Source organism: Daucus carota, chromosome 3 (genome assembly GCF_001625215.2).
Source record: "Daucus carota subsp. sativus chromosome 3, DH1 v3.0, whole genome shotgun sequence".
NCBI lineage: Eukaryota > Viridiplantae > Streptophyta > Magnoliopsida > Apiales > Apiaceae > Daucus > Daucus carota.
Genome location: NC_030383.2, coordinates 5,748,737 through 5,853,034, shown reverse-complemented (window position 1 = coordinate 5,853,034; position 104,298 = coordinate 5,748,737). Strand labels below are relative to the sequence as shown.

General features: G+C 35.6%; 14 protein-coding genes across 19 annotated transcripts in view; 7 read left to right on the top strand and 7 right to left on the bottom strand.

Moving 5' to 3' along the window:
• Window positions 1-6,143: 6,143 nt before the first annotated feature.
• LOC108210830 (sec-independent protein translocase protein TATA, chloroplastic) lies at window positions 6,144-8,728 on the bottom strand. Its single transcript, XM_017382250.2, has 2 exons — window positions 8,368-8,728; window positions 6,144-6,413 (listed from the first exon to the last, which is right to left on the bottom strand). The coding sequence occupies exons 1-2, from the start codon at window positions 8,680-8,682 to the stop codon at window positions 6,282-6,284; spliced, it is 447 nt and encodes a 148-aa protein (XP_017237739.1). The 5' UTR covers window positions 8,683-8,728; the 3' UTR covers window positions 6,144-6,281.
• Window positions 8,729-9,743: 1,015 nt separating this feature from the next.
• Window positions 9,744-13,558, top strand: LOC108211590 (uncharacterized). Its single transcript, XM_017383227.2, has 4 exons — window positions 9,744-9,998; window positions 10,193-10,368; window positions 11,118-11,316; window positions 13,204-13,558. The coding sequence occupies exons 1-4, from the start codon at window positions 9,926-9,928 to the stop codon at window positions 13,455-13,457; spliced, it is 702 nt and encodes a 233-aa protein (XP_017238716.2). The 5' UTR covers window positions 9,744-9,925; the 3' UTR covers window positions 13,458-13,558.
• Window positions 13,559-15,187: 1,629 nt separating this feature from the next.
• Window positions 15,188-19,636, bottom strand: LOC108215245 (serine/arginine-rich splicing factor RS2Z33). 2 transcript variants are annotated; one of them, XM_017387655.2, is made up of 7 exons: window positions 19,516-19,636; window positions 18,639-18,752; window positions 17,617-17,656; window positions 17,364-17,459; window positions 17,054-17,250; window positions 16,756-16,854; window positions 15,188-15,742 (listed from the first exon to the last, which is right to left on the bottom strand). In XM_017387655.2, the coding sequence occupies exons 2-7, from the start codon at window positions 18,743-18,745 to the stop codon at window positions 15,328-15,330; spliced, it is 954 nt and encodes a 317-aa protein (XP_017243144.1). In that variant the 5' UTR covers window positions 18,746-18,752; window positions 19,516-19,636; the 3' UTR covers window positions 15,188-15,327. The 2 variants fall into 2 exon arrangements, with proteins under 2 accessions (XP_017243144.1, XP_017243145.1); XM_017387656.2 differs by having other exon boundaries at window positions 17,617-17,895; window positions 19,516-19,575.
• Window positions 19,637-24,698: 5,062 nt separating this feature from the next.
• Window positions 24,699-31,100, top strand: LOC108210876 (nuclear pore complex protein NUP98B). 4 transcript variants are annotated; one of them, XM_064090715.1, is made up of 10 exons: window positions 24,699-24,776; window positions 25,231-25,362; window positions 25,682-26,485; window positions 27,161-27,322; window positions 27,469-27,681; window positions 27,772-28,703; window positions 29,175-29,294; window positions 29,407-29,584; window positions 29,734-29,796; window positions 30,346-31,100. In XM_064090715.1, exons 1-10 carry the CDS (start codon window positions 24,761-24,763, stop codon window positions 30,894-30,896), a joined length of 3,171 nt encoding a protein of 1,056 aa, XP_063946785.1. In that variant the 5' UTR covers window positions 24,699-24,760; the 3' UTR covers window positions 30,897-31,100. The 4 variants fall into 4 exon arrangements, with proteins under 4 accessions (XP_063946785.1, XP_017237817.1, XP_017237818.1 ...); XM_017382328.2 differs by having other exon boundaries at window positions 27,161-27,352; XM_017382329.2 differs by having other exon boundaries at window positions 24,730-24,776; window positions 25,228-25,362.
• A 3,434-nt stretch (window positions 31,101-34,534) lies between these two features.
• LOC108212125 (probable membrane-associated kinase regulator 3) lies at window positions 34,535-35,410 on the top strand. Its single transcript, XM_017383857.1, has one exon. The coding sequence runs from the start codon at window positions 34,535-34,537 to the stop codon at window positions 35,408-35,410; it is 876 nt and encodes a 291-aa protein (XP_017239346.1).
• A 10,125-nt stretch (window positions 35,411-45,535) lies between these two features.
• On the top strand, window positions 45,536-51,755 carry LOC108214791 (UDP-glucuronic acid decarboxylase 1). Its single transcript, XM_064090411.1, has 7 exons — window positions 45,536-46,433; window positions 46,720-46,866; window positions 46,953-47,032; window positions 48,542-48,625; window positions 48,716-48,790; window positions 51,028-51,120; window positions 51,257-51,755. Exons 1-7 carry the CDS (start codon window positions 45,782-45,784, stop codon window positions 51,464-51,466), a joined length of 1,341 nt encoding a protein of 446 aa, XP_063946481.1. The 5' UTR covers window positions 45,536-45,781; the 3' UTR covers window positions 51,467-51,755.
• A 2,888-nt stretch (window positions 51,756-54,643) lies between these two features.
• On the top strand, window positions 54,644-59,903 carry LOC108214998 (G-type lectin S-receptor-like serine/threonine-protein kinase At4g27290). 2 transcript variants are annotated; one of them, XM_017387292.2, is made up of 9 exons: window positions 54,644-55,401; window positions 55,692-55,767; window positions 55,849-57,927; window positions 58,094-58,228; window positions 58,304-58,455; window positions 58,552-58,762; window positions 58,843-59,080; window positions 59,158-59,308; window positions 59,528-59,903. In XM_017387292.2, the coding sequence occupies exons 3-9, from the start codon at window positions 56,679-56,681 to the stop codon at window positions 59,831-59,833; spliced, it is 2,442 nt and encodes an 813-aa protein (XP_017242781.1). In that variant the 5' UTR covers window positions 54,644-55,401; window positions 55,692-55,767; window positions 55,849-56,678; the 3' UTR covers window positions 59,834-59,903. The 2 variants fall into 2 exon arrangements, with proteins under 2 accessions (XP_017242781.1, XP_017242782.1); XM_017387293.2 differs by lacking the exons at window positions 54,644-55,401; window positions 55,692-55,767 and having other exon boundaries at window positions 57,801-57,927; window positions 58,055-58,228.
• Window positions 54,823-56,057, top strand: LOC108212124 (protein SODIUM POTASSIUM ROOT DEFECTIVE 1). Its single transcript, XM_017383855.1, has 3 exons — window positions 54,823-55,401; window positions 55,692-55,767; window positions 55,849-56,057. The coding sequence occupies exons 1-3, from the start codon at window positions 54,823-54,825 to the stop codon at window positions 56,055-56,057; spliced, it is 864 nt and encodes a 287-aa protein (XP_017239344.1).
• A 429-nt stretch (window positions 59,904-60,332) lies between the features above and the next one.
• Window positions 60,333-68,493, bottom strand: LOC108211895 (uncharacterized). The gene is made up of 3 exons (XM_017383608.2): window positions 68,384-68,493; window positions 68,130-68,228; window positions 60,333-61,554 (listed from the first exon to the last, which is right to left on the bottom strand). Exons 2-3 carry the CDS (start codon window positions 68,182-68,184, stop codon window positions 60,854-60,856), a joined length of 756 nt encoding a protein of 251 aa, XP_017239097.1. The 5' UTR covers window positions 68,185-68,228; window positions 68,384-68,493; the 3' UTR covers window positions 60,333-60,853.
• Window positions 68,494-71,600: 3,107 nt separating this feature from the next.
• Window positions 71,601-77,184, bottom strand: LOC108213139 (uncharacterized). Its single transcript, XM_017384879.2, has 5 exons — window positions 77,061-77,184; window positions 76,664-76,757; window positions 74,196-75,904; window positions 73,151-73,289; window positions 71,601-72,361 (listed from the first exon to the last, which is right to left on the bottom strand). Exons 2-5 carry the CDS (start codon window positions 76,716-76,718, stop codon window positions 71,757-71,759), a joined length of 2,508 nt encoding a protein of 835 aa, XP_017240368.1. The 5' UTR covers window positions 76,719-76,757; window positions 77,061-77,184; the 3' UTR covers window positions 71,601-71,756.
• A 9,253-nt stretch (window positions 77,185-86,437) lies between these two features.
• Window positions 86,438-87,970, bottom strand: LOC108210866 (protein SLOW GREEN 1, chloroplastic). The gene has a single exon (XM_017382312.2). The coding sequence runs from the start codon at window positions 87,868-87,870 to the stop codon at window positions 86,806-86,808; it is 1,065 nt and encodes a 354-aa protein (XP_017237801.1). The 5' UTR covers window positions 87,871-87,970; the 3' UTR covers window positions 86,438-86,805.
• A 2,870-nt stretch (window positions 87,971-90,840) lies between these two features.
• On the bottom strand, window positions 90,841-91,812 carry LOC108213728 (uncharacterized). Its single transcript, XM_017385519.2, has 3 exons — window positions 91,607-91,812; window positions 91,421-91,526; window positions 90,841-91,289 (listed from the first exon to the last, which is right to left on the bottom strand). The coding sequence occupies exons 1-3, from the start codon at window positions 91,643-91,645 to the stop codon at window positions 91,141-91,143; spliced, it is 294 nt and encodes a 97-aa protein (XP_017241008.1). The 5' UTR covers window positions 91,646-91,812; the 3' UTR covers window positions 90,841-91,140.
• A 4,676-nt stretch (window positions 91,813-96,488) lies between these two features.
• Window positions 96,489-98,812, bottom strand: LOC108211577 (pentatricopeptide repeat-containing protein At5g42450, mitochondrial). The gene is made up of 2 exons (XM_017383215.2): window positions 96,736-98,812; window positions 96,489-96,649 (listed from the first exon to the last, which is right to left on the bottom strand). Exon 1 carries the CDS (start codon window positions 98,732-98,734, stop codon window positions 97,154-97,156), a length of 1,581 nt encoding a protein of 526 aa, XP_017238704.1. The 5' UTR covers window positions 98,735-98,812; the 3' UTR covers window positions 96,489-96,649; window positions 96,736-97,153.
• A 406-nt stretch (window positions 98,813-99,218) lies between these two features.
• LOC108210796 (diaminopimelate epimerase, chloroplastic) overlaps window positions 99,219-104,298 on the top strand; it is a 5,261-nt gene continuing 181 nt past the window's right edge. Inside the window, exons 1-9 of the mRNA XM_017382209.2 lie at window positions 99,219-99,614; window positions 99,690-99,857; window positions 100,360-100,430; window positions 101,136-101,193; window positions 101,575-101,754; window positions 102,252-102,336; window positions 102,519-102,578; window positions 103,448-103,521; window positions 104,207-104,298. The exon at window positions 104,207-104,298 is cut by the window's right edge and continues 181 nt beyond it. Coding sequence (XP_017237698.1) covers window positions 99,327-99,614; window positions 99,690-99,857; window positions 100,360-100,430; window positions 101,136-101,193; window positions 101,575-101,754; window positions 102,252-102,336; window positions 102,519-102,578; window positions 103,448-103,521; window positions 104,207-104,298 — 1,076 coding nt within the window. The 5' untranslated portion in view covers window positions 99,219-99,326. The remainder of the gene's footprint in view (window positions 99,615-99,689; window positions 99,858-100,359; window positions 100,431-101,135; window positions 101,194-101,574; window positions 101,755-102,251; window positions 102,337-102,518; window positions 102,579-103,447; window positions 103,522-104,206) is intronic.

Below are 104,298 nucleotides of genomic sequence, written 5' to 3'. Positions count from 1 at the left end.
ATGCTCCCACTAGTTGCTTCTCAGTGGCAAATTGTTGGACTAAACTACTCTTCATTGTCATAAAGCCTATTCTTTGGTGCAAATATCATCACAAGATATAATTATTAGGCCACTTTCATTTATAATAATGTGTCTTCAAGTTAACTGATCACCGGCCTGTCTTCATTTCGAAAATGACCTCTCCAGCCCTCTTATTTCCTTGCCACTCAAAGTTGGTACCAACAGTACACACACGCATTTACCAGAGTTTATCCTGTTTAGCGAATCAAGAGGATAAAGTTAGGCAACGGTCTCGAGTCTGAGTCTTGGCAATGTGGCTGCAGTGCAGCACTGTTATAAAAAGTTGATCTCTTCTGTAAATTTTGGGATGATGTGAATATTGTTAACTGATCAGTTCTCCTTAAACCTCGAGGTGTTGGGAGTAGGGCTTACCAAGATCACATTATATCCCAACATTCCCTCTCACTCGAAAGCCCAGCTCGAATACCATATTAAATGACCAATACTCCTAAAACCTCGAGGTGTTGGGGGGAAGGTATCATATAATCTCATTTGGAAAATTCTGGACAGTCATTATTCAAGGCCAATTAGTCGATTACCAGAGTGAACAAGACCGATTCTGGAAGGAGAGGCTATTGTTTCCCCACATCACAGGAAATAATGCAATAATATCTTGTATTTCTTTTTTGCTGAATTACATCCTGCATTGTTTAATCCATGACAAGAGCAATCTGTTGTGATGTTTGTATACATAAAGAACACATTATGGGCAGGATGCTCGAATGTAGTCCAGAGACAGACGGACAGACCACCCGGCATGTACTTATGTAGGCTCAGCCAATCTGTCTAGAGGATAGATTCATTCGTGTTCGTGGCACATCTTTTAGAATAATCTAGCAAGAATTCACCACAGATGGAACAAGACACTAGACAGAGTTAGATTTGGTCCATGCTTCCCCCGCGACATTACTGAAATGACTAAACGACTATGTATGCGACAAAGCAAACAAGGTCACAGTTGAAATTAGCACCGGATCCATCCTACAATTTTACCATATTTTCTGCAATTTTTTTTAGAAAATTAAGTTCCTGCCAGTGGATTAACCTCCAGGCTGTTTATAAGGCGGATATTGATGATGTTGGCATCTCGAAAACATCAACGGTGGTATTTAGTTTGCAGTGAACAATGAACCAAGACATCAGACATGCCTGTTGGCTGATTATGCATTGGTTTTTGATATGATGAAATGCATGCATTTGTTATAGTTTTGTAGTATGCAGTAGAGATCTGTTTCAGTTTCAGTACATGTCAGCTAACATGGATGTAATGCGGCTTATCCGCTTACCCCATCTGCTGCCGCACATCCACCCCTGTGATTACCAAATAAAAACCAAATTATGCATCCGAGAGTAGGGGCAGATCTAGGAAGAGGCACGAGGAATACGTGTCCCCTTTTTTTTTTACATTTTTTCATCATTCTAAATTTTACAAAATTATAAAAGCACCCCAAAAAATTTAGAAATATATAGATGTTTTCTAAAAATTTGCTTCCCCCGACATTTGTGGGGATCCTAGGGATGATCATTCGGTCGGTTCGGTCCAAAACCGGACCGAACCGAATAGACCGAGAACCCAAGTTTGAATTTTTTCCGGACCGAACCGGACCGAAGTTTTATAATGGACCAAACCGGACCGAACCGTAATAATTCGGTTCGGTCCGGTCCGGACCAAAAGAATCGAAATTATTTTAAAAATATTTTTTTATCATAAATAAAACTAAAATACATGATTTATTTTAAAATTTTCATATTAATTAATCACCCTCAATTCATTAAAAATAGATATAATTAAATTTACAAATTAGATATTATAATTATAACATATAAGATATATCTAATATAGATTAAAATTAAAATTATATATATTTTGGACTATTCGGTCTATTCGGTCCGGACCAAAATATTTTTTTACGGATCGGACTGGACCGAATTTTATTTCGGTCTATTCGGTCCGGACCGAATGGACCAAATTTTCAGAAAATTAAGACCGAACCGAACCGAATTTAATTCGGTCCGATTTTTCGGTTCCGGTTCGGTTTTGTTCACCCCCCGATCCGCCCCTATCCAACAGGGAACATGTACCGAGCATCTTCGTCTAGGTAAAACAGGGTGAAAATGAAAACAGGGTGAAAATGAGTTTGATATATTCAAATTTTATCCCAAATTTTGATCACTAAAATCTCATTCACTAATCTCATTTTTACATCATTTAAAGATCTATTACATGTATATTTTAAAAGAATATTTCAATATAAAATATGTTTTATAGCTTATATTTCATTTTACTTAATTTGACTTTGTATAACGATTATATACGTATAAAATATTAAATATGAAGGATTACCAGGTCTAGAAGCAAAATATGTGATATTATTGAGAAAAAACAACTATAAACCTCAAAAAAACTAATATTCACAAATCTTATAAAAAAATTTCGGAAAAATATGTAAAGACTCAAGATAGGTAGACCACTTCACTTCCTGCCCCTGATCTTCACAGATCTTATAAAAAAATTGCTGTACTTCACCGTTTATGATCCCACTTTTTCATCTTCATTTTCATTTTATGCTTGGCTTTGTTCGTGCGAATTTTCCTGATATTTGTAATTTTGTTAATATAAAAGTTATTAGTTTAATATTATAATAATAAAATATTATAAATTATGTTTTAAAGTAATCTTATATATTTATATTAAGTCAAATTTTGAAAAAAAAATCAAATAAATCACTCAGCTAAGATTTTCACAATTCGAAAATTGACACATAACTTGAGAAATCGGGGAGGAAGAGCTCACCCAAACATGCATTTATACTACAAATACTTTCAAAATTCTGCTACAAAAGATTTCCATCCCTTGTCACTTTCTTACACCTCTGCAAGACTGCAACTATAAAAGCTACAAAACCAAAGCATATTCTCTATATTTATGCTCTGCACGGTCTACCGTAAGCTGTTACGAAATTTTGGAGCTACAAGAAAAATTTCCACTTGTGGATAATGCTTTTAATCAGGCTATACAATGTGCGAAAGCATATTCAAACTTTCCACAGTAGTTTTTTAAGAAAAAGAATAAAGAAACAGAGGCCTTCGATGACCTCATCTCAAAATCATCGAGAGCCGGATCTCAAAGCAAAGAAAACCGTGAATATAGAAAGTAGAATTCAGAAAGGATACTGAACGAACAATTAAGAAGTAAACTCTACTCTACTAAGATCTTGAAAGCGTAGAAATCTTGGACATGTTCCATTCATACAACCGAGAGGCTCCCCAGAACTTCACTTCATTGTCTCCCAGATCATACCAATATAATCAACAGAACTCAGAACATCATCAAAATTTCCATACAAGTTACGAAGAGGCTACGTGGTATTTCACTTCAGTTTCTCCCAGAAAATTATTAAATCAGCTCAGAACATAATCAAAAGCTCTATACACGCAAGACACTAGTAGGAACTTCACTTTCTCCTAGACAATAATCAACTGAGCTCTGAACGTCATCAAAAACTGTTGTGTTCCTCTTTATGCACAAGTATATTTGTCATGTACCCTATACTACTGTGTGAAAAGACAACAGTAGGGAGTATGTGTTTATTAAGAGTGTCAAACAATTGCAAATGTAACAAATTTTGATTCATGTACATGAATATTTAAGAACATGATATATTTGTAAAATATGGAAAAATGCAAGATAAAATTATAGAAAAAGTTGATTGTAAGTTAGTGACCAGAAAAGGTGACAGATTATTTAGCAAAAGAAACGAGAGGTGACAGATTATGGGTAGTAGTATGCAAGTCTAAGGCTTAACCACATCAGGGCAAATACAAACTAAGACAAACACTTTTAACAGAAGAGATCAACTACTATATAATTAAATGTCAAAGGATAGCAGTAGGAGACAGCTCACACCCGGAATTGTTATCAGATGCCATTTATTCCTCCTCTTCCACGGAGTTCCACCTCATCTAGTCATTACAAAGGGGTTCCACCGCCTTCACAAAGCTTTGCTTGTGTGCCAATTATAAAAAATAAATATATAGGAAGTATGATGCTTATAAGAAATACCGTGAACTATTGTAGGTTGAAGAGATGTCTGAGAACATGAAGGGTTTTCTAAGATAGTGTTGCAAGTTTAAGTTTTGCGCTAATTGATTTCCAGTACTTGGCTCAAGTCAAAAGTAAATTACACAACAGTTGAAGCAGTTTATGCTTCTTATTTGTGCCTTCTGCTAAATGAAGCAACCTATACTTTTAAGAGAAGTTAAGAAGCAACTACAGATATTTGCTTATTTCAGCTTTGTCTTCAAAGTTAAAATTGTAACCACGTGGACACCTTTGTTTCTTGGTAACAAAAGGTCGAGGGTTCAAACCTCAGTGGAGGCATCTGTTCTATGATCAAAAAGTAATGTCAAGGCCCACCTCGGGCCAATGAACTCACCTTTGTAAAAACTGGAAACTTCATATTCATAATGTGAATCTCAAGAATCAGATCCAATATTGAAAACAATAGTCTATAAGGAAAAACACCTGGGATGATGTACTCTTATTATATTAGCCTCTACTGTGGAATGCTAATAGCCAATAGGTTAAACTATATACACATTGGCTTCAATTTATTGCTAGCAATACATTAGAGATTAAAGAAATAACATCCCCCTTGAAGCTACATTATCGTGATCTGTTACTCCTGACCTTTGATATATTTTCAGTTGTTTATTTTATTAATTATGTGTATGGTTGTACCATTCTTAGCTTACGAGTTGCAGCAAAGGCTCTCCATTGCAATGTGAAGCATGCAATGTAAGACACCCTGTTAAGTGTCAAGTGTGTCCTATCTTTTGCCATAAAAGCAATTATCAATTATTCATTAAAATGGTTTTATTTTCTAAATTAATCACCTTTCCAGAACATGCACATTAGTGTAATCTTCTACCAATCCCGTAACAAAGTTATATTGCAAGAAGATTACACATACATGATACAACTGCAACAGTAAAATGAGCATGCAGGATAGTTAATACAATCCGTCAGTATATTAGAAGCAAAACTTTATGACCGGAAAAGTATAGTTGTAAGATTACCTGCCCTTAAGGTCTGATCCGTCACGAAACCAGTAAAGAATTGTACTTTCTACAGGAGCGTACATACCTGATACCTGACAAAATTTGGAGATAACTTCATCAGCTTTGTGCTCTCATATCTGATATCACTGACCAGGACTTCATACAGGACTTCCAATTTAAGCCTGCCATGGTGCAGATGGTATTCAACTAATCTTCCCCATGTTTTCACCTTCTTATCATATTTCAAGTTAGTTCACCATAATGTAATCAGTATTTCTTGTTCCCAGATGCATGTCGATGGACGGATGGAGGTCCCGCATGCTAGTTGACTAGTCGTAGACTCTAAGACAAAATAATAATACAAATTTATATACACAAGATTACAAAAATATATTACATGATTCAAGTTTCTAACACATAGCACATTGTTTGTAACATTTTGTTTTAGTAATAAAAACCTACTGCAAATAATAGATCTGCTTTACAGTTACATCTATGTCCACAATATTATAACTATCTGCCTCAGTGCAGAAGATAAGTAAAAACGTGACAAAGCAGATTTTAAGAAAACAGAATGGAAATTGCAAAATAGATTCTGCAGATTTTATGAAAAGAAGAATGCATTCTTCAGATTCATAACATGCACAATGCTGACGGCAGAATATCACAAGATATACTAATGCGGAATAACATAATGTAAATGAAAAATGCAAAAACTAAATTCAAATTCAACAGAACATGTTCACTCAACTGGCCTACAAGCCGGCAGACTTTTCATCATATAGCAAGTCGACCAAACCAGTCGACTCGGTATAAAACAACTGATCTGCTAGTCAAACATCGTGACAACTATGATATCAAGCCTCCAAATGTCACAATAATAGTAATTACGTTTAAAATATGTAAGAAGCTCATAGCTAGACTTCACAATCTCAGACTAAAAATTTAATAAGCGTAACTGGTCATTTTTTAAAAGATTAATATAATATAAACAACAAGTACCATGGACAATGGATCCGATGTCAATCATAGCAAACAGCTGAACTAAATGGATTCACTTCAACTCTGTGACAATACCTCATACAGCTGACCAACACTAAAAACGAGTGAAATATTCTTAAAATTCTATGAAATGAATTCAAAAATGCATTGGAAGTTCACTATCCCTCCTTTGTGCTTGAAACTTCCGCATCTTTCTTCTCTTCTTCACTAACTTCTGTAACTTTCCCCTCTGGTATTTCTGCACCAGCCTCCGGCTCTTTTTTTAACTCAGACTCAAACTCTTTTGCAGCCTGCACAAGATAATACACGTATTGTTCATTTTACAATGTTTTCCACAAGCACAGAGGTGTACATATTTCACAAACCACAGGTAAAAAAAACAAGGCAAAAGAATACCACACAATGTCTGAACCTATATTAATCATAGAACAGGTTTTAATATTTTTATAGTAACTAGTCAATATAATTCGTATCATACTCAAATTAAATTTAATACAAGCCCCTTTGCTTCGCAAAAGGTAGTCTCAATATAACTATTATTTGCCCCATGAACAGTGGTAATATGTAGTACAAAAATACCCTTTACTCAAGTTCGGAATTATCCATCTATTAGTATCACATCTAGCTTTACACTAATAAATTCTTGTCTTTGAAAGCATAATATATATATATTTTTAACTATTACATACATAACCAAAGAAAATACCTTTCTGCAGAAACATATCAGTGACAGTGAAGAACACTGTTCCAACATGAATCTCTAGAAACAAGGTCTTGAGAGATTTTCTTCTAGTAAACCAAGGATTATTTTACTTTGAATACAACCTATCCTATACAAATGCTGTGACTTATCGAGATGCCTTGGCTTAAACATAAAAAGCATTGGCATGGCAAAAACTTACGAAAAGTTATGGTACTCTAACTCGGTGACAAAGTGTCGGACACGACAAATGTCCGAGTGTCGGACTCAAAAAATCTGAAAATTGGTCAATGTGTCCACATTTCAGTCAAAAAGTCCACATTTCATTCAAAGGATCCAACACAAATAAGTGCCATGTCTGGGTGTCCAAGTGTTGTAGACTGGTATGGCGACCAAAACAGAAGAGTCAAAGTAACATAGATTAAAAGGACTGGAGAACCAAGAAGCCAGAATGACAAAAAAGAAGAGAATAAATGACAAATCTGGTAAAGGTGAACCAAAAGGCCTATCACTCTCTTTTGTGTTCAGAAAATAAACAGTTACGAATATGGTTGTCATCCAAAATGGCTAATAGATGATAGAAGTGTCGGATACCTGTATGTACTATGTATAAATATTAATAAACTAATCTGAAAGATTATGCAGGTTGGCATCCCATCTCCCAAACGAACTTTATCGAAACTCATGCAGCAGAGTACAAGCTTACTATACGCTCCTGGCAGGCCTTCTTATCTTAGAACTAGCTTTCAGAATTCAGATCAAACTATATGTATTGGAAGCATAAGTAGACTCTAATCACATTCTTGTCGTATTTCTAAAGCATTATTTCCATTTTTGTTGTTAGATAAATTTGGAGCACTAAGAAAGAAGGAAAGACAAGATTAAAAGGGCTACCCCATAAAAACCAGTTACTCGACGGGCCCAGACTAGGCAACCTAAGACATCGTACACTTACAACAAACATGTCCTAGAAATTTCAACATGACTAGAAAGCCAAAGTCGGGTCCTTTCCATTATCACCATTTTCAAATTACAGAATCATCTAAAAGATCCATCTTGTCAATTCACACTTATCGAGCTTAACAAAAAAGAGACCCTATTAATTCACATCAAACTTTAAGTACTTCAACACTTGTATTCTTGTAACACCCCAGTCCCACATCGAGGAGTGTGTGGACTTTAGTTCAGTTTATAAGCATAAGTACTACTACCAATTGCACCAACAAATCATGATCTTTTGGGGGCCTGTGGTGGGCTTGTGGATTACCCAAGTTGTTGCAGTTGGGCCAGTATATTTGGGCTTATTTTCGGATTCGGAGGTCGGGACTTGACCCGATTTTCGAAAAAGACTCGGGATTTGACCCGGGTTGTTTCAATTCTACAGTATGTATACATCAAACCCCATAAATCCATGAACAAGAACACAACTTTATAATTTCCTCCTATAACACAAAATTTCATACAGAAAGTTCAATACATAACTAGTTAATTACACAAAAACATCATACATAAAGCAAAGAAACAAGAAGATAGAATAGAAGCACCTGTTGGAAGCTCTTAACAGTCTTGCCAATGCTTTTACCAACCTCAGGCAACTTCTTGGGCCCAAACACAAGTGCTGCTACACCTGCTATGACCACCAGCTCTGGCACACCAAGTCCAAACAAACATGTGCAAGAAAGGCCCGGGTTGGTCCTGGGTCGGGTCTTGGGTCGACCCAGAGCAAGATTCTTGGCTTGTCGGGTCAAGAGTGAGGTGGGTCTGAAAAAAGATGAGCTTGTGGAAGAAATTAAGAGAGATTGTGAAGTGGGTGGTCTCAAATTTGGTGATATTGCAGAAGAAGAGAGTGCCATTTCCATTACTTTTGTTGCTAGATAAAAAGATAAATTCGTGTCAGCGTTTATATACAGAGATATGGATGAGATTGACTATCTTTTAATCTCTTTTCCCACTATATTTCTTTGATATATTTTCTATTATTCCATCATTATTTACATTATTTTATAATTATATTAACATATAAAATCTATTTTATTACTTATTTGTAAAATGCAATAATATTCATTTAAGAATTATGATAAAATATATGGGTTAATTATCAAGTTGGTCATTGAAGTGGGCTTAATGTATCAATTTGGTCACTGAACTCAAAACGGTATCAAAATGGTCACTGAAGTGGCCATAAATATCAAACAAGTATCTTGAAATATGAGTTCAAGCACTAAAAAAATTATTTATAAAGTTTTACACATTATTTTTAAATGTTACCACAACCAACTAAAAAGTTATGACTTCTAGTATTTAAAATAATATATTTATATTTTATCAAGTTTATTTATTATTTATATTTTATTATATAGTTACTTCTTTGTTTTAATAAAAAATAAATAATAAATAAACTTGATAAAATCTAAATTTTTTGCCATAAATATTAGAAATCATAACCTTTTACTTGGTTTTGTTACCATTCAAAAATAATGTGTAAAACTTTATAATTAATATTTTTACTGCTTCAACTCATATTTTAAGGTACTTGTTTGATATTTATGACCACTTCAATGACCATCTTGATACCATTTTGAGTTCAGTGACCAACTTGATACATTAAGTCCATTTGAGTGACCAGCTTGATAATTAACCCTAAAATATATTATCATTTTGTATGATTTATACAAAATTAACTATACGTTATAACACTGAATGTTTCATTAATATCAAAATATATCTCAAAAGTGATAATATTAAAATTAGTTGACAATTAACAAAATGAATAAACTTGAATGACTAATGTACTTTTATTAATATTAATATTTAATAAATTAGCTGCACAAAAATGTACTCATATATGAAAAATAAAATTTGATATAAGTCAACACTCAACATCGGTCAAATACTTCTGGAACGACCTTACAGGTGACCTGGCATTCCGGCAAAAGCCCAGCCATCTCGATTCTTAACATCGAACACGGCAACACAAAAAAACATAAACACAACACTTCTCCGGCAAACAAACAATAATCACTCATAATATCATCCTTAATCGCTCCTTAATCCCCATACGAAACAACCTCCATCATTTGCATATATAAATAAATTCCTTCGATGCGGCGTCGTTTCTCTTCTAGGGCTTCACTTTTGTTGTTCCTCTCTTACATATTCCTCAGCTGCTTCCCAGGTACCAATCTCTTTTGTGGCATAATCACTTTTGTTATTTCTATGATCAAACATTTAAACTGCTTTTCGACAATTGCTGTAAGGTGATCCATGTGTTCTATCAAGATTATTGTTTTGTAGATATTATTATGTTGTTGCTACTGTTTCATGTTTCAAATTAGTTGATTATATCTATTTTTATAATCTGTTTGGCAGAATATATAGAAACAGCAACAGTAACGCTTGAATCCATCGAAATTCTTAGAACTCATGAATGGCTACCCGTTGAACCACAAGTTTACTTCAGCTGTAAAGGGGAGAACAAGACATTTTTGCCCGATGTCAAGAAAAAGAATGTCGTGTACGCTTTCAGGGGTCAAGAATCTTGGCAGGTTTGTTGTTAGTTCGTCACTTAGCTCGGTCCTGTTTTTTGCTTTTGTATAAGTAGTAGGTTAATTATTGTAAATATTTGGATTTTGGTGTATTGCCCTGCTCTAGCTTTTGAAATTGGATTAGCATTCTTTGTCCATTGTATGTGATGTCGAATTTAGATCAAACGAGTGTGAAAGGAAGTATGATAATGTATCCTAGGATTATTATGGAAATTTAATAAATTTTCTTTTGCATTGATTACCTTCCCCGCAAATTCCAACACACAGGCATAACTTTTGCTTGAGCGTATGATTTATTTAGTGTAGATGTCTTTCTCTTTCAAATGATTCCTTCTTCTTATTCAGATATTAATGCCTAAGTTACCAAGGTAGGTAAAATTTTCGAAAGCATGACAAGGGTGTTGCTGTTAACTTAAGAGTTAAGAGAACATGTTAACTTTTTTTCTTTTCCCGGTTGTAGATTCATAATATTGAATTTGCCACAGTATACAGGTCTGGTAATAACAGTGTACTAGATTTCCATTATTATCCAAAATCTAGTCCTTTTAGGATTTTGTTATGGTATTTGCTATTGTGTCTGGATCCTGGCTCCATGTCATCTCTTTCAACTGCATCAAAGTCTTTTATTTTTATCGCACATGGCTAAACTGAAAATATGACTTGCTTTGATGCTTGAGCATTTAATTTTTTTGATGTGGGAAAACTAATTGCAAGTCAAATTTCATATTTAAATCTTTGATTTTTTACAGCCCCTGACAGAGTTTTCAAATAATAAATGCAAGCGATGTGGATTATATGAAAAAGACAGCTTGAAATCTGATGATGTGTTTGGCGAGTGGGAATTTTGCCCAGATGATTTTACGGTCCCTAATGGCCAGTATGGCTACTCTGTAGAAAAGGAATTTAATGCTACATTTTTTTGTCCGGACTGTGTTGCCATGAAAGCAGGTGAGGGTTTTATACCTTGCAATTCTTAATTTACTTCGGACATGTCTTGCATTGACTTAGACTAGTTGATCAGTGGCATCATTTCTAAATTTAAAATTCAAAGTGCAGACCACTAGAAAAATGACTTCTTATGGTGATGCTTGATGTTTTTGATGAAAGCATTTGTAGATAGTTTCATTTATTAGTAATATCATGGTAAACTCGTTATAGCACCGCGTGTGTTGCAATTTAGTTGAGGAATACACATTAAAACATTTTAGGGAAAATAGATTTTTTTGTCACCGAACTTATTATATTTTTAGAAACTTGCCACTCAACTAATTTTTTTTTCCTTTTAGTCACTGATGTTAGGTTCGGAATTTTTTTTGCCACTAAAGTTAGGTTCGGATTTGATTATTACCATTATATTAATTTTTTGTAGTATTATTAAAATATAGTGATAACCTGTAATATTTTGATAATTTGATATATGCCTATCTTTATATATAGTACTTTTATGTACCCAGGATCGTTTATCTTCGGTAATAAGAGTTAAACACACATTTTACGGTTTCAAAAAGTGTACTCTCATAAATTATTTTAGTTTTTCTTCCAAATAAAAATTTAGTGTCTGAATTTTTATACGCAAAAAGAAAATCTCATAAATCATCGAAGAATAAGTTTTCCTCTCTATTTATATATCTTTATTTTGAAAATTATAATAAAATAAAGTTATTAAAAATTATGAGAATAAATTTAAGAGAGATCTTAGGCTGAACTAGGTGATTGAAACTTTAATAGTGAAAGATGATGCATCGTATCACTCAATTAGACTTTATTTTATCATGGAGAGCATAAATTATTTGAAGTCATTGATTCCATAATGATGATTTAATGAATTTCTAGAATTCCAATTACGATTTTTCCTGATTTTAATATTATATCACCTCATTTTATGTTATTATTGCTATATACAAAGATATAAACATACATCATATTATCAAAAAATTATTTACTATCGCTATGTGTTAATGATGCTACAAAAAATTATCACAATGCTAATAATCATATCCGAACCTAAGTTAGTGACTAAAAACAAATCCAAACCTAACATCAGTGACTAAAAGGAAAAAAAATTTAGTTGAGTGGCAAGTTTCTAAAAACATAATAAGTTCGGTGACAAAAAAATCTATTTTCCCAACATTTTACTATATTGAATTGCTTGCCAGACTCCTATATTCTGTGGGAAAAGGCTAGAAAAGGGAGGAAAAGGCAAAAAAAAAAAATGGGACCGATGGTTTATATTCTCCAGGTTTTCAGCCCAATAATGAATTAGATATCTAGTGTAAGAATGATCATCTATTTAGTCTCCTACTGTCAAGTCCGATAATTGTGAACATTTAGAGTACAATGTATATATCTCAAGTAGTTCTGTTACATCCTCTGGAGCATCTGTGATCACTTTTTATTCTGGTTTAAGCCTGTCAAAAAACCCATAGGTCTGCGTTATATAAATTTTGGATGTTCTTATAAGGTCAAGCAGCCAAATAAGATTATCTGCGAGGTAACAGCCCCTGTTAGTCAGTATGTTTAGGTTAATCAAGTTTTTATCTGCAGTGTCTATTTTAGCTTCTAATGAGGGTCTCATTAAAAGTAATGCCTTCTAGCATATGATAGTACGATGCATATGTGTTATTCCATTTAACGGCACATCTAATAGCACTCACCTACATGTGGTTTCATTGTCATAATTCGACACTGAAATGATATTAATAGGACAATTTCTGGACTTGCAGATATGTGCATACTGACCATAAGTTATTATAATAATATATAAGTTATTAACTTATTATTATAGCTATACTTGCTTTATCGAGCACAGTACATAAATCTCTATTTTTATGACAGATATAGAGAACTCCTCGGGCTCTGTGGAGAAAAATGACAAGCATCATGACGGAGGTAGAAGAATGCATTGGACTGTGGTGGTATTCACAAGTGCTTTAGCTTCAAGTGTTATCATTGTTGGAATGGTTGCCGCATATAAGTTTTGGCAGAAAAAGAGGAGAGAGCATGAGCAGGCTCGTTTTCTTAGACTTTTTGAAGAGGATGATGATATTGAAGATGAGTTAGGAATCGGCCCCTTTGGTGGCTCTGTGTAATTGTTCTGTTCTTTTATATGATTACATGCCTAACCACAGATACGCTATATGTGCAGTTATATTTTTCACTTATATGGAAGATGTAGATATAAGATTATATACCCTGATTACTCCTGATACTTGCAAGATTAAGGAAGTCGTTAAAAGTACTTTGATTCATAAAACTAATCAACTCAAACCAAAATTTGCAAGAATTGATCAATATCTTGTTGATGTATTTGTAGATATTTCTACTTTGCCCATAAAGAAAAATGGACACAGGCTCTCGGTCGTTGAAGTTCAAGTAAGTTCAGTTTCTACCCTGCTTCAGTGTCTGATCTTAACATATTATGCCAGTCGCCAAAGATTTGCTCATATAGTCCCATCTCATCCCATGATTCCCAACTCTGGCTATATTTTGACTTGAGTTCAGCAGCACCGCAGTCTTCGTCCACCCTATCTTGAAATCCATAATCCCGATCAAACCAAGGGATATGTTCAGCCCTGAATTGTGTTTCTCTTTCTGTACCGGAACTTCCATAACTATCATACAGTTCTTTGTCTCCGTACAAATCTTTTACCATATCCAAACCATCGGAGCCTTCACAATACTTATATTCGTCCCAACCAACAAAATCAGACAAATCTTTTACCATTTTCAAATCATCATATCTGTCATTGAAAGCATCAGAGCCCTCGGAAATCTTGAATCCATCCCAAACAAAACGGGAGAAGTAATCCCCTAATAAATTAGCAGCACCAGAAGCATATACATCATCCTCTCCTTCCCAGTTCTTGCAGAAACCAGACCTGTAAAAGAAATCTTCTTGACAATATGGAAATGGCTCAACATAGAAGCCCATGTCCTCACTATCGTCGCTATTCCAGGCGAGATAAGAAGATTTATAGCTTGTTATGCCGGACTCCGAACTGGAGTAAGGATACATCCCAGTTCCAACTTGTTTGTTTTCCTTTTGCCACCCAAGGTTCAAAGTTTTACCTATAAATACTCTTTTGCAGAGCAAAGCATTTTCTAGAAAAGCAGCTTATGCTTATTCGAAATTTGGCTCATCATTTCTCTATATTAAGCAAAATATTATACTCCCACTAACCTAGACCTTGTTTTCTGAAGGTATGATATACACTGTACACACATCCATTGAAACCAAAGATCCTTCTGGAATATCATCTATTCAAGGTGGAGTTAAAAGTTGAGGGGATCAAATAAAAGCAAAGAATAAAGTGGAATAGAAATCCTGGTATGAGAAAACTGCCAAAGGTCTGCCAGCATTAGATACTACTTAAAGGGCATCTCTCACAGCATTCTGGTAAGGGCATCTCTTGCAGCAACTTGTTCCACTTGCAAGGTTACTGCTCATTCAAGTGCAATCATGATAAATTGCAAAATATAAATTTAAGGCATACACAACTCATAAGCTGAACTTCTAGCTGTGCTTCAGATATTGGTTTGTATCATAGAAAACCAGGTTACCTATCTAGCTTTTTTATCAGTAGTCAAGAAATAAAGGACCACTATATGCAACTAACTTCTACCCCAGCGATCACAGAAAGCTGTACAAGGGCAAGGGTCAATACTTACAAGCATGAAACAGACCTCATAGCTATTTAAAACATTCACACAAAAAAAAGAAGAAAAAAACTCCAAACACTCTTCTTTTTCGGACAAACCGCTTTGCTTTATATAAGTTTAAATAACTGTCAAAAGAAAAGTTTAAATAAGAGTACCAGCCTCAGAAAAACAAAATCCAGAACAAGCTAGCAAATATCGGAGGTCTTTAACAAGTACGATAATGGTTTAATAGCTAGCAAATAATAAAGATTAAAGCATTCATCAGGTAATGTTCAAGCAACCTAAGGTGACTCACTGCCCCTAAGGTGACTCGCTGCCCCTTGGGGAGAAACGATTACTGTAGTCATCCTCATGAGGACTCTCATCTTTTGCATCTGGGCTACGACCTGCTCCATTAGCTATGCCATTAGCTTCCAAAGGGCTGCCATTCCCTGGAGAGATAGGAGTATACCTTCCAGGGCTTAAAGGACTTCTGCTCCTACCTCGAAGGCTCTCAGTGTATTCATACCCATCTTGTTCAGTAGCCCTTTTGGCTCTCTCCGGAGAAGGGCTAACATTCTCAATGGGGCTTTCATCTACAGGTGTTGGGCTGTTCTTCCTCGCCTTGGAGAGAGGTGGGGAACCCTTTGGCTCCGGGCTTCTGCTGTAGCTAGGACTTCTCTGACGCCTCCGCTCACGTTCACCACCTCGTTCTCTTCTTGGAGACCTTGATCGACTGTCAACATACAGTGTACTAAGTATTAAACAATAGGCTATAACGAAAATATACTGCAACCTTAGACAACAGATGGCCCCAGGCACGCTTGCGTGTGCACAGAGACACAAACATTTTATTGCACATAAATTAATACTAACGGCAAGGGTATACCACTGTAGAATATGAGCTCAGTTGACAAATAAGTAAACATATATAATGATGGATAATGCAAAATATTAGTAATTTACATATACGAAGATATCTAAATAATAAAGCAACCAAATTTGTCATCACAACAAAGAAAAGCAAAGTTAGTTAATCAGTTAATGCAATTAGACGAAGATCAACTGTAATAAGTAAGCAGTATGCATAATCAGTATGCCTATGTATTACAAGAATATATCTACCGAGTGTTAATTAATTACTTAATATATACATATCGGCATATATAAAGGAAAGAAATTTAGTAAAAGGAACAGTATATACATGAATCATATGAATACATAAATCAGTATATAGAAAGCAGCACACAAACATATCACTATACTACGTGTGCATCTATATATGTGTGTGTATCAATATGCAAGAATCAGTATATAACACAGTAGATATTTACCAGTAAGAAGATGAGAATAATGCATATGCAAAAATAAAGAATCTGTTTATGTGTGTGTATCTTAACAGAAGTGAGCTACTCCTGCACTTTCTAAATGAACTGCACATAAGCACGCCTTGCGCGCATCACTGAAGGCACATCGCAAATGAATGCGCTCCAGGTGCGCATCACATCTCATATATACATGCACTTCTAATAACACTGTATGAACTTATTAAGCTCATTTTTCAGCATAAAAATGGGTGTGCTAATAATGCTTTCAGACCCTTCAAAAGATATACATATTCATTTAATAAGTATAATCAGAACCATGGTCAGAGGATATAACATTGTGTATCTGCTAGACCTAAATGCACTTTAAAGAATCATCTCATATTAAACTGCAGGACAAAGCTACGAGTAACAAAAGGCTAACCTGTAGCTGCGGCTGCGGCTATAGCTCCGACTCCAGCTTCTGTCACGGCGACGTGAGTGAGATCTCACTGGTGACCTGGAATAACTCCTCTCACCCCGGCTGTAGAAATACAATAAATGTCTATAAATTAATATGTCAAATTCGCAATTATTACAGCATATTTATTCATATGGACGAAAGGGAATGTATTGCTCGTTGCAGATGAAACCCATATCAAGCACGATATATGAAAAACTTGAACAAAAAATATCTGACACAGTTATAGAAACAATATGCAGCTGAAATATTTTAGGATTACCTCAGCTTCTTAGGGCTGTTATGACAGCTCCTCTCAATATGACCTCTCTCTCCACATCGATAACATTTGTTCTTCCAGTCCCCTGCCTTGCAATCTCGGGCCCAGTGCCCATCAAGGCCACAATTGAAGCAACGTCCAGACCCAGGAGGGGGCCCTCTGCCCAGATATTCTCGAGAACCACCTGGACCACGTGGAACCTGTACCAAGTAAAGCACAAGATATTTTTGAAAGAGTGTAAAAGACTTAATATATATACGTAACATGTAACGAACGAAGAAAATATAGTAAGTGTCCAATTTAGAGTGCTTACCCCCTTGGCAAATTCCACAATCAAACGGCTGCCATCAACTTCCCGGCCATTTAAGCTGTACCTTGCATCATCAGCATCCCGAGAGTCGCTAAAATCCTGCATATCGAATTTAAAGAGCAAAAACCAACAAAAGCACAACCAGAATCCCATAAAAGTTAAAATCAGATATTTATAATCATCATAAAACCGTGACCACAAAAAAAGAGAGAAAACGAAAAAGAAGAGATGAGAAGCAATAGGGAATTATACATACAACGAAAGCGTAGTCGTGCTTCATGTCCACATCTCGCACTCTGCGGAAACGGTTGCCAGAAACAATAAGGCCATCATTACTTAATTTTTGGTAGTGCATCATACATCGCCCCAAAAGAAAAACGAACTAAACACCAGTTTGAGAATGGTGGTTGCATAAAAAGTCAATAACAATACAGAAGGAATCGCCAATGTCTCTTAACACTTGGCAAGACTCCACCAATTCCACCATGGCCACCTTCCCACCATTGACCTCCAGGTCAAGGAAAAGGCCACAAACCTTCAACAATACCATCTGGTTAAAACAATCTAGGGGTACAATGATCCTTTACAGATAGCATTATTTTATCGGTCTTTCTAATGTGTGCCCAAGGGCACACAATAATCACAAACTTTTATGAAAATGGGCTATTTTGATTGGTGGAATTGGTGTGAATGCAGGGAGGCCACTAATATTTATTACCTATCCACCAATCAGAAGCTAGTATTTTCATGAAAGTTAGTGACTATTGTGTGCCCATGGGCACACCATAGAAAATTCGTTATTTTATTTTGACACCTGAACATGGAAAAAGTGTGGAAAGCTTGTGTATGCTTCCTACATTCAACTATTATAAGGAATTAGGAGTAATATCCAGAAAACGGCATTGTTTGAGGACTGAATTCTGGTAATGTTTCCATAATAGTTATCACATTTCAAAGGCATTCAAAAAGACAACTTAAACTATCAATTCAAAGAGTTTATATGTGATCTTAAATGAATAACTACTAATGACTAAATTATATATAGTCAAAACAATAACTACACAAATCATATGTACACGGAAAAAAAACATAAAGGTAAGACTTCAAGAACAAAATACAAGATTCAAACAAACTGGAAGTCAACGAGAAGTCTAGAACATTAAATTGAGTATAAGAGTATTGTACTCGATCTTTAATTTAGTATCACAATCCTGTAAATGCCTAGAACTGAGATTCAGCTAAATATTTCATCCAAGTACCGTAATATATTGTTATTACCTCCCATATTTGCTAAAGATGTGCTCCAGGTCTCTTGACCTTGTCCTGGATGACAATCGACCAACATACAAACGAGTGGCTCCATACCGATCATCATATCGCGGCATTTTCTAGCTGCAGGAATAACAAATATATCAATTGAGCGCATTAGAAAATTTCCCCTGTAGAATTCTCAACAGGCCAATGTTAATCGAACAAATTTCGGGGCAAGTAACAAAGAACATAATCGCCACACACCAGAAGAACATATATGAAAATCATTAAGAGAAAAACAATCACAGATAAAGATAGAGTCTGCAAGTCTAACCCGATATAATACAGATATAATCCATAAAAAAGTGACACTTTAATCAACCACACAAAACTAACTCTTGAAAGTAGCACAAATCAAAAACAGCATAACAAACAAATATTAGTTCACCATACCCGCTATATACATCACACACATTGCCACAATACACTAATTACTTTTTCAAATCCATCATTTGTTTCAATCAGAATTACTAACAGAAAATCAGCATTCACTCTCCAAGACACCATACCTCTTAAACAATAAATCAACACAAAAAAAATAAAAAAAAATTAACCATTTAATGATCAAATCCAATCAAAAGCTATTACATAAACCACATAAATCGAAATTCTTTTATCTGGGAAGCCAAAAGTTTTAAAATTTCCAAGAAAGATTAAAGCTCGGAACAATTATCAAGATTTCACACAAACCCAAATCAATTTCTTCAAGAAAACAATGGGTATCCAACATACAGAAAAAAGGGCGTGCACAAATACACAACATATATTAAATTCAATCACATAGAACGATAATAATCATGTAAACATATGCAATTGAAAAGAAAATAAGGCAGCATGTTCGTACCTTGAGAGAAAAATCGAAAACCCTAGTTTTTGATCTGCCCCAATTTCAAGAAAATTGTTTATTGTTGGCTTTGTCGCTTTAGCTTTTATAATACGATGATACACGGGGTTTCTGGTTTCTACGGTCTGGATGCTTCGGTATCATTGGGCCTATTCTGGATTGATGGGTTATGGGCTATTTGGTTTTTACTTTTTCTGGAACAACCATAGCATATAATATGAGACCAATTTAACATTGAAGCCCACGAGTTGGTCCAAACGGAAATTGGGAAATTTGTAAAAGCGGAGATGATACAAATCGCATCGCAAGCAATTAAAAACATGAAATATCCGGTTAGTATAAAGAATGAAATCATTATCATTATTATCATCTAATAACTATAACTAATTAAAAACAACATCCGAATAAAATCCATAATAAAAATATAAACAAAAAATCCAATTAACCGAATCTATATTCAAACTCAAATTCAAATTACAAACTATAACACTTTTTTTAATGATGAAAATATGGAAACTTTATTAAATTCTCGAATCAGGCACTAAACTATATGCAAATTTATTATCAAACAAATTTGAATTCAAATTCCAACTATAGCTAGATTAAACAAAAATTCAACGGATAAGATAAATTATAATTAAATTTAGATCAACAAACTAAAATAAAAATCTAATACAAAACCCGATTTATAATATCTCACGTACATATGATTTCACTAAAGATTATTTCATCATGATTTCACTAAAGATTATTTCATCGTATCAACTATCACATAACAAAATTTTGAAAATATTAATGTACCTAGAATTAGGGGTGAGCATTCGGTCGGTCCGGTCCAAAACCGGACCGAACCGAATAGACCGAGGACCGAAGTTTTAATTTTTTTCGGACCGAACCGGACCGAAGTTTTATAATGGACCGGACCGGACCGAACCAAAATAATTCGGTTCGGTCCGGTCCGGACCGAAAGAACCGAAATTATTTTTAAAATAAAAAATTATATTATAAATAAAACTAAAATTCATCTTTTATTTTAAAATTTTCATATTAATTAATCACCCCCAATTCATTAAACATAGATATAATTAAATTTACAAATTAGATATTATAATTATAACATATAAGATATATAATATAAATATTAATTAAAATCATATATATTTCGGTCTATTCGGTCCGGACCGAAATATTTTTTTACGGACCGGACCGGACCGAACTTTATTTCGGTCTATTCGGTCCGGACCGAATGGACCGAATTTTCAGAAAATTAGGACCGAACCGGACCGAATTTACACGGTTCGGTTCGGTTTTTCGGTTCCGGTTCGGTTTTGCTCACCCCTACCTAGAATATAATATAAAGTGAAAATATCCTGTTAAAATATCCAATCAAGAATAAAATATAATTAAGTGAAAAAGATTGGAGAGGTATTCAATCTGATGATGATTAAAGCTAGAGAGTCAGGGGTGATCAAAGGAATCAGACTCCAGCAAAACTCTAAAGAGATCAGCCATCTCCAGTTTGCTGATGATACAATTCTCTTTCTGCAACAAAATGAAGAGAGTTTAATCAAGTGCAAAAGACTCCTGCAATGCTTTCAGCTACTTTGAGGCCTCAAAATAAATTTCAGCAAGAGTGCTCTATATGCTAGGGGAGTTGACATCTCTATATTGCAATCTTGGGCTGATATTTTAGGTTGTACAGTTGGCCACTTCCCTTTTACATATTTAGGGGCCCCAATAGGAGCAAATCCAAGATCACTCACTTTCTGGAATCCCTTGATTCAGAAAATAGATAGAAGATTGGCTGGCTGGAAAAGCAGATATCTAAACATGGCTGGCAGGTCCACACTTATCAAAGCTACCATCAATAGCCTGCCAATTTACTGGTTTAATATATACAAGGTTCCTAAAGGTATCATTGCTCAAATAGACAGAAGGAAGAGAGATTTTCTGTGGGCTAACAAAAGGCTACATTTCCTAAAATGGAGCAGAATCTGCCTAGCAAAAAATAAAGGTGGCCTGGGTTTGGCTAACATTGAATGGAAAAATATTGCTCTGCTGGGAAAATGGTGGTGGAAATGGTATATGGATAGAGGAAAACCATGGCATGAAGTTATCAAAGACAAATATAATTTGAGCTGTCATAAAGATCTCTCTCAGGGTCAACTACTTCTTCTTCAGCTTCTCCTTTTATTAAAGGAGTCAGCAGCATTAATTTAGATCCTATTTTCTCAAACATGATGAGTGCAGACAAAATTCAATGGAAAATTGGTAAGGGCAATAAAATTCTATTTTGGGAAGATCCTTGGAACTCATTTGGACCTTTGCAGCTCAAATACCCAAGACTATATAGATTATCCTCATGGAAAAATCACAGTATACAGGATCCACTAAGAGCCTGGGAATTATCTCACACTCTGGACTTCCAATGGGTAAGAGAGCTTAGGAGCTGGGAAAAAGAACAAGTCAGAGAAATTGAAGCCTTAGTTCGGTCAATAAGTCTCAACTCTAGTGAAGATCAAGTATTCTGGAAGGTCAATGGAGAAGCTTACAACACAAAGTCTAGTATTGAAATAATGAGTGCTGAAGATCCACACTTCATTGGAAATTGGAATCAAATCTGGAAAATCAAAGTCCCCCATAAGATTCAAACATTTCTGTGGAAGCTAGAGGCTGGTGCATTACCTACAAATGAAAGTATTAACCTTAGATTGGGTGATGAATTCAGTAAGGAATGCCCAAGATGTAGGGGAGTCACTGAATCTGTGAGCCACATTTTTTGGAATAGTTTGGAAGCAAAATCGATTTGGTGCATGGTTGCAAATTGGTGGTCTCTTAATGCAACTCAAAAATCTAAAGTAGGAAATTCTCTTAAAGAGACCTTATCTATTTTTAAAGGGATAATGGTATCAGCAGCTTGGAAGGCCAGTGTTGCAGCAATCCTGTGGTCCTTGTGGTTGAGAAGAAACAATTTAATTTTCAACCACTACTGGGAAACAATAAATTCAACATCAGCTATGATCAAATTCAGAAGTTTCAAATGGCTGAGAGCAGAACTGAACTTTACTGAAGAACTATATAATTTGTGGCAAGTTAATCCAATGGGAGCAAGAATGCTACATAACAAAAATGGAACTTATCAAGATCTAGTCTGGTGGAATGCAGAGTTCAAAGCGTTTACAGATGGCTCCTGGAAATTCAACAACAATATTCACTCAGCTGGTATAGGAGGATACATTGAAGACAGAAACCAGAACCCGATCTTCATCTTTTCTGGGCCTTCCAAGGCATCCTCCCCTAAAGAAGCTGAAAGAGAGGCAATTATCTTTGCTTACAAATCCTTTATATCCCAAAGATCAATTCAGGGTCGTTTACAAATCATCACAGACTGCCTAACTCTTGTTGATGAGTTCCAGAAAAGCAGAGCGGGAAATGGTACTTTTGAGGACCATGCAGATTGGATTGGGCTTATTAAGAATCCATATATTAAAATAGGTTACTCTTCAAGAGAAAACCTCACTTCAGCCCATGAGCTGGCGGCCCAAGGAGTGAATAGGGCGTATTCATTACATGCTTGGTGCTAATAATCTTAAAATTTTCACATTTTGTGAAGTTTTAATTTTATTAATTTCTAATAATCATTAGTTTGGCCAGAACCGATTCATTTTTCCACTAGAATCAATCCCACAAGCCTGGCATATTTCTTGAGCAACACACACTCTACCTGTGCACATTCCCGAGGAGGTTAGGTTGCATTTGACCAATGAGGTAACGCTTGCTTGCTCCCAGATTTTTTGAGAAGATCAAAAGCTACCAATCATCATTACATGGCATTATATCAGTCCCAAGTATATACAAACCTCACCAGCTCTCTCATTTCTCATTACTATCACTCTATTCACTCTCCATTCTCTTCAAAAACTTTTCAAAAACTTTTCGTATCTTCACTATGGATTTGGGATGGGATTTTCCCAGCATAGGATTTGCCAAAATCAACGTCCATGCTGTGTATTTTGATGCACCACTACCAAACGGTAACACCACAGGGGTGGGAGTGGTGATTAGGGATGAGGATGGAGTGATCCTTGCCATGATCACTGGTACTCTGGGCAACCTCTATCACAGGGCAAACGAGCTCTGGGCTCTGGTCCTAGGGTTGCAGCTGGCCATCAAGATAGGTCGTAACAGGCTGGAGCTGGAAACCGAATCAAGGGAGGCCTTGAGGGATTGGGATGATTGGCGTTGGTTTGTGGATCATAGACACAGGGGAGTGATTAAGCAGTTGAACTAGAGACTGAAGGACTGCAACCTCGTCCTTCGAAAGAGGCAAATCAGAGCCAGCCAAAACAATCTGGCTCGATATCTTGCAGAGAATGGAGCTGAAACCAAGTTCAGAGCAGTAAGGATGTATAGGCCATTCGGACGGGTCAGTGAACTCTGGCACCTCGACATGGGTTTGATTTCATCGGAGGTAATTTCATGGTCCTTGATGAGGAGGATTATCTGCAGCTGCAAGAGGAGGAGGTGGTTATGGATGAAGTGCATGCAGAGGATGAGGCTGAGGAAGGGGAGGATCACGCAGCAGCGGCCCAGGGAATGGCTCCAGCACCAGAGGAGGGTGAAGACTTGCTCGACATCGACTGAGTAAGGAGCCTCGGTGATGTGATGGAGCTGCTGTAAGATGGAGAGGGGCTTAGGGTTTGCTCGAGGTCCCTTCATCTTCTTCTCTCCTGCATGCTTTTATTTTCAGTTCTAGTTTAATTATGCTATTTTAATTCGTATCTTTTGGATGGATTTTTATTGCTCTCTGCGTAGAGTTATAGCCCTTTGTTGGGTTGTAATATTCAGATTTCATGCTAAAGGGGTCAAGCCCTAATTCTGTTGGATGTTTGATAGGTGGATAGCTATTATCCACTTATATTTTTATGATATATAATGCTGCTTATCAAAAAAAAAGTGAAAAAGATTAAAGAATTATACTATCCTTTTTTAAGTTTTTTTTTTGATCAAAAATCCTTTTTTTAGTTATAACAGGCAAACAAAAGAAACCGTAGAAATACGCGGTAAACAAGAGCTTAAAAAGTAAGCGACACGTTTTTGCACGAGTCCTGCTTAAGTTCAAAGCTACTCGCGTCGCGTGTACATGTTACATGTGTATGTATGTGTATATAAACCCATCCCACATACTTGATCCTTCATACCCCACAATATCTCTTCTGCTTTTTCTCTCTCCCGTCATTCCACCATGTTTTCCTCAAATCGTAAGTATCCATCGTCGCAGATCCTTCTCTCTGTTTTATTTTTCTTTCATCATGCACCATTCTGTATATGTCCTTTTATTGCACACAATTTTCTGCATCTCTCCCCCCCCCCCTCTCTCTCCCTCTCTCCCTCCCTCTCTCCCTCTCTCTCTCTCTCTCTCTCTCTCTCCTTCTCTCTCTCCCCTCTCTCCCTCTCCCCCCTCTCTCTCTCACACACACATGCAACTATGCAATTATGCAACACATTATAATAATTCTGTTTGTATGTCTTAATGCTATGTTTTGGATTTCATATAGTGCCTCCTGTTTCTTTTTTGTTTAACCTGAATAATTTGTCAAATAATAAGGATGAAAAATTACTTGGCAGTTGGTAAAGCCTATGGACTAGTCATTAAATTGTCGCGGTGAACATATAACTGATTTTTTTTTCTTTTTTGTTCTGTTTTTTAAGCAGCTTCATCAACTAGTGCCTTTGGATCACCATTGTCATTCGGACAAACTACCAATTCGAATGTTCCATCTGCGATTCCATTTGGATCGATGCAAGGAACTCCATCATCTCCTGTTATATGGGGTTCTTCATCAGGTTTGGGTGCTCTCAGTACTCACAATTATGTTCTTTTGATAATCTGGTTTTTACGTTTTTTCTGTACTGTAATATACTTGTGTTATTGGGACAAATAATTAGACTTTTTCAGTTATGCTACATTGAACACATTGTAGCAAATAAGAACTAGATTTATATACGCTACATTCTACAGGCAACACATTATGATGCTGATTTTTTATGCAATGTATTGGAAATCTTGTTCTTTTTTTGCTTGTTTATACCGTTTGTTTATGATTTTCTGAACAATTGACAGTCATAATAAGACAATTAACGTATGCTTCTGTTTTCTTGACAGCCTCTATGGGTTCATCTGCCAATGGCTTTGGATCCCCAGTTGGATTTGGACAAAGTATTAATCCGAATGTGTCATCTACTGGTTCATCTGGATCCCAATACACATTTGGCCGAAGTAGCAATATTTTTGGGACTGCTCCAAGTAATGGTGGAATATTAGCAGGCGTATCTGGAGGTAGCTCATCTGGCCAAAGTAGCAATCTATTTGGGTCTGCTCCGTATAATGGTGGAACATCAACGGGCGTATTTGGAGGCAGTGTATTTGACCAAAGTGGCAATCTTTTTGGGTCGAATAATGGTGGAACATCAACCGGCCTTTTTGGGCAAACAGCGTCTAGCAGCAGTTCATTTGGCCAAAGTAGCAAATTTTTTGGGTCTGTTCCTAATAATGGTGGAACATCAACGGCTGTATTTGGTCTAACAGCATCCAGCAGTCCATTTGGGCAAAAAAACAATATTTTTGGTTCTGCTCCGAATAACGGTGGATCATCAACGAGTGTATTTGGTCAAACAGCATCTAGCAGTTCATTTGGGCAAAGAAGCAATATTTTTGGGTCTGTTCCTGATAATGGAGGAACATCAACGGGTGTATTAGGGCAAACAGCGCCTAGCAGTTCAATTGGCCAAAGAAGCAATATTTTTGGGTCTGTTATTAACAATGGTGGAACATCAACGGGCTTGTTTGCGACAACCCCGTCTAGTAGTCCATTTGGATTTCATCTCACATTCGGTTCTATCCCGGCTAGTGTTTCTTCTGCATCAAGAGCAACTTCATCATCTCCTATTTTATGGAGTTCATCAACAGGTTTGGGTGCTCATGAGATTATTGTTAAATCCATTTTATTATATTTAAAGTTGCATCGTAAAATACCTAAGTGGACATGATAGTATGTGTCATTGGTTACTATGGTTTGAACTTTCTTGATATAAGTTGTCTGATCAGCTTGCACTTATATGTTTTTGTTTTCTTTAAAAACTGCTTCATGTGCACTAAATTAGTGACTAAATGAAACATAACATGTAAATGGAAAATTTAACCACTTTATTACTGTATGACCCCTCTTGCTGTCTATCACCTTCTCTCTATGCAAAGGGAAACTCTTAATAAAACTGGCATTCTTAACAACTAACTTTATTTACAAAAGAAGATTGCGCTCTTAGTTCAGTTTGGTAGAACGTTGGCTTTCAGTATGCCATGGCGTAGGTTCAAATCCTACAGAGCGTGAGTTTTTTTTGTATGTGTAATTTTACAGTGCCTGGAGTCTTTTTATCCATCTTTTTTTTATGTATAGATATTTGGCTACTTTTCCTAGTCAGTTGTATTTTTTATTTTTTTTATGTTATTCAGATTATATGATATTTTTTTATTGGTATGCCTGTTCTTTAACACTTGTTTCTACCTTTTATTGTATACTATTTACAATCTAGTTCTTCAGCCGTTTATCAGATTGAATGTTATTTTCCTTTCCGAACATGGTAGGATCTACCACATCTTCTCAGGTTCCTGCCTCTATTGCATCAAGTTCATCACGGTTTGGTTCTGGTTGCATGACATCTTCTGGGCAAACAACTGTGCCATGGGATACAAGCCTCTCATCTGGAACTTATACGTTTTCTTTTGGAACACAGAGCTCCCTCTCTGGTGAGCCTTTATCGAATTCTTCTCAATCGGGTAAAATTTATAGTAATTCGTATACCTTTGAACATATATAGGGATCTCTTACAGTTCTGATTATCATCATCATGATATATATTGAAGTATTTGGAAACTAATCCTATTCTTTCCAGAGGACCAAGTCAGAGCACCCATTATTGGGCCTCTAAAGACTGATAACTCAAGTTTTTGGGAGAAACGAGGAAGTAGAGTAACATCTTATTCTAAAACTACTATAAAGGATGATAAAGGTGCACAAAAATTGGTGTCCATCTGTGCCATGCCTGCTTATCAAAATAAAAGCTACGACGAATTGAGGTGGGAAGACCATCATCTCAATGCTGAAGGTATGTTTTATATAACTTTCCTCTATATCCGTATTCTTTGGCACTAAGACAATATTATTGAGATTCTCATATTATTTTGAACTTTTGCAGGTGGTGGTGCTTTTCCTGCGGTAATACAGTCAAATGATTTGAGAAATCCTATTGCTAGAAAGGATAGCACATTTCTGAGTCCTATACCTCCTGCCCCATTTAATCCATTTTCCAAAACATCAAACTCATTTTTTAATCCTCCAACTCCTCCAGTCCCATTCAGTCCATTTGATACAAGATTCAAGTCCCCTTCAATTGCACATAACTCATTTCTGAATCCTGCACCTTCATCAGTCCCGTCCAATTCATTTGAGACGACGCTCAAGCCCCCTCCAATCGTACAGACCTCATTTCTGAGTCCTGCAACTCCTTCAGTCCCGTCCAATCCATTGGACACAGCAGTGAAGCCCCCTTCAACAGTACTGAACTCATTTCTGAATCCTGCACCTCCTTCAGTCCCGTCCAGTCCATTTGACAGTCACACAACACTGAAGCCCCCTCCAATCATACAGAACTCATTTCTGAATCCAGCACCTCCTTCAGTCCCATCCAATCCATTTGACACACCACTAAATCCCCCTTCAATCGTACCGAATTCATTTCTGAATCCTGCACCTCCTTCAGTCTCATCCAGTTCATTTGACACAACACTGACGCCTCCTACAATCGGACAGTACTCATTTCTGAATCATGTACCTCCTTCGGTCCCGTCTAATCCATGGTTCACAACAGTGACAACCACTTCCTATGTAGCTCCCTTTAGCCCACTGATCAGTCCCAATCCATCTTATAATGGCTCATGTAGTGCACCCACCATTTCAGTAACTCAGCCTGTCTCCATATCTGAACCTAATAAATCCTCATTTATATCCAGTCTACCCACCCCAACTTCACCTCAATATCCCTCAGCTAGCAGTTCATCAGCAGCTTCTATGTTAACTGAAGGGACTAGGACTGCACCACCTTTAAGATATGGAATTTCTTGTATGCCTGTAAGTTCTCGTACATCTGTACAGTTCATTGCCATTATGTAGCATTTACCATAAATTACTTTATTTTCATGAGTTAGCAATGTTATATTTTGCTCGTAAATAATTACCTACATCCTAGCAGCGATTGAGGGGTGAGGACATATAGCTAGATTTTGGATTTTTTACAAATACTATTTAGTATTTTAAAAATCTAAAAAAATGTATAAGTTTATATATGGGCACATGGCAAATTGATACAATCAACATTTTGACAATGAATGGAATTTGGATTTAGGATCAAGATATTGACAATGAGATATTGCATCTGCGATATTTGTGAGGGTTGGAGGTACTGTTGTCAGAACAAGTATGTGTTGGAGCAATGCATATCTGTATCTTAAATGCCTTCAACACAAGTCCCTGGTATTTAACAGTTTTTTGCTGTCCTAAAGCCATCACCTTTGTTGTAACTGCTTATTTTCTTTCCTGTAGGTCTGTGACAAGCCTGCTCCTGCAAGAAGTCCATCTTTGCTGAGTATTAGACACTTAACATATCACAGAAAAAGATCGCTGCCAATACAAAAATACAAACCTAGAAGTGATGGTCCAAAGGTAAGATCTGTAAGACAAGTTGAGATCAGTATCTTCTAACTATTATATTATGTTCGCTCTCTTCCTTTTTCATTAATGGGTAGAATAATACCATGAAAATATGCATATGCAGGTGGCATTTTTTGATGACGCTCAGGAGACTCCTACCTCTGCCAGAAAGGAGGCTCCACTTCTGCCGAGGAGTAATCCAAAAGTTTTTATTTCTGGTCTCTATGAAGATATGAAGCTAAGGGTCAACTTCAATAACACATCCTTTGGAAATAATTCATCCTCTGATACTTATAAGAATGGTAGGTGCCTGGTAAAATTTGCATAATGCATATGTGTTTGTATATATAGATTAAAATCAATGGCTAATAAAAAAAATAAAGCATAAAAGTATATTGAACTTGTATAGTTATATGTACTACGTTGTCAATTTGGTTTAATTTTGTTTCAGGTGAAGTGGAGTCGTCTACGCCTGCGCCTGATCAGGATGGTTCCGTAAATCAAGATAAAGATGGTAAGTCCATTGACAAAACATATATATCTCTTCAGCCATAACTAATTAAGTTTTGTGTTTCTCGCTTAACTGAAATTTGAAGGAGCTATGTACTTTATTAGAGATGGAGGCATGTCTACACTTTTTCACAAATTGGTGGGCTGTTTCTTTAGATTATTCTGTTATCTTTATCATGTTGTAAATGACTATGTGAAAACTCTCACTAAATCTAATTTCAAGAACAATTTATACGAATCTCTCTTCTGGTAGATTATGCGATCTGTATTCTATTAATATGAAGATATGATCCCTCTTTCTTAATCTGTATTTTTTGGCATAAGCAACCTAGTTATATACTAGTTATAGGAATGGTACATACCAAGAATTTGGTGACATTGTGCCTTAATAGTTAATACTGCAAAGTCTATAATTGTCCTGATTATATATTAAGAAGACAAGAAAAGTGTGCTGCGAGTGTAGTTAGATCTAGTGTCTTGTAGTGTGTTGATTTCTATTCTGCTGCCATGTCATTAATTTGCAATTCATGCTGCTTCCCTCGAACTGTTACAGGAATTTCTAGCGAGACAGATGCTGCTGAAAATATCCATAACATTAATTCTGTTCATGGCAATCATCCAATCAGAAAGAAAATTTCTTCAAATCTTAATGGGCTGATGCCGAAGCTCAAGAACAGTGACTACTACTTTGAGCCACGAGTGGAGGAATTGGCAACTAAAGAAAGCTATGAACCAGGGTTCATTAGCCATGTGAAGGGCTTTGTTGTTGGACGTCAGGGTTATGGAAGCATTAAGTTCTTAGAAGAGACAGACGTGAGGGAGCTTGATCTAGAATCTTACATTGAGTTCAGAAATCGCGAGGTAATTGTTTATATGGACGAAGGCAAGAAACCACCAGTTGGGCAAGGCTTAAACAAAGCAGCAGAGATAACTCTATGCAACATAAAGGTTGTTGATAGGAAAACTGGGAAACAATACGTAAATGGTCCAAACGTTGACAAGTTCAAAGAGAAGCTGATGCAGAAGACAGCTCAACAAGGTGCAGAGTTTGTGTCATATAATCCTGTGCAGGGGGAGTGGAAATTCAGAGTTCCGCACTTCTAGCTTTTAACAAGCCATTATTGGATTTGCTTTTGTAATAGTTGGGCATATGCTTTTAGTTTGTCAGATAATTATAGTTGAAGAATTGTGCTTGTTTTTTATTTGTTTAGGCAAATCATATGAATATACTATTGACAGGCTTTTGTAATTTGAGCTTCTGCTCCATCGACTTTTTTATAAAATGATCCTGCTTATATTTACCTAGAACTCTTGTTTCTCAGTTTACTTTCTTTTGCTGGCTCGACACTAATGATCTGTGCTCGCTTTCCTTCTTATCTCACTCAACATTTGCAGATACATTATCTACACCTGGCTCTTGCATGCACAAATCTAGTCTATTTATCATTGAACTGGTATTCCCGTCGCGCACACACAGACACGCACTACTACTTAGCCTCATTATTCAAATGAATCGAGCAGAACTTGAGACTTTGATAACTGCTTTCATAACTTGAGCTCTGCACATTTAAAGAATGTAAAATATAGATACATCGTAGCTATGCAAGATAAAGCATGGAAGTAGAATTCAGCTCCTTCATTAGATTAACTTTACTGAGCTACGCATAGAAACCTGCAAAGTCTATGTATGTGACACGTTTTGAGACATTGCCTTCACTGAAACTTGCAAATCATGTATCAGATGATGTTAGGAACTGACCACTCCCATCCAAGAGAAGTTTGATGTTTGTACAGCAGCGACACACCATATTCTTCTATTATGATTAGATGCCACAAGCTAGATGAATTATTAGCGAGGTGGACAGAAGCTCGCGTAGTCCCACATAGGTTAAGATGAAAAAATTGCCGGGAACTGAATGTATACACGTGCAGCTCACTTAGAGATATTTTATTAGTACTTGCAAATTTCTGATATCTTAGGTTTCAGATTAACACTACATCTATGATCTATCCAAGCTTGTCTTCCTAACCTTCTGAATCAGGACATAACTTGCTACTGAAGTTTCATTTGCATAACTGTCTGATAGATCATGCTAGATAGAATTGAAATATACTGATTGTTTTGAGTTTTAGTTTGCTGATGGCAGTTATAAACAAAGTACCTCACGAATTTAAGATAAAGTGTTTAAAGGTAATATTGCACAACCATAGTCCATAGCAATGGATTTTCGTTATCAGGCTAGTTTGGCAAGCTCTGTGATCGGCTTTGTGTATCAAAGAATATCAAAGCACTCTTTCCTCCGAATTTTAATCAGGTAACAGAGACACTGAGGAGTTCCCTTACTTACAGGAAGGTCTGAATCAAGTTATCTTTCGTATAAATCTATTAGGCAAATGAACTCGAATTGTCATTCCTTTTAAGAGAATGATCTAACAAAAGGCAGCTAATTGTTGCTCTGTATTGAATTGACATAGTGTCTTTTAAAGTTATTCTCTGTATTTGCAGGAAGATCACAATGCATGGAATTATTGAAGAATGCTATTACCAGACATCAATAACACGTACAACGGTACAGGTTTGTTGTTATTGAAGCAAGATGCTAGTGCTTGGAGTATGTAACAGAGGGTATCCAAAGAATTTACGACATTTAATTATCATGCCTCATCGTTCTGCTGAACTCGCTGATCCTTATCTTTGCTGAGAGTCAATTGTAATTCATTCATTTTGTATAAGAACTTTTGGATCACAATTTGTCACTGAATTAGAAACCTTAAGCAATTCTCTACAATTTTAAATTTTCTCATCAATAACACCTTACGTGGAATGTTATTGCCGTTTTCATTTTAATATCTTTTAGTTTCCACGTAAGGTGTCTTCATCACATTGGATTTGGACGGGACTAATCCTGTCTCCAAGGAGTTTCAAACGCGAAGAACGGCTTGGCAACAAAGTTGGAACCATGTCAATGTCCTGGTGTGATGAATGTGTCTTGGAACTCAAATTATTAGAACGAGTATCTATCTTGGTTTGCAGACTGGTTAGCCTCTACTTGTTTCACTATCAAGAAAGATATAAAGTCATTATTCATTGAATGGAAGTATAAGCTCTAGCTTGGCCCATCAAAAAGACCTATTATCTGGTCCAATGTGTTGGTTCCATATAACAAACATCTATCTTCATGCAAACTGTTCATAGTCTGTCTAGAAAGTGTGCACATTAAGCTATCACAGACTTACGGTAGAAATCGGAAACCGGAACTAATCGATTGATGACAGGGCCGGCTCTTGGCTAAGGCGATCAAGGCGAACGCCTAGGGCACCATTATCCGGGCACCAAAAAACCTATGCATGTGTAGTATATAGTGATAAATTTATGTATTTATATATTTACATGCATTTGAATTAATTTCGTTGTTAAACTTAAAACAATGTTTTTGATTATGTCATTGTATATTGATTTGAATGTATGTAAATTTTCCTTTACGATCTTGAAAAATAGGGACACTATTTTCAAAATTCGTCTAGGTTACCTAAATCTCTAGGGCCGACCCTGATTGATGATTTAGGATTTATAGGTGATATATCGGATATTTTGAATATATCAGAAATTTTTAGTCAAATCAAAATATAATCGATAAGTCAGTCTTATGGATTAATTAAAAATTAGTCGGGGATGTTTACAACACTCCAAATAGTAAAAGTTTTATTGACAGCTTCGTTTGTTAGATTGAATGGAATTTGACCCAAGTTTGATTCATCGAATGTATATCATTTTTGGTGTTTTTGAGTTTGTGTCTTGTGTTTTCTGCAAGCATAGAGGTATCGAAGCAAGTGGTGTTTCATTGTAATCGACACAAATGTCTGTCTAGTCGCGCATGAACTTTTGCACTAGTCATGTTACGTAGAGGACAAAGTACAGTGTCAAGTGGGTTTGTAGTTTTTTAAGTAGCAAACCAAAAGTTTGTTGGGAAAAGATGGTAGATATATACTATTCAGGACTGTTCAAATGTCTATTTCGATTTCGCAGCACATTTTAATGTCCAAAAATTCAGTATGTCTGTTTGATATAAATATTTTATCTATGTTACACCACATAAAAATCTAAAACTGTCTGAGATTTTATTGTTAATATTGTTACAATCTCCCCTTTCATATGTTTTGGTTTTGATTACTTATGAGAGTTTTGATGCAATGATGTTTTTTTTTCATATTATTTTTAATTTTATTGCAGATTATCTTTAATTAAGTATTTCTTTCGACAAATTTATTGAATTATTAGATATTATTCAAGCTGTTTTATTAAATGAATTAATAGAATATTTTAAGAATTCATCATAATTCGGAGATAATCAGTAACAAATTAAAAGTTTCTTCTTAGTTATCGATATATATTTAACTCATAATCTGTATTTTTTAAAATTTAATAGTATTTAACTAAAAAATAACATATAATCTGTTGAATTTTTATATCTATTAGAATTAGAATTTGCTAAACTTTATGATACTTCTAAAAAAATTCCAAAATTAAAACAACATCGACGAACTCTCTCTAAGATCTTAAGTGGCCTTTTTACAAGTATTCACAAGATATTTGTTATATTTAAGATATTTTATAATATTTTCCTAGTCATAACTCATAAAGCATGCATCAGCGCGCATATATAAGAAGGTTAGACTCTCATAGTTTCATTCATTCTAAACCAACTCTTCAAAAGCTGCTGAGAAAAAGAATAGAAGATAAAATGGCCCCTAACTATAAACATGTAGAAGAAGATGAGGATGAGGGCTATATCGATATGGATTTAAGCTCTTTTTCTTCCAACTTGTTTCGGCATTCGATAAATATTTCTCCTCCTCCTCCACCACAAGATATAGAATTCGAGTTCTTCTCCAATAATCAAAAGAGTGAAACCTCTATTTTTCCGGCTGATGAGCTTTTTTACAAAGGAAAACTCCTCCCTCTGCATCTTCCACCACGTTTACAAATGCTGCAAAATCTTCTCCAGCCCTCTACTACCACCACAACCTCGATATCTCGATCATGCGATGTTTCTCCATCGGAGTCGTTTAGGAGTACTAGTGATAAGCAGCTTGATGATCATCTCTTTGCTGAACTCACTGATGAGAAATTCAACGTTGGTGAAGTTCCCAAGAAGTCTTGGCCTAAGAAGAAGCTCAGGCTGATCAAGAAGTTGTTAGCTGGCACACATTTGAAATCCTTGTTTTCCAAGTCTAGTTGTTCTGATGAGTCCATTGTCAAAACAGCTGCCAATAAAGGAGATCCGGGAAACATATCAAAAGGTGAAACTGACCGTTCAAGCAAGAAAGCTAAGAACTCCGCGAGAAGATCAGGATGGCCTATCAGACAAGAGGATCCATTCAATTTTAGCCACCGGAGATCATTTCATGGGGAGATCAGGCATCATTCTATGAATAAATGCTCGTATTCTGCTTCTTTATCTTCCTCATGTTCTTCTTGTTCATCGTCATCTTCATTCTCTTTTGACACAAACGGGGTTCGTGGGCTGGATCTTCATAAGAGGAGAATCAGCTCTGGTTCTGACACTGAAGGTTCTATTGATGCTGCAATTGCTCACTGCAAAAACTCTCAACAATAGTGATGATGTATCAAGAACATTGCAGTCTATGAAAGAGTGAATGACACAGGATTGTCAAATATATTAATATTTCATGTGATCTTCAGGCATTTGCTATGCATCCCCAAATTGTACCAAGTAAATAGGACTTTACTATGTGAATATACATGTTAATCTATGTACAATTTATTGTATAAATTTTGCGCTTATAAGGCTTTTAATCCCTAAAATCTGACATTTGAACCATCAACCTACCACCAGAGGAAGATGCCGCGATACGATACCGTTCAGGCACTGTCTTTTGGGATACTAGCATACTTTAGAATCCTAATGGATACACACTGCTAAGTTCTGAATCAATGGTTTCTGGTCATTTGTCATTACTGCTTGGCAACAAAGAAAAAGATATTCGAAGGAACATAGAAAAGCGCCCTCTATACGACGAGGGGAAAAAGCGAGTAATGAGATCTGGAAACAAGTACAAAATTTTCACCCACACATATTGTACATTGCTCCATCCTATCTATAATACAACAGGATCTGTTCTCAGATTAAACACGCTAAGGTTGTGTTCACTTGGATTATCATGTCCTAAATAGTGCAATTCGGAAAACTGATCAACAATGACCATAATAGGAGAGAAATAGTCCAAAATATCATAAAATCCATATCCTTTGATGTACTGGATATATCAGTACATATTTTTTTAAATGTGCTTCTAAGGTATAAAGTTCAAGAGCTAGGGAGATGTTTTCTAAGTCACTCCTCACTTTTACTTTGATATTGTACTAGAAGAAAAGCAACCTAATAAGGCTAATGAAACACGAGAACCCACCTTTAAGCAATGCATAGTGTTAAGGGAGAGTGTACATATAAACTTGATGGAAAGTTCCAAGTACGATACTTTTCAATCAAACACATTGGAAAATGTACCTATGCACAAATCGTAATAGTAGTTGAGCAACTGAATAAGACAACTAACAACCGTCCAGACCTTAATAATCAAGATACAAGCATTCCTTTGAAATTCAGCCTTTGATTGCATGGATATACAGTACTTGATAAGGTGCTCACCAACCCCCACATACTCGCATGCATTGCAATTTCTAATGGAAAATAATTCAATCCCTTGTAATCTATATAATGATTAATTCCAAAATCAGCAATAATAGTAATAATAATTCATGACTTTGTGATCAGAGAATTGATATTTGGAAACATCTGAATTTAGGAAAAAAAGAACGTAGCTAAACCGTCTTCCCAGAGATCACTTTTTCTTTTTTATCATTACTCTAATGCTCACTCTATCAGTGCCCTAGAAGTGCTGGAATGAGGACCTGCTCATGGTCAAGCTCAAGCATTTCATACATGTAGTTAAGTATTGATAAGTCATGGTTATTTGCGATAACACTCAAATTAACATCTTACACAAAGGTGCTCGGGTCTCTTAAATACACGTCAATTGTCTGGGGGAGGGGCATCAGCTGCGACAATTTAATAACTACGGATGTGTTGAACTATTATCAATTGATGCCAGCGTCAGTAGATAATAGTTCAACAGGATGCATTAGTTTCCCGTATGCACTAAATTTGGGTCCTTTTGTTGTGATAATCAGATTCTCATACGTAATTTTAGGTAATTTGTGTAATATTCAAGTTCAGAAAATTAGAGTGCTGGGTTCATATATTGACTAATTTGAGCAATAATCTATAGCATTAACAAATCGAAGGGTGTGTACACACCTGACAGTTTGACACCACCCTTTCCTATGTGAACTTTTTTTTCCACATGATTTCCCCCCCTTCCACGCATTTCAAAACTAAATCTCCCTCCTTAAACAATTCAATGTGCTGTAAACTGGTTTAGCATGGAACTTAACAAAATTTAGAACTAATATTTTCCTTAAACTGCAGTGAAGTTATAGAAAAGATTTTATGCCCCCTCCTGAGATTCAGATCAATCTTGGTTTTCTCTTATGCAGCAGTTCCAATACATTATTTCAGAGGGTCATATAATCCACTTAAACTTTCTGCAAATTTAAAGAAAGCTGTACTAAGATCACAAAAACCAACTATATTGTAATAAACAAGACACTGTACTGCATTTGGACTAGGATTAAGTCAGTGAGATGTTCGTATTTGTAATTCTTTGCTGGACGCAACAATGACTAAACGATCATTTAACATGATTAAGCTTTACAAGCAAGGCATGTTGAGCATTGTTCAGTCAACGATTATTTCAAAATCACGCATAATGTAATTACCAACTTAATAATGTAACATCAAGAACTGACAGAACATAACATCAGCGGTCCTGATTCAAAGAATTATGTGACAAACTTGTTTGATTCATTTGGATACCTTTAATCTTTTGTGGAACTACTGTTACAGTTTTCTTTACGTTCATTACAGGCAAATCTATCGTTTAAAATAATAATTTTTACTTAATGATCGATTATGGTTCAATGCATTTAACAATTGACATATATACGACAGAGAGGGCAAAGCCAAAAACAACAAATACTAAAAGCTTACCAAATTTGTGGAAATTTGGTATGCTGAGGCCAGGTAGAATGTTAACAAACGCATGACAGAGCTGCAGCATTATCAGTTAACACTGTGCATTCTTGTCTTTAGAAGGAGATCACTGTGTTAAACTTTATTAAGAAAAACCTCACCATACAAACTAAAATGCAAAATGCCAAAGGCCAAGTGCCTATTCACTAGTCATTCAAGTTCCCTCCCTAATTTTCGAGCTAATCCATTGTACAAGTCAATGACAAACTCAAATCATAACTATATGGGTCCTGGTATGCTGGGGAGGGCTTATCCAACCTACACTTATATGGCCGTTGGATGATGTAGCCAATTGTCGGGATTATAACAAATTTTTGTCACGCCCTGCGCTTTTCTTCCACCGGATTACTAGAATGGTTATTTGTCCAGCGAATTTTTAGAAAAAGCGTTGGACGTGGCAGAAATTTATTATAATCCCGGCCATTGGGCACATCATCCAACGTCTATAAAACGATAAGCTATACACATGCCGGGACCGAGACCCTAACTTATTTAGTAAATAAAAGACATAAGTTACAAACTCATGCATGTACATATCTGTAATCTCTGCAAAAGTTATATTATCTTCATGCATAGATGCATCACGCATATATACACGCAGCAGCTGCACTACGATTTTATTTTTTTCCTGCGATAAAAATTTGTGCATAATCGAACTATCATTTCATACTCCAAATAACAAAATAAACTATCATCTCACACGAATATACTATGCGGATTAATTTTTACATCTCTACTAGTAGAATTAACATGATCTTTAAATAATTAATTATGTAGAGTAGTAAAGGGTTTGAGATATCAGGATGCTTACGGAACCTCTGGATGGAGGGCGAGGAGGACAAATAGGTTCGTTGTCAGAAGCAATCAAGCAAACATGAGAAGATGATCCAGCTTCAGCCATATTTTCAATTTCAACAACGTTTTCGCTGTCGCCCAAGTCTCTGGCCCAATAATGACGGCCTTCCTGCCGCCAGACCTAATCAACCGATTTTATCCCCCGGATTTTCCGGCGACTTCCACAATCCTGGTAGCATATTAAGTAATAAATATCTTTGGCATAGTCCGGAAATAACGGTTAGCTGATTGAATTAAATTTTGATCGGCAGATTGAAATAAATTTTTTGAAAGCGAAGTGAATTAAGGTTTTTCTGATAAACTGTTTTCTAAATAACTATTCCCTCTCTACGATTTTATGTGAGCTGGTTTGACTTTCACGGTGTAGTTTAAAAGTAGGTAAAGTGGGTGTAGTTGAAAAGTGGATAAAGTGGTGGGACCTATCAATATTTAATAATAGATTTGAGCAACTTTGAAAAAATCTTTTAAAAATTACGTGTAGTTGCGTAATAAGTTGCAACTAGTTGCAAATGGCTAAAAACGAATGCCCCTGCGGGGCCGATAACAATAACAATCACAAAAGCAAAATCAACAAGTATTGCAACCAAAAAAATCAACAAAAGCAACTCAAATAATAAAAAATCAACTCAAATATTTATCTCTCCTTCTAGTCTTCGTGACATTATTTCTCTCCGGCGATCGCACTGCCGTGGTTGAGGGAATCCGTCGTCGTCGGAGCTGCCAGAGACGGCGACAGATTTGATGAAGGATGTGGAGGAGAAGGAGAAAAGGAGGTTAGGGTTAGGGATTGAGTGGAGATGGAGACTCGGTGTCGCCGGAGCCACTCAAGATGGCGGCAGATCTGATGGTGTGCGGCGGATATGCTGTTGGATCTGGTGGTGGACAATGTGTTGAAAGATGGAGACAAATGGGGATACGAGGAGAGGGTGGGAGAAGAGAGACTAAGAGAGTAAATGGGGGAGAGGAACGGAAGTACCGTATTAATGCAATCAAAACTCTTTTTGCCTACTAAAACCGTAAATCTGCAATTGATTTAGTGAAGTAGTAAGTTTGCAATTAAAAGGTTAAAACCCGGTATATCTGATAATTTCCTTAAATATTATATGACAGATAAATTTTAATAGTATCTGAATGATGTTTTTTCCATAATTTTATTATTTAAATAGATAAATTTGTTTGAACTTATGTATAAATGTCATTCAACTGTTTTTTAACGGGTCCTTCAATTATTATTATTATTATTATTATTATTATTATTATTATTATTATTATTATTATTATTATTATTATGCTATTATATAGAAATAATAATTATTAGATAAAAAAAGACTTATCAAATAAATTAACAAATAATGAAAAATAATTTCAATGACTTCATGAACATTATGTTTAAAAAATAACTAATTTATAAATTATTAAAAAAAATCACTATAGTATACATGGCTGCACCAAAAGCAGGTGGCTATAGGTTTTAGGAACCGCTGAACTGATAATTCATGATTTGAGGAAAGAATGACTCAGCAGTAATTGATTCGCTCAGCGCTAAAAGAAAAACTTTCCAAATGAGATGAATCACCCGGATCAGACAGTTAACCTCATTCAGCATTCATTCAGATCAAAACAAATGGGCTCTAAGAGCATCCACAGCGGGAGCCCGTTTACCTCATTTTTTGGGACCCAATATCATGCCACATAAGCAGAAGATGGTAAGTGGTTTCTGTACTCCATCGGCGAGGACACTTCTTCCATTTGAGTGGGACCAGCTCCACATATACCACAGCTTGTTTCAGTTGAGATGTTAATAAAATAATATAAAAACTACAGTACTGATCGAAGTGGCCGGGGACACCGTAGAGTAGAGCCGGCCATTCGGGCGGTTTGGCTCGGCCCGAACCGAACCGAACCGAACCGTCATTTAGCCCGTATTTTCACGTTCCGGTTCGAAACCGGCACGAACCGGCATGAACCATGGTTGCCGACGAGCCGCTTACGGGTTCAAGATCTTCGATTCGCAAACCGCCAAAAACCGGCACGCCAAAACCGTTCCAACCCAAAACCTAATAAATACTAATCTAATTCTAATCTAATAGTATATAATGATTAAAAACTAATCCTATCTCTAATAATATATGTCTTTTAATATTTAAAACTAAGAGTTAAGTTCCATGTAGTCCACATATTTACTGTAGTACCATAGACCACGTATGTTCTGTAACTATAGAATGACATAAAAACATTGCAAAATGTATGAAACTTGTTATTTTGTGAAATACATTCTATAAATATCACTATTTCATGAAAAATATTGAAAATCATTTATGTTCGACAAGTAGAACATATATGTTCTGTAATATGTAAATATGTTCTGCAAACTTAACATGTTTTGCAGAATAATGTGTTTTTCACTATTTAACTTGTAGAATGTTTAGGATTGTCAAAATTTTTAACAAAATAATGATGTTTATAGAATATGATTTGCAAAACAACACATTTTGCAATGTTTTTATGTCATTCTATAGTTGCAGAACATACGTGGTCTACGGTACTACGGTAAATATGTGGACTACATGGAACTTTGTTCTTAAAACTAATATACAAATAGAAATCCAAAACCAAGTAGGATTCTGTATCAAAATTCGCAGCTTTCTTTTCTGTTCAGTTTTCGGGCCTTTACAATTGGACTTTGCTTCTTGGACCACTTCTGAATTAAAGAAACTTTCAAGGGCTTTGCGTGGGCTATAAGATCGTCCAATTCTGACATCCGGAACTCAAGTTATGACCCAAACAGTGCAGAAATCGGGTTAAACCCAATAAATCCGAATTTCCTTAGAATTTAGCTATAAAATAACTATTTTAGCTTCAAATCCTTCTCAACTTGGAATTCTTTATTCCCTACAATAAAACATGAAAATATATTAAATAAATGTCCAAATCAATGCAAAATATAATTAAATATGAGAATAAAATCATATAGAATATATATAAAAATATATTCTATCAACCGCGACCCGCCTCGAACCGTTTAACCCGCTTAACCGCCAAACCCGTACAATCCGTATAACACGGTTCCGGTTTCCAATTTCTTCAGCCCGGCCCGGACCGGACCGCCAACCTAGACGGGCCGGTTACGGTTCCACCAGTGACGGTCCGGAAACCGTCTGAACCGGCCCGAACCGCCCCGGCCCGCCCGAATGGCCTGCTCTGCCGTAGAGGGCCTGGACACTTTTTTCATATTACTCCAATGCTATTTTCTGACCATGTCCTCTTTACGTGGATCGATGCATGATTTGGGCACATGTCCTCTTTACGTGGATCGATGCATGATTTGGGCCTCCGTTGCGGATGCTCTAAAACTCCTCAAAGTAGTTTTTAAAAATTAACCTTTTGAACTCAAAATCTCTTGAATTCGCTAACTATCAAACACTGATGGATTGAAATGGTCAAACTTCTGGATCACCGCCACCTCTGATTTTATCTCAAACGTGTGCTCATATTCTCATAATCACTTTTGTGCTTTTTGGCTAAAGTTTTTTTAGAAATAAGAACTTGTTTCTAGAAAAATTATAAAATTCTACCTTTGTTCAAAATAAGTCTTATTTTTATAATTAAATTTATTTTTCAAAGCAAAGAATTTATTTCTAATCAAGAAGCGGCCTTGCTCCTATTTTATTTATTTAAGACTTATGAAAAATACATGAAACTCTACCTTGTTCTAAAACAAGTTTATACATATATAATCAAAAAAAGAAAGTATATATTTTTCGTAGAAAAAAGTAAGGTCTTATTTTTTTTAAAATGGCGGTGGCCAACTGACCCATATTCTATACGTATTTGTCTATTATTTTTTTTTTTTTGAGAGCAAAAGAAATTTCATTAATGAGAAAGATGATCATACAGTAAAATCTCCAACACACAATATGGAGGAGATATAAACACATTATAGCAACCTGTCAAACAGGGGATTCTAGCTAAATTATGAGCTACCCTGTTTGCGTGCTTCTTAACATGACTAAACTCCACATCACTACGACTCTGCATAATTCTAAAGCAATCTTCCAGTATGTTACCAACTTCCACAAAGTACTCAGAATGTTGTTTAAGTGCATGAATGACCAGACTAGAATCACTTTCAATAACTACTTGTTTGAGATGCATCTCTTGTACCCAGTGGAGAGCTTCCAAAACACCATATGCTTCTGCTTCAATCACACTTACTTGTCCTGCAATCCTCCGATTTCTTCCCATCATAAATTGACCATGTTCATTCCTGATGACTAATCCAACCGCAAAAGCTGGATCACCCTCTTTAATTGATGCATCTACATTTAGTTTCACCCATCCAGTCATAGGCGGTTTCCACTCATCCATATTGGTAACCTCAGAATTTGAATGTACCACAAATTGTTGTGTTTTCTTGTTTGCATCCTGCCAATCTTTAATCTGTTTTGAGCTCATCTCCAAAATTAAACTCGCCTCTATTTCCTTATTCTCCCAGATTTTTTTGTTTCGTGCAAACCAAATTCCTGTTAATACCTTCGTAATAGTGATCAATCTATCCATTGTCTCTGTGCTCAACTTGTCCAGAAGCCAATCCGTTGCATATTCTACGACACTCGTGTCATAACTTAGACCAGCCTTCTGCCAACACTTTTTCGCAAAAACACAGTCAAAAAAGAGGTGCATGACATGCTCAATATCTCTTTTACACATTGGACAAGTGATTGGAATGTGAACACCCTTGCTGCGTAACAAGTAACTCAAAGGAATATTATTTTTGCAGAACCTCCAGAGAAAAATTCTTGACTTATGTGGGATCTCCATTTTCCAAATTCTATTCCAACCTCTCACTGCACTATTTTGCCCCATTCGAGTCTCATTGTCCTGCCAGTGCCTATAACCAGACTTGACAGAATATTTACCATTACTTGACAAGCTCCAAGCAATTCTATCTGATACTTCATTTTGAGGAATGCACGTCTGAAGAATGCATTTAACGTCATCAGAATGAAAATTTTGTTCCACTTTTGTCACGTCCCATTCTCTAATGTTTGGACGGAAGTATTCACAAACTTTATCATTTCTGACATTGTTTCTAGGATGATCTTCGACCTTATAGTTCCTTTTGCCTCGCAACCAAGAATCTTGAAAAATATTAATATTCTTCCCATCTCCCAGAACCCATCTATAGCCGGTGCGCATATACTCTTTAGCCTCCCATATACCAGACCATATAAAACTCCCCCCAGACCCTTTCTTTGCTTGCAGAATATTACAATCCTGGAAGTACTTAGCTTTAAAAATTCTGGCGACCAAAGACATTGGATTACATAAGAAATTCCAGATGTGCTTCCCGAGAAGAGACAGGTTGAAACCGTGTAGAGATCTGAACCCCAACCCTCCATTACACTTGGCCACACACATCTTGTCCCAAGATATCCATTTGACCCCTTTCTTAACGCTGCTGTTGTTAGTCCACCAGTAGCTATTCATCATTCTTTCCATTTCTTGACAAAGTGACTTGGGGATAAGAAAACAAGACATACTATACGACGGTATAGATTGTGCAACACTTTTAATAAGGACTGTTTTGCCAGCTTTAGAGAGTAACTTATTGCACCAACCTTGAACACGTTTCCATAGCCTTTCCTTCAGAAAATTGAAAACCCTTTTCTTCGATCTCCCAACCAGCGAAGGTAAGCCCAAGTACTTGCTTTCCCGAATATCATTGCTGACCGCCATAACATCCATAATCTCCTGTTGCTTATCTCTTCGAACATTTGCACTAAAGAAGATGCCCGATTTTTGATAATTCACTGCTTGTCCTGATAGCCTCTCGTAAGAATTCAACACATTCTTGATAGCATGTACTTCAGCCATATTCGCTTTGAAAAAAAGAAAACTATCGTCAGCAAATAATAAATGAGTGATAGCTGGCGCATTCGTACTGACCTTACATCCATGAATCTCATTGTTAGATGCTGCTTCTTTGAGAGCATTAGATAATCCTTCAACGCACAACAAGAACAGATAGGGTGAAAGAGGATCGCCTTGTCGCAATCCCCGTCCAGGTAAGATAGGACCCACCAGAGTGCCATTTACACACACCTTATATTCCACTGTCGTAACACATAACAACATCCACCGTACCCATTTTTGATCGAACCCCATTTCCTCCATTCTGTGTCTTAGATATGACCAATCCACTCGATCATAAGCCTTACTTATATCGAGTTTAAGCGCCACTTCTCCTTCTTGACCCTTATTCTTTCTCTTCATATGGTGGATAACCTCAAAAGCTATTAAAACATTATCTGTAATGCTACGCCCAGGCACAAAAATAAAATAAAATATTTTTTCTATTTAAATATATTAATCTCTCGAATTTTTTAATGTATTTATAGAAATTTTAACCGTACATTTTAAAATATCATTTTTAAATTTTCAATTTGTGACTAATGTTTTTATTACAAAAAAATCAAGATAATATTTTTAAATAAATGATCAAAACTCTTAAATATACGTGTAAAAAAATTATGGGGCTAATATATCAAACGGATGGAGTATGTTTAATATATTAATAATCTTATCGTTAGTTCAATTTTTTTAAATAAATCTTATTGCACTATATTTTATTCGGCCGTGCTGACTATACTGAATTTTATTTATTTTTTTTTGAAAGAACTATACTGATTTTTTTGATCATTAACTGTAAAAACCAAGTAACACACAAACGAGCGTCAAAGTTGGCCCAATCGGACAAGCCAGATCTGCATCTCATTCATCAAATCTTCATCCTCACCCACCATCTCCTTGTTATTTAATTTCACCTGAAAAATATTAACCCACAACAACAACAAAACCAACAATTAACTGCTCCATTCTTCACATATAACAATCAAAACAAACAAATTCATATGAAATCATCTGAATCGAATTGAATCGATATATTCGACATCTCAGATGAAGCAATTACACAAGCAATCAAGCTTAGCTTACAGACGCGATGAAGAACAGTTATCCTCAGGCGATCACGCTTCTTCCTACTCGCCAAAAGCCCTAAAACACCACCGATCGATCCCCCGCTCCATCAATTACATCTTCAAAGAGCAGCGTCTCCTTTTCATCCTTTTAGGCATCTTAATCGGCTCCACATTCTTCATAATTCAGCCCAATTTATCCACTTTCACGCCCTCCGATGCCGGCTCCGCGGCGTCGCTGCCGAAATCGGTCTCGTTGTTCGACCGTGAGGCGTTGCCGAGTCGAAAGACGTATCCGAGGAGCACGGCGGGGATGATGATGCAGCAGCAGCGGAATGGGAGGATTCCGGTGGGGATTGGGAGGAAGAGGATGAGGATTGTGGTTACGGGCGGGGCGGGGTTTGTGGGGAGTCATTTGGTGGATAAGCTGATTGCGCGAGGCGATGATGTGATTGTTATTGATAATTTCTTTACGGGACGGAAGGATAATGTGATGCATCATTTTGGGAATCCTAGGTTTGAGATGATTAGGCATGATGTTGTTGAGCCGATTCTGTTGGAGGTTGATCAGATCTATCATTTGGCTTGTCCCGCTTCTCCAGTTCATTACAAGTATAATCCTGTCAAGACTATTATATCCTTTTTGTCGATGAATGCTTATATTGTGTTTAATGGTTTATATTGTATATAGGGTTTGGTTTAATTTAGAACATGAAATGAGTTATTACATAGCAACCTTGAATGAATTGCATAACATTTGGTACTGCTATTGTCAGCAATTTTTTGTTATTATTTGAGCCTCACCCTGTATGCATGTATGTGTATTGTGTATTGTGTATATGTGATTGTTGCTTTGATATATGATGTGTTATAGTTTCGTAACTTTTCAATTGTGTGTGATATCCTTGACCACCGAGTACAAGACAAATGTTATGGGTACCTTGAACATGTTGGGGCTCGCCAAGAGAATTGGCGCAAAGTTTTTGCTCACAAGCACGAGTGAGGTTTATGGTGATCCGCTTGAGCATCCCCAAAAAGAGACTTATTGGGGAAATGTCAATCCAATAGGTGAATAATGCTTACCTCAAATTTCGTTAGTGGATAGTTAGTGTTTCTGTTTTATTTGTTTATGTTTATAATGCTTTAAAAATTAGGTGTAAGGAGTTGCTATGATGAAGGCAAACGAACAGCTGAGACTTTGGCAATGGATTATCATCGAGGTGCAGGTGTTGAGGTAATAGATAGTGCACTCAAAATCATATTGTGTCAGTTTATCTGTTTGAATTGTTGAGTAGGAACTTGAACATAATTGCAGCTTGAAATGAAATTTCGTGGTGAAATCCTCCTAACGTCGTTTTAAATTGTTTATTATATCACCATTATTAGTTGAACTCAGGCATGTGCAAACTACTTCTTCAAGTTGACTTAAATTGATCTGAAGATAGAAATTCGCTAAACTTGTTTACCTGTTATCTACTCCCTCTGTCCCAGCAGATTCTTTACGTTACTTTTTGGCACGCATATTAAGGCTCCTGTAAAGTATAGTTTCATAATATCTTTTTTAAAAAAAATTCCCTAAATAAAAGTTTAAACTTTTATTAAAAAAAGAAAAAATTAAAAAGACATTATAGAACTATACTTTATAAGAGCCTCAAAATGCGTGCAAACAGTATACGTAAACAACCACATGGGACGGAGGGAGTATAAGCAAGAACTGTTGGTTGTATTTATTATATAGTTGGAATAATAGTAACAGTTGTCACTTTGCTTGATTACATATTTAGCATCAGTATGCTTTATTCTATTTGTCACTATAAGGAGATGATGCAGGTGTACATAACTGAATGTGAACTGTGACTAGTTCTCTAGATTTTGAAAGTGTCAACGAGTGTCAACATGTGTTTGTTTGTAAATAACAAATATGAGAGTTACCCGCCTGGATTTGTCCTCCCCAAAATGACATTTTGTAGTTCTTATATTCTCATTGAAAATTATTTCATAAGTTCATTGGGTTGTTTCTAGGTGCGAGGCGTCTGAATTCATCTTATCACAAGGAATAATGGAGAAATAAGAAAAATGTTGAGATACATGCCTTTGTTGCTAATATTATTAGGCTAGAAGTCTTTTTACTTCCGTTTCGGCCGATTTTTGAGAAACATGATTTAGTTGCATGTAAGGCATCATTCTAACAAATAAGAGATTAAAAACTTTTGTTCAAGTCATGTAAGTAGAATGTGTAAAGCAGATAATAATTTTATACTTGACTGATTGTTCTGTTCTTGAGCTAGATTTTGGCTGCTACTTTTATGGGGTTAATATTTGAAAGTCAGAGGTTTATTATTTTGTTGTTTGATGAAGGTTAAGTTTGATGGGGAATTAAGTGGGTGTACCACTGTAATAATATTAGGATTGGAAGGCGCGCGCGCACACACACACATATGTTTACTTGTGGAAAAGAATGTAAAGTTTTGGTTTACAATTTATATATGCTCGTCGAGTCGTCTGTGTAAGATAAAATGGATATTTGGATGGATAATCTGTTGTTTCCAATTATAATAAGTTAAGGTATCTTTAGATTTGATTGAATTGTATCAGGTATAAAGGGTACTTAATTGTTAACTTTTTCCGTAAATCATGTCAGACAGAAATTAGATATTTCTTACCATGACATGATGAAGCAGACATGAAACTGCTGTAGATATATTACCATCTGTAGAATTTACAAGAGTGTCTATGCTTTTAGGTGCGTATTGCTCGTATTTTTAATACGTATGGACCTCGTATGTGTTTAGATGACGGGCGGGTTGTAAGCAACTTCGTGGCACAGGTACGTTCTGATTTCCTATTTATGTGGTTCATAAAATTATTAGTTATCTCTATGAGAAAATTTTCATTATCATACTTGTGTTCTTACCAGGCAATCCGCAAACAACCATTGACTGTTTACGGTGATGGAAAGCAAACAAGAAGCTTCCAATATGTAGCAGACTTGGTATGTTACATATTTATAGTTTATAGGTCTGTTGACCTTTGTTTCAGGTAATATTGTATCTACAATCCTTTTACGGGCTTAATGGCTAGCAATTCTTCATATAATAAGAAATGGAAAAGAACTATGGCTCTAAAAAGACAATAGGTTCATGATAACAGATCTTTTCTTCCCTTTTTGAAGTACCTATTCTTTCTCATCATAGTGGCCCTATACAAATTTTTTTCTAATATATAGTCGCAGAGCGAGATCCTCTTTAGAGGCCTTGTAACCGAACCTTGCTAGAGGGGTAGTTTTTGCCTGTGAGTTCTCCCCTCCCCACATTTACCAAAAAACATCATAGTTCATGTTTGTTATAGATTTCATCTCCCTACTAGTAATGTGAGCATCCTTTTTCCCTGGTTACATATTGAACTATGTGCTTTATCTAAGAGGGAGAAAATGATTACCCAATGATTTTGCTGATGGTGTTGCTTGCCAAGTTGGCTTTTTTTGTAGTTTGTGGATTAATAGGCCTGCTTGAAGATGAAAAAAAACCTTGATGTACTTGTAGGTCTTCGAGGATCTAGATTGCTCCTGGTTATGATATCAGGTTGCAAGATGATAAGTGAAATAGGAAAGTGTCAAGTAAATGAAAACTCAAAGTTCTATTTTCAAGTATAATGACATATTAGGAACTAATTTATAAATTTTACATGATACATCTATACTATACTATTAAAATCGAAACATTAAAAGTTCGGTCGGTCGGTAGTGGGCCGAATAACGGGCCTACTTATATAATCAGTTATCTTTTTTTTAACCAAAATTATTATCTTTTTTAGATTCCTAACTAAAAAACTAATTTCTACAAAAAAACACATGCAACATACATATAAAAAATAATATTATTATATATAATTATTAATATACAACCGATGATATGTTACAACTAAATACATTAATATTTATTTTAATTACCGCATGTTATCACTTTTAAAATAATATCATAGATCTATAATATCGATTTATACTATACTATACTATTATTGTTATTATTATTATTATTCTATTAAAACTGAAATATTAATAATTTTATTGGTCGGTCAAGTTTTATCAGCCGGTCGGTATTATTCAACGGGTCTCCTTAATATATAATATGTTCTAATAAACTTTTTTATTATCAACTAAGCCAGAAATATTCGGTCAATATGATCGGTTTGTATTTTAACTAAATTTAAAATATAGAAGATAAATTTACAAATGTTATAAATCACCCGTGCATGGCACCGGCACGGGTTATAAGCTAGTATATATGATGCTGAATCTTATAAAATATGGAAATATTGTATTTAATTAGGATAGTTACTTTGAAATATATTATATATAGTTATAATCAGATAAAACTATAATAAGTTAAACATCATTTCAATGTTAAATATAAGATACTAACTGATAGATATATCAAATTATTCACAGCTTTAAACTAGATGCAATTTTATGACTTGAAAACTAAATAGGAACTCCCTGGAAAGATGGTTCACTAATAGACCGAGGGAGAAGTAATTTATGTTATATATTAACAAAATATAAATATAAATGTAATGCGATAGGCTAATAAGCGTATCTTGCTTAAAATAAAATACTAATAATAATTTCTATAATAAATATTTACTGTAATTAACATGTAAAAGTATTAAAGTTTTGTGATGAATTACCTAATAAATGGATGTTTATTACAACTGACGGATTTATGCAGCAAAGAAACATATCCGTAAGAATTTCTGATAATTTTCGTGATGTCATTGGTCTCTGATCTTAAACTTTGACTATTCTCACAGATAATATACTGAACATTTTACATAGAAGTTATATTTTTGATATGGTTCACTATTTTTTAAGTTTTTTTTCTTGTAATAGTCAATGCAAAATTTATGCATACATTGAGATTTGAGTACTCAACCTCTTGATGCCAAGGAAAAAGGATACCCACCTGGCCGAAAAGCTCTAAAAGTAACTTTTAAACAGAAAGTGTTGTTTCGAAAATCTGTTTTTGGTTTTGGAGAACTCAAGACTTGTGCAACAGCAAATCCTAACACACCCTTAGGCCATAGTTGATAGTGATCTCACTCTGTATGGAATTTATATCTCAACTTGTTAGCCCGTTAAAATGAATAAAGCAACGTCATACAAGTAAATTGTTAACTTTTTAAGGAAGTCGTACATTTTGAACTACAGAATAATTGTTAACACATTTTCAGGTTGATGGATTGATGGCGTTGATGGAAGGTGAGCATGTGGGACCTTTTAATTTGGGTAATCCAGGGGAATTTACCATGTTGGAGCTTGCCGAGGTTAGTATTTTCTGAAATCTTTGTATATAAATAAATATATTGTTATAGCTTATGTGATGCAGTTGTTCCTCAATATTAGAGTATCACTTAAAATTTTATGTTGGCATAAATGAAATTACTTCTTTTTTGAGTGTAGGTTGTGAAAGAAACAATTGATCCCAGTGCGACAATTGAATATAAAGAGAACACTGCTGATGATCCTCACAAGAGGAAACCAGATATTAGCAAAGCAAAGGATTTGCTGAACTGGGAGCCAAAAATATCCCTTCGTGAGGGTCTGCCACGCATGGTATCTGATTTTCAGAACCGGATCTTGAATGAGGATGAAGGGAAAGGACAAAAATAAGGAGGATGATTAAGCAGTATGTATAGAGCGACTGGGCAAGTATGATCTTGGATGTTGTTTATTCTTTTTTACTGAGGTTATTGGGTTAGCATCTTGATTCTGCCTTTCTTTACACTTGGGAACTGTAGTCACGTAGATAGGAAAATGTCTCTTCTATTATCTATTCCACAAATTTTGACAAAACTATGTTCTAAATACCCGATTTTGCACACTGTTCATATGTTCCCTAAAATGTTGTAATAAACAACTTTTCAGTGAAATGGTAAAGAGTTGATTTCATAGTTGTGAATGTATGACTTGTTATTTTCTTGTCTGCTGAGTAAAATTGTTAGTGGGTAAAATTAGAATATACTTGATCCAGGTAAATGAAAGAGGTGTTTGTGCTTGTAAAATTATTCCCAGATAAAAAAAAAATTGTGCAACTCGGATATAATAAACAGATATTATAGTTTCTTTTTAGAATATCTATAACCCTAAGTTATTAAAGCAATCAATGTCTTTCATTATCTATCTAAAGAGTTATGTTTGTGCTCTGCTTAACAAATACTCCCTCCGTCCCTTTTTACTTGTCCCTTTTGAAAAAATAACGCATCTTAAGAAAATGTTAGGTGGATATCTTGTTTTCATACATATCCCTAATAAATGCAATGAATTAGATAGAGTTGTGTATATATATATGCTAGTCAAACATTGGAAGTTGTTACATTTTGAAAAAACATATAAAAAGTTGCTTTGAAAAAAGAAGTGGACAAGTAATTTGGGACAAAAAAAATTTTCAAAAGAGACATGTAAAAGGGGACGGAGGGAGTATTCTATACCCATTCACAATGGAGAGAGATCCTAATACACCTGTCCAAATATTTTAAACTTTTTTAGTTCTGTCAGTTGCAATATTATTATTGAACTTCTGTTTCTGATATATGATTCAAACCCTAGTTCTGTCAGTTGCAATATTATTATTGAACTTCTGTTTCTGATATATGATTCAAACCCTCTAGATATGAACCTTTTGGTACCATAGAAAAAAGGGGATATCAAAACAAAATGATCCATAGATTGGAAAGGAAACTTTAGAAGATAAAAAGAGCAGAAAAACAACTGTACTACAACCTACTAAGGTTGTGTTCACTTGGAGTGAATGGAATGGAGGGAGAATGGAATGAATTTTGTACTTAAAAAGAGTGTTGATAAAAAAAATGTATACAATTTTCATTCCTTCAATCATTCCATTCATACTATTTTAACTAGAATTCTATCCCACATGTTTTGGAAGGAATGCTCATTCCATCTCTACATCATATTTCTTTACAATCTTTAACACAAATAAATTGAACTCATTCATATTTAGTCACTATTAGCTCATACTTTCTTCTTTCTCCATAAAAATTCTATATAGTTTTTCATTCCATTCTCCCCTCATTCCATTCTATCCAAGTGAACACAGCCTAAGAGTCGGCAGAATTAGGTCCAGTTTAAAAGAAGAATGTAAGCATATAGATAAAGCCTTTGATTTGGAACCTGAAAGTCTTGAAGTTAGATATGGGTCGGCAAGGTCTAGTAAAGCAAAAGTGAAGTGGAATATATGCCGTTTCCATAACACAAATATATGTAACGTATACGGGTATCTGATTCTATCAGCCTGTGGTGCTCAGATAGAAACAAAGTACTAGCTTTCTGTCTCAGTCATCCACAGCAAATCATTTTTTCAAGGTTTTTAGTGGATTTCAGATGAAAAGACCTCTAGTAAATATCTGTCTCGTACAGCCAACTTTAGACGGTTTGATAAATGATATTTCGGGCCATTTTTCACATGAGGTAGCGTTTTCTTCTAAAAGAATCAAAATGCTGGATCATCCAGCGTTCATAAATGATTTTTCGGACCACTTTTCACAATTCCGATGTTTTAGGTATTAATTCAAGAAATTGTGATGTATGAGGCCTTTTAAGTTTTACTATCGTTACTCTTGGAAGAACAGGAGCAATAAATCATGCACTTTCACTGTTTCACGCTCACTATTCAGAGTTCCGTCGGGTTGTTTTCGTGTCCTTGACAGAATTTGAATACATGAACATCGTTCTGGTTTTTCTTTAAAACCTCATCAAACCTGTAGGCCACCTCCAACCATGCCATTTATTTTACACACTATTAATCTTCCCAAGATTTTATTATAATTAAAACAAGTTTTTCATCCTGGAACTAGTAAACAACTTCTGCTATCCATATTTTCATCCTAGATTATGGCATCTAGCGCTGCTTATATATCAACATCATTGGTATCTTCAATTACTGTCATTTCTTTCTACTAGTTTTTGAGTTTCGCAACGAAAATTGTCATCTGTATCATAACTTCGCCAGACAGCATAGTATAATAATGAAATTTAGATGCAAGTTTTATGCCTTTATTTCCGGTCTCCTCGGTCACAGACGCTGGAAACAGATTTAGCCCTTCTATAATTAAACATGTTAAGAATATACGGTCCGGCTAAAGCCTTGTGACTTGTGAGTATAGCACAACTAGTTACTTAACATGGCAGAGATAGTTGTATTCCATGTCATCCCTAATATTCTCGTAATAAATTATGAGATATGTTATTGCCCTAAAACTGGACAACCATGATCTTATATTCGACCCAAAAATGGATTTTTGGGTTAGGGGAGTGTTTATAATACAATATATATATATATATATATATATGATCCAGTTAAGTTCTGCTTCTCAAATTTTGAGGGAGAACTAGTAATTTAATAACACATATAAGGAGCGGATGCGTGAGTATTGTGCTTGGGATTAAACTGCGTGTAATATTAACTCGAATAGAATTAATATTGACATTTTTTTTGTGATGCGCTCAAGAGAGAACCACTCCTTACAATAGAACCATAGAACCACTAGGGTTCTGCTGCAGAACCCTAAATTTTAAATAGATTTTTAGTATCTAAATCTAAATACATATTTTTTTCATGTTTTTTCATCGTTGTGTGTGTTCAAAAATAATTTAAAAATATAATTCATAAATATTGACATTTTTTTTGTGAAGTTCTGCGGCAGAACCCCAACCAATACTTAAGTTCGGCTGTGGAACCTTTGCCTAATAAGGTAAGGGTTCTATGGTTCTCTCTCTAATGGTTCTATCTGGAACATGACCCTATATATATAATGTTAAAGTTATAAGATTTTATTTTTTCTCTTGTGGAAGTAGAAGGGAGCTAGTAATACTTTATGATGCCAACAACTCCGCATCCAGTTTACACTCATCTTTATGTAGCTTAGAGCTTAAAAAAGGAGGAGAAGAAGAGATTTGCACACGTCTAGCTCCCATCTAAAAGGATTTACCTAGTTGCGAGAAAAAAAGATATGATACTAGGCATAGCAGAAGAAGGATTGGCAATGGCATTATCCTCAACATGTCCCTCCAGCACAACTTTTTTAGGTGGTCGAGCTATAGACCGCTGCAATCCCATTATCCGAGATGCAAGGAGACTCGGCAAAGTAGTGCAGATGAATACTACAGACACTGAACCACCTTCCCCTCCTCCTCAACCAGCTACAGACCAAAATTTTGTGAACAGCATGAATGATATTATTCATCAGACTGAGAAGAAGAAGAAGAAGAAGAAGGCGCATATGATATCTTCATTGAAGAAGGAAAAAAAGACTAATAGTAGTGCAGATTGTGCTGGCAAAATGGTAAACAAGACTGGTAGTACTAGTAAGGTTGCTACAGATGATTATGAGATTATTGTCGATAGCCCTGGTGATTCTTCAAGGTACTTGTTGACTACTACTAATAGTAGTAGTACTCGTGAAATGAAATCATTTGTATATTCACAACGATTTGATCCTCGATTGGCTATGGTGGAACAATCTTCGGCTACCTCTTCCTTTTCTTCTCCAGTAACTTCTTCCCCTGCCTCTGCAGCTCCCAACCACCAGGTTCAAAACTTTTTGGTTTTTTCTTGCAAAATAGATAATCTTATTATAATTTGTCATAAACATGTGTATGACAATGTGTACTGCATATATACTGAGAGCAGAGGTTCTGTTTTTCTATGCTAATTATTTACAATGATAGTGTTGAAATATAGCATAAAATTCATTTGGGCCTTGCTCTAGCACCTTAAGGTTTTAGATGGACTGGTTCAGAACGTGGTATCAAAGCTCTGGCATCGATTGATATTCAGACACCCAAACTGTTTGAATTAATTGCATTTTGATTATTGCAGGTAGTAGTTCTTCGTGTGTCTCTTCATTGCAGAGGATGCGAAAGAAAAATGAGGAAACATATATCCAAAATGGAAGGTATGTGCTAATAGCACAGATTAACAATTGTCTGTAATTAGGTTTTGCATGTCTGTGACTGTTTTTACGTTTGGTTGACAGGAGTAACATCTTTTAACATAGACTTTGCTGCAAAGAAGTTGACAGTTGCTGGAGAAGTGACACCGTTATCTGTGCTGGCTAGTGTCTCGAAAGTGAAGAAAGCTCAACTCTTGACATCACCGGCTCCAACAACGTCCTCCTCAACAATCCCGTCTTACTCAGATCAGACTATATCACCAATTAGCCAAGACAAGGTGATAATCGTCTGAGTTGGGTGACAATTCAGGTTTCGGCCTTGTTTAAGTGTTCTTAAACGTGTATATAAGTTTTAGAGAGAATAAAATTTTGATAACAGTCACGTATTTGGTTAGTAAAGGTATGTTTCTGATCAATTTTTACACTTGTTCATGTAAATTGTGCTAATAATCTGTCACTTTATTTTAAGAATTCTAAAAGGGAATTTTTTTAATAAAATATATCTTTTTTATTCATAACTCGCCAAACTGATTAAATCTTCGATTAATATGGTCACTCGTCAAGTAAACACGCAAATAAAAGGACCCTCGTTTAAGTGTGACACGGGCCTGCATACAAGTTCATACGGTCACTCGTCAAGTAAACAGTGAAGGGCTAGAGTCAACTTATTTGAGAGGTTATGAGCCAGTTGGCCCAGGTCTACAAAGGTGGCTACTTTGCTTTATTTGTTTATAAATTATTAGGTGACCGAACATGGACCAGTTGTGGGTCTAATTTGGACAAACCCAGGTCAAATGTTGGAACTTTCCTATCCTCTAGTAGATGCTAAAATGTCAAGGTATCACATTGTTACACATTTGAATACATGAAAGAGAGGACTAAGCAACCAAGCACATACTAATGAAACACACACCATGTTCTTCTCTTTTTTCTTGCCATTTTTCATATCTTTACTCATAACTTGTGCTGCAATTGATAGTATAAACTCAACTCATCCTTTAAGAAATGGAGACACCATTGTTTCAGCCCGGGGAGAGTTCGAAATGGGCTTTTTCAGCACCCCTGGCCTTCCACAGAATCGATATTTTGGTATATGGTACAAGAAAATTTCAAGCAACACAGTTGTGTGGGTAGCTAACAGAGATAGTCCAGTAACAAATACTTCTGGTGTAGTGTCTGTGACTAGTCAAGGGATTCTTGTACTTAATGGAACAAAGATGATATGGTCATCAAATTCATCAAGATCAGTGAGTAATCCTATAGCGCAGTTACTGGATACAGGGAATCTTGTTTTCCGGGATGGAAATAATATCATCTGGCAAAGTTTTGATCATCCTGTGGATAATTTTCTGCCAGGGATGAAATTCGGGATAGACTTGGACTCGGGGTTGCAGAGATATTTTACTTCTTGGAAAAGTGTCGATGATCCGTCTACTGGAAAGTTTACTTATCGGACTGATCGTGGTGGTTACCCTCAGTCATTGTTGTGGGAAGGATCAAAAGTTACGTACAGGACTGGACCGTGGGTTGGGAGTGGATATAGTGGTTTCCCAAAGCAGGATTCAACTGAATTATACAGAATTGAATATGTTATATCACCAAGGGAGATATACTATAAGTTTGATCTTAATGATAATTCTGAATCTGCTATTACTAGGTTGGTGCTGACTCCTAATGGCGATACACAACGGCTGATTTGGAATAAGCAGACTCATGTGTGGTCAGTTTATCTGTCTTATCGGGTGAATGATTGTGATGATTATGAATTTTGTGGAGGAAATGGTATTTGTAACATTAATAGTTCCCCTAGATGTGAATGTATGAAAGGGTTTCATCCAAAGTTTCAAGAAAACTGGGACACAGCAGATTGGTCTGGTGGATGTGCTCGAAACACTCAGCTGGATTGTAAGAAAGGAGATGGTTTTATCAGGGTTTCGGGTGTCAAACTGCCAGACACGCGACTCTCCTGGTATAACACGACTCTGACCCTGCAGGATTGTAGAAAATTGTGCTTGAGCAACTGCAATTGTACGGCATATTCAAATACAGATTTTAGAGGTGGGGGAAGTGGATGTTTGCTGTGGTTTGGCGATCTGGCTGATATGAGAGGCTACTCAGACGACGGACAGGTTTTGTATGTGAGAATGGCTGCCTCTGATTCAGGTAAATCTGTTACTTCCTGTAAAAGATAAGTTTAAACTTGTGTGGCCTCGATTCTCAGACACATTCTGCCATGATTCTTACACACACAAATGCTGATAGCTAAGATGTAACTTTTACTTCTGTCAAGTCAATTAAGGAGTGACCATGGGGATAATTTCATTTTTAGACAGCACAGAGGAAAGCAAAAAATCAAGTACAAGTAGGGTGGTGGTCATTGTGATTCCTTTGTTAGCAGCAGTGACAGTGATACTAGTCCTGTTACTTCTTTACGCCTTCAGGAAGAGAAAGCTGAAAAGGAAAGGTATTATGCCGGTAAAATTGAGTTGCCTTAATTAGAGGGAATGCAGTTCTCCATATGTATTTTACACTTGTGCAGGAGTACTAAGACTTGATGGCGAGGCAACAAACAAAATTGGGAAGAACGAGTTGGATTTACCTTTGTTCACCATCTTGCAAATTGCTAGAGCCACCAATGGCTTCTCGTCTGACAACAAGCTTGGAGAGGGTGGCTTTGGACCTGTGTACAAGGTTACCACACACACGAGCTGTTCTTTACTGATAATCCTCTTACTCACCTTATCAACATGTAATAAGCTGTTCCTTAAATTTTACGTTTATTTTCAGGGTATGTTGGACAAGGGTCAAGAGATTGCTGTAAAGAGGCTATCAAAAACTTCAAGACAAGGAATAGAGGAATTCATGAATGAAGTTTCGTGCATCGCTAAACTTCAGCACAGGAATCTTGTGAAACTTCTTGGATCCTGTGTTGAACAAGGAGAAAGAATGTTGGTCTATGAATATATGCCCAACAGAGGTTTAGATTCTATAATTTTTGGTATGGCCCTAACTAAACCATCCATGCTAATGACATATAGACTTTGTTCATTCAAGTAATTTGCTAAATATGAATAACAGATACAGAACTATGCAAGTCATTTGACTGGCTGAAGCGCTGCAACATTATAAACGGGATTGCTAGGGGACTACTCTACCTTCACGAGGACTCCAGGCTAAGAATCATTCACAGAGACCTTAAAGTCAGTAATATTTTACTTGATCACGAGATGAACCCTAAAATTTCAGATTTTGGCATGGCTAGAATTTTTGGAGGAAGTGAAACTGAAGCAAGCACAACAAGAGTAGTTGGAACCTAGTAAGAATCTCTACAATATTTCAAAATTTTCAATTAGTTTTTCACATGTCATAATTTGAGCTTGTCCAAATTTTCAGCGGTTATATGCCTCCTGAGTATGCCATTGAAGGTCTATTCTCAACTAAATCCGATGTTTATAGCTTTGGCGTTTTGGTGCTGGAGATAGTAAGCGGGAAGAGAAACAGAGGTTTTAAACATCCCGCCCACAATCATAACCTTCTTGGACATGTAAGTACACACAAACCATATACACTCTCTCTCTCTGTCCCGCTCATTTTCTATACGTTTAAGTTTTTATCCTAAAAAAAGAAATCTTGAAAATAAGTTATGGAACTATACAGTGTCCTCATCTCCCAGTGTACGTATACAATTCAGGGAAACCGATAGAGTGTATATTTATGTGTCAATGTAGTGAGTTTCTTAAAATGGCATCAACTTCTTTTTCAGGCTTGGAGAAAATACAATGAAGGGAAGCACTTGGATGTTGTAGACCCGGCGATCATGGAATCAAGTAATCACTATGAGTTGTTTCGAGTGATTCAAATAGCTCTGTTGTGTGTGCAACAGTATCCAGAAGATAGACCAAGCATGTCATCTGTGGTTCTGATGCTCAGTAGTAAAATCGAATTGACTATTCCAAAAGAGCCTGGCTTTTACTCCGAGAGAAATCCTGAACAGAATCATTCTTCATCAAGCAAATGTGACTCTGAATCAGTTAACGAAATTAGTATCACACGTCTCACACCAAGATAGTTGTGTACTTTTAGTAATTTTTGTGTATATCAGTTTACTGGAGTTTTGAATTAGATTTTGTTTTTTGGACTGTCTCTGAAATAAAGAAAATTTCATAAATTTCGCGTGGATCGTAGAACCATCCAAATCATATCTGAGAAATGATCCAAATAATTTAGAAATCGAGTATAATTGAACTTCGGATACCTAATCAATTTTGGTGAAGTTGATACGCATAAAAGTGTAGCAATCGACTTGCAAGCGAGAAGGCATAGCATTTTAAATTATAAACTTCATAAAAGTTGGAACTCATGAAAATTATTTGATAAAAGCATCAAGTACGTGATGTTGCATTTGACTTAATTTGTCAAATAAAATATAAATATTAAATTTATTAAGTAAGAGATAATTACTAAATTCATGTTTCATATATATATATATATATATATATTTGAAAGTTACACAATGATAATTAATTCAATTATCTATAAGTTACCACCATTCTTGCTATTAACTATTAAGTTAGTAAATGTTTAAATCCGGGACTGTTACAAGTAAGGGATAGGGTCATAGGGATATTGGAATATCTGTATACAAGTGGTTCAAACCAAAGAAAAAAGCTTTGTATGTTGCAGGCTAATACTACAGAACTATAGGCTTTTCTTCTGGAGAATCTTTCTGTACAAGGTCTAAATCGTCACGATTAATATGGTCGGAATTCTCAGAGGCACGTCTGTGCCGAGACTGTGATTTTCTCTTGCTGGATCTTGAAGTTTTGGATGAAAATTCTTCTTTCTCAGTCAAATTTCCATGCACTCCATCACTTTGACTCAGATATCTGGCCTCTTTAGACATTAGCAACTTGTCATCAGTGTGGTATTGGCGTTTTGCATTTGGTTTCTCATTTCTGGTACCACGAGGAGGAAGTGATCTTGATCTTGGTTTACTTTTGATTACTTGTCCTTCCATCCATCTGCACTGCTAATACCCAAAGGACTATATTTCTCGCATGTTGATACCTCTGAGCCCTTCTCCACCTATTCAACAGTATCTTCTTTGCCTGCCAGCTAATAAACGATTCTGTTGAGTAGAGGATGTTATTTTTATTACTTCTGAATCACTTGCTGACTCAATTCCAGAGAAGTCATGAAGGCCCCCTGTCCCAGGTATCTCTTTAACATAAGATGGAAAGTCAGTTCTCATGCGACTGAACACCTCTTGCAATTCTCCATTGAACCTTTTGGCAGCTTCTTTAGATTGTGATTCCCGACTGCCAAAAATATTAGCACGTGAAGGATCGTGTAATGATAAAGAGCTACGTACATCCCCTTCCATTGCATAATTTGGTTGGAGAAGTACAATCCTCAGAGTTCCTTTATCAGTACCCTTTTGCTCCTCCCCGCCAATTTTTGACTGCTTGGGATAATTTTGAGTACTGGCAAAAGTAGAACATCGACTCAAGATGCCATTCTCATTTCCCGACTTCCCAGCTTTGTCTTCATACATGTCTTTGCACTCTGGGTGGTCACTGAACCTTTTCTTATGTGAGCCGCTGTCAAGCAAGTGATTGTCTACTTGTAATGCTACGGGTGAAAACCTCGGTATATTTTGGTCCATAAAGCTATTACATTGGCTATGAATTGGCCGCTGCAATCTCAATCCATCAAACCTCATTAATCTAGCAATCAAACTCGACAATGGCAGCTTTGATTTAATCTTTGCTTGGTGAACATGTCGGCCTCCTGATATGCAATCATGAACAAGGCAACATCAAAACACAATAGATCTCCGATACAAAAGATGAAATAACAAGCATTCAAACACATGACCAGCAAATAAAACAGTCCAAACTTTAAAGACAAATTATGCAAATATAAAATCTTCAAGCCCAAACATGGAAATGTCACCAGGAGCCAATAGAAGATGAGGAGGACTATAGCATTAGGAGAACACAGGAAGCTAAAAAATTAAACAAGTTTTTTTTTCTTGCTTCAAAATCACTTAAGAAAATCTGTTTTCCGCTGTTATATTAATCAGAAGTCCTGATGCTTGTTCATGCGGACTATGGGTACATCAAAAATTCAAAATTAACAGAAAGGCAAACAAATTATGCAAGGTTACCCCATAAAAAAAAGTATGTAAGTTGCAAAAAAGCCATAACCAAAATGGCTTATACATAAGGACATGGTAATGACAATTTTTGGTAAAATAAATACATAACACATAATTACAAAAAGAATAAAATAAACAAAGGAAGATAATTTATATAACATCATCTAATAAGACCAAATGAAGAAGATGATGAAACTCAAAAACCTTCTTAAAATTCAATAAAAAAAACACATACAGTATATTATATCAATTTGGTATATACAAGAAAAAGAGTTCAATTTTTATTTTATTTTTTGCTAAGCAAAATATATTAAGAGAAAAAGGAACATAATCGCGGGGCATACCCCGCGAAAGGAGGACAAAAATCCCACCAAAACAACAGAAGGCAGAAAGCCTAGCAAGTGCAAGCAAACTAGCTAGCTAACATGACTATAAACACAGGACCTGCTAATCAATGGATTACAATTAATACAATAGATCAGTAAGCTGATTGTCCTCCCTTACCCATTTCTTGAATTTAACACAAGTGGAAAAGAGTTCAATTTTCACCCATCACATAGTATTAAAAAAACATTTAATTATGCATATAAAAATCACATGACAAACAATTAATTAAACGAGAACAGTGAATAGATATGTTGTATAATTTGGTGGTGACTTGGATTTTTCTGAAGTCGTGTGAACACTTTCAGATTGAAGTTATTTGTGGTTCACCAAATAATTCAATCGGATAAAATCAGAAATTCTGCAAGAAGAGAGAATGTGTTTTGTTGTGTATTTCAAATGAACCATATCCTTGAAATGATCAATGCAACATCTATATATAGATGTCAATAGATGTGTCTTTTGACAATAGACACATCTTAATCCAAATAGATTTGTCTAATGGCAATAGACATGTCTTATCCTAATAGATGTGTCTAATGTCAATGGATAAATCTAATGCCAATAGACACTTCTCTTCCAATAGATGTGTCTAATGCCAATGAACATGCCTCATAAGCACTTATAATCATAATAAACTCGAACTAAGCATACACTCCGTACTCTCCTGACTTGTTCGATGTAACATTATGATTACATTGATCAACTAGTTAATTCAATTACACTAAAATAACCAACAATCCTCCCCCATTTTAGTGTAATCCATAATCAACTAAACAAAATTACAACAAATAACAAAGTTAGGCATAAATGAAATATCATGACGATTGAATTTCACATTAGTATATTACACATTTCAAATATTCGAATATCAAGGTATCGCTATGGATTGAACCTCTACTATTCACAATGAATACATGAAGATAATATACACATAACTTTACATTCTCAAATGTTCTTACTTGACACTATATTTTACTAGCCTTGTGTCCCAATCCTTCTTAAGCATATCAAAGCCAAGTCCAAGCTTCTTGAAGCGGCTAAACTTCATGCTCAAATAGGTAGTTCTTTTATTCTCGCACCTGCATATGCGATTTTTCAAAAGAACTATTAAGAAGATAGACTTCAACCTCCTTATCTTGCAGGTCTGAACACATAACTTGGGATGATGTTGTAATGCGTTCCAATCTCTAGATGTTAAGTTTCCACATTGAATTCAGCACCTAATGTAATCCTAGGTGAGAATTGGGTTTCTCAACATGAGAGACTTTTAAACGGACTTTAATCCCATCCCCACAGCCGACTTGTGCACAAGATCTCTACTCAATCCTTTGGTAAGATGATCGGCTAAATTACGTTGAGTTCTTATAAACTCCACTGATATAACACCGTGAGTGATAAGCTCACGAATCATACTATGTCTAACACCTATGTGTCTAGATGTCCCTTTGAACACTTGTCTATAAGCATTAGACAAGGCAGATAGACTATCACACCTGATTGATATGGGTGATATAGGTTTTGGCCACAATGGAATTTCATATATCAGATTTCTTAGCCATTCAGCTTCTTTACCAGCAGCTGATAATGCCACAAATTCAGATTCCATTGTTGAGTCGGTAATGCAACTCTGTTTCTTTGATGACCAAGAGATAGCACCTCCCCCAAGGAGGAATACCCATCCACTTGTGGAAGAATGATCTTCCTCATTGGAAATCCAACTTGCATCTGAATGACCTTCAATAACCGAAGGAAATCCAGTATACGTCAAACCATAATCCATGGTTCCTTTCAAGTACTTGAATACTCGGCTTAAGGCTTGCCAATGATGAGAACTTGGTTTGCTAGTGTACCTACTAAGCTTCCCAACAGCATAGGCAATATCTGGCCGAGTGCTTATCATGGCATACATAAGACTACCAATAGCCCTTGAGTATTCAAGTTGAGATACTGAAACACCTTTATTTGGTAGGAGTTTAATACTAGGATCAAGAGGAGTGCTAACTGGAGAACAATCCTTAAAATTAAATCTTTTCAAAATCTTCTCAATATAATGAGATTGAGAAATTGAAATACCATTATTCTCACGCTTGATCCTTATACCAAGAATCACTTCAGCCTCCCCCATGTCTTTCATATCAAAATTAGATGACAAGAACTTCTTGGTTTTATCCACTTGATTTTGGTCTGTACCAAAAATCAACATGTCATCCACATATAAACAAATTATAACTCCTTTACCAGAAGAATCAAATTTGCTATATACACACTTGTCTGCTTGGTTAATAACATAACCATTAGACAAGACCACTTTATCAAATTTATCGTGCCAATCCTTAGGTGCTTGCTTTAGACCATAAATTGATTTCTTCAATTTACACACCTTGTTCTCACAACCAGGCACAACAAACCCTTCGGGTTGTTTCATATAAATCTCTTCATCTAATTCACCATTCAAGAATGCAGTTTTTACATCCATTTGATGAATGACAAGGTTGTGTATAGCAGCAAGTGCTATTAACAACCTAATAGTTGAAGTCCTAGCAACAGGAGCATAAGTATCAAAATAATCAATCCCTTCCTTTTGTCTAAAGCCTTGGATTACCAATCTGGCTTTAAACTTATCTATCGAACCGTCCACCTTTATTTTCCTTTTGAAGATCCATCTATTCCCCAATGCTTTACAGCCAGGGGGCAAATCACTCAATTCCCATGTATTATTATTCATGATAGAATCCATTTCATCCTGGATAGCTTCCTTCCAAAATGCAACATCTCTCGATGTCATAGCTTCGGTAAAAGTTTTTGGATCCTCCTCAATAATAAAACAATATTGGTATTGATCTTTAATTTCATCTCTAGAACCCTCAACTAGATAAAGATGAAAATCATCTCCAAAAGACTTTGTTTTTCTAGCTCTAGTGCTTCTCCTTGGTTCAGACGGTTGATGAACATCTTCAGTAGAAACTGAGTTCCTACTAGAAGAAGATTGAAGCATGTCCCTCGGTCTAGGTATAGATGTAAATCTGTTTTCATCAAAGATAGCATCTCTTGACTCGATAATCGAGTTCACAGGCACATAGCCATTAGATTCTAACACATAGAATCTATATGCGATGGAATGCTCCGCATAACCAACAAAGATACAATCTATACCTCGTTCACCCAAGTTTCTTCTTTTGGGTTCAGTGAGTCTTACAACTGCTCTACATCCCCAAACTCTCAGAAAACTCAATTTTGGTGACTCATTATACCAAAGTTCATAAGGGGTAATTTTATTCCTCTTACTAGGAATTCGATTTAATAAATAACAGGCTGTCAACATAGCCTCACCCCAAAAACCCTCACTCAAACCCGAGTAGGACAACAAGGAATTAACCATTTCTTTCAATGTCCTATTTTTTCTTTCTGCCACACCATTTTGTTGTGGTGTATAAGGAGCCGTGGTTTGATGTATTATACCAGTAGATTGAAAATATACCGGATCATAATACTCACCTCCTCTATCGGTACGTAAATTTTTAATCAAGGTACCATGATGATGTAGCTCTACTTCTTCTTTATATATTTTAAAGGAGTCAAGAGCTTCATCTTTCGCATGCAACAAATATACATAACAATATCTAGAAGCATCATCAATAAAAGTAACAACATACTTTTTATTTCCTAATGATGGTGTAGAATGAAAATCACACAAATCACTGTGTATCAATTCTAATACATCAGACACCCTATTAGCAACTTTAAAGGGCTTTCTAGTTATCTTTGTTAACATGCATGTTTTACATTTTTCATTGTTTAAATCAATAGCAGGTATGAGGCTCATTTTAGACATATCCTTTATTCTTTTATAATGTACATGTCCTAGTCTAGCATGCCATAATTCTGATTTATGCAAATTTATGCTAGTACTCGTAGAAGCCATGCAAGAAGATTCATCATTAAATGGAGTATTTACATTCAACATAAACATGCCATTACATAAGTAACCAAAGCCAACGAAAGTGCCATGTTTTGACAAGATATACTTGTCACTTTCATAAACTTGCTTATATCCACAATTATTTAATACAACACCAGACAAGAGATTCTTTCGAATCCCAGGAACATACAACACATTATTTAAATATATACATTTTCCTGAAGTAAACACTAGCTTAACATTTCCTAGTCCTTTGATCGGTTCAGTTGCAACATTTCCCATCTTTAAGATAGATCCATCTTCAATTGGTTGAAATTCTGTGTACCAACGAAGATCTTTACATACATGACTTGTTGCTCCAGAATCAATCCACCAAGCAACATTATCATCCTGCACATAAAATGCATCAGATATCAATGATACATAATTCTGACCAGAATTACAATTTTTGATCAAAATCTGACCTTGTTGCTTTTCTGGATCCTTGGATCCACTTGGACCAGCATTAAGCCTTTCTTGCTTACTTTTACCCACCCGACAATCCTTCTTGAAATGTCCAGGTTTGCCACACTTCCAACATGCAATCTTAGGCCTCTTGTTGGAAAAGTTGTTGTTTCCTTTGAATTTCCGTTTGTCACCCTTGTTGTTTTTAGGATTCTTATAACATCCACCATCTTCAACCATATTCACAGAAGAGTTACCGACTTGGTTCTTGCCCTTAGGATTATTCTCATTTTCTTGAGTCCTCAAAGCCTCTTCAATTCGGAAGTGACTTCCAAGTTCAACCAATGTCATATCTTCTTTATTATGTTTCAAGGTGTGTTTAAAATCCTTCCATGATGGTGGCAGTTTGTCAATAACACCATAAACAGAGATAGATTCATCCATCTTCAGATTGTGTTGAACAAACTGTCCCAGAATCCTTAACAATTCATTGTATTGTTCCATCACCGGTCTAGAATCGACCATTTTGTAATTCATAAAATTACTGACCAGAAACTTCTTACTAGAAGCATCTTCTGCCATGTACTTGGATTCAAGAGAATCCCACAATTCTTTCGCTGACTCAACATTTTGATATACATCGAAAAGGGAATCAGACATACCGTTTAGGATGTGACCGCGGCAGATGTAGTCATCGTTTTCCCATTTGCAGCGTTGCCTTGTTTGTTCAATAGTTTCATTCTCAATCTCTTCGGGCATGGGAGTACTTAGAACATACACAACCTTTAGCGTGGTCAACAAAAAATGCATCTTCTTTTGCCATCTTCGAAAATCTTGACCCTCAAACTTGTCCAATTTTGCAAACTTACTTGTCATGTCTTTTGCAGATTCTCCGTTCGTCATCTTCAGAATAGAATAACTTCAATCTTTGTTGTATAATTTGGTGGTGACTTGGATTTTTCTGAAGTCGTGTGAACACTTTCAGATTGAAGTTATTTGTGGTTCACCAAATAATTCAATCGGATAAAATCAGAAATTCTGCAAGAAGAGAGAATGTGTTTTGTTGTGTATTTCAAATGAACCATATCCTTGAAATGATCAATGCAACATCTATATATAGATGTCAATAGATGTGTCTTTTGACAATAGACACATCTTAATCCAAATAGATTTGTCTAATGGCAATAGACATGTCTTATCCTAATAGATGTGTCTAATGTCAATGGATAAATCTAATGCCAATAGACACTTCTCTTCCAATAGATGTGTCTAATGCCAATGAACATGCCTCATAAGCACTTATAATCATAATAAACTCGAACTAAGCATACACTCCGTACTCTCCTGACTTGTTCGATGTAACATTATGATTACATTGATCAACTAGTTAATTCAATTACACTAAAATAACCAACAAGATATACACGCAGATGAACAGAAAAGAAAGAAATTGACCTTGATCGTTCTTGACGGGAGGCTTAGACTTTGTGAGACGTCGAAGTGTTTTCATTTTCCAGAACAGAAGAAGAAGCGAGCGCACCTCAATTAGAGCACCTGCATACAATCGCATGTAGATATCGATTTGATAAGTAGATATAGATAGACAATTGTAAATCAAAAAAATCTACATGCTATCTGCAACTATGGATATATACATATTCGTAGAGAGAGAGTAATCTGGCCAGGGAGAGAGAGAGAGAGAGGCTTACAATCTGGCGAGAGCGGAAAGGAGAGAGAGATGGGGGGAGTATCTATTTGATTTTGATATCGAGAGAGAGGGGTATTGCTTATTGTGATGCTTGAGACGGGGAGTATTATGCAGCTGTCCTGATCCTGCTGCTACTTATAGAAAGTCAGTTATGAATATTACTAGTACTACTCCCTCTGTCCCTCTCATTTCTTTACAGTTACTATTTTGGGATGTCCCTCTCATTTCTTTACGTTATCATAAATAGTAAGTTTTTCCATCATTACACCCACTATCTTCCCCACTATCTCATATTTAACAATAAAAACTACTATTACACCCACTACTTTCCTCCACTATCTCAAATCTATTATTAAATATTGATGGGTCCCACCACTTTACCCACTTTTTATCTAACTTTACTCATTTTTCATACATTGTCTTGGTCTCCGTGTCCCCCTCCAACGTAAACAATTGAGGGGGACGGAGGGAGTACTATATAAAATACAATATCCTGGTGATTTGTGGGTCCTACCGATAATAGTTCTATGTGGTCCCACAGGGGCCTACATTTATAGGTATCGGTTACTTATTTGAAACGGCTGTTGGACAGTTCCGGCCTCTTTTTCATGCATTCCATTTTTTTAAAATATCTAAAACATATTGAAAATTTCAAAAAAAAGAAGTGAAAATTTTGAATTTTTTTGAAAAATATGGAATTTTTTTTAATAATTTGAAAAAATGTAGAACTTTTGGAAAAAATCTAAAAGCTTTGAAAAAATTTGGGGGAAAATCTGAATTTTTTTTTGATCAAGTCATATTATATGACTTGATAAAAAAAATCAGATTTTTTGAAGTTTTTAATTATTTTTTTCAAATTTTCAGATTTTTTTGAAGTCTTAAAAAATTAGAATTTTTTCGAAGTTCTTACAATTTTTCATATTTTTTTTTAAAAATTCATATATTTAAAAGTTTTTTCAGAATTTTCTGATTTTTTGAAATTTTTAGTTTTTCTTAGATTCTAAAAGAATTGATTTTTGATATTTTTCTCAAAATTTTCCTATTTTCATAGTTTTTTTGATTTTTTTCAAATTTTTATCATATATTTTTATTTTTGTTAACGGATTCCGTTAAAGTCAATTTATACTTAACGGTTGTTCTAACGACGGTTAGCTGAATATAAGGTTTTATTGGTGTAATCATTTGACTACAGGTTAAATCTAGTTATGTGATTCATTTGCAAGCTTTTTGAGTACAGTGATCCCACAACAAGTTGACCATGAGTTCGGTAATATTTTTTACCTACTTCCCCGTCCCAACCATTTCTTTACGATTTAGTTTTTGGGGTGTCCCACCCAATTCTTGACACTTACAAAACTGAACAAAAATAATCAATATGTCTCACCAATTTCCCGCTTTTTTTCCCTTTTCACACTACTTTTACTCCACTATAGTCCTTTATACATTGGGTCTCACTATTTCACCCACTTTTGTTTCACTTTTCGACTAGTTTATACATATTTCTTAACCTCCATGCACAAACCCAACGTGAACAATTGGCTGAGACTAGGGAATATTAACCCCACAATAATACTAACTCACTTAGATAAAAAGTTAATAAATTATTTTAATTTTATAAATTAATTTATAATAGATAAAATAAGTACTTGTTATTATTTTAAATAATAAAATAAATATTTGTATTATATTAATCTCTCCGTCTCTTTTTAGTTGTCACATTTGGTTTTGTGTCGGCCAAATTGATCAAAGTTTGACTGAGATTTGTTAATATTTTATCAATTGAAATTTTTTAAAAAATATGTCACTGCAAATTTTTTTTATTCTACTTTAAGATGTAATTTTCAGTTTTTTAAAATAATGAAATTGTGACTTATAATCTTTGGTCAAAAATTAATCAATTTGACCAACAAAAATAGAAATGTGACAACTAAAAAGGGACGGAGGGAGTAGCATATTATATATACAATTTCAGATTATCTTATATTAATTTTAAAGGTTTGTTTAGTATGTATCCATAGGCACATGCTAATCACTAAAATTTATGAATTCGGTGTATTTTGATTGGTGTGTTTTTTGTAAATACAAGGGTACACAATTATTAAGGAGTGTAAGCCAATCAAAATAAGATAAATTTCTCAATTTTTTTCTTTATTGTGTGCCCATGAGCGCACCATAGAAAAATCATAATTTTAATCCGAAAATGATCCAATTTTTCGGTTAAGTTTGGGTCAACAGGAACCGGGAGAAACCCTTTATCTTAATTCGTATTTTCCGAGTTATCGTGGACTGGGTTTGATTGTATCAGCCTAAAGAGGGGAGTTGTCTGAATTCTGATTATTTGTGACCTGCTTTTTTACCATACCCCTGGCCCAGTCGCCTGAAATATTTTTCCCTGACACTCATAATTTCATCTCGCATTTCATGTTGGTCTTCCTTGTTCATAAACATCACAAGGAAATACTACTAGTAAATTTGGTGAAAATTTCTTGAGCCTGCTTCATCATTATACAGATTCTGAAGCAGGTGTTAGGCAAAAATTTAGTAAGATTAGGGGGTGTTTGGATTATGAGTGGAAATGGGTATTCAAAAAGTGTCCGGGGAATGATTTACCTTCAAGTGAGACTGGGTTCTCATTCCATCACAAAATTATTAATCCAAACACCAATGATTTGAGATTCCGATTTCCGTTAACCGGACACATTTACCATAAACGAAACCGACTCCTATAACCTCTTCCCTGTTATCAACGATTCAACAATGCAACATTTTCATTATCATTGTTAGTAGAAGTACAAGTGGTCTTACCACTTTCTTTCAGGCTTTAGGCTCAACAATGCTATAACAAGTTAGGCTTATCCGTTTCAATCAATTGCAACTTCAACTTTTAGTATACTGAAGAAGAATAACTGTCAGTACAGAAAGTGAGATTGTGATGAGAGGAACAAATTGGGAGAGATACGGTGAGAGAGAGGAGGTTTAAAGGTGGCGTTTGAAGCACTGTTATAAAATTGTTCAACTGGAGTTGTCGAGAAGTTCAACTATAATAACATAGTAAAGATATATTATCTCCTTCTCATATTACTGCGTTAAAGCAGGGAACTACTAATCATCTCTAAAGCTGCAGCGAGACCAAAACAAACCAGCAAACTGGTCCAGTGAAAAACTTAACTACTTAAGTCTAACATAGAGGTAGATTATAACAAAATTTAAACCCGGGATGAAACGAATCAAAACACCTAAACAAAATCAATATCCAAATGCAAATAATAAAATTAAAATCCTAACACTTTAATTTCCTATTATTTACTCCCTTCCCAGCACTATTTCATTAATTCTGTTGTCAAATGTCTATCTATACCCCGCCACCCCTATGACTATACACCAGATTTCAGTTCCATTACAAGCTCCGTCAGGAGGTCATCTGTTATAGATTTCTCAAATTTTATACCTAGCATGTCGATTGAACTCCTTAGATCCCCACCAAATGTATCCCTATCAATTACCTTTGCCGGTGCCTCTTGGGTGTCCAGCAACTTCTGCACCTCATTCCTCAGCTTACATTTCGGCAACTTACCAAATTCAGCTGTCATGGGCTTCACCCATGGACAAGGATTCTTGCAGGACCGTGAAATCTCCAAAACAGCTGCACGTATACGATCAAATAGTAGCATCCTCTCATATTTTGGTGCAGATGTCTCGTCACAGTATTTCTTCTCAAGATTGTGAAAGACCCAAGGCCCAAGAGGGTGATATGGACCTTTTGAATTTGGCATGCATGCATCGATGTCCGCATCATAAAGACCACATTCAATTAAGACATCAGCAATGTAAAAAGATTGCCAGTACTCAGATACAACTATCTCATCGGCAAGAAAACTTAGGCTCGATCCCTCACTAGCAAAGTCATTATTGATATGCAAATGTGCATCGAAGTTTGACTGTGATCGACTACGGAGCAGAGAGAGCTGCTTACGGAGATCTGGAAAAAGTGCAAAGGATGAAGAATAAATAAAATGGAGATACAAGTCTATCTAAGAAAATTATTAGACTCAAACAAAATAGATAACACTGAATATTGATCATTATTTCAATAATAAATATGCATATTTCTCCAGGCAAAAGAGTAATGTTCTCAACACAAATTAATAAGAACGACATCTGTATATTGGGCAACAACCCCCTATGGGGAATCGAATCTACAGCTACCTGCTAGTAGAAATTACAAATACTTACTCATGCCCTGCATTCCTCAAAGAAGAATGCATTTCACAGGCAAAATATTAATCTGAGCATAACTTTGCAGATACTCCGCACTTTCTAAAGAGCATACATGGGGAATCCACTCAATAAAAGCAACAAAACTCAGTGAACTCAGAGAAATAACTTTTAATGCCATATAGGCACGCTATGGAGATTGATACAACATGTTTTTGATTAAAGTGAAGGATGTGAAGACTTGCAACACGAAATATGGCCAACAATATTAGGCCACCGCACCTTACTTGCGGAGTTAAGTTGGAACATCTTTGTCACTATCAGAATAGCTCTTGCTTTATAGTATAACCTGCTTCCCTTGGTGGAGCCAAAATAGTATAGGCTAACTATTACCGTATTATATATATCAGTATATGCATGTATGTGTTGATATTGGTGTGTAGTGTTGGTAATATTGCTTTACCTTCCTTTTCTGTCAATTTATATTACAGAATCAACTATTTCCATACTTAACAAGAAAATATAACTGAGGATAATAGTTTAAATTAATTACCATGAATTTCAGCACTAAGTTGTTTAAAGCTTTCAGGAACCGATGATAAATCTTCTCCAGTAGGAACTTTCAGAACCGAAATTGCACTGGGGCCAGCCTCCTTCAAGATTCCTGAGGATTCTCCTTCAGCGACTAAGTGCTGCAAAATAGAAACGTTTTCAGACAAACCATGTAGCGGTACCCATATGCTTATTTATTATGATCATACAGTGCCAACGCATTGCGCGTGCCTATGCAAACCTGAAAACAATTATAGTATGCAATGGATTGTAATCTTTTGTTCCTTTGTAGTTGCCCAAAGAAGAATGATATCTTTAATGTTGTTACGTATTGCAGCCCACAAGAGAGACCTTGAAATGTGATTATTATGGTTTTGCGTTCCCTTACTCATTTCTCCAAAGACAAATATGAAACAATATCATAAGACCATACAGTGCCGCGTTCCCTTACTCATTTCTCCAAAGACAAATATGAAACAATATCATAAGACCATACAGTGCCCGCGCATTGCGTGTGCTTATCTAAGACCTAAAACTTATTTACTATGCATAGAATCTTAATGTTTTGTCCATTTTTTTCTCTCGCCTGTTTAACGTCTAGCTTTTTAAGGTAGGATGGGAGAGTATGTTGACTTAAGTATCGGAGCCATCTTACTATAATCTTTCTAAACCATGTTTTCTGCTTGTAAACTTCTACAAGAGTAGAACAATATAATAGATTCAAGAAACATTGACAGTTTCCAGAGTCAATTATAGAATCCTGTAATGTGAGTATTGTGTTCAATTTTGATATGTATCTTATAATATACATTTATTAGAGCTTATGGAGTGTCTCCACCTATGTCCAAAACATGTCTACAATGGTATTTAGAAATAATAACAATTGCAATGCACTGTGAAGTTCCTACAAAGGATGCAGAAGCTCTATGCATCAGAAAACATCACACACAATTATAAAAGTGGCTGCTAGAGTTCAGTTATTGGCGACAGCCTACAAGTAACATAATTATTATAAATATACCATCCAGGAATGCATAAAATCAAACCTTTGGATTTGAATGCTCTTGCCCGCTATGAGAGGGATAATATAGCTTTAGCATGCTTTTAGAGACATTCGGGTAGCATGCATCAGATGATACTGATGAAGCAGTATAGTACTCGAGTGTGGTGCTTGCTCCTGTCCCGAAAGTGCTGCTAACAATAGGTGTTGGAGGAACCATAGTATTCTCTTCAGGTGAATTTTTCTTTACAAGGTCTATATCATCATGATTGATATGGTTCTCCACTGAAGCATGGGAATCAGAAGCACGTCTGTGCCGAGACTGGGATTTTCTCTTGCTGGATCTTGAGGTTGCCGTCTCAGTTAACTTCCTATGTCGTCTATCACTTTGTCTACGACATCTTTCTTCTTTAGACAGTAGCAACTTGTCATCGGCACGTTCTGCATTTAACATTTCACTTCTGGTACCAGGAGGAAGGGATCTTGATCTCGGTTTAATTTGGGAATACATGTCCTTCCATCCATCTGCACTGCTGATACCCAAAGGCGTATCCCACCTTGCATTTTCCATATCCAAATGCTTCAATCTATCCTCCGAAATACAGAGCATTTCACGGAGTGTGATTCCCTTGCCACCTGTTCTTGCAAGTTCATGCCTCTGGGCCCTTCTCCACCTCTCCAGCAGTCTCTTCTTGGCCTGCCTGCTAACAAATGATTCTGTTGAATCATAAGATGTCATTTTCATCACGTCTGATTCACTTGCTGAATCAATTTTCGAAAGGTCATGAAGGCCCCCTGTCCCAGGTATCACTTTCACATAAGATGGAAACTCCGTTCTCATGCGACTAAACACCTCTTGCACTTCTCCATTAAACTTCCTGGCAGATTCTCTAGATTCTCTTTCCTTCATACTGAGTGTAGTCTCACTTAATTCTCTAATAACTTTCTTTCCATATTTTTTAGCCTCTCGAACTCGAGATGCTGAGACCTCTACACCATCAGTAACATCTATTTTTTCAAGATAGTCTCCTTCCTTTATCCTCTCACTCATGTGCCCTTTAGGTTTCCTACTGCCCGAAATATGAGCACGTGCAGAATCTTTTGATGATGAACAGTTACGAGCATCTTCTGCCATTGCATAGTTTGGTTTTAAAATTACAATCCTTGAGGTTCCTTTGTTAGTGCCCTCTTTCTCCTCCTCCCAACCAATTTTTGATTCCTGGAGATGATGTTGAGTAATTGCAAGGGCAGAAGATTGATTCAGACTACCATCATCATGTGTCTTCTTAGAGCCAATCTGATGTTTTGAAGAAGTGGTTCCCTCAACATTTTGGTGTTTAGCTTGATATTTTTTAGGGTCTGACTCTGACAGCTTTGGAATGAGTAGGTGACTGCAACGAGAGCTAGAAGAAGACTCTTGCAATCCCTGCAGATGCTTCACGAACAACGGATTAGGTTTCTTTAAAAGATCCATTATTGCATCTCTATTGGTGCCTGGCATCTTCAATTTCTCTTCAAAAATATCCTTGCAATCTGGCTCTTCAGTGATTCGCTTCTTATGTGATTCACCGCGAATCAAGTCCCCATCTCCTTGTAATGCTGGATCTGAAGTCATGAGTGAATTTTCCGAAAAGCTTTTGGCTTCCTTATGAATTGGCTGCTGAGATGGCAAGCCATCAAACCCCATTAATCTAGCAACCACATTCGTTGATGGAAGCTTTGATTTAGGCTTTTCTTGCCGAGCATGCTGGTCTCCTGATATGAAAACACATACCACCATTAGATCTTCCTCACGAAAGACAAGGCAAACACGTAATCACACAGAGCAGCAATGAGTCCATAATTACTTGGTCAATCAACAACACTTATCATAAGCTCATAAACAGTCTAAACCCTAAAGACATTTTATGCAATCTAAATTCCTCAACACCATCCAAGAAAATATCACTAACAGGTCATTTCATCATAATATTAAAAAGAAGAACAAAGAAATTAAATACATAATACTCTTAATAGGCCTAGTCATGCCATGTTCATGTATATGTGTACATCAGAAATCCAATATTAGCAGAGAAGCAAGCAAATTACTTCATGTATATGTGTACATCAGAAATCCAATATTAGCAGAGAAGCAAGCAAATTACGCAAACTCACACATTTAGCAGACTCGAACTCTTGCTACCAAGAGCTCAGAGTATCCACTTTTTTACAAAGGCCAAACGAAGATACAAAATAAATAATTTATGGAAATAATCTTATGTTTATATTGACCAAACAAAGAACATAAATCTGAAAGCCTCTTTAACATGTAATCATGACTTCCAGAACAGAAGACTTGTATAGTTCTATGCAATTAAGTACACATATCATACATATCAAAGATAATAATATATGCAATTGATCATGCACATAAAAAATCACAATTTCATATGCATCATATATATAAACAATCAGATCATACAAGAACAATCATATACACAGAAAGATCGATAAGAGAGGATGAAAGAAATCGACCTTGATCGTTTTTGTCGGAACTCTTTGATTTTGCGAGACGTCGAAGTCTGTCCATTTTTCAAACAAGAACAAGCAAGCAACTCAGTTCAAGCACCTGCATACACTCACATATACATATCGATTTTATCAGTAGATATTGTTTAACAACTGTAGATAAACACAATCTGCATTTATTAATATATGCGTACATGGAGAGAGAGAGAGAGAGAGAGAGAGAGAGAGAGAGAGAGAGAGAGAGGGAGAGAGAGATAGAGGAGAGACAGAGAGAGAGGGAGAGGGAGAGAGGGAGAGGGAGAGAGAGAGAGTGAGGGAGAGGGAGGGGGGGAGAGGGAGAGAGAGAGAGAGGGGGGAGGGGGTAGAGGGAGAGAGAGGGAGAGCGAGAGAGAGAGAGACTCACAGAGTAACTTCGCGAGAGCGGGTATTAATGAGAAGCAGCATCAACATTTATCGTTTATATGCAGAGAGAGAGAGAGAGAGTTAATTTGAACGTTCAAAAAGGTAGCGAGAGTGAGATTGTTGTGACATGAGAAGGGAGAAGTATTGTGCAAGTGTGCTACTATCTACGCGGGTAAGAGGCAGGAGGTTTACTTTTTGGGGGCCCACAGGGGCCTACACATACACGTGTAATATACATATTTCACTCCACATCAGTTACTTCTAAAAACTGTTGGCTTACTTGTACTTATTAGTTGTATCTTCTTCAATGCACTTTGTTCCTTTACGGACAGTTTTTCTATTTTTGGTTTCAAATTTAAATTACTGATATTGCAACCATAGTACCGTCGTAAATGAATTGAGTTGTTCTTTCCGACTTAAATTTGATATAATTGTATGGACTTTATCGAATGCAGTGTGAATGATATGTTCTGGCACGAAATCTTAATAAATTGGATGTTTAAGATGTAGGACTGGTATTCAATTCGGTTTGTAAGTTTGGATTCTGTTTGATAGAAAATAAATATGTTAGTGAAAAATTACTCTAGATTAAGAAATCAAGAACTACTAACCAACTGTTATTAAATATTAAATATTTAAAATAATAAATGGCATCTTTAATGAATTTGGGTAAATAAGTTGATCATTGATTGCATATGCAGGGATTGTTTGGATGAGTTTAAATTAAACTATCTAATTTACTTATTTAATATATGAAGGTTAATCCCATTAATTTCACTGCAGTTCACTTTGGGAAGGGTGGTTAACAAGAGGAAATATAAGTTCGAAAAAAATGAAAATTGCCTGGTCCAGATGATTGTGTATAAAATTTGTAAAAAATGACATGTGATGGTTTTTAAATGAAATGGATTCATATCAAAAACCTCAACTAAAACATTTCACATCAATTATCATCTCATCGTGTACAAACTGTTTGTACATAATTATGTGTACCTAGCACTACTCGAAAAAAATGTAAACATTAATATAATTGTGTAAAAAGTGATAATATTTACATTATATTATATGAGTTAAGTTCTATGGAGTACATATAAACATTGGAGTATTGGAGTACAAATTATAATTTTTAGTTTAATCATAAATAATATCTCTGATTATCCAAATTTATATAGTATAATTTATCATTTATAAGTAGTATTAAACATAATTATCAATTAATCATTAATATGTTTCAACTTTAACAAGCATTAAGATTGTGTTCTGCTTATAAGTTATATTGCAGAACATAATGTCCTACGATTTATAAAAGTAATTGTTCTATCTTTTGATTACAATGTTTATGTTGTAGAACATAATCTGCAGGTTGTCGGATGTTTACAAATATTGTAGAACACAAAAAATGAAGATTTTGGATGACTAGATTATATTGTATGAATCTTGTACTCCAGTACTCCAATATTTTTTGTACTGCATTGAATTTGACTCTATATTATATTGTAAAAAAATATTACAAACACTAACACTAACATGACTGCAAATATAATTATAGTAGCCGGCGCGAATTTGAGATATGAAAATGGTGTACACCCCCAACAATCTTCCACCCAGCATGTAGTGTACTAACACTAACATGACTGCAAATCATACCTTCTCTCTGAGAATCGAACTCGTGACTTGTTATGAAATTACTTAATAACCAAAATCAAAATCAAAGATTTCCTCTCGATCTTCATAAAATTAGTAATTTAAAAGTAATTAAAATTACAAAATAGACTAAGAAATTTCTCATAATACATAATATCGTGTATTAGAAAAAAGATCAATTTTTGAATAACATATTTCCATAAATTTTAAATAATAATAACATCATGTTTTAAGAATAATTAAAAAACCCCAATGAATACCATCAAAATTTTAAAAATTATAAAAAATCGTGATACCAAATTGAATACGCTTGATCTCTTAAAATCCTGAACCTTTTTAAGAAACTGTAAAGCTGTATCGGATACACACTTTGATCTTTACAGAAATTGAATTATGTAAAATGAGAAATGAAAACTAAAAACCTCCATATTTTCACGTCCCAAATTGAACAGGCTATCTCCCTGGGTCCGTATTTTATGTATGCTGCAGCCTACACGTAATGTAGGGGGTTTTTGGCTGAGGTTAAAATAATACTCTCTCTGTCCCAGTCAATTGTATACGTTTCTTTTTCACTGCTCGACACGCTTTTTAAGGCTCTTATAAAACATAGTTCCACAACTTATTTTTAAGATTTTCCTTTTTTTGTATAAAAATATAAATGTTATACTTTTATACAAAAAAAGAAAATCTTAAAAATAATTTACAGAACTATACTATATTGAAGCATTAAAGTCCGTGCCGCGCCCCCGTCCCCCAATGTATACTCTTGACCGGGACGGAGGGAGTAATAACTTCTTGTTTAAAGTAAAGAAGTGAAGTAGAAGTGAGATCCAAGTTAAAGACCTATAAGTGATTAAAGTGTTTGGAAAATAAGTAGAAGTCGTGAAACAAAAACTAACATTTCTAGCTTTTTATAAGTGTTTCTTGACTTTTTACACAAACGGTACAAATAAATACTTCTAGCTTATAAATCGATAAACTAGGCTTAAACCCCTCGTGGTAGAAATCTGCAACCGATGAAACTCAAATTTGCGCTAGGCGGAAAGATAAAATATCCAAAAATCAACGCTCAAATAAATAAGCCTTCTACACACGCACACCAAACTGACAGGTGTTTTGTTCTCTTCGAAAATAGATGGATCAGTAGATATTGAAGCTGTAATAAACTTTGCTATCGAAACATAACAATTTTAAGTACGGTTTGGCTAGTGTGTGCCCATGGGCACATGCTAAGCACTAACATTAACAAAAATGGAGGATTTTGATTGGTGTGGTTGTTGTAACTGCAGGGGAGTCCACCATTATTAAAGAAGATAAGCCAATAAAAACCCTCCAATTTCATAAATTTTGGTGCTTAGTGTGTGCCCATGGGCACACCACAGAAAAACCGTTTTAAGTATCCCAAATTTATAATCAATTAAAATTTGAAAAAATTAAGACGATTTTTAATATCTAGCTCTTTCATTCCGGATATCTCTCGATATCTTACTCTTACTCATAAGAGGAAAACAAAGAAAGATGCTAGGGGGGCTGTTTTCAAATAATTTTGACCTGAAGAAGATGGTAGAAAAAGCAGATATAGTTTATTAATTAATAAAGTGTATTCTTGGTCCGTATCCACTATCTCATCTTTTTAACTGCCGGAACTAATCTAAGTTGGACTTGATAATGTTAGTTTAATCAGTAAAAGATCAAACACTCTGATTAACAAACACACACAATGCTTAATCTCCCCTATTAGCAAGAATCCCATAATGTTAACATGATAGATTATTTTGATTGCTTCCTTTTACGTTCACATGTATCCTGGTTCCTAACTGTGATGTTTACATTTTGCATAATAATAACATACACAATTGTTCAAAGGGGCACTATTTTGTTAAGTTGAACCCAATTAACCCCAGTTTCTAATTCTCTACGGCCAACCAACCAAAATATATATATATATATTCCGGAGCATCAGCATGTAGGCTCCCGATCCAAGTGATACCGTCAGGGCCTTTAGGTAGTGTTCTTGAGAAATGACCCGGCCTGGCCCATTCCTCGAAAGGTCCAAATCTCAACAACTCCTAGTTACATGCGACGTTCCCTCTCTTCATTTTATTTTGAATACTCATGTCGGACACTCGATACTCGAAAATAAATACGGACATTCCAACATTTATTTTAGGTCAAAAACATGTAAAATTTTCAAAATACAGCAGTGTCCATATCGAGTTTGGACACTTTCGGCCAGTCAACGTAACATAAGATACATGTCAGTGATGTCACATTAATGGAGACTATAGTTCAAGTTGGCAAAAGAATCACTATGGGGAGATCAACACAGACATTCCCCTTCAATTAGCAAAGATGTGGGTGAAAAGATATCATCTTAATACAGTTGATATCTTTGATGGAACAAACAAGACTATAAGAGGAGGCTTAGGACAAAAAGGGGAGAAAAAATAAAAAGTTGTAGCCTGAGTGTTTGTGCCCAAATTTTACAGGCGTCAGGACACGACGGGAAGTGCACTGACACGACGGGAACTACTGACGACATGACGTGTGCAGGCATATAAGGATAAGTATGGAGACTAAGTCATAACAAATCCACCTATTTAGGAGGAGATTCAAAATAAGCATATGGATAATGGCATCAGTTGTGGGAAGTTACATGCACGTGGTGGAGAAGTGGAGTAAAACAAGGAGTTAGAGGAAGGGTATGACTCTTACTAGTATATATAAATACAATCACATAGATGAAGATAACTACATTACATATGCTACACTTATCTCCTACACACTAAAAAACTACAACATACGTACCAGAGCTACCTTCTCCAATCTGAACAAGAACACAACTCCATTTTATTGGTGAGATTTATCTTTTATATACAAACCTCTATCAACACACTTTTACACCCACACAACTTCATTTCTTATCCCTAATCACTCATTCTCACATGCATAAACCTAAAACTAAGTCCCGGGATGAACAAACCTATACACATACATATACATACATTAAAATACAACAACCTTTGTCTCTTCATCTTTTATCATCTGAGCTCTACATCTTCATCTCCCTCAAATCATTCTGTCGACGGGTACATAGAGATGTCGACGCGTGCACAGTGCTGTTGGACGGGTAGACATTGCTGCCGACGGGAACATCTTCTGGAGCCGACGACTGCATTTTCTTTTACTTGTATCTCGTATATTTCATGATTGTAAGCTCATACTTCATCATTATAGTGGAAACTTTGGCTGGGACATTCCCACCCGCGGTTTTTAACCTTTTACAAGGGGTTTTCCGCGTCACCAAAATTGTTTGTGTTCTTGTCTTTTATTTTCTTTTCGACATCCATTCGATCTACTAAATATACATATATTAAACACTTACTCCATTGTTATAGAAATTAAATAGGCTTGGCTTTTAACCCTGCAAATTTTTTTAAAAACAATTGGCGCCGTCTGTGGGAAACTAGCGAAGCAACTACACGATTTCTATGACAATGGAGGAAGAACTACACCACGATGAACGCTCCTGACAAGGGGCTGATCCAGCGAACACGTCTCTCAACAAAAAAAATGAGACTTCCCGACGAGTTGATCAACATGTCCTAACGCCATGACGTGAATGATAGTTGACATACAACACGTGATAGTTTGAGAAGACGACGGCATGCATGTGTCAAATCTGTCAAGAGGTACACATAGACTCCGAGAGGGTACTAGTCAAGGTTAAACATACCTGAAGTAATTGCAAACGATCATGATATGTACGACGGGAACAATTCACATTCATCTCATCACGTTCGACGGGAACCAGTAGATCACATGTGACGCAACATGACCAACAAGACATGGGTGACATCTACACGACAAAAAACAACACCACGAGAGGACATGACGTGACACCAAAGAGAGAGACCGACATAATTGATTTTTTGACCAGAAGGAATTGACAGCTTCGCTTGGGAACATGACAACACGATGGGTAGCAGCCTCGACATGAACATACACAAGTTAAATGAGGACAAGTCAAACCACATACATGTCAAATGAAAATCAAACAGAATTAAGATAATCAATCGCAAAGGAGACAACTAATTCAAAAAAGGACATGATACATGAAGTCGAGTATCAGGAATGACTAGCAAACATGGTGACAATATAAAAATAACAACATGACAGTTGGACATAAAGTCTTGACATGATGATCGACGTGACAGCTAGACTTGAACTCTAGAAACATGACAGATCATGTCAAATACATTATCACCTATGAGCCACAAACAACGATTGACTCAAAAGTTTTGCTAATTTTGTGGCTAATTTCAGTCCAAGTCTTCTATCTCAACAGGACATGACGACTTGTCCTAAAATCGCCACAAGGGGACAATATAGCATACCTAAAAGACGATCGACATCACTGGTTCAACGTGATGTAAAGGAAGAAGACATGACATGACCAGGAAGGATAAACATAGAAGAAATAGTCAAAAAGAGACTACTTGTTGCGACAAGTCCAAAAAAGTTGATTAATGTCAGTTTGATGACAGTGGACATGACGGTCAACACCATGACGTGAATGATTGACACCTCTAGAAGTGCTCGACGACTCCAACGAGATTAAACGATACATTACGAATTACGAATTACGAATTACAAGTCCCCAGGGGCTCGAACATGCTACTTTTGAAACTTTATCACATGTAAGTGAACTCATCCTCTTTATTCTCTTAGTCTTTAGCAATATGATAATAAGTCGATTACAATCTTTACTTGGGCTTATGCCATTTAGATGATATTTCATGCTTCGAATAAATGTTTGCTTGAATGATTTGTGATCTTAGCATGATGTCACATGTGCTTGTTTTCTACATGACTTGCTACTCTACTTGATTTGATATATGTGATGAAATATGATTATGCAAGTGCTTACAAGTTGTCTTCATATCTATTTGTTTAAAGTTAGCAACTTCATTATCATCTTTATTGTGACATGAAGTTGTGTAGATACAAACTAGAAACATGTCTAATAGACAAGGAGGGCTGATCACCCATCCTACTACGGTTGATCATTATCGAATGATGGTGACGACAACACTACACATTACACAAATAACTTACGACGCCACGAATAATGATGCATTTCAACATTATGTATTTAAACATTACATAATCACAATTACAATTACGAGCTAAGTTTCAAGAGGGAAAGGCCTTTTAACTAGCCTACGAATGCATGCATCGACGTTTGAAAATAAACATATTTGTCGAATACAACAACGTTTGAAAAATTATAAATTTGTCGAATACATATACTACATGCATCAACGTCTGAAAATTATATATTCATTGAATATATATATTTGTCGAATACATATACTACGTGCACCAACGTTATAAAAAATAAATTTGTCAACTACAATTACGCATATCACAAGTTTATATACATCGATGTATTTAACATATAATGACGACGAAAGCTCCACGAAATTACACTAGTCATGACCCTTGGTCAGACACATTAGTACATTACACATGAATTACGACATACATTTCTACATGTCATCACTTACACGTGTCATGACAGACTGCATCGACTACATGTCACACATTATAATTACAAGTGACATATACAGTTCCAAACAACATATCACGTTATGATGACAAGATACACATCATGTCTACGGGTTACATATGAAGGACGAAGACATGTTACAAAACACTTTACGTGTTGGCACTCTTGTTCATTCGTCACGATCACTCCAAATTAAGGAGTCACATGAACCAATTTCAAGTCATGGACACATAGGAATGTGTTGCCGACAATAACAATATTATATACAACATATTGCACATGTCGAAAAACATCTACAAGGGGCTTTACGCATATGACGCAAAGCGACATCACGACTTGACATGTTAATACTACGGGGCTGATTGTAATTATGTCCAAGCCTACAGGTAACTACGATAGAGCAAATACAAAGCGTTCTCATCTTAGAACGAAAAACTAACGACAACAAAACAGCTACTCATCGATGTTTTCATCATTAGAAGATCTAGACAACGATGACAACTCGAGATAACATTACAATGACACAACGAGATTGAGACTCGATACAAGACAATAGCGAACAAGACAAATCGACATGACATGATCACATGTTGCAAGCATCAGTATTTTAACATAGCATCGGTGTTCCTATTTGCCATGATCTGGGGAAAATGGAGTGTTCAAGAAGTAATTTTATTGGATGCATGTCTCCACCCAACAAAATTAGGGGCTATTGTTTGTGCCCAAATTTTACAGGCGTCAGGACACGACGGGAAGTGCACTGACACGACGGGAACTACTGACGACATGACGTGTGCAGGCATATAAGGATAAGTATGGAGACTAAGTCATAACAAATCCACCTATTTAGGAGGAGATTCAAAATAAGCATATGGATAATGGCATCAGTTGTGGGAAGTTACATGCACGTGGTGGAGAAGTGGAGTAAAACAAGGAGTTAGAGGAAGGGTATGACTCTTACTAGTATATATAAATACAATCACATAGATGAAGATAACTACATTACATATGCTACACTTATCTCCTACACACTAAAAAACTACAACATACGTACCAGAGCTACCTTCTCCAATCTGAACAAGAACACAACTCCATTTTATTGGTGAGATTTATCTTTTATATACAAACCTCTATCAACACACTTTTACACCCACACAACTTCATTTCTTATCCCTAATCACTCATTCTCACATGCATAAACCTAAAACTAAGTCCCGGGATGAACAAACCTATACACATACATATACATACATTAAAATACAACAACCTTTGTCTCTTCATCTTTTATCATCTGAGCTCTACATCTTCATCTCCCTCAAATCATTCTGTCGACGGGTACATAGAGATGTCGACGCGTGCACAGTGCTGTTGGACGGGTAGACATTGCTGCCGACGGGAACATCTTCTGGAGCCGACGACTGCATTTTCTTTTACTTGTATCTCGTATATTTCATGATTGTAAGCTCATACTTCATCATTATAGTGGAAACTTTGGCTGGGACATTCCCACCCGCGGTTTTTAACCTTTTACAAGGGGTTTTCCGCGTCACCAAAATTGTTTGTGTTCTTGTCTTTTATTTTCTTTTCGACATCCATTCGATCTACTAAATATACATATATTAAACACTTACTCCATTGTTATAGAAATTAAATAGGCTTGGCTTTTAACCCTGCAAATTTTTTTAAAAACACTGAGTACGGCAGAAAGGATTACCCACCACAATAGAAATTTGACAGTGCAGGATATTAACAGAGTCGAAAAATTGCCAGTAAAGGGATATAGAACAGATCCCACCTCAGCTCGCTTAAACCTTCATGGAATTGGGCCAATTGGCCATAGCTATCTCTGCTCTGGCTATCACACAAAACAGCTAATAGGGTGACAAATGACAATAAAAGACAAGTTTTGGTTCTACGTTATAATGCAACGTTCCTTAGACTATAAACATTAGAAACCGTTCACATATGATTTGACATTCTAGAAAATAAATTACATCCTAAAAATCATAATGTTTCCTATAGTTAAGGTCTTCTGGATCTACAAGCAAATCAAATAGTCGTTCGTACACTATGTTTACGTTTAATTTTAGCTATACTCTAAAATTCATCGGCAAGTCCACAATTTGTTCACTTAATGAATCATAAAACTTCAAACAACCAAATAAGCAAACTACAACCAAATTTAAAATATTGCCACTTAAGCTGTATGCAATACATATACAGGCAACAAAGGAACATATAATTCTGCAAAAGGTAAGTCAGGGATTGATCAATTCACCATCTTACGCATATATAGCAAAAAAAGTATTGAAAAATTTCTCAGAAGACACTACTGCAAAATGCCCCCTAACAATCTTTAAAAACCTAGGTAAACAACAAACATCCGAATCATAGAGTTTCTGCTGTCCCAAGTATAACATTAAGGCAAGCAATCACCATACAGAGTACCGCTTGCTGCCTGATCATCAAAATATAAGTAAAGCGGAAACAAAAGACTACCTTAAACTGCTACACTATGATCAATACAATCTTAAACACTTGCACCCCTTCTTTCGTTCTCCATCTTCTGCGAAAAAAGCTTTGTAGCATTCAAATTATCATCAAAATACTGTGCATAAGGGTGTCCATCTGGAACAAGCCTTTTATACTTACGGAAACTATCCTCAGCTTCTTTTTTCTTCCCCATCAGACTATATATAATACTTTGACACAAATACGGCCGAAAATCCATTGGCTCTTCCTTAACAAGACCCTGATAAATCTCCAATGCATCATCAAAGCCCCCCTGAAAAACCTGAACTTGCGCCAACAAAAGCATAAAATCCCTAAAATCCTCCATCCTATTCTCTTTCTTAACCAGCTCAGCTCCCTCCCTAATCCTTTTCTCAACCTCCTCCAACTCCGGAGACGATTCATCCTGCGAAGCTGCCATCACCAGCCCGTGATACGCCTCGACACGCAAAGGGTCCTTGGACAGAATCTCATTAAACCCCTTCTTAGCCGACTCCACATCCCCACTGTAAACAAAAAGATGTGATTTCAACAATGGCCATTCCTTATCCTCCGGCTCAAGAGCCATCAACTTATCGAGAATCCCTGTGGCCTCTCCCACTTTCTTGTTCTTAATTTTAATCTCCATCAAATTCTTCAAAGCCTGAACATCACCCGGACTATCATTCACCAACAATTCAAGATTCTTCTCCTTCTCCTCATCCGAAACAGCCCCTTGTTCGACAGCAGCTGCTTCGACATTCGATACAGTCTCAGCCACGGGGTTCGCAATCGCGGGCCTAATATTGAAGCGGGCAAAGAGAACAGCAGTGGCAGTGAGGGTGACAATGGCAGTTGTTTTGAGTAAAGAAAGGGGATTGAAGCTCGGGATTTCAAGGGGTTTGAGTTGGGGAATTGGGCGAGAGAGATTGGATGAAATTGAAGATAAACAAGATGATTTAACACATGTTTTTGGGAAATGAGGTGGGGGTGTGAGTTTGAAGGAGAGGGAGGAAATGGGTGGTGAGATAGATGGAGGGTTGGTGTGGAACGAGAGTGGGAGAGATTGGCGAGAGAGATTGAGGTTGGAGAGAGATGTTTCCATGGCGATATTATCTAGGGTTTAGGATGAAGAAGGTAAGAAGAAGAGAGACTGGTGTAAAACCCCAATTGAGATGATATGTTATTTGGGTAGTGGAGTTGTTGGTAAGCTGATTAAGTTTGGGTTTTTGTAGAAGGGTGATACGGGCTTCGTTATATTTTGGGTTTGGGTTTCTTCGCAATGGTGACATGGGCTTTGAGTTGGTAACCATTCGTCCAAAATGTTATATCATAATATCACATGTGCGAATTGAAAATTGGGCTATTGCTTTTTTTTTTTTTTTTTGCTAAATTTTAAATTTTTTGCTAAATAAATTGGGCTATTGCTGTTCTCTCAAGATTGTTTACTTTGCTCAATAGTTTTGTACAGTGATTTCAAGTAATTTAATATATTCTAGCGAGTAAAATTTTAATTTCTATATAAAAAGGAGTTCTTATTTGTACGGTAACAACTATGGCTCGTTTCTGAGATACTCCATACGCTCAATATTTTTCTACTATGGCGAATACATTTTTGTATTAGATCTCGTAAAATTTTAACATTTCAAAACTTATCTAAAATAACAAAATTTAAAAATATAAAAACTAAACAACCCCAATACTTTTCACCATTACACCCATTATATATCAAATTAATTAATATTGGTCAATGCTATTTCAGAGTATAATATTACCATTATACAACATAAATTACATTGTGTAATTGATAAAACTATTAAGAAGTTACTGTAGGAGCAAGTCCAATGCGATGTTATAAGTGGTGCCATATCTATAATTTGAAACTAAATGCTAAAAATCTCAACTCCAATGGGGTTCTATATTTGGATGCAAATATGCATATATGTATTCTTGGTTCTAAATTTGAAACCAATGATGCATTTATGCATCCATGCCACATCATCAACTAAATACAACTGATATGTATAGTGGTGAACTTTAAATGAAATGTAGGAGAGAGTGACTAAAGTTACTTAAATTTGAAATTATTTGGATGCAAAATGCATCTAGCATTGGAGTTGAAGTTCTATTTTAACAATAAAAAATACTTTTTAGTGCTAAATTATAACAATAGTTATAACTATTTTACATTTTGCATTGGATTTTGCTTTAAGTGTATTTAAAACTGAGCTCCATTATTTATGGACCATCGAAGAGCCAACACGTGCCAAACATGAAGACGGCATAGGGGCAGTTCACCACGTGTCAAACACGTGTTGAGAGCAACACATTGTTTGCTGCCACAGGCATTACACTTCTCAATACCGGTACTCACAGTCCACAGAGCTCCTGCTTCCCATCTCCATTCAATAATACCAACATTATTTCTACTTTCTACTGAGCCGTTGGCATCCATTTGCCGGTTACATAAGATGGGCAACATAATGTTCGTTTTTAAACAAACTCCTTTTTTTTATATGTTCTTGGGTAGTAATTTGAAACTACTTATTCCATGTCAATATGCAGGACCGGTCCTAAAGATTCGAGTACTTTAAACAAAAATTGAAAATTATGCCCCTATTTTTCAAGATTCTAAAGAAAAATTTTACATACTCCCTCCGTCCCATTTTAACTGCTTTTGACTTTTTTACACGTATTTTAAGATGTTAAAAAAATTACATCTAAACATGATTATTTTTTATAAAATTTATATCAAATAAAAGTTTAGAGTCTAAACTTTTATTTGAGATAAGAATTGAAATTTTTTATTGAGTGTAGATATTGTTTTTTTACACCTCAATATACGTGTTAAAAAGTCAAACATCAGTTAAAATGGGACAGAGGGAGTACATTCAAATCAATATACAATGACATAATTAAAAACACTGTTTTAAGATTAACACAGTAAATTCAAACACAAATAAATATATAAATGCATAAATTTATTAGTATATACTACATATGTAAAGATTTTTTGGTGCTCTTGGGACAGTGATGCCCTAGACGACCGCCTTAATCACCTTACCCAGGGTCGGTCCTGTTAATATGTCATGGAATTCTTGAACAAAATCTAACAATGTATTAACAAATAATTTATAAATATACTGAAAAGTGATGTATTAGTGATTTAGCACACACGAACTCGAACATATCTTGTAATTATACCTGTTATTAAAATAATAATATATTTAAACTATTATTAGAAAAAGGAAAGAGATAAAAATAAAGAGATGAATTGAAATTAAAGAAATTTATTATTTTGTTAATATAAATGATTTAGGATAAATATAACGGTGTCGTTATTTGTTGAATGTCATAATTTTCTAAGACATTATTGAATCATAGTTGGAAATACTCACTTATTTCTAGTAACTTAAATTTTGATTTTAAACATTAATAGATTTATTCTAATAAATTATGGCATATAAATCGAAGCAAGTGTTATAATGTTATTTTCCTCTTTTTTCTTTTAATGTAGAAATCCGTAGTCACTATTTTTTAGATGCGTACCGAGTAAGCTCGTTGCGTGCAAACTACGTGAACCAAGTAAATTACTTAAGCGTCAGGCTCTGATCCAAGAGGCATAATCACAATTTTTTTTTTTTCGGAGTCGAACACTCGAGAGTCGAACCTATGATCACGATGATATAAATCCCCTCTTTAATCAATCAGCTAAACCAACTCTTTGGGCCGTATTATAGGGTTATTGAGGACATGCAAAATCGACTTGCCGATAAACCTAGTCCAATATAATCTGCAAAATGCAAATTTGGTTGAAGTTTTCCCATACGGATCGATCAATTACTAATTGATTCGAAATTCTAAAAAAACCTGATAATTTATTAGTTGACTTCGAAATAACCAAAATTGATCCACATAATACATACTTGGTGATGCTGTCCATTTTCTAAATCCATGAATTACTTTGATTTTTCCAGATAATAATTAACAGTTTCAGCCAATGATTAACAATTTACTCTAGTAAAAACCGATACAACTATCAGGAAATAACTGTAAAAATAATACTATCATCTGATGAAAGGCAACTATAAAATGCATTTTGGTGGACCAACGAACACAAACTAGACGAGGACACTAATAAAGACGGCACAGTCGCAGACCCCCACGTGTCCAACACGTGTTGAGAGCAACCCATTGTTTGCCATCACACTTCTCAATACCTGGTACTATTACAGAACTCCCATCTCCATTCAACACTACCCACATTATTTCCACCCCTCCTAATTTTATTTCAATACAATAAAAAAGAAAAAAAAAAGGAAAAAAAGGCAGCCATGGCCATCTTTGTCTAAAATAAAATCCATAGCGGATATGATTATTTGGTGTTGAAATCCAACACCATCTTCTCCATTCTTTTCCTCAGCATATCCAACTCACTACTAACATTCCGCTGCTTTTCCTCAGCTCTTTTGGTGTAATAATCCTCAAAGAACTCCTTGTTTTCCTTCTCCAGCTCCTTCCACACTATTAATATATACACCACAATATGTTACTTATACTCTTTCCCGAGATCTGATATTAAGTAGTCGGAATTCTTAAAATGTCTAAGTTATCATGTGTGCATATAAATTAAGATACTTGTAAGTATGTGGTACCTGTGGAAGTAACGATGGGCAAGATATTTGCATGTTTAGAAAGGGCTTCCATACATTCTTCCTTGCTCATCTTGAATAACATGCATTCTTCTATCATGTGTTGGACCTGCATATATTTGTGACACCAAAGCTTATTTACCATCAATTTATACACACGCATACCCAATAAAAATGTTCGAAATTTACCATATGGATATAAGAAGCAGCTGATGAAGAGTCTGACATGATCTTTCTATCCGTGCACTATCAAATCCAAAATTTTCTTTCCTACCACACCTAAGCCAATCAAAGAAAAGGAGAGAGTGGGAAGGAGAGATAGAGAGATTAAGGAGTTTATGTGAGAGAGAGGAGGGGGCAGTAGAGTAGAAGGTTGAGGAAGGCAACAGTGTTATGAGTAGAGTTTGATGGATGGGTGTATTTATAAAAGAAGGGAATATGTATATAGTATATCAATAATTTGGCTTGTATATTATCATATAGTTTATACATGCCATTTTATATATTATGATATTTATATTAATATGTTAATTTAGATATATATTAGGTGAGTTTCGAGTGGTTTAATAAATTTTGTAATTTGGTTGGATAGAATTTGTAAGCTAGGTTTGATAGACTTTGTAAAGCTACGAGAATCTACAGCAGAGTTTAACATCTTCTTTAAATATATAATAAAATATATAATTTTTATGGGATTATTACATTTTATATATTGAATGAAACTCCAACAACATTCCCTAGTCTCTGTTATTATTATAATATTATATTCAACTTGTAAGTAGGAGAGGGAAAGAATGGGAAAAAGAAGAGAAGTGAATATCCATTTTAATGTCCAATCAAAAAAAATTGTTAAATATATAAAAATTTGTTATAATTCTGCTTGTTCGATCCAATGATTCAAAATTAATATAATTATATAAACACTCCGCGCATACGGTGGCGGAACCAGAGGGGGGCTAGGGGATGCTAGAGCCCCCTAACCTCGAAAAAACAGTGTATATTTTTTTTCAGCCCCCGCTGAATTAGTGATGTCAATATAATTTTTTTTAGCCTCCGCTGAATTACAAATGTCATAGAGAGGGATTTATTATTTAAAAAAAAAAGAAGAAGAGAAAGCACTTAGTCTAAAGAGAGTCTAATTAACAGATACACTCAGAGCAACTCCAACAAACTCCTCAACTTTTCTTTAAAAATAATATAAACAATCAACTCTTAACTATTTATGAGGTAAAATTACACAATATCTCCAACAATAATCCCTACATACGCTCTCTATCTTGGCAATTACTAATTAATTATCATAAATTTTCCAACAAAGAACTCAGAATACTATGACAATGGTTCGAAGTATGAAAATTAAATTGCAACTATTAAGAGAGGAAGAATGTGAGACATTTTTAGAAGATCTTCACCGCTATAAAACTGGTTTACTAACCTTTTTATTTAAAAGGTTATTGATCTTATTTCCCAAGAGATGGATAACCGTTTTATAGAAGGAAACATAGAGCTACTACTTTGTATTAGCTCTTTCGATCCTAGGAATTAATTTTCAAGTTTGAATAACTCAAAACTGTTTTGTCCTACACAATTTTATCCAAAAGATTTCTCTTTACTAGACCTGGAGTTGTTGTCAAATTAGTTAGACAATTTTATCTATGATGTGAGAGCGGATAAAGATTTAATCTAGATTTCAAAGTATTAGGAAATCTTTCTGTCATGATTGTTAAGAAACACATACACACTATTTATCCCTTAGTTTATCTTCTGATTAGTTAGCTTTTGTTTTCTCCGTTGTAATTGCTACTATTAACAAAGTTTTTTCTGCTATGAAAAAAATCAACACTTATCAACGTAATAGGATGGGAGATGCATAACTGAATGATAGTATGATGATATATATTGAGAATGCTATTTATGCAAGTATGGATGACGAAGTATTTCAGCCCCCTAACTCTTAATCATGGTTCCGCCACTGCGCTCATACAAATGTCAAAGATCAGGTTTCCGTAAACATACCTAGAATGTAATAGCATGTGTACTTGACATCCTCTAGTTGAGAATGAACTCGGAGATCGAAGATTCTAACTTAGGAATTGGGGTAAGAGTTCCTCATTCAGAGTCTAGTTAGAAAGTGATGCATCGATCTCTTGTTTTTTGCGAAAAGAGAACAGAGACATGAGCCGTTAAGTTTGTATAGACTTTATTCAGTTCGGGGCATAAATTGTAGTACTGCTCGGTTGGTATTTGCTGGACTATCTTTTTCTTTTCCTTTCATTTGTCGTTCAGCAAGGCCACCACTAACTATTGGCCCTTAAAGTTTTAAGTACATTAAACACCGTACCTGACCCTATTTTAAATAACCTATTTACTTCCCAAGTCCTAGCATTATTAATACATTATGTAGAGAAGTCTAGATAACAAGAGCCGGTGCAATACTCTCCCGTTGTACTCCTATACCTGAATTTTCTCATTTGAACGGTACGCGGAACTTAAAAATGGGTGTCGGTCCCGACACTCGACTGTCAAGAAATGTTTAGCCGGCATCATTTTTTTGACTGTTGGATGAATATTCAGCGGCCCAGATTCCAACATAAGTTTTTTTATCCGTCTGACGCTTAATAAGTGCTAGATGCATGTCGTCTAGCGCTTTTTAATCGATGGACGGGTAAAATGAACCCGTCCCGTCGTAAAAAGCGTTGGATGTATTAAATTTTTGTTATAATCCTGAATGCTGAATATTTATCCAACGGCTGACAGATGATATGCCGGCCTTGACAGTCGACTGTCAGGGACCGACACCCTTAAAAAATATGGAGTAAAATAACGTGGAAAGTAGAATAGAAATAAGACAAAGAGATTCATTGATATTAATTGACAGCTAGACATAGAAAAATGGATGATAATAATTATTATATAGTAAGAATTTATTATTTTCAAAAATTTTAAAGTGTAAAGAAAATAAGGAGACATAAAAAGGAAAACCGTAAAAGAAAATTAGGGATACAGAGAGTATTACTGAAGAAAAAAAGTACGATGTTTTATTTATCATATGAAATTCATCGGAAAGAGGGATGTTTTACGCTATTAAGGCCATCTCCAGCAGTTTGTGATCCAAAAATCCAAATTTGGATCATCAACTGATCCAAATTTTGATCCAAATTTCTGAACAACTCTAGCGGTGTGATCCAAATTCTGATCCAAATATTTTTTTGTATATTATATTACATAAATTTTATATTAAACTAAATAATCTTAAATTTAATTTTTAATCATTATTAACTACTTATATTATATTTAATTAATTTAATTAATTATTCTTTTAACATCGATCAAAGCATCTCAAAATCAAGGAAATGAAGATGAAGTTCAAGGATCTCAAAATAATATGAATGGCTACGGACAATATTTTGATAATCTCGGAGGAAACAAAAATAATATGTTCTATGTTTATCTCGGACAATATTTTATGCATGTAAATTTTTTTAATTTCAATGAAATTTGCTTTCCTATTATTCTAAGTTTTTACTAAAGCATTAATTTTATTAATTATAAACTATTATGAATTAAATATTAATAACCACAAATTAATTTTAAGTCTGATAAACAAAAGATGAAAATAAAAAAATCATTATTTTATAATAAAGTAGGTGATCCAAATTTGGATCAGTGAACAGTGATGATCCAAATTTGGATCACTTTTTGGATCACTGCTGGAAGAGAATTTGGGGTAATCTACCCCAAATTTGGATCTTTGGATCACTGTTGGGTTTGTCCTAAGCAACTCTACAAGGAAAGTATACTACTTGAAATATTTAAATCTCGTAAAAAAGCAACTCTACAAGGAAAGTATACTACTTGAAATATTTAAATCTCGTCAAAAACAACGTAATGGTGTGTGTATATGTAAATGTAATTATCATTTGTCGGAAAACAGAGATTTTGGATCCAAATTCCCTTCTTGGTTTACAGAATGATGGTCCTTGATATCGTGACGTTGAACTAATTGGTATGAGAAATTTAAGATCTAGTTCTGTTTCCACCAGCTCACATGAAATTTGGAGAATGCAACTATCGTGACATGATTAATTCAACGGCGAAGAACAGAGCTATTATCAAATATACTACTCGGTTCAGTTCAACTGGTTTACGAACACTTAATATCACTAAAAATATAATAATAAAGAGAGGTATTGGATATAAAATAGGTCACCGCTTTGGAGTATATATATGCCAATTATTGAACTAGTCCATTCTCTGAAATGCCTCGAAATTAATTTCGAGGCATTTGTTTTATTTTTGATGCAAACCATTTGAAGACATCGTCGATCGATCGTAAAATTTATGTATTCAGCTTAAAAGTTATTTGGGTAGACAAGATGTGTTGGAATAATGTACTCCACTAGAATCCTCAAGGCTGAACAACTTCTACGTTGATAAGCCAAGTTGAGAAGAAACATCTTTTTTCATCTTCTGTGATATATCTTCTTCGCATCGCCCGACTTGTAACTAACTCATTGTTGGGTTTTGCCTGGTTTAGGTAATAGTACATTGGGTGTTGGTCTTTTTTTATACAATTTGAAAGGAGTGTGTCCCTCTCCCATGATTAACAATGATGATTTCTCTTTTTCGCTAAATTTCAATGGTGGCCTAGTCTTTTAAGTTATCGAGATCATGTGATCCAATCACTTCTTGATAATTTTTATATCTAAGTTGATTTCCTTACAATTGGCCCTTTTAACTTAATTTTTCTAAGATACAGTACAAGAGAACTATATAAGCCACTTACTATAATTGTTATCAGCAAAAAATTAGAAAGGAGAAAGAACTGTGTTACCCAGTTGCTTGAAGGAGACTGATAATTACATAAAGACATGCTTTCAATAGCAAAAGTTGATTAGTTATTTTGCAAACTTGTCAATGCTGTACAATTTCATACATGATGATTGATGAACTTCCTGCTCGGTTTGTTGGACGATGAATCCACGGTCGTAACAAATTTGAAAATAACAAAGACGTAAAATAAGTCCATCAGTGAAACTGTGCATTTTCACCCATTATCCTGGCATGATACCGATGAAAGATATACTAGGTGATTTTTTATTTTAAAAACATGCCGACTAGTTCCAAAGCCAAACACTATGTAAATTGAACTAACCGAGCGCAACACCCGGTAGGTGGGACTCCCTGTGAAATGCACGCAACGCCCGTTTCCTCTTGGGGAGCTCTCACACTCTGATGAAAGATACACAAGCTGTATGAATCAAAAACATTAAGGACGTAAAATAAAGTCAATAGTGAAAATCTTTATTTTCACCCACCACGGATATAGTGACATGATCTTTTGATCCTTCAAAACATAAAGATATGATCTTTTGATAATATTGCTGGCACATCAGTGATGTTGAGAATGCCTTCTCCTAGCAGGATACTGATGAAAAATATACTACACGATGACGGATTAATGAATGTTTGATAGTTACTGAAGAACTAATGTTGCACCATTATCTCCTGGAACATTGCAAGCTGCATTCAGTTGCTTGTCCAGTTTGGTTTTGCCACTTCGCTAAGTTTGTATATAAGTACTCCAGGCAAATCCAGATTTTATTCCGGAGGTTTCAAGTCATTTCAGAACCTAGACTGACCATGGCACGTAGTCAGATTTGTGATATTCAAGATGGCATCAGGTATTTGTATCCAGCCAATGAAGACTATATAGTCATCTCTTTTGATACTGGGTCAATATATAGACAGAAAAGGCAAATTCTGGGAGTCTGTTGCATGTTTTAGAAAGATCCATAAGAGCATATAAATCTCATCATTCTGTTCATGTTTCTCATCCCTAGTAACAAACACATGGATGTTACTTCTGATTTCAATCCAACTGCACCCTGGAACCCTCTGCAGACCTTTTTCAGCCATCTTGTGTCTCACCATTGACACGTTTTCCCACCTTTCAGCAGCCGAATGCGAATTTGACAGCAATACATATGATGACACGTCTTCAGGATCCAAGGCCATTATCTTTTGGGCTGCAAACTCCCCCAATTGCATATTTGAGTGGATGTGGCAGCCTCCTAGCAATGCTTTCCAGAACCCAAGTCCAGGATTGAAAGGCAAATCACGAATGAACTTCTCTGCTTCCTCAAAACGTCCTGAACGAGAAAGCAAATCAACCATACAAGAATAATGTTCCGGCGTTAGCATGTCAGGGTCTCTAAGTCTTGCTTGCTTGAAGTAAAAATAACCCTCATTGACGAGTCCGGCATGGTTACAAGCCGATAAGATACCAAGAAGTGTGACCCTATTCGGTTTGAGACCCGATGATTGCATCTTATCGTATATTTGCATAGCTTCCTTCCCTCTTCCGTTTTGTGCAAAACCACATATCAAAGCATTCCAAGAAACAACATTCTTTTCCAAGAGCTCGTTGAAAACCAATAAACTATCATCCATGCATCCACATTTCGCATAAAAGCTAATCAGTGAATTGGCAACAAACAAATCGAGCTCACCAATATACTTAATAGCACAAGCATGAAAACTTCTTCCCATTCCAATTGCAGCTATATTAGCAGCTGCAACAATAGCACACGGAAACGTACACCTATCAGGCGCCAAATCTTCCCTCATCATCTCAATAAAAAGATTAACCGCCTCTTCATTACACCCCTTTTGGCTATACCCGCTAATCATAGCATTCCAGGACACCGCATTTCTCTCAGGCATTGCCCTAAAAATACTACGCGCGTCCTCAAACCTATTTTTCTCAATGTACCCACGCATCAAAGTTGTGTACGAAACCACATTAGGGTCACAAGTATCACCAAACACCCTATGAGCTTCCTCAATGCTGCTCAACTTTGCATAAAGACTCAGCATTGCACTACCCACAAACACATTCGACGCAAGACCAGCCTTAGTCACATGCCCATGAAGCTGCTTCCCCAAACTCAAATCTTTCAAAATCATAGACGACGGTATAACAGTACCAAATGTGAACTCATTGGGTCTAACATCTAGCTGCAGCATTCTTATATAGAGATAAATCACCTCCTTGTGTCGATTGTAGCGAGAATATTGGCCAAGTAGAGTGGTTGCTGAAACAACATTCCAGTCGTGCCCTTCATCGAGCACCTGGTGGGCATCAAAAAACTCGTTTGATTGTTCAACATTTTGCTGTCCAAGAGCTGCGGCTCGAGAATGATAATGAGCTTTCGGGGTTGCAAAAGGGCTATGATGAGACAGATTAACAACATTATTTTGCAGTTTAAAGATGTGTAAAATAGAATCCAGGGTACTCAGTCGTCTAGCTTTCATGAGTTGACTTCACATCTCTGTAAATAGTAGCAGGAGAATTTGTATTTGACCCTCTTCCATTGTCATTCAAAAATTAAACGTATAATTGCCTTATCTTTTTAACGTAGCTTTTTATTTTTTATTCCCGTTTTTATATATTTGAACAATGTATAATAAGTAAAAGGAAATAAAAATATCGCTATTTAAATTTTTTAAAGTAACAAAGTTAGTATCGATGAAAAGTATAGTTTTTTTTTAATCATTTTCTTGATAAAAGTAATAAATTTTCCAGCAGAAAATAAAAAATATTATTTAGATACGTAATTTTAAGAATACACCTATTCTCGAATTATCATATATATATGATTTTTTTAATTTTAAAAATGAGTGTCAATTTTTTTATTTTTTGTTATACTAAAATTTGTATGAATAGGAAATTTTGGAATGCATTGGAATAGTATATTACTTTATAATCTACTTTACTGTCTGTTAATATATTTAATTAATTTGATATAAGCAGCAAGATTCTAGTTGCAGCCTGATAGAACTGATAGCCCTGCCGCCTATTGTCCGCTTGCCAAAAAGAAACACACAAACAGAAACGCCGCCAGGTATGGCCACCGCCGCCGCCACAGTCTCCGCCCAACTAGCTTACTCAGCTCGCCGCAACACTTCTCTCTCCTCACTATCTCCTTCTTCACCTACATTCGCCTTCAAATTCAACTCTCTCCGACTAATCCACACCACTCCCACCAATCCAAACCCCAGCTTCCGCATCTCGATGAGCAGCAGTATTCAATCACCTCCCGAGACGATCTCTCAGCTCTCATTTCTCGATCGTAGAGAATCTGGTTCTCTTCACTTCGTCAAATATCATGGCCTCGGCAATGACTTCATCCTCGTAAGTTACTTTCCGATATTTTCGTGATTTTCTCGTTTGATTGTGGTAAATTATGATTTGATTTGATTGAATTAGGTTGATAATAGAGATTGTGTGGAGCCGAAGATAAGTCCAGAACAAGCGGCTAAGCTGTGTGATCGGAATTTCGGAATTGGAGCTGATGGAGTCATTTTTGTGTTGCCGGGATTTAATGACACTGATTATACCATGAGGATTTATAATTCTGATGGTAGTGAACCCGAGGTATTCACTCTTTTTTGATTAAATAATCGGGAATCATCTATTTATCACACTGGACTTCTGTTGGTTTTATTGTATATTTTATTTAGTACTCCCTCCGTCCCACCGGGTTGTTAACGTTCATTGTTTGCACGCATTTTGAGGCTCTTATAAAGTATAGTTCTATAATGTTTTTTTTATTTATTTTTTTTCTGAATAAAAGTTTAAACATCAAACTTTTATTCAGAATTTTTTTTATAAAAAAAACCTCATGCAACTATATTTTATAGAGGTCTTAAAAAGCGTGCCAAAAAGTGATGTTAACAATCCAACGGGACGGAGGGAGTAGTATAATTTTAGCACACACTGTCTACTTAAATATTATGAGCTGAGAGATTGTTGCGGGGGTAATCACAGAAAATTGTTTTACTAAATAGTTTTCTTCTTGTCCGCTAGTTCTGATTAAGTGACTATCCTAAACCTTTTCATCTGTTTAGTCTTTGAGTTCCCTCATCCGGTTTTGCAGATGTGTGGTAATGGAGTTCGATGCTTCGCCAAATTCATTGCTGATCTTGAAAATTTGCAAGGAAAACAAAGGTAGGTTTCTTATATGTGTTCTTCAGTAATGTTTCGAAAGCTTATCTTAAAAACTAGTGTTTCATATAGCATTTGATTAACATTATAACTACTCTTCCACCCCTATGGATAACATATAGAATTTTATCAGAAGGTAGAGCTACCCCCGTCTGCAATATTGAGTGTTGTAATTGCTCATCTCTTATCAGTAATCAGCTACTTCCAAATTCTGTCCACATATTGTCACCATACTAGTGTCCATGTATTACTCGTTTAATTGTCGATCGTTAAAGGATGATGAAGTATAATTGAGTTAACCATAGTGCCATGCACTCTTAAAACTTCCAAACTACAAACGAAAACATGTGCTGAAGTTATTTATCCAAAGTTAACATATTATAGTGTTTCACAACATAGGCTGAAGTTGTAGCTCTCCCTGGAATCCACCAAACCAAACCAATAATATATTCTCTTTCTTGGCCTTTTCTTCTTTGTACAACTTCATTTTTTTATGTTGACAAAAACTAAGCACCTAGTTCAATGCCTATATATTATTGTGTGAAAGATGGACTTCTATTGATTTGCTGCCAGTCTTATTTTTGTGATGAGATAAAATACAGTACCAGAGAGGGGGGGGGGGGGGGGGGGGGGAATCAATTGGTAATTATGCTTCATCATTTTGTGCTATTGCAGAAGTGATTTACATTTGTTTTACATAATTCGCAGTTTTAATGTACATACGGGTGCTGGCCTAATTGTTCCTGAAATTCAAGAGGATGGCAAGGTATCTTAGCTGGTTAAAGTTTTATATTCTAATGAGTTAATTGAGTTGCATTTAACATTGGGTTCCGAGCTTTTTTTGCTCTAGTATTTTGTTGGGTATATATGAATATTTACTAGAGTCTAGAGGTCCCCATAATGTGCGAGGAATTTGAAAGTAACAATTATCAGAAAGCTGTGTAATGTCTTCACGTCTAGGGAGCAGTAAACCTTTCAGTCAGATAAATATGTGGTTCACGCTTGCATTTCTAATCTTGCGTGTTTCTATTCACGCATTAGTCATTACTCGCTATTTACTTTGTTCATTGTATGTAGATGATTGCTTTTAGATTTCTTCAGACTTGAAAGTGACAGTGTCTTTGATCTTTGCTCATTATTGTTTCAGGTTAAAGTTGATATGGGTGTGCCAATACTAAATGCTTCAGATGTTCCCACAAAATTACCCACAACAAATAATCAACCTGTTGTAAGCTCCCAACTGGATGTTGATGGTGTAAGCTGGAATGTTACATGTGTTAGCATGGGAAATCCTCATTGTGTTACATTTTCTAATGAAGGAAGCCAGGTATTCTCCAGTTTAGTGTTTTATGATTTAATGGCACTACATCTGACCAAAGTACCTATATTATAAGTTATAAGTTACTGCACTGTAAAAAAATTTTACATCTGATTAATTATCCAAGGGGACCTTGAGAATGGGACACAATCATTCCATTTGGCAGTATTGAAGGAAATATATAATGATGGTGTTACAATAAAAGATAGCTGATATCGTCCTATGCTAAATTGTGTTAATGATAACCTATTAACATTTTAAGTATTTGTCATGTTTTTTTAATCGTTATCTCAATTTCCATTATTGGTGGAAACACCCAATTTTTTTAATTTTTTTTGAGATCATAGAAGAAAAAGAAAACCAGATTTGTATGCATATTTAAGAAAGTAGATGATGTGTGCGTATGTGTGTGCGTGCGCTTGTGTGTATCAAAGTTGCATTTTTGGCATCTGACTCGGTATCTAAACTACTGAGTTTTTGATCATCTTCTGTAAATCTCGAAACAGAATTTGCTGGTCGATGAATTAAATCTCGCAGATATAGGTCCTAAATTTGAACATCACCAAATGTTTCCTGCCCGCATCAACACAGGTCAGTGTTAGTCCCTTCTTTAGTTATTTGTCCAAAAAAATAGATTTTGTTTTAATCATAAAATTTGGATATGAAATTCAGATTTACCCAAGACGAATACCATAATTTGCATGACCTCTATCTCTTGTTGTTATCTTTATCTGTTATAAGTTAACTGTGGTCTTCTTAAACTAATCTTGCAGAATTCGTGCAAGTATATTCTCGATCACATGTAAAGATGCGTGTTTGGGAGCGTGGTGCAGGTGAAAATTTGAACATGCATTCAGTGCTCATATGACTTGTGCTCAATTTAGAACATGAATTATATGCAATCACCCCTGACTGTTTCACGACTACACTCACCCACTTCTGGTCCTCTAACATCCATGAATCCCAATTTTGTTATCCATCTCATATTTAATTTCTCATAAATTCTTGTTAACTTGATAGTCAACATTCGATCGAGGTGTGTGTAGCTAGAAGTTTTGGTTTCGAAGCTCTAATTCCATGACCCTATTTCGCTCGATTAGTCATGCAGGGCGTGTTATATATATACTTTTTGTGGATATCGGATTTCAGTTTCTACCATGTCTTTTTATGCTGGAGAGTGGAGAGCATAATTGTGTCTTGAGCATGTATATTAAGCCTGCAGAACAATGTAGAAAAAGGGCTATATTAGGAAGAAGGCCAAGGCTTTAGAGGCAAATTGCCTAATGCTGTAATGCATGATTTGGCTGTCAACAGAAATGAGGAAATTTTATTTAGCCAAAAAAAAAAAAAAATGAGGAAATTTTTTGGTTGGACTTTCCTTAATTTCAATCGGTGCTCATGGGCAAGCTTCCGTGCACTTTTAAGTGTGCTCTGTACACTTGATTAAATACATTAAAAAACTGATAGTTCTATGCTCAAAGTTTGAAGGGAAATACTGTAAATATTAACTTACAAAGATGTTGTAATTCTACGAACAGAGGTCTGACTAGGGTTATGTTTGTAATTGCAAACGACATGTGTGCATGTATTTTTTTCTGGAATATCACAATTTAAGCTACTGAAAGAGTTGTTTTCTCTGCGGAGGTTTTTGATGCTTACAGTCTTCATCTTTACGAAATAAACTTGACATGTTTATATCTAGGAGCAACACTTGCTTGCGGAACTGGTGCATGTGCAGTGGTTGTTGCAGCAGTTCTGGAAGGACGTACTGAGAGGGTAAGAATGCTATCTAAACATAATACTCCCTCTGTCCCATAATTTTTGGCATGTTTGACTTTTGATGGTCAAATTGACCAAACTTTGACCATAAATTACATATATAATATGATTAAGAACAATCATAAAAATAATATCATTAAAAAATATACTTTACGTACTTTATTATGCATATTTTATATTTTTAAAATTACAAGAGAATTACATGTAATTTGTAGTCAAAGTTCAGTCAATTTGACCATAAAAAGTCAAACAAGCCAAGAATTATGGGACGGAGGGAGTACTAAAGAGCTCTGTGGATTTTCCTGTAGTACATGTAGTCATTTACAAAAAGATTTATAGTCCAGCAATTAAGTTTATAAAGCACTATTGGGGTTTGACAGAAGCTCAGTAGTTGTTCCTTCATTCACTGTCTTTTTCTATAAGTTTACATTTTGTTGTTTTTTCTGCCAAGCAATTTTTTATTATTTAGTTTTTTCATGTTCAAAATATTTTTGTGTGATATGGATTCAAGTCATCTGTATCCATGAACCTGCAAAATCCTTCAAATTGTATTTGAGGTTTCAGTTCTCTATGAAAAATGTTGTTCATGCGTAATTTATAGAAGTCATCTTCCCCAACCATTAATATAAATTGAAGTAGACGACATGTTTGTCTCATGGTTTGTTTTGTAATTGTCAATCAGTGTTGCACTGTTGATTTGCCTGGAGGTCCCCTGGAGATTGAATGGAGGGAAGAAGACAATCATGTATACATGACAGGCCCAGCTGAAGTAGT

What these genes read in the sequence shown, in the direction of transcription:
- LOC108211590 (XM_017383227.2), top strand. Translation starts at nt 9,926, where the DNA reads ATGCGGCGTCGTTTCTCTTCTAGGGCTTCACTTTTGTTGTTCCTCTCT. An exon ending in ATTCCTCAGCTGCTTCCCAG is followed by an intron (nt 9,999 to 10,192) that starts GTACCAATCTCT and finishes TCTGTTTGGCAG; the next exon opens with AATATATAGAAACAGCAACA. An exon ending in CTGTGTTGCCATGAAAGCAG is followed by an intron (nt 11,317 to 13,203) that starts GTGAGGGTTTTA and finishes TTTTTATGACAG; the next exon opens with ATATAGAGAACTCCTCGGGC.
- LOC108210876 (XM_017382326.2), top strand. An exon ending in ATCGAATTCTTCTCAATCGG is followed by an intron (nt 27,353 to 27,468) that starts GTAAAATTTATA and finishes TATTCTTTCCAG; the next exon opens with AGGACCAAGTCAGAGCACCC. An exon ending in CGTAAATCAAGATAAAGATG is followed by an intron (nt 29,797 to 30,345) that starts GTAAGTCCATTG and finishes GAACTGTTACAG; the next exon opens with GAATTTCTAGCGAGACAGAT.
- LOC108210866 (XM_017382312.2), bottom strand. Translation starts at nt 87,870, where the DNA reads ATGGAAACATCTCTCTCCAACCTCAATCTCTCTCGCCAATCTCTCCCA.
- LOC108212125 (XM_017383857.1), top strand. Translation starts at nt 34,535, where the DNA reads ATGGCCCCTAACTATAAACATGTAGAAGAAGATGAGGATGAGGGCTAT.
- LOC108214998 (XM_017387292.2), top strand. Translation starts at nt 56,679, where the DNA reads ATGTTCTTCTCTTTTTTCTTGCCATTTTTCATATCTTTACTCATAACT. An exon ending in GAGAAAGCTGAAAAGGAAAG is followed by an intron (nt 58,229 to 58,303) that starts GTATTATGCCGG and finishes ACACTTGTGCAG; the next exon opens with GAGTACTAAGACTTGATGGC. An exon ending in ATCATAACCTTCTTGGACAT is followed by an intron (nt 59,309 to 59,527) that starts GTAAGTACACAC and finishes CTTCTTTTTCAG; the next exon opens with GCTTGGAGAAAATACAATGA.
- LOC108211895 (XM_017383608.2), bottom strand. Translation starts at nt 68,184, where the DNA reads ATGAAAACACTTCGACGTCTCACAAAGTCTAAGCCTCCCGTCAAGAAC. An exon ending in TCCCGTCAAGAACGATCAAG is followed by an intron (nt 61,555 to 68,129) that starts GTCAATTTCTTT and finishes ATTGCATATCAG; the next exon opens with GAGGCCGACATGTTCACCAA.
- LOC108212124 (XM_017383855.1), top strand. Translation starts at nt 54,823, where the DNA reads ATGATACTAGGCATAGCAGAAGAAGGATTGGCAATGGCATTATCCTCA. An exon ending in CTGCAGCTCCCAACCACCAG is followed by an intron (nt 55,402 to 55,691) that starts GTTCAAAACTTT and finishes TGATTATTGCAG; the next exon opens with GTAGTAGTTCTTCGTGTGTC. An exon ending in ACATATATCCAAAATGGAAG is followed by an intron (nt 55,768 to 55,848) that starts GTATGTGCTAAT and finishes TTTGGTTGACAG; the next exon opens with GAGTAACATCTTTTAACATA.
- LOC108211577 (XM_017383215.2), bottom strand. Translation starts at nt 98,734, where the DNA reads ATGAAAGCTAGACGACTGAGTACCCTGGATTCTATTTTACACATCTTT.
- LOC108213728 (XM_017385519.2), bottom strand. Translation starts at nt 91,645, where the DNA reads ATGTCAGACTCTTCATCAGCTGCTTCTTATATCCATATG. An exon ending in CTGCTTCTTATATCCATATG is followed by an intron (nt 91,527 to 91,606) that starts GTAAATTTCGAA and finishes AAATATATGCAG; the next exon opens with GTCCAACACATGATAGAAGA. An exon ending in GCCCATCGTTACTTCCACAG is followed by an intron (nt 91,290 to 91,420) that starts GTACCACATACT and finishes ATATATTAATAG; the next exon opens with TGTGGAAGGAGCTGGAGAAG.
- LOC108210830 (XM_017382250.2), bottom strand. Translation starts at nt 8,682, where the DNA reads ATGGAAATGGCACTCTCTTCTTCTGCAATATCACCAAATTTGAGACCA. An exon ending in CTGTTAAGAGCTTCCAACAG is followed by an intron (nt 6,414 to 8,367) that starts GTGCTTCTATTC and finishes TATCTTGTGCAG; the next exon opens with GCTGCAAAAGAGTTTGAGTC.
- LOC108214791 (XM_064090411.1), top strand. Translation starts at nt 45,782, where the DNA reads ATGAAGCAATTACACAAGCAATCAAGCTTAGCTTACAGACGCGATGAA. An exon ending in ATCGAGGTGCAGGTGTTGAG is followed by an intron (nt 47,033 to 48,541) that starts GTAATAGATAGT and finishes CTATGCTTTTAG; the next exon opens with GTGCGTATTGCTCGTATTTT. An exon ending in CCATGTTGGAGCTTGCCGAG is followed by an intron (nt 51,121 to 51,256) that starts GTTAGTATTTTC and finishes TTTTGAGTGTAG; the next exon opens with GTTGTGAAAGAAACAATTGA.
- LOC108213139 (XM_017384879.2), bottom strand. Translation starts at nt 76,718, where the DNA reads ATGGACAGACTTCGACGTCTCGCAAAATCAAAGAGTTCCGACAAAAAC. An exon ending in TTCCGACAAAAACGATCAAG is followed by an intron (nt 75,905 to 76,663) that starts GTCGATTTCTTT and finishes TTTTCATATCAG; the next exon opens with GAGACCAGCATGCTCGGCAA. An exon ending in AAGAGCATTCAAATCCAAAG is followed by an intron (nt 73,290 to 74,195) that starts GTTTGATTTTAT and finishes TCTATTTTGCAG; the next exon opens with CACTTAGTCGCTGAAGGAGA.
- LOC108215245 (XM_017387655.2), bottom strand. Translation starts at nt 18,745, where the DNA reads ATGCCGCGATATGATGATCGGTATGGAGCCACTCGTTTGTATGTTGGT. An exon ending in AGCACGACTACGCTTTCGTT is followed by an intron (nt 17,460 to 17,616) that starts GTATGTATAATT and finishes TTCGATATGCAG; the next exon opens with GATTTTAGCGACTCTCGGGA. An exon ending in AGCCGCAGCCGCAGCTACAG is followed by an intron (nt 15,743 to 16,755) that starts GTTAGCCTTTTG and finishes GTATGTTGACAG; the next exon opens with TCGATCAAGGTCTCCAAGAA.